This window comes from Talpa europaea, assembly GCF_964194135.1.
Source record: "Talpa europaea genome assembly, chromosome: 13".
Lineage (NCBI taxonomy): Eukaryota > Metazoa > Chordata > Mammalia > Eulipotyphla > Talpidae > Talpa > Talpa europaea.
The window spans coordinates 60,772,926-60,917,104 of record NC_140080.1 but is presented as its reverse complement, the minus strand read 5'-3'; the positions used below and the strand labels follow the sequence as shown (position 1 = coordinate 60,917,104).

Genomic DNA, 144,179 nt, shown 5'->3' with positions numbered 1-144,179 from the left:
CTGAATATAATTATAGTGCTTTAGGTTGGGAGCGTTTTCACCCTAGGTATGGTTAATACCTTTGTTGGTTTCCTAGCAACTATGCATCCTCACAATGAAGAAGTTGGAAGGGTCACTTGAATAGTTCCACTTCAGAATCACTCAAAGAATAGTATGTCTCACAGAAAACATTTACCTCATTTGTCCTCTCAACTTCTAGGGGATAGGCATCTTGGGTGGAAGGGACACTGAGGTTCAGGGTGGGACTGTGCCCCTGCTGGAGGGCTAGGGAGTCCAGGATGAGGGAAGCAGAGTGGCATTTTCCTGGCATGCAAGCTAATGTCAGAATAAGCTCTTAAGCAAGAAAGAAGTACAGATGACGTGAGAGGCAGGGGACTGTCAGATGAGCTCTGAGGTGAGAGTTGGGTAAGAGAGGACAAAGAGGAGTGAAGCATAGAGATGTCAGCAAGGAGCTGAGCCCTTTTTTAGTAATGCTGGAAGCAACCCGTAAGGAAATTATCATGCACAATTTGAGTCTCAACCAGAGACCCTTAGAAGTTAAGTGACTTGACCAAATTAGCTAGAGCAGGGGCTCATTCCTCCAGCGACATGGAGCACAAGCATAGAACTTGTCTATCACTTTCCATTTTCAGTGTCCACCTCTCCAGCAGTTCCTTGGCAAGCATCTCTTGCTCTGGCCACTCCTTCCTTTAAGACGTAGCAGTCCCCAGAGTTCTGTTCTCAGCCTTTTCTCACACTACAAAACCTCTGTGGTGGGGATTCGTCTACTCCTCCCATCTCCTCTCATGTGCAGCTGATGACTCGTGAGTCTAGGTCTCCACTTCAAACAGCTCAGCTGCCTCCAGTCCCACACCTCTCAGTGTGTGTATGGATAGCCCACAATTATTTCAAATCTCAAAACAGAACCCTTCATTCTAACCCTGAAGCCCCAATCAGATTCAAAATTCTGTTATAATTTCCTCATCAGGACACAATTTGGTTTTAAAACGTGATCACTGGATCTCTGGGGTTCCCTTCAGATTTCAACCATCCAAGTTACCATCTCAGAGTGAATATTACATCACAATGCAAACTTAACAGCAACATGTCTTCTCCAAAAGGGAAAATAAAATTCAATCTATAATGTGTACTTTAGAAACTGGATCACAGTTTTGTTCTGGACAGGAGATTTTTCTCAGTAAACCTCTCTCAGTCTGATCCTGATGTCCTCGGTGGTCTTTTTCTTGATTCTATGAGGTAAGAAGAGGACAATGAGGGCGGAAAGGAGACCCCTTGGAACTGGGGCATAGACTTTAGGAATGACGTCAGTTGCCTAGCAACAGGGCCCTTCTTCACCTTCCTCTATATATCAACTTGCAATTTTCCATTTCTCCCTCCTTCCTTCTCTTAGGGCAGCTCTCGGTATTTCTATTGTATAGACTTTACCTATATAATTAGAAGGGAGGTGTTGCTTATATCATTTTCCTACACTTTCATAGCTTAATGCAGAATTTGTAGATCGGAGAGAAATATACAAGTCTGCAAAGAAGCTATCTTCTTTTTCTTATTACTAATTTGGCAAGAATTTATGGAATGTGACTGCAATGTGCCTGACATTCTGCAAGGTATCATGTTGAAAAATCTTCTACAGTGACCTTTAAAAACAGAAACGAGCCCCTTGTGTCGAAGGAGAACTAAGAATTTGCTGAGGAATCACACATTAAAATCTAATTTTAAGAACATATGTGGGTCACTGGACATAACATCAATATATCAAAAATCCATTGTATTACTATGCAGCAGTAATAAACATTTGAAAAATAATACTATGGTAACAATGGAATGAAACTAACAATTGATATGTAAGATTTTGTCTGAAGAAAATGATGAAATGCTATAAAAATATCTTTTAAAAATCTAAACAAATGGAGATTATCTGCCATGTCTGTGAATAGGGATTAATTCAACCCCCATGTAATCTGTGAATCCAGTAGAATTTAGAAGAAAATCTCAATGGATAGTTTGTGGATCCTTGTAAACTGATTATAAAATGTATATACACAAGTAAAGAGCCACTAACAACCTCAATAGTTTTAAATACAAAGGACATGTTAGGAGGGCTGTCCCACCAGGTATTAAGATTTCTTATATAGCTACAGAAATGATTGCAGTGTGATGTTGGTGCAAGAGTGGAAAAAGCAAACCCACTGAACAGAATGGTGACCCATGAAGTAGACTAAATCCCATGCAGTGCTATAATTCAATGTTACCTCAATAAGGAAAATAAATAAATAAGTGATTAAGATAATAAATAAAAAATAGACATGGTTTATAATCAAAAGGAGTCTGGATATAGAACAGAGGCAAAATTACAAATCATTGAAGTAGGGTAAATGGGTTAGTAAATGGTGCTGGGAAAACTGATTTTCCATAGGGGAAAATATTAAATCACATCCCCGCCTCACACTATAAGCAAAAATCTATTCCGAATAGCTTAAATAATAAGAGTAAACCTTGAATACTCCTAGAAGAGTTTTTATGAGTATGTCTTTATAAGTTGGAGGGGGAATATTTCTTATGACCCAAAAACATAAATGGTAGTGATGAAGCTTGATACATTTCTTAAAGGAATTTTTTTAAAGAGATAAAATTATGATTCCTTACAAATATAAAATAAACTTGTATTAATGATTTTATTTCCTTCACTTTTTTTTTATTTCCTTCATTACTAATGAAGAAACCAAGCAGATGTTATAACTTAAAAGGAGAAAACAGAGAGCCACAAATCTATAGGAAATAAAGGAATATTGAAATAAACTTAAAAATGGGCAGAAGGAGTCAAATGAACCACCATCAAACAGTTTTATGTCTGGGGACAAGAATTATTTTGTATTAGTTGTCAGTGTCTGTGATTTAAAAATTCTAAAATTGCGCAAAACAGTGAATGTCTAGAATTGAATAACATGGAGTAATGTGCTCTAAACAATACATGCTTTTCCACTAGAGATACTCAGTAATCTTTTGTGTGTATTCCAAATCTCTTATGTATTTGGCTATATTGAAACTTTTTTGCCATTAAAAGATGTTATAAAATGAAATTATAAGGGCCTCTCTGGTGGGCAAGGGGTTAAGACGCAACCTATGAAGCTAACTGCAGCCACTGCATCACAAGTTTGATCCCCAGCCAGGGAGCTACCCACATGGTGCAGCAGACCTCTCCTGACTCGCCTGCTGCTCCCCTCAGCAGTGTATTTCAGTCTATCTGCCTGTTCTGTTCCCCACTCTGTCTCTGGTGAATCCTCTCGCCCCCTCCCCACCCCCGCACCTCTAACCTGTACCCCAGCTCTTGTATGCATAAAAAAAAAAAATAAATCTTTAAGATGAAATTATAAGTCACTGACTAGTTCTTTGTAATGCCTATAATTAACAAAGGATTAGCATCCAAAATAAACAATTTAAATCAATTAAAAACATAAAACAACCAATAGAAAATGTGCAAATTATATGAATAGGCAATTCAAAAAGAGAAAGTCAGCATCATAAATAAATATATGCAAAGATGCTCAACATCACCAATAATCAGAGAAAAGCAAATTAAAACCACAATCAGTTAACATTTCACATTGTTTATTTATTTATTATTATTATTTAAATTTATTTATTTTTATACAAGAACTGGGGTACAGGGGTACAGGCCAGATGTGCAGGAGGGTGAGAGCATTCACCGAAGACAGAGCTGGGAACAGGCAGACACAAAATACACTGCTGAGGGGAGCAGGGGGTGAGACAGGAGAGGTCTGCGGAGCCATGTGGGACCCTTGCCGGCTGGCCAGGAGGGCTCAAACCGCCGGTGCTGAGGCTGTGGACAGCTTCACAGCCCAGCGCTCAACCACCTGCGCCACGGGGGGAGGCCCTGAAAATGATTTTTTTTTTTAAAAAGTGTCGGATGGTGGTACCTTCTGGGGAGTGTGGAAGAGTGTGGGGTGAGTGAGTGTTCTATGAGCTTTGGTTGAGATAGTTGCAGTTCACTACAGTTCTATTTCTTTTTTTCTTTTTTAAGATTTAAAAAAAATTTAAGATTTATTTATTTTTATATAAGAACCAGAGTACAGGCCAGAGGTGCGGGAGGGTGAGAGGATTCACCAGAACAGAGTGGGGAACAGAACAGGCAGCCCGACTGAAATACACTGCTGAGGGGAGCAGTGGATGAGACAGGAGAGGTCTGCCCCGCCATATGGGTATCTCTGCAGCTGGTGGGCATCAAACTGGCACTGTGGGGACTGCGAACAGCTTCACAGTGCTGCGCTCAACTGCCTGCGCCACCAGGGAGGCCTTACAGTTCTATTTCTTTGAGATAAAAACACAGCATTTACTGTATTTTCCTCCACATTTCTGTGTCTTTTAAGTAGATGATCTTTTTTTTTTTTTTAAGTCTTTACACGGGATTATATGTGATATAAATTGGTTTTAACACTAAAACCAAATCAAAGCCAGATTTCCCTATTCTGTTCACATCTCTCAGAAATGGACTTCCCCTTGCCTCCAGGTCAAATTTAGCTTCTTAGGAAGCACGAGACGTGGACTATAGGTTCCTTCCTTCCATGTAAGGAACTCTGGCACATACAAGAGCCAGAAGGTACACTCTTTGTGCAGAGCTCCTGTCCTCTAGGAGACAGACTGGATTTGTGCCCAGCAGCCAGGTGTGGGAGTCTAGAAGGAAGAGGAACTCTTCACTGAAGAAAGGCTTTCCTATTGGACTAGATGGAGGGGGTGACCAAGCAGGGGAGAGACTTCCGTATAAGGTCTCTTGGGAAGGCCAGCTCTAACCCTTCCCCTGGCTAGTGTTAGCCCTGTAGAGCTCATGAAAAACACAGCTCAGGGATATAATATCTCACAGGACAAAAATCAAACTCCAAAACCAGATATACCAAGAAGTTATAATAATCATGAATTTGGATGTCTCTGGAGATGTTTCCTGCCCAGCAGGGCATCCTTTTTTCCCAACCTTGAAGGAGTCACTACCTCCCACTATGGAAGCTCAAAATCAGAGGGAGGGAGGGAGGGAGGGAGGAGCACAGGGGACTGAGATGATGGTGCACGGGTGCACTGGTGAAGGAAGCTCTATGGGGACTACACCTGAGGGGGTGGGGGCAAGCAAATATTGTTTAAAAATGAACAATGATGTAAAAGATAAAAAAAATTAAAAAAATACATTCCCATCTGGTCATTTTCCCGTCCTTCCTGGCCCCCAAGGTAATTCATGTGACCTAGATTCTGCCAAAGAATGCACCTTGACTTTGCTTGGTTTGAGGAGTTGGACAGACAAAAAACAGAGACCAAAATTCCTCAGGCAGGCTGGGGTGTCTAGCCAGACTTGTTCCAGGCAGCGTTTGGTTCTCTTGGCCCTTAGGTGGCAGTCCCTGTGAGGAGTTCCAGGCACTGGGGAATAGCACCCACAGCTTTGTGGCCGTAGAGACAGCTTTCTGACCAGGCTTCTCAGTGGCTTGATATTGGGGCAGTTCTTGGGGTGCTGAGCATGGTGTTTCAAGTGTCCCAATAATTCTGCAAGGTACTCTTTCTGCTTAAGTGAGCGAAAGTCAATTTGCGTTGCTTGCAATTTAATCTTGGCTGACACATCCAACACCAGTCTTGAAATAAAAGACGTTTTAAAAGAATCATATGGACAAAGGGCAAATGCCATGATCAGAATGGGAGATTTAAAAATCATTCTTTCAGAAACTGATACATTATAGAAACAAAACAGTAACAAGAAAGGAAGGTTTGAAGAAGGAGATTTAAAAACTCTTAATACAGAGGGATAAAAATAGAACCCAATAACTAACAAATATAGAATTAAATCAGTCAGCAAATATTTAATACACAAATGCTGTGAGCCACCAAACATTGTATCAGTAAACAGACAAATCTCTCCTCCAGTGTAGTTCTCCCTGGCCCCTCAGCTGTACCTCTGTTCTGAGTCCTTCCTCTTCCACCTTTCTCTTGTGAGGGAGGCTGTAGAGAATGAGTCATTTTCCCTTACTTTGCAGTTTGGGCTTAGTGAAGCATCTCCACAGTAAAAGTAAGCCTCTACCTGCAAAGAATCCCACTGTGAAGGAGTCAAAATTGTCTTCATGTTGTTTCATAGGAAGTTGACAATATACTTTTATCTAGTGAGGGCTATTGAGTGTAGTGTTTCTTTGGGGATGATGAAAATATTCTGAAATTAGGTAGTGTGGCTTCACAAGCTTGTGAATATACTAGAACCTATTGGTTTTGTATACTTTAAAAGTGTCAATTTTATGATGAACTATGAATTGCATTAAAATAACAAATATGTGATAGCAGTGTCTGGCATGTAATATGTATTCAATAAATACTATTTTCAAAAGGTTCTATCTATCTATCTATCTATCTATCTATCTATCTATCTATCTATCTATCTATCATCTACCTCACTGGCTATCTGTCTCATCTACCCTCTAAAAAAGATTGTATAATTTTCTAGACTCCTCTGAAAAAGATTGTATAATTTTCTAGACTCCTCTTTCATCTACCACCTACCATCTAGGGAAGGACCCTAGAGCTGATAACATTCCATGGCTTCCATATGCACCATTCCCAATCTGGTTTGCATTTTTGGGTGTTGGCAAGCAGAGGAGGGCTGCTCCTTTCCTACTAAAACTCTCAGGGTTGACAGCTACCCCCTAGGTTATTTGTAATGCTTAACAAGAGACAGACAGCTTCCGTTTACATTGCCAACCTTTCCTTATATACAAGGCAAGGCCATCGTTAAGATTTAAATTTAGACATTAAGAAGTCAAAAATATAATTTGTGATTCTGATATTGAGGTATATTAAGATCTGTGTGGGTGCATTTATTGTTTCTTTCCCTTACATCCTTATATAGGGTGCTTATCTTCTAACTAATAAATTAGTCCAGTTAATATAATTATTAATTAATTAATAATTAATAAAGAAAGAAATTAATCCAGTTAATATAAGGAAAACTTTGCCAAAGCACTAAGAAAAGAGCCAGACTGATGCACATTGTACTAAAAAAGTGCATTAAGTTATGATCTGGAATGGCAATCAGAAATACGAACAAGTTAATGGCTTATGTAAACTTTTTAGTAGTAATAATTATTCTCTGTTAGATAACCAGAAGGGACAAAAATTAAATAAGTCCACATAATTTACTACAGGTTTACCACAATAAAATAATATGATAATAGTGACAGAACCCAATATACTCCAGAGGGCATTTAATGTGGCACTACTTATAGAAAACAAGTCATGGTTATACATTTAAAAGTACGATTTAAACCATCAACTGTTGAATCATGCCACAAATCATCTTAAACTATGGACTTTGAAGTCATAAAAAATGAGAGTTTTTGTTTACCCTGAAAGGATGCTGTAAAGAAGGAAAAAAAAAAAATTTGCATGGTAATATTGCCCTGTCTACCTTCTTAAAGAAGAGCAGAGAAAATTATTTATTTCATTTGGCAATAATAACGTTTCTCTCTTCCAAAGAAAAAGCATTTGTATAAATATTAATTGATAGCCTTGTGGAGATGGAAGAGAAGCTGGGAGGGAGAAGGAAGCAAGGAGAAGGAAAAAGTTACTTTAGGAGAGATGACAAAAGACAATAAGTGATTTTCCTGTTTTTCTTATGAATCCCCAACAAGTCCACCAGATGTCAGCTCACTTATAGATCAGGTACAAAATGTTCTGCTCTCAACCTAATATTTCATCTATAAATGAGAGCACCTTGCTCCTCAAGTTTTCTAATTCTTGCATCTGTCTTAGCTGGGAAAATGCATTAATATTCGCATAAGCTGATTGCCAATCTCAGAGAACCCGGGATTTTCTGAAGTGGCTTTAAGGCAGTTTACAGGATATTTATTGAGCATCTTCTAAGTTCTGGGCATTTGGGCGTTTCATGGTAGATACAGCCACGCAATGTTACTCAGTGTGTTCCTAGGGCTAGTAACATCTGTAGCACCTGGAAATTCGTAAGAAATGCAAAGGCCATAGTCCCGGCCCATTGCTACACATGGCAAACCCAGGGGACCTAGTCCAGCAAGTTAGCAAGTTGTTGGGGTGACTGTGATGTGGGAAATTTAAGAACCACTTAAATCGTGTTAGTGAATGCCTTTCGATTCAAGAACAGCTCACCAACTGTTACATGAATGGGTGACTGACAAAACAAAAAATGACAAAATAAATGAGCCATTGCTGGAGCTCTGGGCAGGACACACTATCAGCATATTTACGAGGACTGGCAAAAACAACCCAACGCCCCCTGGCCTTCCTTACTCCACTGACTCTGGCACGCCTCTGTGTTCCCAGGCTGTTGATTCCTTGTTCTCTCTGCTCAGTAGTTTATTGATCACTGTTTACTGTCAGGCATGGAAAGAACAAAACAACAACAAAATAAAGAACATAAACAAGATCAGACAAAGCCAGAAGCAGCGGCAGCATTTGAGAATTGGTGATGACATGCAGCAATTTCGGTTTTCTCTGCAAAATTGGGGTAAAAGTGAATAAAGTTTGACTTGTTATTTATGAGAGGAGCAGAATTCATTGTTAACTCACTCTGCCCTGGTGTGGGGAGACCTCTCTGTTTCCTCTTTCTGGAAGAAGCTGGCAGCTTAGTTCAGCTGTTTTGGTAAAGTTAGAATTTGCTTGGGGACACAGTACTTCCTCCACAAAAGGTTTTTTTTTTTTTTTTTTTTAAATGAAGGAAACGTCTCTCCTAACCCCCAGCTGGCCCTCAGCCTGGCTCTCTGCAATCCTTTTCTTCCCACGTTCTGTAGACTCTCAAGACTATGGGTGCTTTCTTCAGAATTCAAAACCCTAGTGGCTTTGTCTAGCCTGAGAGTGAAATGAACGCTAAGGCAAGCCTCTTGCAGTGAATTTCCAGGGAGTCTCAACCAGGAGCCCTAGCATGTGGTCATCTTAGCCCTGAGGACGCTGGAGCTGCCTGAGATGAGGGCACTTTGGTTTCATAATGTGACTTTTGTCACAGTGGAGTACACTTTAGATTCTAACTTCCTGTTTTGATTCCATTTGGAAATAAAATCTGCTGAGATTTTATTTTGAAAGAGCAGGTCAGCCTTTTGAAGAAACTTTCTCTGCAAACTAAAAAAGTGAATGAAAACAAAATTGTAGTCAGCGTGGCCCAACAGCTGACTGAATACCAGCTGAACTAGCCAATTGGCCAAGTGTAAGTTAAGTAACTGTAAGTTGGCCAACTAGCCAACTGTAAGTTAAGTACTGACTGCGGTGTGGTAATGGGGTGAGAGGGGGTTGAGGGGGGGTAGGGAAAGCTTCTCACTGGAGGGGACTTTGAATGAGATCTCAGAGATGAGCCAAGGTTTTCGGGATGAACCAGTCTAGCCAAGGAAGGGCAACAAGCTGGAGGGAAAGTAAGATGGAGGACAGGGGCTGAAGTGAAGGGCCTAAATGGCTCTCGGGCTTTGTGCAGTGAAGGACCTCATGCCAGGTTAGAGAGATGTAGACTCCACTCCATTGCCAGAGGAAAGATTTGAAGGTTGTTTCCTCAGAGAAGATGAACCTAACCTGGTTGGTTTTCCAAAGATCCCTTTGGATCCAAAGATCCAAAGAAGGAAGCATCTGTTGGGATCATCCAGTGGCAAGCATGGGAAGGGGGTGGGGGGCCTTCCCCTAAACTCCTGGAAAAGAATAGGGCACCCTAGAAATTTCTTTGAAATAGCATATCCTGTCTTTACAAAAATAATGCAAATGTTTGCTTTCTGTTCCATGAAATTGCTACCCAGGGAAGTCAGGCCTTTTTACCTCCAGTGGCTGTGGGGTCCCTCTGAACCCCTCAGGGTCACCCACACTCCGATTTTGACAAGTCTGTCCCTTGCAAGCATCTCTAGTGACATCATGAGCAAGGTACCAAGTCCATTTTGAGAGCAGAAAACACATTTGCAGAAATAATGCCTTTTTGTGTCATGTGGCCAAGGGCTTCTCTTGTCCTGAGTGAAAGGATTTACCGCACTGGATTTCTTAAAACAAATATTGATTCATTTTGTTCTAGTACCTTTTCCTCCTTTTCCTCTAACTTACACTCAGTTGACTGGCTGACATGGAAGGAGACACATGGAGTTGAGACATGTAGAGGTGTTAGGGGGAAATGATGTCCTGAGCTAATCCCATACAGGCTTTGTGGACCCCACCCCCACTCCAGACTAAAGCCATCAGGACATTGGGAAAGACAAATCCCATCACCACCAAAGGGAGGGTGGCTGGGACCTGAGGATGGAGTTGGGCAGCCAGGTTGGGTATAAAAACCAAACTCGTGGGCCTTGGGGTGGCTCGTTATTGCTCGCCTCCTGGCTTCACGGCTCCTGGCTTGCAGCCAGCTCTCAGAGTGCCATTTGGGATTCCTGATCAGCGGATTGGGTAGGACTCATTTAAAACTTTGTCTCCCACTTTTCTCCCTGAGCTGTACATTTCCTCATTTGCCCTTCCCTTGTAAATAAACCTTTTATTAACCTTTCGCGTGTGCCTGCAGTAGAGCATTGATAAGTCCTTTTAAGCGTGGGTGAGGACCCACAGTCAGGCACCCCATTTTGTATCGGGGCTGCCCTATAACACTTTGATTTGTACTTTGATTTTGCTCCTTTTGTCCCAGACTTACCTCGCTCCTTCTGCCCCTTTCCTATCATTCCCTGCCAGAAGCTGCTTCAGGCTGTGACAGGGTTTCATTCCTCAGTGACCATGGTCTTGGCCAACCCTGTTTGGCTGGGCATTTACTCACAAGGGGTTGAGTAACTTTGGGTGTTTTGATGGGAAATTATGATCCTTTCTTCTCTTCTCTATGCACACCGCCCTATTAAACTTCTTTCACACTAAGAGCATTCATGTGCCCCTTCAGAGTTTGCAGATTTGGGGGTCCCCTCAGTCTGCACTCTTAACAATAAGACTTTTCCACTGGAATTATGTTTTTCTCATTTTCATTGGGTAGGTGAATATGTTATAGGACAGGGAGAGGGGCAGCCCAAACCCCGCAAACCTGCCTATTCTAAATGGGTTCTGCCATCCGCCGCATCAACACAAAACATATAAGACTTTAATGGGAAGGAACTTTTATAAAACTAGGAAACAATACAGGTAAGGCAAAGAGTCTAGTTTCTAAATGAAGCACCCAAAGTTACCCGTCCCCTCGTGGGTAAAAGTCCATCCAAATGGGATTGGCCCAGAGCAAAGCCCCAAAGCCTGCCACAAGTCTAAAGCATCTTCCAGTGGGGACCCACAGCAAAGGGTCAGAAATAACCAGACAAGCCCGGAAGGAAAAGAGCAAAATCAACATCAAGATAAAAACTGCCATTGTCACCTCCCCATGGGTCTCACCCACATCTGTGTCACCCAGTCCACGACCAAAAGACAAGCGCAGTTTCTTCACGTGTCTCTAGGCTCCATGCGCCTCCTCCAGGTCTCCTGGCTCCATCCTGCTTCCTTCCTCAGTCTCTTCTGCAGCTTCTCCCCTTCCTGCTCAGCTCCACCCTCCCTTGGGTGGGGCAGGGAACCTCCCCCTTTCCTGGGACCACCCTGTTACAAATAGAAGTTGCAAAGTTTAATGTATTTTAAAGAAAACCTGATTTTATTTTTAGTTGTAAAACAAAAATGAAGACATCGCCACTGATGGAGGACAAGAATAGAAAACTGGAAAGGAGGTGCCTCAAGACCAGAACCTGACTCTCACAAGGAGGTGGGGGTAGAGGGAAATAACATGACCAGTAACCCAGCTGTAGAGGCCCGGACCCTTTGGCACCAGAGCCTTATCACAAGGCTTAAGACCCGAGCAGGATCAGACTGCTCTAGGGAGTGGAGCACAGACCTGAGGGTAAAGATGTGGAGATTGGGCCCATTTTGGAATCTCTGATCTCTTTCTAGTTTTGCCTAATTATCCAACATCAGCAACAAATAGGCCACTCCACGGAGGAGTGAGCCCTCCCAAAGAGAAAAGGACTATATCAGTGCAGTCTCTGCACTGGCTCGGGGCAGCACTCCCACTGCCCACCCGTGACTATGCAGGGGCTTCTTCTCACCAATTCTCTCCCTCTGCAGGGCAGCAGCTTCCTGCCTGCCCATGTCCTGCACCTGCCGGGGCTTCTTCTCACTGACCTCCCTCAGCAGAGGCAGCTCTCCTCAAGGCCGCCCGCCTGCAACCATGCAGGCCTCTCTCAGCAAACCTGCCCCTTTTGGGCAGTTCTTCCTGCCCCCTTGTGTCTATGCAAGTGTCTTATTCTTCTGTCCCTTTCCCTAATAAACCTGTTCTTTAAATATAACCAACGTCTCTGTCTCGTGGAGAAACTCGCCTGGGAGCTCATTGCGTGCTGCTGAAACGGGAGCTCTGGTGAAACCTTTCCCAGAGTGAACCCACGGGCCCCGCACTCCAAACCCACTGACTCCCATTGTTATTTTTTTTTTAATAATAAATTTTATTGTTATATTCCCCATATAATTGCAGCCCCCCCATTCTGACCCCAATCCCTCCCCTCCCGCCCCCGCCCCCCTAAAAGTGTCTCTGGTTCATAGTTTTTTGTTGATTTTGATTTTCACTTTCTTATAGTTATTCATTTTCCTGGTCCCTTATTTAAGTTTTCTAGATTCCTGCTATGAGTGAGACCATCCGGTATTTTTCTTTTTCTTTTTGGCTTATTTCGCTGAGCATGATCCCTTCCAGCGCCATCCATGTTGCTGCAAATTGCATGTGTTTATCTTTTTTGAATGCTGAGTAATATTCCATGGTGTATATGGACCACATCTTCTTGATCCAGTCATCTATTTTTGGGCATTTGGGTTGTTTCCAAAGCTTAGCTATTGTAAACAGTGCTGCTATAAACATAGGGGTGCAGGTGTTCTTTGGAATTGATGTTTCTGTGTCCTTTGGGTAAACACCTAGGAGTGGAATTGCTGGATCATATGGAAGCTCTATGTTTAGTAGGTCCAGAAATCTCCACACAGCTTTCCACAGTGGTTGGACCAGTTTGCACTCCCACCAACAGTGCAGGAGAGTTCCTTTTTCTCCACAACCTCGCCAGCATTTGTTGTTGCTAGTTTTTTTAATATGTGCCATTCTCACTGGTGTAAGATGGTATCTCATGGTAGTTTTGATTTGCATTTCCCTGATGACAAGTGATGTTGAACATTTTTTCATATGCCTGTTGGCCATTTGCATTTCCTCTTCAGAGAAGTTTCTTTTTAGCTCTTCTGCCCATTTTTTGACTGGATTATTTTCTTTGTTGTTGTTGAGTCTCATCAGCTCTTTGCAGATTTTTGTGATCAGTCCTTTATCATTAGTGTTGGGTGCAAAAATGTTCTCCCAGTTGGTGGGGTTTCTCTTTGTTTTTGTTATTGTCTCTTTTGCTGTGCAGAAGCTCTTTAATTGACTCCCATTGTTATAGGACAGAGAGAGGGGCAGCCCAAACCCCACAAACCTGCCTATTCTACATGGGTTCTGCCATCCACCGCATCAACACAAAACATAGGAGACTTTAATGGGAAGGAACTTTAATAAAACTAGGAAACAATACAGGTAAGGCAAAGAGTCTAGTTTCTAAATGAAGCACCCAAAGTTACCCATCCCCTCGTGGGTAAAAGTCCATCCAAATGGGATTGGCCCAGAGCAAGGCCCCAAGGCCTGCCACAAGTCTAAAGCATCTTCCAGTGGGGACCCACAGAAAAGGGTCACAAACAACCGGACAAGCCCGGAAGGAAAAGAGCAAAACCAACATCAAGGTAAAAGCTGCCATGGTCACCTCCCCACGGGTCTCACCCACATCTGTGTCACCCAGTCCACGACCAAAAGACAAGCGCAGTTTCTTTACGTGTCTCTAGGCTCCATGCGCCTCTTCCAGGTCTCCTAGCTCCATCCAGCTTCCTTCCTCAGTGTCTTCTGCAGCTTCTCCTCTCCCTGCTCAGCTCCACCCTCCCTTGGGTGGGGCAGGGAACCTCCCCCTTTCCTGGGGACCACCCTGTTGCACCATCACTAGTGGGGTCAGTTTCTGGTGAGAACTCTTCTGGTCTGGGCTTGTAGATGTTCTCAGTGGGCTTTTGCCTCAGTAAACACAAAGAAAGGGAGAAGCAGAGGGACAGTTGGAGAGAGGTAGCTGGAAAGCAAGATTGCCTTTTTTTTTTTAAGATTTATTTATTTATGCATATAAGAACTGGGGTACAGGCCAGAGGTGTGGGGGGTGAGAGGATTCAGCAGAGACAGAGTGGGGAGCAGAACAGACAGACTGACTGAAATACACTGCTGAGGGGAACAGTGGGAGAGACAGGAGAGGTCTGCTGAGCCATGTGGGCAGGTCTCTGGCCAGGGATCGAACTCGTGCTGCAGTGGCTGCAGACAGCTTCATAGGTTGTATCTAACCCCTTGTGTCACCAGGGAGGCCCTGTCACTAATCATATTGGATTAGGGCCACACCCTTAAGTCTTCATTTAATCTTAATTACCTCTTATAAAGATCTTATTTCCAGATATAGTCACCTTGGGGGTTAGAGTTTCAACAGAGAAATTCGGCATAATACAATTTACTCCATAACAGACTCTAACATTCTCCCCCTAGCATTGAACTTCCCTTCCCTGGGGTAGTCACAGCTCTGTGCACGTGGAGGAGACTTCTCCAGTCTGCACATCTCACTGGTCTCACTTTCCTTATTGTCCAGAATGCTCAGTGCTGTGCAGTGACACTATCTTGAGATACTACCTTGTTGTGTCTTTATGCTTGCAAAATTGTCTCCTCTTCTCTTGGGTTTAAAAATGCTATGGAGACCATAGGGGGACACTGTAGGACGGATACTGTTTGCTGATAGAAGAATTTCCCAGCTTAATAAACTCCTCTGAGTTTTTATTTCATTTGTAGAGTGGTATTAATCTTGCTAATCACCTGGGGAGCACATGAGGAAATTAGGTGAATGAGATGAAAACTATAAAATGCTTTAGAAATATGAAGAATTATCTAGTTTCTGTTCTGTAGTGTATATATACAAGAAGTGGCTTCTCACTGGACTAACATGTGATTTCCACTAAAATGGAGCAGAAAGAATGGTCTGCACTGACCTTTGTCAAGATACGTCCAATTTCTCAAATGCACCTATTGACTTCTTATATCCTCTGAGTTGATATCTCCTCCATACAAGAAAACATTCTCTCCTAGAATTAGGTTCTGGATTGGGGTGACCTCGTGTCAGATCAAAGGCAGAATTCTGGAAGGGTCAGAGGCAGGGTGGTTTGCAGTGTTCCTGCATGTGCAGGTGCCTCTGGGTGACTTGGCTTCAGGGTCCCTCTGCAGCTTGAGTCTTATTAGCATTGTTGGGCTGATGGAGTGTGGGCTTGTTTTGACTATAGGTTGATGTCATCTCTGGCTGTGGCTATGGTGGTGTGGGAATGCAAAATGGGTATTTACAGGTCAGATGGTAAATGCTCCACCCTCACCCCATCACAAAAACCCGTCCAAGGAAAACACCAGAAGATAATTAAAACTAAGGCCATAGCGAAAATATTTATGGGGGCAGGAATTTAAATAACACTGCAAAAACAAAGAATTAATTTCAAATTGTTGATAATTAAACTAAAAGAAACATTGTGGCGTCTAACATAGATTTTTTTTGTGTTAATTTTTTTATTGAGGTAACGTTGGTTTTCAGCACTGTGTGTGATGCAGGGGGCTTGGCCCAGCTGGTTGAAATTCGGACTCCATTCAGCAGCTGCAACTCTGGACACAGACTTTGCTTCTCTAGGCTTGGGTTTCTTAACTAGAAAATTAGGGAAAATAATCTCACCCACACATAAGCTTGTTGTGAGGATTATATTAGAGTTTAGGGCGCAGCCCTTAGGAGCAGTGTCAAAAGGCTGATTGTGGGAAGTGGGAAAAGAGCTACATGTGAAAATGGGAAAGGAAGGTAATGACGTTTTGTTCAAAGTCTCTTATGTGTTAAACTCATGAGAAAAAATAAATAAACACTGATCTAAGTTGAAGTCATCAAAGTTATTCCAGGACCTATTTTCCCTTCAGGTCTTTTCATGTTAAGCACCGGTTTCCGAGAATGTAGCCACTAAGGTATTTGAAGACTGACTCTAATGAGGAACAAGTAAAAGGATTTGGGGAGCAGTTGGTGCCCTGAGAGGTGGGAAATAAATATGGAGTAGCCATGCAATTTGCAGCAACATGGATGGAGCTGGAAGGGATCATGCTCAGCGAAATAAGCCAGAAAGAAAAAGAAAAAGACCGGATGGTCTCACTCATAGCAGGAATCTAGAAAAACTAAATAAGGGACCAGGGAAAAGACTAATTGCAATAAAGTTAAAATAAAAATCAACAAGCAACTATAGACCAGAGACACACTACAGTAGGGGGCAGGGGGAGGAGAAGAGGGATTAGGGTCAGAAAAAGGGAGTGGGAATTGTATGGGGAATATAAGCAAAATGAAAATGCATACATTATGCAAAAATGAAAAATGATGTAAGAATTATATAAAATAAAATAATTCATAAAAAAATAAATAAATATGGAGTGGCACCAGAGCAGAGTCACAAGACCTTTCCCAGCCAGGCCTGGTGGGCCAGGAGCCAGCAGGCTGGTCAGAAGGAAAAGCAAAGCCAGGAATGACTGTCATGGCCCTGGAACCTCCTTTCGCTGACTGGGTTTGGACTCCTGGGTCTCACGCGTGTTCTGCAACTAATTCGCCTGGTGAATATGTACCAGGCACTTACCTACTGCTTCTTCATTTTGAAAATGAGGGCTGAGCTATATTTCCTTCTGTCTTGTCTACACCGCACCCTTGGCAGAGATGTTCAGGTCTTGCTCATCCTTACTACCTTCTAAAAGGGTGGATGGGTTATTAATGAGAGTTGTTCAACCTCAGTATTCTTTTTTTTTTTTTTAAAGATTTATTTGTTTGTTTGTTTGTTTATTTATACAAGAACCGGGGTACAGGCCAGATGTGCGGGAGGGTGAGAGGATTCACCAGAGACAGAACAGGCAGACTGACGAAATACACTGCTGAGGGGAGCCGCGGGCAGGGCAGGAGAGGTCTGCCCCGCCATGTGGGACCCTTGCAGGCCAGCTGGAATGGAATCGGTGCTGCAGAGTCTGCAGAGAGCTTCACCTGCGCCACCAGGGGAGGCCCCAACCTCAATATTCTTTCACGAGTTGCTATTAAATAATCTGTTCTCTCCCTCACTCCCTCTCATTCTCTTTATTTTCTTCCTGGTCTCTCCTCCCCAAGTTGAGTTGCTGGTAAAATAGACTTTGTCTTAAAGTGGACCTAGCTGCGTATTCAAGAAACCACCAGTAACGCCATTTTGTTTCCTTCCCTCCTGCCTAATAGAGTCAGGAATTTTCACATCATCCTTTGCTCTGGCCTTCCTAGATAATCCCACCAAATCAGTGTAACTTGGTACAGAGAAAGAAGAACATGAACTAGGGACTGGCTACTGTTCTGTGCTTGCATGATGAATAGATCAAAGACAATTTCAGGGGAAACTGTTAAGTTAAACTAAAAGAAACCCGAGCAAGACTGAATAAAAGGATTAACTGCAAATTATTTACCCATTTTTGAACTATGATAGTTTTTCAGATATTACAAGCTTCCAAAAGAGATCTTGGAAGTTTACTAATCCTACCCTAGAATGTCATAGAAAAGGAAATTTAATACTCAAAATAAGTTAACTCAGCCAAGGTCACACAACGTGAGTTGGCCATATTTTGGGCATCTGTGAGTTAAAGTGACAAAGAAAAAGGGACCAATCTTCTAAAATATAGTTTGACTACATTTTTAAAAAAGAGCCAGATAGATAATATTTTAGGTTTATAGAGTGCAGAGTAGTAAAAGCAGCCATTGTAGTAAAAGCAGCCCTCAACATATAAATGAATGGGCTTGACTACATTCCAACAGAACTTTATTTACAAAATATGGGTGATGCGATAAGAATGGCTATAATCAAAATAATTATATAAATAAATAAATTGTTGGCAAGAATGTGGAGAGATTGGAACTCTTATATATTGCTAGCAAGAATGTAAATGGTGTAGCTGCTGTGGAAAACAGTTTGATGGATCTTTAGACAATTAAGCATAGAGTTACTTTACCCAGCAATTCTATTCCAAGGTTTATACACAAAAGAATGAAAGTAGGGACTCAAACAAGTATGTGTACGCACAGATTCATAGCAGCACTATTCTCAATAGCTAGAAGGTGTAAGCAGCCCAAATGCCATCAACAGATAAACAAATTGTTGTCCACACAAACAATTGAATATTATTTAGCCTTAAAAGGGAGTATTGATATTTGCCTCAGTGTGGATGCACCCCCCAAACCACATTGCTAAGTGAAAGATGTCAGACACAAAAGGCTACATATTGCATGATATTATTTATATGAAAAATCCAGAATAGGTAAATTCATAGAGACAAAATACAGATTGGAAGTCAACAGGGGCTGGAGGGAGGGGAGAATTGTGAGAAATTGCTTAATAGAGATAGGGTTTTACCTTGGAATAGTGGAAATGTTTTGGAACTATATAGAGGAGATGATTATATAACAGTGAATGTAATAAATGCCTCTAAATTGTTCACTTTAAAACAATTAATTTTGGGCCTTCCTGGTGGTGCAAAGGGTTCAGCACAGCACTGTGAAGCTATCCGCAGCCTCTGCAGCACAAGTTCGATCCCCAGCCAGCCAGGGAGATACCCACATGGCACATCAGACCTCTCCTGTCTCACCTGCTGCTCCCCTCAGCAGAGTATTTCAGTAGATCTGCCTGTTCTGTTCCTCACTCTGTCTCTGGTGAATCCTCTCACCCCCTGCACCTCTGGGTTGTACCCCAGCTCTTTTTTTTTCAATTTCTCTTTTTAAATATTTATTTATTTTTATACAAGAGCTGGGTACAGGCCAGAGGTGCAGGAGGGTGAGAGAATTCACCAGAGACAGAGTGGGTAACAGAACAGGCAGATGGACCGAAAACCCTGCTGAGGGGAGCAGCGGGCGGGATAGGAGAGGTCTGCCACGCCATGTGGGAATCTCCCTGGCCGGCCAGGAATTGAACCTGCACTGCAGAGGCTGTGCACAGCTTCACAGCACTGTGCTGAACCCGCTGTGCCACTGGGGAGACTCTGTACCCCAGTTCTTGTATGCATTAAAAAAATCTTAAAAAAAATAATAAAACAATTTTTACGTTATATGATTTTCACTTCAATAAATTGTTTAAAAAGTAGCAATGAGGTAGGTATGGTCCGCAGTTTATAATTTGCCAGTTCCTGTTATAAAAGAGAATAAAATAGTTCATTGAACAATGCGTTTTTATGGTCAAGGATTTTTTATTGTTATTATAACTTATCCTATCAAGGAATAGAAATGGAGAAATTTTCCAGGTGTAATATTTTCAGAACCAAGCATATTAATAAGTATAAAGATGCCTCCAAATCCAACTATGTGGATTTGGGACAAATTTCAGACTAAATTTAAATCCATTGAATCTTTTGGTCAAGACCATCTTCAACATTGAAGTTTACTATTTTTAGAACCCACTGGATATATCCCCTCCCAATAATGGGAACCAAAATAAATGTTTGGGTTTTTTTTTTTTTTTGTTAATTTCCTGTTTCCAAGGAAAAAGAACCTCAAAAAGTCACATGAAAAATGTACCAGAAGCTTTTGGAAGAGAAAGAATTCCAAACAAATAAGGGAATTCGTTCATTGTAAAAGAATCCGAATGATACTAGACAATTTTATTTAATAAATACACAGGATGATGACTCTTTCTCAAAGACAACTTGAGGGATTTAATCAATTTGGGGTTCAATGACCCCAGAGTCATGTCTAACTTAGCCATGAAAACAAATTGTGAGAAGACTGTGTGCTTATGGAAAGATGAGAAATTCTCACAAGAAATGGAACAATTTGGCTTGATAGGCTCACTGCTACTTTAAATTAATTATATCAGTTGAAAAACATGAGAAAAAGAGAATGTTTTTAAAGGAGAAGCAGGAGGACTAAAAATGCAGTCTATGCTTTGACTTTCGTGTTAAAGGTCAGTATTCCCAGGTGACAGAAATGCCATTGCGCCATCTCACTGGAGGACAGCACGTAGGTGGTTTTGTTCAAAGAAGAATCATATTTAAAGTTCTTATCAGTTCCCTTTAAGCTCTAAAAGAGTCACTAACAAGAAAGGCTGTTTTGCAGGAGGATAATGGTTGTTTCCAGAATGCAGACTGTTTGATGACGCTCTGCTTCCTGACCCAGACATCTAGAATTCTTCTGGGGTGTCCCTTTTTCTCCTTGTAGAAACATCTAACAGTTCTTATTTACACTTTTGCATGAATGAGTTTAAGGAAGTGAGTATTTATAATTAGCTGATTTTAACTATGAAATTATAAACTGAGTTCTGGTTCTGGGAAGCAGGTTGGTAAAGGGTATTTCTGGATAGAAGCCTCCGTGGGGACACTGAACTATCACCTTATAGGGCCTCTCAATTCTGCCCACAGATAAAGCTACCCTAGGGAGTGTCCACATTGGCTTTGGGACTGGATGAGAACATTTGAGAATAAAAGGCAGATACCAGAGCACTTTAGGGTATATGTTGATCTTGGAAGATTCATTTCGCTCTACCACTTAGGATGAAAACTTGTTCACAGCCAGGGTGGGAAGTGTTATAGTGATTGTTTTTCTTTCTTTCTCCCTCTTTCTCTCCCTCCCTCCCTCCCTCCCTCCCTCCCTCCCTCCCTCCCTCCCTCCCTCCCTCCCTCCCTCCCTTCCTTCCTTCCTTCCTTCTTTATTTTTCTTTTCTTTTCTCTTTTCTTTTCTTTTCTTTTCTTTTCTTTTCTTTTCTTTTCTTTTCTTTTCTCTTTTCTCTTTTCTTTTTTTTCTCTTTTCTTTTCTTTTCTTTTCTTTTCTTTTCTTTTCTTTTCTTTTCTTTTCTTTTCTTTTCTTTTCTTTCTTGCTTTCTTGCTTTCTTTCTCTTTCAGTCATTTTATTTTATTTTTAAAGATTTATTTATTTATGCATACAAGAGCTGGGGTATAGGCCAGAGATGTGTGGGGGGGAGAGGATTCACCAGAGACAGAGTGGGGAGCAGAACAGGCAGATTGACTGAAATACACTGCTGAGAGGAGCAGCAGGCGAATCAGGAGAGGTCTGCTGCGCCATGTGGGTTGCTTTCTGGAGGGCTGGGGATGGAACTCTTGCTGCAGAGGCTTCGGAGTGCTTCATAGTATGGTGCTTAACTCCTTGCACCAGCAGGGAGTCCCAGTGATTGTTTTTCTTTATATTTTGCTATATTTTCTGCAGCAAGCCACATTACTTTGTAATAATCAGTAAAAATAATAAAAAATATGAAAAATGTAAAAATTTTTAAATGTTTTCTGACCATATATATTTTTTCCCCTGGCCCACAGACTCATCCAAACTTTTGTTCATTTGTCATTGCCACAGTTCTGAAAATACTTCTTAAAATAATTGCAAGAAACTCTGAGAATTCCTCTAGTGTAGCTTTGATAACTGATGTATGTTTTCTTTTTTTTTTTAAGATTTATTTATTTATGCATATAAGAACTGGGGTACAGGCCAGAGGTATGGGGTGAGAGGATTTACCAGAGACAGAGTGGAGAACAGAACAGGCAGATTGACTGAAGTACACTGCTGAGAGGAGCAGCAGGCTAGTCAGGAGAGGTCTGCTGCACCATGTGGTTAGCTCCCTGGCCAGGAGGGGATCGAACTCATGCTGCAGAGGCTGCAGATTGCTTCATCGTGCAGTGCTTGATCCCTTGCGCCACCAGGGAGGCCCCTGATCAATGTTTTCTGTCCACACAGCCACGGCGAGCAGGAAGGATTAGGTCTCATCACATTGGGGTGTGGATAGACTGCCATGCTTGTTTTGATTGAGAGTTGGAATCATTCTCAGAGTTGTTCTGGTTCCAAATGTGGAGGAGACATGGTCTTAGAAATAATTGCCCTTTTGTACTATTCCCCACATCTTTAAACAAGCATACCATAAGTATTGTGCTCATTGTCCACAATCTTATCTCCCCTATTTGATTGTAGAAGGAAATAAGAGGCCATGAATGAATGAGAACCCTAGGATACCACATCAACTTGGACTTCAAAGAGACAGAGACAGGACATACACACACACACACACACGTGTGTGTGTGTGTATATATATATATATATATATATAAAACATAAGTATACAATATATAAAATGCATTTTAAAAAGCTTCATTTGTAAAAATCAAAATCAACAAACAGCTATAAGCCAGAGACACACTACGGGGCGGGGTGGGGGTGTGTAGGAGGGATTACAGTCAAAATAAGGGGGGTAGGAATTGTATGGGGATTATAACCAAGATGAAAAAGCATACATTGTGCAAAAATGAAAAATTATATAAAAAATATATAAAATAAAATATAAAAAAATAAAATAAAATACATCAATTAAGTAATTAAAAAATTTAAAGAAATAAAATGCTTCATTTCCTCCCTATCCATGGTGCATGGTGATGTGATATCCTGAGGTCCCCATTCATTCATAACTGTCTTTCAGATAATAGGTATTTAAAGTTTCCATGTTTTCCCTGATTCTCAATATCCAAATTTTATAATTTTGTTACTATAAACATATATCTCTTAGATGAGCATTGGTGCCTGAAAGAAGGTAGGGATACATTTTACTATGAAAGAAAGTTGCTGGGCCTGGCTTTGCTTTCCAATTATAATAAAGGGTCTAATTTGTCACCTCACAGGGCAGCAGTGTTGGGAGCGGCGCCAGATGAGGAAAAGATTATTCAAAGTCCATGTGAAGCAATGAGAAACCTTGAGGGTTACACTGGAAGTAATGTGTGCTCCCATCAAAAGGCAGTCTAGTATTTATTAGCATTGAGTACAAAGGTGGGGCAGGTACATAAGGAGTGTACCCATGTGGGTGATGGGATTAGAGATGTAAACTAGGGTGGAGTGATCAGGGCCTATTGACTGGGGGGCTCCATTATTCCTGCCAGTCAAAGTATATTATCTCTTATTCTAATATCTGCCTGCTGTTACCAGCAGATATTGGCTTCCCAGTATATTCCTTATACCAGGACTTTTGCCCCTGGTGAGAGGCACCTGAATGACCCTATACCGAGCTGACAAGCAGGAATCTGGGCACCAAGACATACCTGAGAACAAGGGGGGCTAATTACCTGAGAACAAGGGGGGCTAATTACCAACCAGACTCACTTAACCAGCCACTTCCATGATGGCGCAATCACAGGAGAATAACCCTTCCCATCTCTGCTGGATTAAAGCACGTGAGGGTAGCTGATGGGCCTTCCACCCGCCATAGTGTTAGGGGGAAAGGATGTTCTGAGTTAATCCCATACAGGCTTTGTGGACCCCACCCCCACTCCAGACTAAAGCCATCAAGACATTGGGAAAGACAAATCCCGTCACCACCAAAGGGAAGGTGGCTGGGACCTGAGGGTGGAGTTAAGCAGCCAGGTTGGGTATAAAAAACCAAACACATGGGCCTTGGGGTCTCTCGCTCTGTCACTCGCCTCCTGGCTTCACGCCTCCTGGCTCGCAGCCAACTCTCAGAGCGCCATTTGGGATTCCTGATAGGCGGATCGGGTAGGATGCATTTAAAACTTTGTCTCCCGTTTTTCTCCCTGAGCTGTACATTTCCTCATTTCCCCTTCCCTTGTAAATAAACCTTTTATTAACCTTTCGCGTGTGCCTGCAGTAGAGCATTGATAAGTCCTTTCAAGCGCGCGGGTGAGGACCCACAGTCAGGCACCCCGTTTTGTATCGGGGCTGCCCTATAACAATAAGACAATCAGTTGTCTGAGCCAACAGCTCAGACTGAAATTAAGTCAAAAGCTGTATAATATCAGAATAATTACAAGTTTCATTTTAGTTATTTATACTTTGTGGTAAAAGCATTGTCAAAGAATCAAGTTTCAAATCTTCCATCAAGATACCTCCCTTTTTGGGCCTCCCTGGTGGTGCAAGGGGTTAAGCACCATACTATGAAGCAATCCAAAGCCTCTGCAGCACAAATTCCATCCCCAGCCTTCCAGAGAGCAACCCACATGGTGCAGCAGACCTCTCCTGTCTTGCCTGCTCCTCCCCTCAGCAGTGTACTTCGGTCAATCTGCCTGTTCTGTTCTCCACTCTGTCTCTGGTGAATCCTCTCCCCCCCACACATCTCTGGCCTGTACCCCAGCTCTTGTATGCATAAATAAATAAATCTTTTTTTTTTAAAAAAAGATGCCTCCCTTTTTTGAGTCAGGGTTCCTTTTCTTTTCTAAGAAGTTAGAATGCTAGCTGATGTAGGGCCTCCCCGGTGGCGCAGCGGTTGAGCGCTGGGTTCCGAAGCTGCCCGCAGCCTCTGCAGTGCCAGTTCGATCCCCGGCTGCTCCCCGGCCACTGGAGGAGGGTCCCACATGGCGCGCAGACCTCTCCTGCCGCCCGCTGCTCCCCTCAGCAGTGTACTTCGGTCCTTCTGCCTGCTCTGCTCCCCGCTCTGGCTCTGGTGAATTCTCTCACCCTCCCGCACTTCTGACTGTACCCAGTGCTTGTATAAATAAATAAATAAATATTAAAAAGGAAAAAAAAGAGATGGCGAGCATTAAAAAAAAAAAAAGAAAGAAAGAAAAAAAAAGAATGCTAGCTGATGTAATTCCCCACCCTATGGCTGCTTTTATCCCTGTAAGATTTTTGAGACATGCCTCCTGTTTTTAGTGGAACACATTCTTATTTCTACTTGAGTCCTGAAAGTAAAGCATGTATGTTGGAAACAGTTTGAGTTTCTGCAGAGTCTGGCCCATCTGAACTCCATGTCATGCCTCTATTCCAATCTGGGGTTTGCATTTGGAGTCTTGCATCTGGCAATGAAAGCATGACTTTGATAAGCCGCCCGGGTCAACCAAGGGCTGGAACAGATGATCTCTTTTGTAATCAAGACTATTTAAGAGTCCAGCCATCTGTTTTAGCCTGGCACCCTCGGGTGGCTGTGTGTTGGCAGGGTCACCATGTTCTAAACTTTTAGCTTTGCAAGTTCAGATACTCAGTATCATCAGATCCCCAGAGCAAATGAGGCTTGAGAGACTGATTCCCAGTAATCAAAACCTCAAGAAGCTCATGGATGAACATACCTCATAATGTGTTTGTAAAGATTAAACAAGAGAGTAGACATAAAGCTAACTGATCTCTCACCTGGTACATATAGTAACTGTCCTGTAAATGCTGGTCTTTATTATTATCCAGCGACCTGTCAGACACAGTATTTGCAACTCTGGTTAAGCACTGGCAGTTTTTCCCTCCCCTAGATTCTAGAATCCATATGGATCACCATGCTAGTATCAGATAGTCAGTTTCAGGATGCAATGTCCCCACACTCTAGAGACCCTCGTGGCTCTTGATGGACTGGAGAGGTGCTCTTGTGTCCTGATTGTATTTGGCAGAGCTGCTGACCCATGTTTACAACTGTTTGAAGTGCTTGCTTCTGCAGATGGCTGATCTTGTTCATTCTATGTTGATTCCTGTTAGCTTCAGTGCTGATAGATTGTGCCTGGAGATGTGATTCCCCTCCCCCGGCCCCAATACACACCTGCCAGCTGGGGTGACAAAAGCAAACACCCACCAATGAACTATTTACCATCTGAACGTAGGAAACGGTTCATGGTGCTGGCTGTCATGTGGGGTCACCAAATTGGGTGGAATTCAATGTTGTGCTAACACTTCACATAAAGCTATTATGCTCATGGCTTCAAGAAACGATCCACCCTCAATTTCTGCTGTGCACCAAATTGCAAAGCTCCTCCCACCCCTGCTTTTTGAGATAACTAGCCTTAGAAAATAGAGAACAGACCTCAAACAGACTGAGATATGCAAATGGTTATGGTTCAGCAGGAGTAGGGAGCAAGGGGACCGCCTGGAGCACAAAGCTCTGTGTGGAAGAGCAGAGCTGACTGCAAGGTGGGGCTGGGTGGAGGGTTGGAGCCTGGAGCCAGGGACCAGCTGGGAACACAAAGAAACCAAGGGGAAACATGCCTGTTCATAGAGGTAGGAAGCGGTGTAGGCTGAAACCAGAATATCCTTTGCTAGAGGCTCCTGTGTGGATTCTATCCATGACCATGCAGACCCATGTCTCCTGTTCTGAAATGGGAGAGAGGCTGAGCACATGCAGGGCAGCCCTGCTAAGACGAGGAGCCAGTCCTTCTCCACTCCATCTACTTTTGCCTTCCTCATGGGGGAATCAGAGCTAGGTGTCTGCAAATGGTTAGCCTTTGTGCAATTTATTGTAGGAGCAATTTATTCTCATCTGAGCCACATGGCAATCTGTCATTTAGCTGTCTGCAGCACGTGATAGATGGGTCATAACTCCTCAACATCAGCTGAAGAGACACCCAAGAAATAACAGTTTTATTTAGATTCTGACTTAAAAAGGAAAACAAACACAAATCATTTCAGGTCTGAGTCAAGGAGTTCATCAGTCTTCCTCACAGGGAAATTCTCTCAGGGCTCAGCTTAAAGGGTGTTAGGCTGGGGAAGCCACTCCTGTTTCCTGTAATCACTCTCCAGTAACACAGAAAGATGGGGACGGTGAGGAGTTATTCAAAGCACACCCCTCAGCATCTTCACCTGGAGGCAATGGGCCCCTGAGTTTATTAGAGAGAAATGTGTGGGCTCTTATGCTGTTTTCTCTTAGGATAAACCCCAACCTCCCCCACCTCCCAAAGTCAGCCCTGTGAGTCAGGGTCTCTGAGGGCCACAATTGTATTTTCCAGCCAACTTCTCTGGTTCTGCCAATAGGGGGGTGCTAGAGGGACTGTAGGGCTGTTGTCGGGGAGGCACTCCCTTTCCTGTACTGCTTGCTCTTTCCTCTAGGGTCACTACAGCAATGAGTCTTCTTCACCTTGGCAGCCACAGTTGATTCTGGAAACCAGAAGTTCCAGTTCTAGGCTGTCCTTCCTGGTGCCCCCTCAGAGACCCAGCATGTCCAGTCCCCCTCCAGCAGCCCCAAGGTAGTGGCCTCTTCCAGAAGTGACCACCGCCTCTGTAGTACCCATACCCTTAGCCCTTCCACCTCCAAAACCCATTAACCAGTTCCTATTTCAGGTGATCTATGTTGAAACCACGGGTATGATTTCTGATTTCACCTAAGTGACTGTTCAATCCACTAACATTCAAAGAAATAAAATGAATCTACCTTTGAGGAAATCAGATTGAATAACAGCAAATCTCTGTATAAAACTCCAGTGTGCAGGGCCTCCCTGGTGATGCAGGCGGTTGAGGGCTACAATGTGAAGCTGTTCGCAGCCTCTGCAGCATGGGTTCGATCCTGGCTGGCCGGCGAGAATCCCACATGGCGAAGCAGACCTCTCCTGTTGCGCCCACTGCTCCCCTCAGCAGTGTGCTTTGTCAGTCTGCCTATTCTATTCCCTGCTCTGTCTCTGGTGACTCTCTCACCCTCCCGTGCATCTGGCTTGTACCTCGGTTCTTGTATAAAAATAAATACATCTTAAAAATAGATAAATCTTAAAAAAAAAAAAAACAACAAAAAACAAAAAACTCCAGTGTGCAAATCATTCATTCACATAAAATTTCACTACTCCTTACACTGGTTGACCTCATAGGTATTATTTTCACATACGGATGAAGAAACTGCAGCTAAGAGATGCTAAACAACTTTTGCAAAGCCACACAACCAATAGAGAAGTCCTAGCTTGAGATCACACTCTCCTCAGGCTCCAAAAGCAACCACTGGTTTCATTAGCTGGGGTCTTCTTTGTCATTTCTCACTTTTGATTATCCCTCATTGTTTAGGGTGACAGATACTTTAAGGTACCTCAGTCTACTCTGTCAGAGTGAGAGGAAAGAAAAGGAGACAAAAATGATCACAAAAAAGTGATCAGAAGTTTAGTCCTGATATTTAAGATTCTCTTGCCTTTTTCGGTTTGGGATCCTAGGCACTTCAGGTTCAGGCATCAAAAGCCCAGAACTGCTCCCCAGCTCTCCCACTGCTGAGGTCTCCAGGAGATGGAGGGGTCAGAAGTGGGGTTAGTCTCAGAAGAGGCAGGAAGGAGGGAAAGGACTGGGAACAAGAATGGAGCATTGAGGACTTCCCTGGTGGTACAAGGGCTTAAGCACAGCACTATGAAGCTATCTGCAGCCTCTGCAGCACAAGTTCGATCCCCAGCCAGGGAGCTACCCACAGGGTGCAGCAGACCTCTCTTGACTTGTCAGCTGCTCCCCTCAGCAGTTTTTTTCAGTCAGTCTGCCTGTTTTGCTCCCCACTCTGTCTCTGGTGAATCCTCTCAACTCCCCACTCCCACCCTGCACTTCTGGCCTGTACCCCAGATCTTGTATGCATAAATAAATAAATATATTTTTTTTAAGATTTATTTTATTTATACAAGAGCTGGGGTACAAGCCAGATGCGTGGGAGGGTAAGAGGATTCACCAGAGACAGAGTGGGGAACAGAACAGGCAGACTGATGAAATACACTGCTGAGGGGAGCAGCAGGCAAGACAGGTGAGGTCTGCTTGCTATGTGGGTTGCCTTGAGGCTGGCGAGGATTGAACTGGCACTGCTGAAGCTGCGGACATCTTCACAGCACTGTGCTCAACTGCCTGCGCCACCAGAGAGGCCTATAAATACATAAATCTTAAAAAAAAAAAAAAAAAGGAATTGAGCATTGACTTGACCTGGTCCTGCCCCTTCCCATCCCCCCAGGAGAGGGACCAAGGCCGTCTCCTGGCCTGGGCCTCACCTTCTTCAAGGCCTCCAATTTAGTCTCACAGTTATACTTAGCAAGCACAAGTGGTAGAAACACTGATTTGTTAAATGTGAACAAAGCATATCATATTTTTAGTAAATCTGTTTTAGGCATTTCCCTCCTGTTGCTGCTCTTCTGTTTGTCTCTCCCCACCTCCCTCTTCCCCTCCCCCCTGCTCGCTCTCTGTCTCCCTGTCTCCCTGTCTCTCTCTCTGAGAGGCCCTAGTAATTTCATGCCAAATTTGTACCAGTTTGATAGAGGTTTCTTAGTGTAACCTCTATTGGCAGTAGAGCTGCTATTTCAAACCACCCAAAAAGAGTTAAAAGGGAGTGGTAGATAACATTTTAAGATATTCTTTTTCTTCAGGCTCTTTTGCACCTGAGAAGCTTCTCCCACCACTGGGACACAGGAATAGCATTCTTAATGCACTATTGTTGGTGGGCGGGAGGAGCTGGCAAAGAGACCAAGACTTGGCTGAGCTCTGAAATAGTCTTGACATACACAGTAAAGAGAAGAGTCTTGAGAGCCAAGATTTTCTTTTGTAAGAAATGGATTTTTGAGAGAGAGAATTTTAAATTTTGAAAATTTTGGCTTTAACTATGAATAACCAGTGGTTTTGTTATAGGACAGGGAGGGGGCAGCCCAAACCCCGCAAACCTGCCTATTCTACATGGGTTCTGCCATCCGCCGCATTAACACAAAACATAGGAGACTTTAATGGGAAGGAACTTTAATAAAACTAGGAAACAATACAGGTAAGGCAGAGTCTAGTTTCTAAATGAAGCATCCAGAGTTACCCGTCCCCTCGTGGGTAAAAGTCCATCCAAATGGGATTGGCCCAGAACAAGGCCCCAAGGCCTGCCACAAGTCTAAAGCATCTTCCAGTGGGGACCCACAGAAAAGGGTCACAAACAACCGGACAAGCCCGGAAGGAAAAGAGCAAAATCAATATCAAGATAAAAGCTGCCATGGTCACCTCCCCACGGGTCTCACCCACATCTGTGTCACCCAGTCCACGACCAAAAGACAAGCGCAGTTTCTTCACGTGTCTCTAGGCTCCATGCGCCTCCTCCAGGTCTCCTGGCTCCATCCTGCTTCCTTCCTCAGTCTCTTCTGCAGCTTCTCCTCTTCCTGCTCAGCTCCACCCTCCCTTGGGTGGGGCAGGGAACCTCCCCCTTTCCTGGGGACCACCCTGTTACAGTTTCAACATCCAAGGGTGTGCCAGAGCAGGCTTTCATCAGTTCATAACATAATTTTAACATGGTTAAAATTTAAAAAATTAAAATATAAAAAATTAAGTTACATAAACATATAATTAAATAAGTTATAGTAAAAACACAATACGGGGCCTTCCTGGTGGCACAGGGGTTAAGTCACAGTGCTCTCAAGCTATCTGCAGCCACTGCAGCACGAGTTCAATGCCCAGCCATAGAGCTACCCACATGGCTCAGCAGACCTCTCCTGTCCAGCCCACTGCTTCCCTAAGCAGTGTATTTCAGTGGATCTGCCTGTTCTACTCCTCGCTGTGTCTCTGGCGAATCTTCTCATCCCCCTGTACTTCTGATCTACACCCAGTTCTTGTATGCATAAATAAAATAAATTTTTAAAATCATTAAAAAAATAAAAAACACAACACACAGTAAAATTTTATCATATTCCATTTAGTATATTTAACTAACAATTATCTATGAATCTATGTATCTACATCTTTGTGTGGAAACAGTGTTCAGTGATGCCACTGCATAGCCTGCTATCTTCACCATCAGGTGACCTCACTGTACTAGGATGAAATCAGTCACAGGATTACTTACGCCATGGAAATCATCCAATTCTACAATTTGAGGCTTAAAGTATGGTTGTTTTTGTTTGTCCAGATTTGACTTGATGGCAGAAAAAATAATAATATAGATTGAACTTAAACATGTATTGTCTGTAGCTTTCATATTGTGCATAACAGAAGAAATTGAGGAGAAAATTTTGTATTCAAAAACTATCATACAACTCATCAAAAAAATCACTGAACATTGTTGACTAATGAATGATGTTCTGAGATATGCCTTCATTGTTTCTTTTGCCTTACTCATTAAAACAAATGAAAGTAACCAATACTCATGCCAGAACGATACTTGTGCATCAGTTACAACCATTCATTGTTGGCTGTCAATACAACCAAATAGCAAAAGTCAATGGAATCTTTCTAAGAAAATCAATGTTTAAAATTAAGAGTATTGTATATTTTATTATGTGTAAATTGTGACTTACATCTTTATGTCAGTAAAATTTCAATAAATGTATGTACACATATTTACATTTATTTTTTTTTTTTTAAAGATTAACTTTTATTTACTTATGCACACAAGAACTGCGGTGTAGGCCAGAGGTGTGGGGGGTAAGAGGGTTCACCAGAGTGGGGAGCAAAACAGACAGATCTACAGAAATACATTGCTGAGAGGAGCAGAGGGCAAGACAGGAGAGGTCTATGATAGCTTGATAGCACTGAGACTTTATACTGTGCACCACCAGGGAGGCCCTATTTTTATTCTTGTTGGAGAGCCAGTTGTTAAGTATTTACAAACATGCCACTGGGTAGTTTGGCCACTAACCACTGCCTCACTTAGCAACAATGACACCCAGAAGACTTCCTTTAGAAAAGGACCTGAGGGCAGTGAACAACACAAATAATTTGTTTTTTAAAAATTGTGGTAAAATATGCATAACATAAAATTTACCATTTTAATTACCTCTTCGGTGGCACTAAGTACATCCACTTTGTCGTGCAACTATCACCACTATACATTGCCAGAGATTTTTTGGTTTTCCAAACAGAAATTCTGTACCCATTAAACAGTAATTACCCTTTCTTCCCTCCCCACGGTCACTGGTAACCACTGTTCTACTTTCTGTGAACTTGATTGACTTTTCTAAGTAGTTAAGTGGAATCATACAATATTTGTCCTATTGTACCTAGCTTATTTCACTTAGCACAATGTCCTCAAGGTCCATCCACATTGTAAGCTGTATAAGAATTTCCTTCCTTTTCAAGGCTGAATAATATTCTATTCTATGTATGTGCATTTTGTTTAGACATTCATCATTGATGGACACTTGGGTGTCCACCACCTTTTGGCTACACGAATAGTGTTATTATGAATATGGATATTTAAATAACAGTTCTTTCCTTCTCTTTTGTGACTGCCTTTTATTCTGGAGCTCCCCAGGGACAGATGAGAACTGGATGGATCAAAACGGGGCCTCAGAACTACCTCATCCCTTGCTCTAAATGCTGTTTCTGCTCCCTCTTCTGAAATGAAGCTGTGTGCTATGGGAAAAGCACTCTCATCGGAGCCAAGTTCAACTGCTCATGCATGACACCATCAGATCCCTTTGCCAATAGCTGGGGTTAAGTTCAGTGTGAACTACTACCACAGTGTGAACCACAACAGTTGCCCCTTTTTTCCCCACTGGTTAAATCACAGAGGGGTGGGGGTGTGGTGAGCAAATGGTCTTTGATATTGTGAGCAGCAAATGGCCCAAGGGATGAGAGAAGCAGCCAAGGGCTTAGCCTCTCTCCAGGATCAGGAAATGCCACTGACACTGAGCGACCAGTGTGATGTGGATCTAAATAAACTTTTTTTAAAATATGCTAGAAATAGTCCATTCTGATGTGTGCCCTGTTGCTGAAAATGCCATCAGCCTTTCCCCAGATGGAACAAATTCTTTGCTATTAAAAATTCATTTAAAAATAACATAACCAATCAGTGTGTTCCAATGTTAGCTTATCTTCCAAAAGGAACTGAAAATAAAATGGGTTTTCTTTTTTCTGAAGGAGAAAACACATCTTTGTTTACTCTGAGCAAATTGTAGAGTCTGTTTAGAGGGGCAAGCTCAGCACGACTAATGTTTTTATGTGACATCAAAGAATGTGCAGAGAGTAGAATCAAAATGTGAGATGAAGAGTATATTTTCAGATTTACTTTAAAAATCTTTTTGTCGGACTTAGAAAAGCTTCCGAAGTTGTGGAGTGTTGGGATAAGCTATTAAGAACCCAAGGTAAGTAGGGGCAGAGGACTGAAACGTTGGGATAGAGGATTCACCAGAGACAGAGTGGGGAGCAGAACAGGCGGATCTACTGAAATACACTGCTGAGGGGAGCAGTGGGCGAGACAAGAGAGGTCTGCTGTGCCATGTAGGTTAGCTCCCTGGCCAGGGATTGAACTCATGTTGCAGTGGCTGCCAATAGTTGGATAGCGCTGTGTCTCTAATCTCTGCACCACCAGGGAGGCCCTGTTCTTTAATTCTTGCCCACACTGCTTGGTCATGTGACCTCTCTGGAAGCTGTGTATCTGGGTCCAGTTTCTAGACGAACCCTTTGCATTGTGGCAGGCGGTCCCTAAGACTATCACTGTTCAAGAGTGGCACTTCAATTTCCTATCTTCACCTAGGTAGCAACTCTTGGGCCTGACATCTTTTCCTCAAAGAAATGGAGATGAATCAGCAAAACTTTTTTTACTCTGTTACATTAAAACCCAAAGATCTATCATGCACTTGGATCTTTCATTTGTAAGTATTTTGCATTGATCACTTAAAAAATACGGATTCACCTCGAATAGAAAATCCAGAAATAAACCCACAGATTTATGGTCAACTAATCTTTGACAAAGGAGCAAAGACTATGCATTGGAGCAAAGAAAGTTTGTTCAATAAATGGTGCTGGGAAAACTGGGTCGCTACATGCAAAAGAATGAAGCTTGACCACTACCTCACACCATACACAAAAATCAACTCAAAATGGATTAAAGAACTAGACATAAGACCTGAAACCATAAAATACATAGAAGGAAATATAGGCGAAACACTATGGGATTTGCACATCAAAGACATCTTTACAGACATATCACCCAAAGCAGTGATAGTGAAGACAAAGATAAACAGCTGGGACTACATCAAATTAAAGAGCTTTTGCACAGCAAAAGAGACAATAACAAAAACAAAGAGAAACCCCACCAACTGGGAGAACATTTTTGCACACAACACTAATGATAAAGGACTGATCACAAAAATCTGCAAAGAGCTGATGAGACTCAGCAACAACAAAGAAAATAATCCAGTCAAAAAATGGGCAGAAGAGCTAAAAAGAAACTTCTCTGAAGAGGAAATGCAAATGGCCAACAGGCATATGAAAAAATGTTCAATATCACTTGTAATCAGGGAAATGCAAATCAAAACTACCATGAGATACCATCTCACACCAGTGAGAATGGCACATATTAAAAAAAACTAGCAACAACAAATGTTGGCGAGGTTGTGGAGAAAAAGGAACTCTTCTGCACTGTTGGTAGGAGTGCAAACTGGTCCAACCACTATGGAGAGCTGTGTGGAGATTTCTGGACCTACTAAACATAGAGCTTCCATATGATCCAGCAATTCCACTCCTAGGTATTTACCCAAAGGACACAGAAACATCAATTCCAAAGAGCACCTGCACCCCTATGTTTATAGCAGCACTGTTTACAATAGCTAAGCTTTGGAAACAATCCAAATGCCCAAAAATAGATGACTGGATCAAGAAGATGTGGTACATATATACCATGGAATATTACACAGCATTCAAAATAGATAAACACATGCAATTTGGAGCAACATGGATGGCGCTGGAAGGGATCATGCTCAGCGAAATAAGCCAAAAAGAAAAAGAAAAATACCGGATGGTCTCACTCATAGCAGGAATCTAGAGAACTTAAATAAGGGACCAGGAAAATGAATATAAGAAAGTGAAAATCAAAATCAACAGAAAACTATGAACCAGAGACACTTTTTGGGGGGCGGGGGGCGGGAGGGGAAGGATTGGGGTCAGAATGGGGCGTTTGCAATTGTATGGGGGAATATAAAAATAAAATTTATTATTTAAAAAAAAATACGGATTCACCAAGTATGAGGATCTACTAGATGTTGATGTTCACTATAGGATTCAAAAATCACAACGATGAACACATCATCAATCTCATCAGACGTCTTCGAGGATTGTCTTGCTCGTAGTAGCAGATAAAATTTTTTTAAATACTAGTTTTCATTTGCAAACTCAAATTTTATCATTGGCAACCTGTACTGTCGATTGTGTTCTTTTAAGTAATAAGTTTAATTCATTCATTTTTGAAAGGCTGTCTGCCCAATAAGTCTGAATAATCACATTTCTGCTAGGCCTTCTTTGGAAATGGATCTCCATGCAGCTGCTGGTTCAGTGAGACTCAATTAGATAAGTACTTTGCTCAAGACACCATCCCGACAGAGAATACTTTAAATTACTGAAATTTAATAAAATTCCTTCCTTTTTTTACTGCCTCAGCAAGAATATTCTTTTTTTTTTTTTTTTTAAAGATTTATTTATTTAGGTATACAAGAACTGGGGTACAGGCCAGAGGTGTGGGTGGTGAGAGAATTCACCAGAGACAGAGCAGGGAGCAGAACAGACAAACTGAAAAACGCTGCTGAGGGGAGCAGTGGGCGAGTCAGGAGAGATCTGCTGCACCATGTGGGTTGCTCCCTGGCCAGTCGGGGATGGAACTCATGCTGCAGTGGCTGTGGATACTTTCATAGGTTGCATCTTAACCCCTTGCGTCACCAGGGAGGCCCCTCAGCAAGAACATTCTTAAGTGGAAATGGTTTCTTTCCTGGCCAGCACATCAGTGAAGTATACAATGATTATTGCCTTGATTTGTATTAAGGTACCATTTACCCACCATTGTTGTGTGCCGTCAGTGAAGCTATCAACACAATGGAAAAGGCAATGGTGTCATAGTATTATTATGAAACGACCTTTTGAAACTTCAGAATGAATCTGAGCCTCCTACGGGATTAGAGGCCAGCCGAGGCAAATTCCCAGAGAAGTAGAGCTACTTGGATTTTGTTTTTTGGCATCAAACCCACTGGGTTTGGTGCTACAACACTGACAGGTGGGGCATAGCAATTCAAAGTTCCCCGTAAATGAACACTTTCCACACAGATGAGATACCAAAGTCAGGAGCCAACAAGAACAGCTGTGGTGCCCTCCTTTCTTCCTGGCATCCCAAGTACCTGAACTTGCCGCTGCCTGAGACTACTCAGGAGAGGCCCTTGTTGCCCAGCGCAGTTATGAAGAACAGGTATGAAAAAGCAAGTCTGCCAGCATCGTTATTGTGTGCACTACGGGTACGTACAACTATAGGAACCCAAAGGAAAACTGGGGTGCCCTTGGGCTCCACTCTGTTGCCTTTCCTGGACAATGCTACGTTCCTCTGCTTCCCAGGGAGTACTTTTGCACCATGGACTCCTTCCTCATTTCTTCAGCATTTCATTTTCCAGAAAGTCCTTCACTAAGACCGATTTCCTTTCCCAATGGCGACCGATTACCTTAGGATGAACTGCCGCCCAAGTGAGAAAGCCCATTAGAGTTCAGAGTGGTGGGTAGGCAAGTTCACATATGAGACTCCTGGAGTTCTGTACTGTAGGGCGCCAGACTATAAAGAAATAATTTGTAAAGGGAACATTTCAGGTTAGGGTCACTGGCAAATCGGAGAGTTCTGGAGTCCCTGGTTCCAAGCGTCTGAGACATAATCAGAAGACTTGGATGATTAAACTGGCGATAAAATTCTCAGCATAGTGGTTTATCTCAAGAGGTGAAGGCTATAGTTTATTCAGTTTCAAATGAATGAAAAATATGCAATGCTTACATTGTCAAAAGTCGAACAGCACCATGACTCATGGTTCAGTTTACACGGCTGGCTTTGTGGATAATCACATTCTACTCTTTCCACATTGTTCCCTTTGGAGATTTCTTTAATTAACAAGGTCACATTTTAATATTTTGGGGGGACAAGTGTTCTCCACATTCTATTTCCTCTCTATTCTATTGTATTCTTGATTAAGGAGGCTTCTATGGGTTGGGTTGGGCAGGGGAAGAGAGAGGTGTGTGCATGCCAGGGAACATCTTTGGTAATTCAGCACTTGTGTCAGGTTAACCTTGTTTGAAATAAATGGGGTGCCCAGGAAAATAAGCTTGGGGGACAGATAGTGCTGCTGAGCAGATACTTAGTACCTGAAATGAACACCCTCTAACTGAGCTATCAGCACTGCGTGCTGCACCTGCAGCGGTTAACTGGCTTTTCTTTCAAGCTCTGAATTATGAAACAAGGTTGTGCACGTTTGGAAACTCTGTTTGCAGGTGTACTGAAAGTACTAATCTGGTCTTGGCTTTTCATCTAGCCCTGGGAAGACTTTTCTAGTGCTACCTCCAGTTTCTGCTGACTTCATTCTGAGTAAATAAGTTGTCAGCATCTATGGAATACAAGTTGTGGAATTAAATTCACTCTTCAAAAATGATAGTGCTCGAAACAGCTCACCTGCTCTGTATCCCTCCTCCGGAGTTTGAAACTTATAAAATAGGAAGGATCCAGGGTTTTAGAAAGAACATTGGTGTCATGGAGCCCTCTTTGTGCATTTTGCCGAGCTCCTCATTTAAGCAACTTTATGTGTTCTGTGGGCTGTAACTTCTCTGCTGGATTCTCCTACCTGGCACTCTTCTCCTTGCTGCCCCCAAACCTGTGGTCCTCACTATGTCATATTCTTCAGTGATGGAGCCAGAACTCCAGCCCTGATTTGCCTGGCTCTAGGGAAAAATTATAACTGCTCTCTTATCTACCTTGCTGAAAAATATTGATCACCTGCTAGAGAGCTGATGAAACTAGATAGGACCTCAGAGGTTTTACTGTCCAATCCTCTCATTTTACAAATGAGGAACCTAAAGGCCTATAAGGTGAGATGTGAACACCATAAAACACTCAAGTGTTAGCACAGCATAGCAAGAACCAGTTTTCCTGGCTCAGATATACCCATCACTTATTCACTCAACAAACATTAAATCTTTCTACATTTAAAGCACTGTGTTCGACCCTGAATATCTCTGTTGCTGCACCCTTTTTGGGTGCTCCTTTTGTGAGTTTAATGAGTCTATACATAAAGCTGTTTTAAATTGGGGATGGAGTTATCTCTGCCTCTGCCAAGTTGGCTTTGTGAGTAGGGCCACACACCACTGATGGCCCCAACATGATACCTGTCATTGCCCTGACCCATAAAAGGGGGTGTCGGAGACTAGAAGGGAATGTGTCTCATTACAAGGTAATGTATAAAGTACAGAAAAGTCTTATATAAAAAAAAAGTTTATATAATTCCATGTTACTCAAGTAACTGTTTTAAGAACACTCATCAGAAAACAGGAAGCTTAACTCGTAGTTTTGCCAACTAAGTCTAATCCAATTGCAAAAAAGTTTGTTACACCTAAAGCAGGAAGTCACCAAGCCTGTCCTCTTAGGTGTCTCCCATGCTGAACACTACTACTTGGCTTTATTATCCATTTTCTTGGCAGGTTTGTCTGAGGATCCTTGGAGACACCCAACAAATCCTCTCAAGTGAATTAATAGACCTAGGGGTCAGAATAAAGTCTAGTTTGAGAACTTGGAAAGGAAATGCAATTATTCCTGGACAGTTAAGCTACCATCAACCCACACAGGACGAGAGTAAAGGTATGCACGTGCATTGGGATAAGGAAGAAAGGCAGAGCAGCAGTATTTGTCTGTGACATTTGCCACCCAAGCAGGGATGACTGACCAGACCATGACCACATGCAAAAGTCTTTTGAAACAGTATGTCTGAGGAACCCGCTGGCACAGAAACCAGCTGGTGTGCAGGTCCCCTGGTATCTGTGCTATTCTGGTGCAGCAGATGGCCAGTAGAAGAGCCAGATATCAGCCCATAAGGAAGGATCCTGGTCCTTGGGCTGTGAGGCTTTTACCCTTCATGTCTGGGAAGTGCCTTTAAAGCTCAGTCTGCCCCAGGTAGACCACTCTCCATTCCCAACATTTCCCACCTTACTAATACAAACTTCCTGAGTTACCTCTCAAGAAAGAGGCTATTACTACCACCTGCCCTAAATAATCAGGATTCCCACCAACATGCCCCATAAGCCAGTCTCTGTTACTGGGTGATGGTAAACAATCAAAACACAGAAATAACTGTACTGCTAAAGTTGGCTTAACACTGAAGCTGCCATTTATTATTCCAAGTGTCAAATTTACTTGTTCATCCACAGAAGACCATGAAATCTGCATCCCCCTAATGTATTAATAAGGTTGGATTAGAATATTTTAGTTTCAGTCTGTTACTCTTTGATACTTTGAAACTATTAATCAAATGCTCAGCAGCACATTTTGTAGTTTTATAATCTGTATTTTTCTTGAGCTTAAATGCCATCTCACTATAAAATCCACTTGGTAAACTACTTGTCAATCAGTAAATTATATTAAGTATGTATTTACTATGTCTAGTGCTCTTCTTTCCTTCCTGTATTTCCATGTAGGGTTTTTTTTTTTGTTTGTTTGTTTGTTTTTACCATTTTCCTTTATCCTAAAGAACTTAGGTTAGTATTCTAGTGCAAGTTGGCTGGCAATTTTTCCTTCCTTAGCTTTTCTTCAAAAATGTCTATTTTTATCTTAATAAATTTGCAGTATTTCAGTGTTTTGAAGGATACTTTGAGCACAGAATTCAAAGATGTTAATTACTTTTGTTCAGCAATTTAGAGTCTGGTTTGATCACCAGGGCACATTCCATGGTAGGTCCTAAACTTTACTATTGGCCTCTTTTTAACAGTGAGAGTCTGTTAAAAATGTTAAATTTGTTAATTGTCTCTGCCATTTGTTTTATTCCAACAAAAGCTAAGTTACTTGAAAGCTCATTTTTACATCTTTCATTATTCTACCAACTCATATCTTCTTTATCCTAGAAATTTTCCTTTATGATTTTCCTAGTCAGCCCCTGGTCCAGAAGAAGCTATTCTTCTCCAAAAATAGCTCTATTCTGGCCTCTGCTGGTGTGACAGCAGAAAGCTATTTCATTGATTTTTTTTTTTGCTTAATATGCTACAGGACTCAAGGATAAGGTAACTGATACTAGGTTTCTAAAAAAACCGTTCTGACAGCAGGCAATGGTTCAGCAAAGAAAGATTTTGAAACAGGGCCTCCCCGGTGGCGCAGCGGTTCAGCGCCGCTGCGCCGGTTCGATTCCTGGCTGCTCCCCGACCACCAGAGGAGGGTCCCACATGGCGCGCAGACCTCTCCTGCCGCCCGCTGCTCCCCTCAGCAGTGTACTTCGGTCCTTCTGCCTGCACTGCTCCCCGCTCTGGCTCTGGTGAATTCTCTCACCCTCCCACGCTTCTGACTGTACCCAGTGCTTGTATAAATAAATAAAAATAAATCTTAAAAAAAAAAAAAAAGATTTTGAAACATCTCTCAGGCTGCTAGGCTTATGGAGAATAAACAGCTGAATGGTAAAATTTGAGCTATATTTCAAATGTTTACTTCTAAGGTGGTGCAGTCTTTAAGATTTCTTCCTTTTAAAAGACCTAAGAAAGTTCTCTATGCATTTTTTTAAAATACATATGCCAGATGCAGTTTAAAGCTGAGTTACCAGTACATTGAGCCTACCAATAAGGTGCCTTTCCAGTTGGACTTTGGGAAGACACTACAGGAAGGTGTTAGGAAAGACTATTCTGTGTCATCATTTTGCCTTTTTTCTCAAGGTAACATAATGGATTTGGTTACCCATGATTAACCTATTTAAACTGCTGCCTTTGACAACCTTAGGTTTCAAATGGTTTAATCAGAATACATACTTATCAAAGGCAGTGTCCCAAGTACTCTTGCTGTGTAATACTGCCAAGGTGTGGATTAAAAGAAAAGATACAAAGACAGATACACAAAATGCTACTAAAGAAGGTGACGCAGATGTGGCCAGTCATCTTACTGACTCAGACACTAGGTCCTAGATAAATAGTCCCTAAATAGAGAAATCTATTTTGCTGCCAAATTGCAAGTTCATAAGATGAGTCAATCCTGAGAAACAAAACAACTGAACATAAAACATAATGGGCAGAGAAGAACTTAATAAATTTAGCTTGAAAAGTGTACCAGACAAAAAAGTATGATAAAAAGAAACATGTGAAGAGCTGGAATAATACGAGATTGAAGGACAATGTTGAGTTATAGTCTGTAAGAGGAAGAAATGCTGATATATGTGGGTCTCTTAAAAGGAAAGGAAGCCTTTCGCTACAGAGAACCTCATTTCAACAAAAGAAAGAAGCCAGAAAGTCAAAACAACTATCAAAATTTAGCATTTTTTTCTGAAGAATTAAATGCCAGTCATTGGAATGATCCACAGAAGAGCAACTGAATAAGACAATGAAAATTTATAATGATTAACATGGTTATGGTTGAATGTAAATACTAAGGGAAGATGGAGCAAAAAGAAAAGCTCTCAAAGGCAACAAATCACAATCACCACATTTTCAAAATTGTAATTAGGTATTAGCAAATAAAGTAAATAAATAACTCTTAAGTTAGAGTGCAAAATGAAAGCACCTTATTGCTTTAAAGGTGCGAAAGCAAGAGGACACAAAATAAGCATTATCCACATTTTAAATAATTGTTTTGTGGTGGGTAAATGCTATTTAAGAACATTTTCAATAGAAAAATGATTTATAAATCAGTTTAAAGAAGATAAAAAAATCAATATGTAATACCAACTTTAATTATAAATAACTAAAAAGAAAAAAAATTATCCCCTATTCTGTTTCTCTTCAACATCTATATCTTCTGCTCCTTGCCTTTCGGTGAAAACATTGCATTGTAAGGCTGCCGTCTTTTTGGACGAGGACAAGGATCCAGATCTTCCTTAATGTAACCTTAAAAACAAATCACAAATTCAGAAGACTTTATTGGTAACATACATTTTTTTGAGCACCTAGTCAATATTTAATCTTATTTAATGCCTTCTAAGTTTACATGATTCTTTGGATTATCAGCTGTGTGATGCTGGTGCATGATTTCACTAATCAGTAATGATTTCCCCATTTACACAAAAATAATAACTGCAAACACTGATCAAATGTGTTAGACACATTATCACACAGAATACTCCCATTCCTTTGAAGTAGCCTTTATTATACCTATTTCACATATGAATAATGGAGACCCAGGGAGGGTAGGAAACTCACCCATGTTCATAAAAGACTAGGAAGTGGCGGAGCTGGGACCTTGCCCAAGATCTAACTCCAGCAGGACCAGAGCTCTTAAGCACTTTTCTATTCTCTCTCCCAAAGGTTGCAAGTAAGAATAGGTGGTTAAAAACACAAAGTCTTTACTATCATGATGAATTTCAGATGCTTATCAAAAAAAGACTTTGTTGTAGCTATTCATTAGATGACAGGACTATTTGATTCTCCTAAGGTACTGCCAATCACATAGTCTACAGGGGAGGACTGTACTCTGCCATGCGGCGCCCCCTCCCGAGGCAGAAATCAAGTGATAACAATCTAGTCCTTGATGTTTGGCACGGCCAAGGTACCGAGCACACGGGAGGAACACGCCGAACCCCGAGAAGATTACTGCAGATAACACACTGGACCCCGAGAAGATTGCTGCTGATTACCATGCTCATAATATGCTTTTTTTTTTCTGCCTAGCAAAATAAGTAACCCATTGTGTATATTTCCTGACTCCTAGGAATGTATCTGGTGACGTACTGTAACTGAACTGTCTTCTGCTGACTTTTCTGGTCATGAGTTGTTTCTTGTTTCATGGAATTATTGTATGAAGTAATTGACAAATTTAAACATAATATTTCTCTGGTTAATGCCATAAATGAGACTCATATTAGAGAAATTTGGAATCCATCGGAGAGTAAACAAGATGTTAGTAATCATAAAAAACAACTATAGGATGTAGCTAGAAAACTTCCCCCAACAGTCAAGACCTCACTTGGAGTTGTTTATGTGATTGGAAAGCGTCTTTGGCAGCCACTCCGAGGTGGCCCTGGAAAGAATGTAGTTAAATATATAATCCCAGAACCCACTGATGAGCCTATATCACATATAGGAATCTACCTAAATGGTGAAAGAATAGTTAATATTGAAGGAAAGAGAATTAGGTGGTGCCCTTAAGTCTTTGGGATAGTATCGAAAGGTCAGGGTCACCATGGAATTTATATTCATCACAAAGTAAAGTTAATTACTTAAAAATGGTTTTAGCTGGATTCAAAGATTACTGGAATTTAGAGACGTGGAAAGAACTTGTCAGAGAGATCAAGGCACTTGAGTTAGAACTAGCAAAACAGGTTCAGAGTTGAAATAATGGAGTTTGTGCTTCATGTATAGTTAACCACATATGCTTAGCACCTTGTAATCATTAACTAGAGAATTGTATTTTATACCTTGATATGGAACACTGCTTTCATTTTTTATGAAGAATAAGGCAATATATCTTTTGCATAAGCATTGTCATTTGCTGAAAAAATAAATTTTATGTAATCTAATGCTGTTTGAGAATGTATAAAAATGCATGGTGATTTGAGCACATTACAGTCAGATATCCACTCCTGAAGTGTGTCTGTCTGTCATTTATGCGCCGAATCCTTGACCATCCTGCACAGTTTCTCATCCCTGAGTCGGCCTTGCTAATCTACCGCTGCGCTGGTCTGCGGCACTGCCACACTTTTGGTCGTGGCAGGGGTGCAAACATAGGTTCTATCCAGATTATCTAATGCTATCTGGTGACCAGGCAGAGACAGCATGTCAAAGGGGTCTAGTCTAGTTCGTTAATGCGAAAGTGGAAACAGAGAAACAGTTGTCAAGAGAATTTTCATCTTTTGGAAAAACGAACTAACTATTAAATATCTGGGACTTTGAAGTTGAATATACTCTCAAATTATATTAAATGTAAGTATCACAGATGAAGCAGCTATTTGGTATGCCAACAGTCTTCCAAACAAGCAAGCAAAGGTTCTTTTCACTTAGATATGGTTTATAAATACCTAGCATTTTGAAAAAGTGAGGTTTTTCAAATCTAAAATTCAGAGTAGTTTCTTTGAAAAGATGCTCTCTTTTTTAACAATTTTACTGACAAGTTCTGTAAAGTTACTTATTTTATTAAAAGTCATTTTGATGACTGGATGAAAGTGAAACTAGTTTTTGAAATCTGAATAAACCCGGATAATGAATACAAAAATCATACTACAGTGATTACAGGCAATTTCTGAATCCAGTGGAATTATTTGAAGAGTTGAAGGTCAACCTTTTTGTATTTAGGAACTTGACTTTACGTCACAAAATCAGCACCTAACTTATAGCAGAAGGTAAAGGGAACCATAGTGGAAAAGTTTACTGCTTGGGTTTGGGTATATTCAGCATTAAAATTTTTTTTTAAAAAAAGATTTATTTATTTATTTATACAAGCACTGGGTACAGTCAGAAGCGCGGGAGGGTGAGAGAATTCACCAGAGCCAGAGCGGGGAACAGAACAGGCAGACTAATGAAATACACTGCTGAGGGGAGCAGCGGGTGCGGCAGGAGAGGTCTGTCACACCATGTGGGACCCTCACCAGCAGCCGGGGATCGAACCAGTGCTGCAGAGGCTGAGGGCAGCTTCGCAGCCCAGTGCTCAACCGCTGCACCACCAGGGGAGGCCCCAAGCATTAAAAAAATAATCCCCAGGGGCCTCGCTGGTGGTGGAAGAGGTAAAGATGCAGCACCATGAAGCTAACCACAGCCACTGCAGCATGAGTTCAATCCCCGGCAGGGAGGTGACCCACATGGTGTAGCAGACTTCTCCTGTCTTGCCCACTGCTCCCTTCAGCAGCGTATTTCAGTAGATCGGACTGTACTGCTCCCCACTCTGTTTCTGGTGAATCCTCTCACTCCCCACATCTTTGGCCTGTATCCCAGCTTTTGTGCATATATAAATAAATCTTAAAAAAAAAAAATCCTCAAATTTTACAATATGTACTCTTACCTCTTTCCATACAAGTTTGAGTAGAAGGAAAACCAACGTCCCAGAAAGTTTCTGGAGTGTTGGGTGGAATGTAGCGAGATCTGTGTCTTGAACAGGAAGCCAACTTTTTTTCTCTTTCTTCTGCAGGGATATCTGCATAATACTAATAATAAAAACTGGTAAGTTTTTCACTAGAAATTACAAATGGAGTGGAGTGTTATGCTTACTGACTGTAAACCAGAAGTTAAAGAAGCTATTTAATAAAGTATTCCGCATGCTAAGAGAATAATATTCATTGACGCTATTATGAATGAATGCTGGTATATGAAATGCTGGCTATACAGACGAGAAAAGTTTATATCACCATGTAAATCAGCATATTATTTCTGTTATCAATGAAATGTTGCAATGAGAAAAAGATGACAGCTTAACTTTACAGTGTGCTCAATAATGTAGTTGATTTAAGTATTGGTGCAAACACTTCATCTTTGTCAGACCAGCAATAAAACTGCTGAGGCCTGCACTATAGTTTGCACTTTTCTCAATCGTTACTTGGACATAACTAGTGGGTTTCAAAGTAATCTTTACAGTTTTTTTTTAAGTTTAGCTTTTGATATTGCAGGTTTCATAACTAACCCTTTCAACTGTATTTTCAATTTCAATCAAGGTATTATTAGTTTTTGCAACTGTGATCATGAGCAACCTGAACTTCATGCAAAGAAAGATAAAACCTGTATGTAAAAATGATACAGGTCTTCAAATTCTACATCTAAAGAAAACTAAGCAGCCATGTATAGTTTAAGAGAACACAGGTAAGATTATTTAGTCAATTTTATTTTATACTTGACAAACCGATAATCAAATTGGTAATTTACCAAAGATATTGCCTAGAGAAACTGGAAGACTTAGGACTAGAATTTAAGTTCAAAGTAAAGGATTTTAATACATTTTTCTTTTACACAGATAAATTAAGGCTCTAGAGTATCTCTGAAACAACTATTTTTGGGTATCTTTTTCATCATTCTTGTTGCTGTGCATTTGAGGTTCTGTACCTTAGCAATGTGCTAGGATAACCATAGAGAATCATGGTTATCAGTCAACTTTAGAGAAACACTACCAACCAATTCAAAAATACTAGAAAACAAAAGTAGACTAGTGTAGCTGCAATACAGCAAGCAAGTGGGAGAGAGAGCTAGAGGAGGAAGTCAGAGAGAAATGGGCACAGAGTTTGTTGTCTTTGGTAAGAACTCAAAGTCTATCTCTTGGTAAGCTGAGAAAACATTTAAGGGTTCTGGGTATAGAGGTGACATGATTTAACTTTTATTCTAAAAGGAGCATTAAAAAAAGACCATTCATTGGTGTGTTGAAATATACTGTGAAGTGACAAGAATGAAAAGTGAAGAATGGGGAGGGAGGTATATGGGAAGGCTGTACTTTCTACTCATTTTTACTGTGAACATAAAACTGTTCTAAAAATAATTTTTTAATTAAAACACTAACTGGCAGTATTTTAATATATGAGTGTGTGTGTGTGTGTGTGTGTGTGTGCGCGCGCGCGCGCATTTATCAGCTTTTCCAATAATCCACACCAAGTGAAATGATGCCCTGGTCCAGGAGGTCAATGGTAGAAATAACAAGTGGCTGGGATGTGTTTTGAAGGCACAATCAAAGGGATTTGCTGGCAGATTAGCTATAGAGATATAAAAAAAAAAGAGCACTGGAGGTTTGGTTTAAACAACTAAAAGTATGGATATATACGACATGTTGGGGACTGGAGGTAGAAACCATATGTTTACTTTCAGACATGTGAAATCTGGGATATTATTATGTAACCATATGTGGATTATATATTCCACATGTGGTATAGGCAAGTGGGATAATTTTAGGAATTATTAGCATATAGATAATATTTAAATATATCAGACTGGCACCATCAGTCCTGGTCATAAAGGGATAATAGGAAACACATTTATCCTCCTAACCTTAAACAATTAGAAAATTGGGATAAAATGTATGAAACAATGGTTTTCAGAGATTGGATAACAGCACAGGAAATTATTCCAGAGAGAAGAAAAGCAAATAGAGTGTTTTTAGTAAAAGAACTTTTTTTTGTGATAGAGTTAGTTCCACATTGTAAAGAGTTAAGGCTGTAAAATTGCAGGCTTACTTCGTGGAGACATTGTCCTTAATTAGGAAATCATGCCTAATCAACTTGTACTATGAAAAGTCAAGATATCCAAATTTTATTATCAAACTGCTTTCCTAACATAGTGATCTCAATTTATATTCCCACTGTTAGTATATGAGAGCACTGTTTCTGACTATATGCTTACCCACACTGCAGTCAATTCATACCTAACTTAAATGTGTTTGGTTATCAAATTTTCTAGCCCACAGTTGTTAAAAAAGAAATTTAAAAGGGGAAGTAAATGCTGGAGGCAGGCATCTGACAGCTACTAAACAGCAGGGAAGGAAAACCCCAAGCGCATATCAAAAAAACACAGAATCTGCATGGAACTATTTAACAATAGGGTAATCAGTACTAGTGCTCTGTACTTACAGTAGTGTGAGGGAGTTGATGAATAAAAGAAAAATGTAATTGTATTCTAAGGATGATGTAGAGCCTATATATCACATTTTGTTTAGGAAGGGAAATGTTTGGAGTAAAAAAAAACCTATGGCTGTACCATAAGTTATTTAGAAAAGAACAATTATAAGTATATATCATCTCCCCAGAATGCTTAATAAATGTTATAGTAAAACTGGCTCTTGAAACAAAAAAAATTCCCCAAATAATGTAAAGAGTCTTCACTGTAATGTAAGCGGAAAAATAAAAACAAATAATAGAAAAATACAGAAAAGAAAAATGGCAAAGATGTCTTAAGCTGATAATAAGAACTAGGACATAGGTTACAAATGTACTTAATAAAAATCTAAGAGAAATTGAGGGCTTTCGTTTTCATTTATTTCTACCTCTCAGGTCACTGCCAGTATAATCTTTATTTATCCTGTTATTCCTGGCTCAAGCTAGGTTTCTAGATCCAAATATGGTTTGTATCTATGATTTTAAATCAAATTCTATGACATAAAAAGGCATAGTTTAAAAAAGCCCAACTGAACAATGTTTATATTAGTACTTACAATTTCACATTCCTTACATGTGTGTCCAGGCAGTTTTCTTCTCTCTTCTTTTTTCCGGACCACCTCGATATGAGGAAAATTTGGTATGCTAGTCTCTCTGAGGGGAAAATAAACTATATTTAAAATTAACCCATTTGTTACTCTAAAGATAGGATTTAAATTAACGAAGGTAAAAACCTAGACATTTGAAAACACTCATTCATCTTATTTGAAATTCTTATCGGTATGTCAGAAAAACAAGTATTTCCTCATTCATTCTTCATTAAATATTTATTACTATTTAACACAATCAATTAAATATTTATTATTATATCCCAGGTTTTTTTAATTGATATTTTTCTCCAATTGAAAAAAGTACTATATTATTGCTTATTTTTGCCTCTGACTGGTTTAACAATAATAATTAGGTTAGGAGGTAAAATATTTTAAACTCAGGAAATTGATAGTCTACAACATAGCCAAGAAAGAGAGTATACTTCTGTTAATTCAGTTTTTTAGTTACTATGAACCCTATCTCAGGGCTAACCTATAAAGAACAGATTCATCTGTGTTTTGTCATTTGCTATTTTCTCTTAACCTTCCTTTTGTTCCATCTACACTGAATTCTTTAAATAAGCAAATTATAATTTGTATTTGTTAAGATTTATTTATTTATGTACACAGAATTGTGGTACAGGCCAGATGATTCCCCAGAGACAGAGTGGGGAACAGAACAGGCCGACTGATTGAAATACACTGCTGAGGGGAGCAGCGGGTGAGTCAGGAGAGGTCTGCTGTGCCATGAGGGTAGCTCCCTGGCCAGGGATCAAACCTGTGCTGCAGTGGCTACTGACAGCGTCATAGGTTGCGCCTTAACCCCTTGCGCCACCAGGGAGGTCCTGTATTTGTTCTTAAATGGAGCAGATCCTACTGGGAACCACTAGAAAGCTAGGATTGGCCAAAGCCACTGGGGTATGGCTTCAGGAGGTGTTAGTACTTTAAGTAGAAAAAACAATCAGGAAGACAGAATTATTTTCCTTTTATTAATATACTTAACATGCTACTTCAGAAAGTCTAAAATAGAGAAATGCAAATTGTAAGAAAGGAAAATGAGGGCCTCCCCGGTGGTGCAGCGGTTGAGCGCTGGGCTGCGAAGCTGCCCTCAGCCTCTGCAGCGCCAGTTTGATCCCCAGCCCCCCGGCGAGGGTCCCACATGGCGTGCAGACCTCTCCTGCAGCCCACTGTTCCCCTTGGCAGTGTATTTCGTCTGCCTGCCTGTTCTGTTCCCCGCTCTGGCTCTCGTGAATTCTCTCACCCTCCCGCGCTTCTGACTGTACCCAGTGCTTGTATAAATAAATAAAATAAATCTAAAAAAAAAAAAAAAAAGGAAAGGAAAATGAAGCACTATGTGATGGTATGTATACTTGTTTATAATAGAAATACTCCCAGTGAACTCAAAATGGCCTGACTCACAGTGATTTTCAAAATGAACAACTTGTTTCACATCTACTCCTCTGAGTTATTTATTTTTTTAAGATTTATTTATTTATGCATACAAGAGCTGGGGTACAGGCCAGAGATGCGGGGGTTGAGAGGATTCACCAGAGACAGAGTGGGGAACAGAACAGGCAGATTGACCGAGGTACACTGCTGAGGGGAGCAGTGGGCAAGTTAGGAGAGGTCTGCTGCGCCATGTGGGTTGCTCCCTGGCTGGCCAGGAATCGAACTCGAGCTGCAGTGGCTGTGGATTGCTTCATAGGTTGCATCTTAACCCTTGCACCACCAGGGAGGCCCTCTGAGTTATTTTGACCACATCCCCCTCTTCTGTTGGCAAGCACTTTCCTTCAAAAGAAAGCTGTATTTCAAAGTATATGTGCTTACTTTCTGTGCCTTACCCCAAGAATTCAACTCTAGAGCAATTTGTGAATTAAAAAAGGGATACCAAGAAAGGATACATCAAAAACATCACTGTAACTATTTTTTCAAATAATTTATAAGTGTATGTAGACTATAATATCTGTCATATACTTTCCTGTGAATATACTTTTTGTTTCTGTAGTGTATTATAATACTGTAGGAAATACACTGGTAGATGGGCAACTGTAGAAGATCTCAAAGCATCACCCAAAAGTCAAGCTTCTCATCCCTGACCAAAAGAACCTATTTTCCCAGGGGTTGGCAGTAATCTCAGCATGAAAAGGAAATACACAAACTCTGAGACTTTGACCATTTCTTTAACTTTATTTACCTCCTGTATCTCTAGTTATCTAAATAAAACTACTCATGTATATCTGTACATGTCAGGTTAGTGAACCTCCAATATGAAACTCTTGAAATGATAGTTATTTCTCCACAATCCATCTAGGACTCTATCACAAAGATGCATGGACAAAAATTTGAAAAGGAAATTAACAAGACTATTCACTGCAGCACTAAGTGTGCTCCCGTAACTGTAAATAACCCACATGCCCATTGCTGGAGAATAAACTATGGCACAAACAACAAAGTACTATGCATTTAAAAAATGTAACAAGGAACATTACTATATACTATTATAAGTGAATTTAAGGACAAAAGTTAAATGATAAAACAGAGAAAAGTGTATACAGCATTCTATCATTTGTCAAAGGGGGGAGAGTGTGACTATATATATTTATATTGATATCTATACATATAAAAATGAATTAGCATTTACATTTTACAGTGGATAATGAAACATAAATTATTAACAATTATCACCAGGATATGGAGCTAGCTAACAGGGTGAAGAGGACAAGCAAGGACAGGAGTTAGATTTATCTGAACATACCTTGTTTTGCAACCTCTGGCACCATGTATATATTATAGTTTTTAAAAAGACTTAAAAGATTTAAAAATAAAATAAAAAATTCCTAAAAAGTTAAAAGCAAAGTAAAGCAAAGATGAATTGGTGGCTTTAACTATACCTATATAAATATTTATCCTAAGTGATCTAATATGATACATTTTAAAGAAAAAGGAATGCATACAGAAATCTTAAGTCATTTTAACAAATCATATTGATAGTTGAATTATTTGGAGACTGCCCAGTGTGTATATTGTGGAATAAAGTTAAATGAACAATGATGTTGGTATCACTGAAAAGTGGGACTTTTTGGTAGGTAGGAAAATAGGATACAGATGTGATGGAGATTATGCAAAAGTCCAATAAATTGGTGCTATCAGTAGCAATACGTGTGGTTTACCTTAAAAAAAAAAAAGGTTATTTTTAGTTCCTTTGTTTTGTTTCCTATTCTCCTGTACCATACATGTAGTGTTGTTCACCGACGTTATTTCAAAAATTCAAAAAAAAAAAAAAATCCAAGATGAAGCAAAACCTTCTTTCTCACTGTCTACTTTATTATTTTTTTTTTTTTTACAGAGGCATGTTTTATTTATTTATTTGTTTGTTTTATACATGCACTGGGTATAGTCAGAAGCGCAGGAGGGTGAGAGAATTCACCAGAGCCAGAGCAGGGAGCAGAGCAGGCAGAAGGACCGAAGTACACTGCTGAGGGGAGCAGCGGGTGGCAGGAGAGGTCTGCGCGCCATGTGGGATCCTCCTCCGGTGGCCGGGGAGCAGCCGGGGATCGAACAGGCTCCGCAGAGACCGTGGGCAGGTTCGCAACCCAGTGCTCAACCGCTGCGCCACCGGGGAGGCCCTCACTGTCTACTTTAAAGGTCAGAAACAATGACCAGCTGCAGCAGTGAGCAACCACCCCTAGTGGCAGAGCTATGGCCTAACTTCCATTTCTCACTAAAAGAAGCTTCAGCAGGAAGTATACAAGAGAACCTAGAACATCTTATACCAGAAGCAAGGAAGCTATGAAAGATTAGGGCAGATCTAGTCAAAGAGATTTGCACTAGGCAAAGATGGAATATTTTGAGTATAAGTAAGGATAATAACTGCAGTGGATTGAAACACATTAAAGATATTTAAATCCATGAGTTCACAGTAATATTTAAAACAAATAAACAAGAAAACCTTTCTAGTGACATTCAATATACCAGGTACCATTTCTTTGGAAAACTGGTAAATAAAGGAAAAGAATTAATCATTTAGCAACAAAATGAGGCTCTTCTAGTTTTAGAGGCATTAATAAAAATTTACGTTAGCCTGTCAGTTTTCTAAAAATCTTAACAGAAATAAAATAGGAATAACTCTGCTTATAGAGTAATTCACTTCACCAACATATCTTAAAGAAAAAAGCATAAAATAGGGCCTCCCCGGTGGCGCAGCAGTTGAGCGCTGGATTGCGAAGCTGCCCGCAGCCTCTGCAGCGCCGGTTCGATCCCCAGCTGCTCCCTGGCCACCGGAGGAGGGTCCCACACGGTGCGCAGACCTCTCCTGCCGCCCACTGCTCCCCTCAGCAGTGTACTTGGGTCCTTCTGCCTGCTCTGCTCCCAGCTCTGGCTCTGGTGAATTCTCTCACCCTCCCATGCTTCTGACTGTACCCAGTGCTTGTATAAATAAATAAATCTTTAAAAAAAAAAAAAGCATAAAATATTTTTTCAATGAATTGCAATGCCTTCAGTTACACCTAGAATAAATAGTACACAACTGAGTTACAGATTCGCAAGCTTTGCACAGAAGATATAAAGCGGTATATTAAGGTTCAAAATCAAGATGTTTAAAATTTTTCTTAAAAGGATTAAAGATCATCATGAAACATTTCTAAAGTATAATCTAAGATCTGCCACTTAAAATCTGTACTACATAAAAGTTACCATTTATAATGTGACAACTTCCCAAAGTTCAGATTAAAAGAGTATGAATAAAATATTAGATGTGATAAAGCAGAGAAAATTATCACCACCACTGTCCAAAAGAAAAAAAAAAGGTGGTGGTAAAAATTTCCTTAATTGCAAAACTGGTCATTTTCACACTTGAGCTCCATATTTGTTATAACGATAAAGTAAATGAGTTATTTTATTTTAACCAAAGCAGCAATGTAGCAGTTCAGAGATACTCTGACAAAAATTGTTTTATTGCACTTCCAATCACATTGCTGGCATTAATCAAGTTCAACTTACCTTTCATCTTCTTTAAGAAAAGGCTCCACAAATGCTTTCTGTTTGACTTTATCTTGTTTATCATCATGAGCTGTATGTTATCAAAACAAGCAAACCACAAACTGAATCAGACCTAAGAAATAATGAGCTTTTTGGGGACGGAGGGAAGACACATTTCAAAATTTCCCATTTTTATAAGAACTAGAGTTTGAGGGTCTAAATCCCAAGTTATCTAGACTCAAAGAGCCAATTGCGATTGTATATTGAAATAATAAAAATGACTATGTGCTTTGCGCTACATTTTGGATATACAATGAACAGGAGAGATCAAATCTCCTGTACCTTGGAGTACACTTCAGTGAGGGAAATCAACATTAAGCAAATAAACAGTTAAGGCTTATATGAGGAAGAACATGTAAGATGGTAACTAGTGAATGAAAGAAATAAGAAGTCAAAAGGTCCTGAGATGGGAAAAAGTTGGATATGTTTTAAGAACTAAGAGGCAAGTGTGGGTGAAGTACAGTGAAGCTAGGTGCTGAAGGAGATGAGGTGGGCAGATACCAGATCAGATGAGTCTTGGAGGCCAAGGGAAGGAGTTTGAATTTTACTGTAAGTGCACAGGGAAGCCACAGAAGACTTTTTAAAAGAATCGGCTTCATTGATGTGTAAACTGATTTACACTGATTTCTTTTTTTTTTTTTAAATAGAGGCATGTTTTATTTATTTATTTATTTGTTTGTTTGTTTTGTTTATACATGCACTGGGTATAGTCAGAAGCGCAGGAGGGTGAGAGAATTCACCAGAGCCAGAGCAGGGAGCAAAGCAGGCAGAAGGACCCAAGTACACTGCTGAGGGGAGCAGCGGGCGGCAGGAGAGGTCTGCGCGCCATGTGGGATCCTCCTCCGGTGGCCGGGGAGCAGCCGGGGATTGAACCGGCGCCGCAGAGGCCGCGGGCAGCTTTGCAACCCAGCGCTCTACCGCTGCACCACCGGGGAGGCCCGATTTACACTGATTTCTAAGTGTCCTATGATAAATTTGGACAAATATATATTCCATCATAACTGCTACCCAAGTGAAGACAGAGAAACCCTTCCATCACCCCGAAAAGTTTCCTCCTATTCCCCTGCTTCTCATACACAACAGTACATCACAGTTTATATTTTATTCACTTAGTGATGGACATTTGGGTTATTCTTTTAAGCTATTACAAATAGGACTGCTAAGAACATTCTTTTTTTAAGATTATTTATGCATACAAGAACTGGGGTACAGGTCAGAGGTACGGGGCGGGGAAGGGTGAGAGGATTCGCCAGAGACAGAGTGGGAAACAGAACAGGCAGACTAACTGAAATACACTGCTGAGGGGAGCAGTGGGTGAGACAGGAGAGGTCTGCTGCGCCATGTGGGTAGCTCACTGGCCAGCCGGGGATTGAACTCGTGCTGCAGAGGCTGCAGATAGCTTCATAGTGTTGTGCTTAACCCCTTATGCCACCAGAGAAGGCCCGACTAAGAACATTCTTAAACACACTGCTTGGTTGCTGTACTTTCATTTTTCTTGGTTATATATCTATAAGAGTGGAAATGCTAAGTCACAGGATAGGAGTATACTTAATTTTATTTTTATAAAATTTATTTAAATAAGTTTCTAAAAACTTAACTTTATGTTATTAGGAAATTTATAGTATTGAATCAAAATTTATATATATATATGATGGTTATTCAAGATTTAAAAAGGGGAAGCTGAACTGTATTTTGTAACTCTTCTATGGTCTGAAATAATCTAGAAAAACAGAAGAAACTTATATAAGAAATTTGAAACTTTAATTGTTAATATACTTTAGCAAGCCTGTTAGTTAGCTTGCTGGCTTAATTTATTGAACTCAGTTAACTAAGAAGCCGTAATTAGAAAGAAATAGCTTTACCATTTGATTTCTTTGTAGTGGCTGACAATTCTTCCTCTTCATCTACTACTTGTGGGAAGCTATCTGGCAAACAGGATTCATATTCTTCATGTGTTGTCCGATCAAACATATCTTCCAAGCTATCATTCAATTTTCTTTCTTCGTCTATATAAAAGAACAATGGCTTAGGGCAACTAGCAAGCTTTCCACTCTCTATGGAGAACATAAAACTTACAGTAACTGCCACATCAGCCAGACGTGCATCAGGCAAGAATAAATTCTCAACTCTGGGGAGTTACTGTACAAAGACATTACGTTATGGCTTTAAATGTCCTTTACTCATGTGAGGATAATGTCACTAGTTTTTGTTACTGTAATTACAAACTTCGAAAGTCTTTTTCTCCCTTATCAGTTTATGTATATTTGATACACATAAACGATTCCTAGCAAAGACAATGTGAGGAAAATATAATGAATGATAAAAAATACTAAGTTTAAGTGTGCAAAAAAAGGTGCTGACTTTTCTAATGTAGAACCAAAAAAAAGCATTTCCTTGTGCCATCATTAATATCTGGTAATTCAGTGTTGATAGAAATAATAAATTCAATTCCATATTTGATAGGCAAAGTACTAAATTCATTTTCACAGTACTAACAACATTTTCCATCATTTAACCACATTTTAAAAACATCAGAGTTTATTAAAAAACAGAAGTAGATCCAGTTGACTAACAAATGACAGAAGTCTGTTGAGATTATATAAAATAATTACCACCTCCCCCAATTTGGGGTGCTCTGGCACTTTCACCCTGCTTCGTTCTTTTTCAACACTTTATTTACCATCATCCGTTATACCACACATTCCCTTACTTCTACTCTGTTAGAATAATGCAAGCTCTAACGAGACTGGTACTTTCATGATATATTCATTATCTCCAGTTCTCAAATACTTCCTGGTTCAGAACTGTGGCTCATATTTATTGAATGATTAAACATTTGTTTGTAGTTTTCATTTTGAGGGTCAGATTTGTGAATAACATATAAATGCTGGGCTAGTGGCACCTCAGTGGCAGTCAGCGGGTAAGGATTATGTTCTCTTGCTTTGACCTGGGCAGATCTTTTATGTTCTCTTGCTTTGACCTGGGCAGACACTATGTAATTGTGAGACCAGATCACAAAAATGCTGGGCAACTTCTGTCTTACTCTTTTGGATGTTAACTCTGGGAAACTAGTCTCCATGTGCTGAGGAAGTACCCATTATCCTACCTGGCTGGATAAAAGCCCTGGAACTGAATGAGGAGGGAGGTGGCAAGCCTCCCCCAGCAGTCTAGCCCTTTGCTGGCCCAGGCCCAGCACCTTGAGCCTCTACCTGTAAGACAACCCGAGGCAAAAATCACCCAGCCAAGCCCTTCCTGAATTCTTGAGCCATACAAACCATAAGATAAGAAAATGATTGTTGTTGTTCAACCCTTTAAATTATCAGGAGTAATTTATTATGTAGCACTAGTACTGATAACACCATATTTCGCCAAAATTATCTCCACTCATTACTTCCAGTTCTAATCTCACTTCTACATTATATGATACATACTTGGAAAATTATCATTTTTGAGTCCACTAGATAAACCTGAAGGCAAAGCAGTCATACTACTTTAATTTCCAGAAACAAAATAATCTCAAAAGCAAAGTATCTCTTAAAAAGAAAATTATTTAAATGTCCTTCACTACAAAAGAGAATAAAACATCACTAAGGATTTTTATTTTAATAGAAACTGTCCTCTCAACACAGGCATATGGATAGTTACTCACTGCTAGAGAACAAGAATTAAAGCAAAGACTACTAAAATTTTCTCTCACTGAATGCAGGGCAACGAGAGAGAAAATGTTTCAAAAGAAATGAGAACAAGATTGGTGGCTTTATTACTGGTCCCTGAGCAAGCAGACTACAGGATACTCAGCGAAAGACAGGGAATGCAGCTACACTCTGAATGTCCTCATAGTTTCTAACATTATCACTAGGAGATGCCTCTACTTTAAACACTACACACCCACGTAGCAGGTCCTAATCCTGCAATGTATAAGGGTGATAAATGAAAATTATTGCCAGTCTAGTTCAGTTCATGCCATATGCCTCTATATATGTTGTTAAAATGGTGCCAACAAAAACCTTTCCATTATTTCCACATCTTTTGGAAAATCAAGACTTTAGACAGAGAATTAACAGTTTCCCATTAGAAAGGCCTGTTGATGGAGCTAGATTCCTTTTTCAGCAGAAACAGATAAAGGCAGATTAACTCAGCATATTCACTATCATTCTTAATTTACTGTTCATTTGTAAATCTATACTAATATTTCTCACTGCACTTTCCAACTCCTCAACCCTTCTTTTTTCCTCATTAGTTGCTTTGGAAAATCCTATTTCTAAAATAGGGCTCTTGAGATTGCTCTTTACACTTCTTTATAAAAAATTACCTAAGTCAGGGATAAGCAAATTTTTTCTAAAAGGGTCAGCTAGTAAATATTTTAGGCCCCTGAGGTCATAAGGTCTTTGCAATAATTACTCAACTCTACTGTGTATCACTCTAGCAGCCACACATAAGTAATACATAAGCAAATAGCTTGAGGCTGTGTTCCAAAAAACTGTTTACTAAATGTAAGCAACTATAGTCTGCTGACCATAGAAACAATTTGAATTCTTTCTGAAAAATATTAGTTCAGCTGAAGGTATTTTTCTGAAATACTGAAAGTGAGTTTTCGATGACAAATCTATTATCATCAGAATAGGAAATAAACTGGTCTGTGGTGAGGGGGTCATTTATACTCAGTGCAATAGTACAACTAGAACTTTCCCTGTACGTTTTAATTAAAAAAACAAAGCAAAACAAAGCTTACTTGGACTTTTTTCTCCCTTATGCTCTTGCTTCTTCATTTTTAAAAGTACAGTTTCACTAACCAATGTACAGTCCATGTCCACTGTCTCTCCTCCTGCTAATCTTGACTGACTTCCATCCTGAATAGATATTAAAACATTTTAAATTGTAACAGTTATCCCTTTATGAACTTATATTTGCTTAGATTTTTTAAAAAATACACACAATATAAATTTGATCACTTTAATCATTAAAATTTTAAGTGTACATTTTAGTGGCATTAAATTATATTTACTTTTACTCTTTAAGAATATAGATTAAGGTTTTATTGCCTGTAGAACATTTAAGTTTTAATATATATGCATCCTCTCTCAAGCCCAGGAGGAGAAGGAGAGCTGCAGAAAGGGAGGGCTATTTACCACTGACATCTCCTGAGTTTTCCCTGCCTTTCTTCTCCAATCTACATCTCAATAATGAGCATCAGTGTACACTAATAATTACATAATCAAACTTGATTTTTTTGATGGGTATATATTATTCTAGCAACTGTTAAACCCTTTATTAATATGCACCAAGTGAAAGAGAAATTATCAAACTACATAGAATCTGTAGACAAACAAAAAATAGCTACTTTTACTAAAAATTTGAAAAGTATACCAAAAAAATCATTGGGAAAAATCACTGGGAAATTTTTTCCTTAATTGTACATTATTTTAGGATAATCAAGGCATATACTGGATTATTTTGATAAAAAATATAAAATAAAAATATTTTAAAACTAGAATCTTCTCCACTAAATGACTTTAAAGTCAGAAAGTATTAATACCATTTCAAAAATACTATAAAGTTAGAAGAACAAGCAATCTTATTTCTTCGTTTCCTGAATAAATGTAGATTTTAGGAGGTAAGTGATCATTTCAGGTCAGAGTGAGTCATGAGAGAAGGGTGACTAACAGCTCATTAGAGACCACATGGGCTTTGGTTTTACTTTCTAACTTACCTTTGTATCTATTACAGTGACATCCATTTTATACTGAGAGAAGTCTGCTCCTGGATCTATACTCCATTGGATATTTTCGAAGGGTACATCTTGAGTAAGAAGGGGAAAAAAAAAAAAACACAATACAATGGATTTCAGAAATTCTCATAATTTTAAAATATTATGAAACCCAGAAATATGAGAAAAGTTTTGCAAATCATGTCTAGTAAAGGACTTGTACCTAGGATATGTAAAGAACTGCCACAACTCCATAAGACAAACACCCCAAATAAAAATGAGCAAAGGATCTGAACAGACAGTGTTCCAAAGAAGATATACAAATGGCTAAAACATATGAAAATATGCTCAACATCATTAGCCCTCAAAACCACAATGAAGTATCACATCATAGCTGTCAGACAGGCTACCATAAAAAAGCAAGAGATAACAAGTGTTGGTGAGTATGTAAAGGGAACCCTGGAGCACTGTTGGTGGAATTGTTAATTTATATACCCATGATGGAAAACAGTATGGAAGTTCCTCAAAAAATTAAAATCAGAACTACCATATGATCTAGCAATTCCACCTATGGGTATTTATCTGATGAAAACAAAAATACTAAAATAAATGCACCTCCATTTTCACTTCAGCACTATTTATAGAAACAACCTAAATGTCCACCAATGGATGAATGAAGAGGTGATATATTTCTATAAAATATAAAAACATATTTTCATGTGACTTCATGATAGTGAGGTATTCTGGGAAATGTGTCTTTATGTAGGTGATTCTGTTGTGCAAACATCATGGGGTATAATTACACAAACCAAGACGATATAGTTAAATATACACCTAGACTGTATGGCATAGTTTATTAAAACTACTGTCACGGACCAAAATTCACTGTTAAGTAACACATGACTGTATACGGAAAAATACTACACAGCCATAAAAAGAACGAAATTTTGTCATGTGCAACAACATGGGTGAAGCTTGAGGGTAATATGTTAAGTCAAATAAGTGAGGCAGAAAAAGACACTACATGATTCTAGTTTTATGTGGGTTCTAAAAAAAATACATACAGACAAACAAAGACTCACTGATACAGAGAACACATTGGTGGTTACCTCAGGGTAACCAGGGGAGGAGTTGGGAGTGGGCAAAATGGGTGAAATATGTATCTTCAGTCACAAAAAAAATAAGTGATACAGTGACAACATGCGCTCCATTGCTAGTAACATTGTATCACAAATTTGAAAAACTGCTAAGAATAGATGAGAAATACCTGTAGTCATTTCACATTGTACACAAATGTTAAATCATTTTGTTGTACACCTGTATAAAAATATAATGTAAATAAATTACACTTCAATAAATATATTCCACATCTAATAGGATGGCAAGAACAAATAGGACAGATAATAAGTGTTGGTGAGGATGTGGAGAAATCAGGACCCTGCGGGCTGTTGGTGGGAATGTGAAATGATGCAGCCACTTTGGAAAAGTTTCTCAAAAGGTTAAAGGAATAGCTTATGGCCCAGTGATTCTATTCCTATGCATAAATGATGAAAAATGAAAGCAAGCATCTACAAAAAAACTTGTATATGAATGTTCACAGCAGCCTTACTTATAATAGTGGACAAAGTGACAAAAGATCATAGCAGATACCATTGATAAGAAAACTCCAGAACAGGGAAATCTATAGACAGAAGGGAGATTAAGTATTTGCCTAGGACTTGGGAAATGAAGAGGGGAAAGAAGAATGGATGCTAATGGGTACTGTTCTTTTTGGGGTGATGAGCCAAATTTGAGACTATAGTAAGGGTTGCACGACTCTGTGAGCATACCAAAACCATGTACACTTTTTTTAATTTTTATTTATTTAATTAATTAATTTATTTAATTTTTATTTATTTTTTAAAGATTTATTTATTCATGCATACAAGAACAGGGGTACAGGCCAGATGCGCGGGAGGGTGAGAGGATTCACCAAAGACAGAACAGGAAACAGAACAGGCAGACTGAAATACACTGCTGAGGGGAGCATCAGGAGTGACAGGAGAGGTCTGTTGTGCCATGTGGGATTCTTGCAGGCCAGCCGGGATCAAACTCATGCTGCATAGGCTGTGGACAGCTTCACAGCGCTGTGCTCAACCGCCTGTGCCACCAGGGAAGGCCCTTATTTTTTTTATTTTTTAAAGATTTATTTATTTATGCATACAAGAGCTGGGGTACAGGCCAGAGATGCGGGGGGTGAGAGGATTCACCAGAGACAGAGTGGGGAACAGAACAGGCAGACTGGCTGAAATACACTGCTGAGGGGAGCAGCGGGCGAGGCAGCAGAGGTCTGCTTCGCCATATGGATTGCTCTCTGGGTGGCCGGGGATCAAACTCATGCTGCAGAGGCTGCAGATAGCTTCATAGTGCAGTGCTTAACCCCTTGAGCCACCAGGGAGGCCCTGATCTGTACACTTTAATGGGTGATTTTGAAGTTTCAAATGTCTTCTTAAAGAGTTAAAATGATGACATTTTCTGGAGGGATGTTCAATATATGTGTAACCACATATAGTTACAGAACATAAAGTGATACAATATTAATTCTAAGAAGACTGTGAAAGGGTAGGAAGCAGTATCATCCCTAGAGCAACCATGATAGAAATAAAAAAGATTTTTTTAAATTAGGAATAAGGGGGCCTCCTTGGTGGCACAAGGGGTTGAGACGCAACCCATGAAGCTACCTGCAGCCACTGCAGCATGAGTTCGATCCCCGGCCAGGGAGATATCCACATGGTGCAGCAGACATCTCCTGACTCGTCTGCTGCTGTCCTCAGCAGTGCATATCAGTCAGTCCGCCTGTTCTGTTCCCCACTGTCTCTGGTGAATCCTCTCATCCTCGCGCGCTTCTGACTGTACCCAGTGCTTGTATAAATAAATAAATAAATCTTTTTAAAAAAAGAGTGAAAAAAGTTTTCAAAAGGGACTACAACTCTTGCTGGAAGAACTAAAAAGAATATGCTTTAGGAAAAAAGGAAAATTAAGTCCAGAATGAAGGATAAAAGAAACGAAGATGAAGAATAAAGTAAAAAAATACCACGTATAAAGTACAGGAATAGTTGGTGGCTAAAAAAAAAGAAGAAAAGGACTCCTTATAAACACAGCAAAATACTAGAACAAACAATGTTTTGAAACAAAAAGTTAAAAAACCCATTTAAATGTATATATGCATATGATTACAGATACACATGTAAATGCAAAGAAAAAGGACAGGATACTTAAGCATGAGGAAAAGGTTTGATAACAAAAGTTCTACTTTTTATATTTTAAAATTATAGTTTAAAAATTCAGAGCTTTTATGAAGAAAATAAAAAACAATTACATAAAATAGGTAAACTCATAAAATAACTATAAAAATGATATTAAAGACCTCAATTTGTTTTTTCAAGAAGCCAGGAACATGTAATACATGTAAGCTAAAACCAGTGAGAATCATCCTGTAATTGAATCTAGCCAAAAGATGCACAAAATACATTACAAGACTTAACTGAGTCATTAAGAGTTGAAACACTAGAGTATACACACCTTGGTTATTTTGTAGAGACTTTGTTTTAGCAATTCTACATGGATTTAACTGAAGAACTGATGTAAGTTCACATGCTCCATGGGCCGATTTGCTTTTTATTTTTATTGAATCAAGAGAACCAGTACCCTGAAATAGAAAACAACATTAGCTTCTAGATAAAATCATAAACAACCATTTTAATTATAATCTTTGAACATTTAATACAAACCTTTATATCATCAAAAAGATTCTCTGTCTCCAAACTTTCCCGGGGACGAAGAGGAATCTTGAAGACAGGATTTTCTTCCTTTATTTGCAATGGTGCTTTGTTATCTAACAAGGATTTACTCAAGGACTGGAGGATGCATTCCTGCAAACTTGGCTCCTCTGGGGAGTCTCTGGTTGACATATAGCTCCCGCTAAAGGCCTTGCGGCTTGAGGAAGAGCCCTTTGGAATGGGTTTCAAAGTCTCATAGAGATTCATTTGCCTAAACCTGATTTTAGAAGTTTCAATTCCTTGACTTTTCTCTTGACGTTGAACAGTTGAAAACCGATCAGACAGATCCAGGGGTTTATCCATCACATAGTCTCCATTCATGGAAAAATGACTATCCATAGGAAAAGGAAAAGCATTTTCTTTATCAAAAGAGGCCTGGGGACAGCTTGCTTCATCTTCACTTTCTTCCTCAGTTTTCTTCCTTTTGGATGGTCTGCCTACCAATGATTTCAGGGGCACCGAATGTTTATCTTTATCCATCATAACATCTTTCATGTGATCAATACTATTCTGCTCACTTATGGATTCACTCATATTTTTACTTATAAGCATCTGCTTATTAGAAGACGTCTGACTAATCATCTTGTTCACTTCAGACCCAAAAGTATGATGTGTATAAAATATACTATCTTCAGATTTTGACCTAGCCTTCTCTGATCTAGAATTAGAATTATTAATGAAAGGTGCTATTTTCAGGTTGTTTTTTCTCCCAGTCTCTAAAAGAGAAGGGGACAAACTTGTATTTAAACCTAACCCACTTTTCACACTAGGGGTAGCTCCAAATACAGGAGATGACACTCGAGTAGTCAATTCTTCTTGCGGAGGAGTCGTCTTTGAAATGCAATCTGAAAATCTAAAGAGTATAAAACGTATTTATTTACTGAAGAAACAGGGTAAAAATTAAAAGATAAGCATAATGAGAAGACAGTCACTAATATAGCATATCAATAGTAAACTCATCCATATATTAGAGGCAGTTGACTAACCAAAATTTAAGGTAGAGTATACTTGCTGATTTCTCTTCACTTAGTTGGCTGACAAAAAAAAGCAAAGGAGGGCCTCCATGGTGGTGCAAGGGGTTAAGACACAACCTATGAAGCTATTCGCAGCCAGTGCAGCATGAGTTCGATCCCTGGCCAGGGAGATACCCACATGGCACAGTAGACCTCTCCTGACTCGTCTGCTGCTCCTCTCAGCAGTGTATTTCAGTCTGCCTGTCCTGTTCCCCACTCTGTCTCTGGTGAATCCTCTGACCCCACACCTCTGGCCTATATTCCAGTTCTTGTATGCATAAACAAATTAAATCTTTTTTTAAAAAAAGCAGCAGAGAAAAATGATACATAAAACCTGTCTTAATATCATGATTATTTCTGTCAAGAAATACTTTTTCCTAGGTAATTTAAATAATTTCACTACATAAGAAAATCTTATTTGAATAAATTGTGCTGGGAATCCAAATTCTTTTGTTTTATGAATTCTTGTCATGAGTAACTTCAAGGAAAAAAAGGTATTAAGACAGCCTGCTTCTAGGGGAGGACATAGCTGTGGTAATAGAAAGAACATCAGTTTAAATTTGAAGATATGGGAGAGTACAAGCTCTAGTTCCAGTACTATTATCTACATGGCCTCAAATTGTACAGTTAATCTCCCTGGGGTTGCATTTTTGTCAACTGTAAAATTAAATGTGGTCAATAAAACATACTTTAATAAGTTACTGTGATGACAAATTAAATGTCATATATGTATCTAAAATCAAAAGCTCTTTTAAAAATAAAAATGTTGTATAAATATAGGTATTTTTAGTTAGTGGATAACTGAAATTAGTAAAAATGAGATGAAACACAAGGTTGGAACCTCATCTAAGCTTTCAGATGCAAGCTTATATCCAGGTTTTAGAAACACAAACCCTGAAAGGATGAACTTGATTTTTAAAGGGGCAGAGTAAAGATTGGGAATTCTTCAATACTGTTGATAGAAGTACAGAAAATATCTATAAATGACAGCCATCTTCCTAGTGAAAAGCCCTCAACTAGTTTTAAACAGGGGGAAATATTTTTTTGAATAAAATTTAATATAACTAGAATAAAAAAACTATATTGAGAGAAACAGCTCAATTATAAAACTCATTGTAATGGGATATCACAAGCACTTTACAAGTTTTTACCAAAGTGCCCCAAATTACCTTAAAGTATCTTCACCATTTCTTATAGATTCCTCAAAAGGTTTTTTCTTTTCATCTCCTAAACAGTGGCAGAGTTCATCTCCAAGAGGGCTCATGGGTCCCTGAGATTCCTTTAAAAATAAAATAGAAAGTATACATATGGAATACATATACATATAATGGAATATCAGTCTTTCTTAAAAAGGAATGAAATATTGACGTATGTTATAATGTGGTTCAACCTCAAACAGACTAAGCAAAAAAAGCCAGACTCAAAAATCACATAATGATATAAGGACAGAAAGCAGATTGGTGGTTGCCAGGGGCTACAGGAAGTAGGGAATGGGGACTGGATGTTTAACAGGTACTAGGTTTTCTTTTGAAGTGATAAAACTGCTTTGGCATTAGAGGGGAATGTTGCATAAAATTAATGAATGTATTAAATGCCACTGAATTGTACACTTTAAAATGGTACTATGTGAATTTTACCATGTGAATTTTACCACAGTGGAAAAAAAATGAAGCACATTTTAAAGAGGGAAATGCATCAATATTTTAATATTTTACCTTAGCACATTCTATTACTGGTATATAAAGCCCCAATTTCAAAAAACATTAAGATGAAAGGCAGGAATAGAGATAATTATTCAAAGTATAGAAGATAAATTTAAAAGCATCCTTTACAGAATAGCGCTTTTAAAACATTAACATGCATACAAGTCAACTGAGAATCTTCTTAAAAGGCAAGTTCTCTTTCAGCAGGTCTGGAGTGGGGTCTGATACTCTGTTCTCTCAAACAAACTTTAAGGCGATACAGAAGCTACTGGCCTGTAATCATACTTTGAGCAGCAAGTTTTTGGAGATGAGCTTCCATAACATATTTAGGGTGTAAACTACTGACATGTCAAGTTTATGAGAAGGAGAGAATGAAAAATCATTAAAACACATTTAAAATTGAAAGCTTAGGAAAATACCCACTATCACTTGAAGATGGAGTTAAAACTATAAAGGGCAAAATATTCATATGTAATTTAAAAAACCAAAGTACAGATACACATATTGCCTAAAGCAAAAGAATACTTTTTAAAGTTGTATCAAAATAAAACTTCCTCAAGATTGAAGAATTTAAGTTTTCTATCTTTTGGGGATTAAGAAAAGAGTAAATGCAGGTCTCCCTGGTGGCACAAGGGGTTAAGACGCAGCACTATGAAGCAATCCGCAGCCACTGCAGCACGAGTTCAATCCCCTGCTAGGAGGTGACCCACATGGTGCAGCAGACCTCTCCTGACTCGCCCGCTGCTCCCCTCAGCACTGTATTTCAATACATCTGCTTTTTTTGCTTCCCACTCTGTCTCTGCTGAATTCTCTCACCCCCTACACCTCTGGCCTGTACCCTAATTCTTGTTTGTACAAATAAATCTTTAAAAAAGAAAATGAAAAAGAAAAAAGTAAATGCAAGGAAGTTCTAAAATAATTACAAGAAAATGGACGTCAATTTTTGACCCAATCCCTATGAATTAGGTCTAACTGAACTGGCAAGGGGACAAAGAACAACTAATACATCTATAGTAGTTCCAAGAATTCAGTCTGTTTTCTAAATGGAATCTCAGTTTAAAGGATGCTAAGAAGATACAATGCATTCTGAAATCACCCTAAAGTCTTCTCTTAAATAGAACAGGATTGGGGGTAAGGAGAATGGAGTGGCCAAATCTTCGAAGTCATGATGCTCCCTCTCTATGTTTTTACTCAACCTGCAGGGGCCTCCCCGGTGGCGCAGCGGTTGAGCGCTGGGTTGCGAAGCTGCCCGCGGCCTCTGCAGCGCCGGTTCGATCCCCGGCTGCTCCCCGGCCACCAGAGGAGGGTCCCACATGGCGCAGACCTCTCCTGCCGCCCGCTGCTCCCCTCAGCAATGTACTTCGCTTCTGCCTGCTCTGCTCCTCGCTCTGGCTCGGGTGAATTCTCTCACCCTCCCGCGCTTCTGACTGTACCCAGTGCATGTATAAACAAGCAAAACAAACAAACAAATAAATAAAACATGCCTCTATAAAAAATAAAAATAAAAAAAAATAAACTTAAATTTACTCAACCTGCAATCAATATCCCAAAACTTTTAAAGACTAGATTTCTGGAACTGCCTCGGATAATATAAATGGGATCTTCCAGCCACAACAGTTTTGTTCTAGGTTTTTATCCAATGATCTTTGGACTAAATAATTTTTCTCACATTCAATTCTCTAAAACAAACTTAATGAATTCATATTGTCACCAAACTGAAGAATTACTTACTGATTCTTCTTGAACATTAAGTTCAAGTGTTTCAGCAACAGCTGTAACTAAATTAAAAGATGATTTAGTAGGATAACTGCTTGTTCCATGTGTTTCTGAGTAGAAAGAAAAAAAAACAATTACATAATTGTAGAAACTAGATGTATAATAAAAACTTTAGAAAAGGAAAGCAAAAGCTTCAAAGAACCACATTACAAGCTGGCACTAGTGCAAAAGAAGTCCAAAATATCTACTACAAATGGCGGTAAGCTGGAAGTATCTAATATCTAAACTTGTGGAACTTTTAAATTAAGTTTTCTATCTTTCCTAAATAAACCGAATGCAATTTTTCTTAGTGCCACTGAAAAAAAAAATATATTCACAATAATTTTATTATGACCTAAGATGTAGCATGAATACAAAACTTTCATAGTACTTTTATAAAAGCACACTTTGTGGGAGAAATTTTTAGCACTGCATAATTTTCAGGTTTTAAGCTAATAGATACTTATGCAGAAATAAGCTATGTTTAAGTAATTTACACAGTTTCATGCATCCAGAGTTTCAAAAACTACATCAGGTGATGTAGCTAACCCTTGAGAAAAAGAAAATGCTGAAAATCTAAGTGTGAAACATAACTGCAGTTGGACATATAAGTCAACCTCTCCAATGGGGCTCTGAAATCCATCTCCTCTCACCTTTTCAAGGATGTAGCAATTCTTGCTCTTTTCCCCAAAATTATTCATTTCTCTTTTAATGATTCTACCAGCAAAGAAATATGCTGAACATACTATAATAGCCAATCTTTAAAAAACCCTCATTGTGTCACACTCCTCTCAAACTTACTAACCCATTCCTTGTCCCCCTCACTACAAAACACCTGAAGGACTTGTTTATATGTGTGCTCTCCACTTTCTCTGGTCCTAGTTTCTTTTGTACATGATACAATGAACACCCTTCCACTTTAATAGTTCACATTACGAGTTCAACACCCAATGATCTCTATGAGATCAAATCTAATGGTTAAGACTGTCTTTATCTTCTCTGCTCTATTGGTACTATTTGCTAATAGAGAGTTGGCCACTCCTTCATTTATACGTTTGGCTTAAGGGATACCACTTTATCTTAATTCTTCCATCTTAGTGGAAATTCCTTCCCTAGTACCAGATTCTGTTCCTCCTCATTCTCACTATCTGAATAGCTGAAATAATTGTCTCCAAGGATTGAAAAGTGGCTCTTGGGGGGCAAAAAAATCTTATTATCCAGATAATACATATTCAAAATAGAACAGTATGACTGTGTTATAAAAATTCCATGGGAGAAGTGATTAAGGGAAATCATGTTTAAAAAGCCTGGGGGGGAGGGAGAGTTTAAATAATAATTAAAAAGTCTTGGGGGTTAGTGTTAAATAATAACAATAAAAGAGGGGTCCAGTACTAAGTACCTGAACTTCTCTTCCCATCTATACTCACTGGCTGGATAATCTTATTTACTCTCAAGGCTTCGGATACCACCTAACAAATTCTATATGTAACTCTATGTCGCTCTTCCAAACTCACATCCAGCTACTCCTCCAAAATCTTTACCTGAATGTTCATCAAGCATCTCAAGCAGAATATTCTCAAAAAGCAAACTCTTGATCCTAATCAATCCTATCCTGGAAAACGGCTGCCCTCAGTCTTTTCCATCTCATTATTTATCAACACTGAAAGTTGCCCAAGCCAATCTCCTTTTCACTCTCTCTACCCCAGTCACACACATCTGCTTGGCGTTCTTCCAATGAACCAAAGAGCACCCTCTGCTCAAAGCCTTTGTGCCGACTGACTCCTCTACCCCATGAAGTTAAAGGTTTTGGTTTGTTCACTACCTAATACACAGTATTCACTCAAATATTTGTTCAATGAATGAGTAAGCAACGATAAAGTTATGTTTACTCAAAATTATTAGGAATCATTATTAATACGGTAAAGGATATTAATTTATAATAGGATACCATTACTTTCTAAAATGAAAAAGACTGCTAAATAACTAGTAATACAAACAAAACATAAGAAAAATATTTTTGAATACTGTCTATTTCAGACCTTTGGCTACCAATAATAACAAATTTTAAATTTATAAAGGAGTAATATTATCTTGCTTACTAGCCACTGGAGATTGACTTTGATCACAAGTGTCAGCCACCAAAATTTCATTTTCATTTGGGTTATGTTGTTGAGTTGAAGACTTTGAAACTTTTTTCAATTCTGAAGGAAAATGGGAAAGGCTATGTATAAATAAACAATCAAGATGAAAAAGATTATCTAAATATTACTTTGATAAGCCAATACAAATTTATCTGTAAGTACACTAGGACTGTCATTTTATTGATATAATTTTCATATTCTAATAAGGTTTGTTCCTTTAATTTCACTAAGAAACAAAGTGGAAATCAGGACAGAAAAATGATTAGAACAAACTACTTTGAGTCTGCTAGTGTCTTAGTCTCTGAGGTCTCCTAGTGTCATAACATTTCAGTATTTCTTTTCCTTGTGTATTTGTTGCAAATCAGTAGGTTAATTTAAAATGAATACTGTATCATATATCTCCCAAACTTTTTCTGGTTTTTATTATCTTGAGAGATATCCTGAAACACACTTTATCAGAAATTATTCCATTGCTTAAGGATTTAACTGAAAGAAAACTAAAACAAGGACAAAGAAAATACTCTGTGAAAGTATTAAAATAATATTAAGGGGCCTCCCTGGTGGCGCAGGTGGTTGAGCGCCGCACTGTGAAGCTGTCCGCAGCCTCTGCAGCACAGGTTCGATCCCAGCTGGCTCGGGAGAATCCCACATGGCGAAGCAGACCTCTCTGGCCTCGCCCGCTGCTCCCCTCAGCAGTGTATTTCAGTCAGTCTGCCTGTTCTGTTCCCCACCGTGTCTCTGATGAATCCTCTCATCCTCCTGCACATCTGGCCTGTACCCCGGTTCTTATATAAAAATAAATAAATCTTTAAAATAATATTAAAAGCCAAGTGAAAGTAATATTAAAAGTCAAGATAAGTCATAAATACACAAGGGTGGATAGAAAGAGAAAAGACTAATCATTAAATTGTTTTTAAAATAATTTGCATGACTCAAAGTTAAATTTTAAAATTAAAATTTCAGATTCAAGTAAAAATGATCAGAATAAGATTAAAATTTTAAGTTATGTTATTTTCATACAATGAAGAAATAAAGTAGAGGCATTTATACTAGATACAGTGTAAGAAGACTTTCTTAATAAAGAAAATAGCTGTGATTTGTTTTTATGGATATTTTTACAATGGATTTAAAAATGATCTAAATTATGTAGATGCTAATATGTAAGTATTCATGTTCTCTGAGAGCAAACCAACAGATGAATGAATGTACACTCAAATCATGATCTTACATTTTAGTTCAATTATATTATTTTTAACAGTTCTTTTGTTTTCCACTAGATGGTGATGCAACCTTATATAAAATGGGGGAACTTTAAGCCAGTTTTCTGGTATCAAAGTATACAATTTATTTATTTTTTAAAGGCATGGCTACTGTCAACAGTTTATTTGCATTATAAAAATATCTCCAGGTCTATGTATACCTCCTCCATCCACATGCTTTCTTTTTTATAAATAGTTTAGGTTAAAAATTTTAGTCTTTACTATTTAATTTTATCAGTATTAAAAGAAATAATCACTGCACTATGTCACATGATAAATTTCAGGGCTACATATAAAGGGAGTTTCAAAGCATTTAGCAGAGATGGTAATCTGGGCCAGAATTAGAAATATGTCACATGAAGATAGGTCACCACGTAGACCTATTATATATGGTTTTATATTATAAAACCATTTCTTGATTACAAGCAATTGTTACAAATTATAACAAAAATAGCCAGTTAAATCAGTTCCAAAGTAGAAGTAGAAATGGGCAAGACCCAGAAAGTGGAAAAGTTCAGAGCCAGGAAAATCTGTATTTGAATTTTGACTCATCTGCTTACTTGACAGATGACCCTGAGTGAGTTATTTAACTCTTTTAATGAGCATATGTTTCCTCAACTGTAAAACAAAGGTGCTAATAGTTATCTCACATACCTCCTGAGAATTAGTGTATAGTAATAATGTATTCAAGTCACTCAGTCTAATACCTGGCACAAGTAACAGATGGAAGCTAATGTTAAGTTCCTTTCTTCTTTCCTTCTCTTTCATTCAGATAGATAAAATGAGAATATTTTTTCAATAAAAATATTCACTACAATTATAAAACACTAAGCATTTACATAGTTAAACAAAGCATGTCTATACATAATATAGGCAGAAAATGTTGCTTCATCACTTCACTAAAGGAAGTTATACTTAGAATTGTAACATAAATAGCCTAAATGACTGACTTTCTTCCACTAGATTTACTAACACAAAAAATCTTTTAGCTGATGAAAACTCTTTTTACACTAAATAACTAAAATACAAAAACTCCTATCCTTACCATTTGTGCACACAGTGTGCTCCAGTGTAGTATGTGTTTGTTCTATACATCGTACATGGAGATTTTCCTTTCTTCGTAGTCGGTTAATACCAGGAAATGAGAAGGATGTTATTGGTGAACCTGGAATAACATTATCCTCTGAGTCAAGCTCAGTTGCTTGCAGCTGTTGATCATTCCTAGAGGAAAATAATGACAGTTGAAAGAACATTAACTCAACAAATTTATGTATGTATTTACTTAAACATCTACAATATGAGGAACTACAACAGAACGGAGGGAGGTAACTAAGATAAATTTTTGCATCTAATGCTACAAATCTAAATATAGGAGCAGAGAAGTACTCGAATGATTATAGAATATCACATGGGGAATATTCTTGTGAGAAGCAAAGTACAGAGGGTAGCTGGTGACACTTGAATGAAGACAATTTCAAATGGCAAAGAAAATCAGCAGAGGATCCAGGTTGAGGGCATACAGTGTTGTGTGCTTGTGCTGGAGAAAGGCAAGCTAGAACTACATGAAGGATGATGTTGATTAAATGTGCACATGTAATGTGAAAATCTAGCATCAAAGTGTAAGACTGATTGACTTAAGTTATATTATGTCATTTCTCTGATTAAAACCTGTCATAGTTCTCCATTCCATTGGGAACATACAAGGTGCTACATGATCTGAATGTTCCTCTCTGCTGACTTCTCTGACTTCTTTCCATGTACACTCTACTTGTCATACTCACTACTTTGAGGTTTCTCAAACACACTGGGCAACCTTATACTATTTTTCTCAGGCTGTTCCATCTGCTTGTAATATTCATCTCTACAGAACACGTCTCCTTCACCTCTGTGCTAGAGCTTCACTTTCTTATCAAGGTCTACCTTGAGCACGCTATTTAAAACTACAACCTAGGGGTCTCCCTGGTGGTGCAGGGGTTAAAATCACAGCACTATATAGCTGTCACCAGCCACTGCTGCATGAGTTTTATCCCAGGCCAGGGAGCTACCCAAATGGCACAGCAGACCTCTCCTGTCTCACCCATTGCTCCCCTCAGCAGTGCATTTCAGTAGATCTGCCTGTTCTGCTCCCCACTCTGTCACTGGTAAATCTTCTCACTGCCCTCACCTCTGGCCCACACCCCAGTTTCTTGTATGCATAAATAAATTTAAAAAATTAAAAAAAAACCTGCAACCTGTTCCTCACATCCTAGTACTCCTATGAACTTTATCAATAGCATATACTGCTTTTAATAGAGTATACAAATGATCTATCTATTGATCACTTATTAGAATGCAAGCTCTAAGAGGATAAAAATCTTTGGCTCACTCATATATCACAAGAGTAGGTACAAAGTAGTTGCTCAAATAACTTCTGTTGAATGAATATGAGATTCCCAGATTCCACTAGAAAAAAATACACTTGTGAAGACCTAGGTATAGGTCTTGCCTGAAGCAATTCTTGCCTGAAGCAATTCAGGACCATGATACCTACAAATTTGTTTGGGTTGAAATGTGGTTATTGAGTAAATTAGAGTTGACTAACTTTAGCTCAAATAACTGCCATATCAAACCACAACTGATCTGATCTGAGAACCAATTCTTACCAGTCTGCCAGGCATTTAGGCTTTATATGACAATCAGTTGTATCAACTTGTAATACTACTTTTAAACAAACAACATATTTTAAACTATAACCAGAAGAGATTTTAACAAAATTTAGAAGACAAAGATTAATTTTTCCGAACGCAGATTTATGTCTTAATTTCCTGGCTAATCTCAATAATACTGTGGTCTATAATCCTATATTCTAAACTAAGGAAAATTTTTTGAACTAGTATCTAAATTTTAATCTCTCTCTCTAGGTCTACTGTCTTAGTCTGGAAAAACAGTATGTTAAAGTCATATGAGAAAGCCTTATAAATTAATGAAGTGTGAAATCTACATGACCTTGCTTTAACTAGTCACGTCACAGTCTACCTGCCTTTTAGTCATAAAAATTCAACCTGAAACATGAATGAGTCACGAGAAGAAACTGATTTCCTGGCAGAGTCAATGTAGAAGTAGCCTGGATCACAAAAGTGCAAAAAGAAAGAAATAAAGAAACAAAGAAACAAAAAACCAAACAAGCCACTAGCTCTAACATATAGTAGACAAACTAGGTAAACATGTGCTGACTTTGTACTCCTTCCTCATAAGGAAAATGGAAAAAAAGAAAACTTCCAAGTGTTAACAAGTTTCTTTTTAAAAGAAATCAGTGTCTCTGATTTTCAGAGGAAGGTTAAATTCACATCAGTATTTGGTTAAATCAATTACACACACTGGTCCTTTCACTTCTCCTTTTAATGGCTTTAAAGTAAATATTTTTGGTTTTCTGCTTTACTTGTCAGCCTCCCCTCAGATTCCTATGAGAAGAGTTTTGTTTTTTTTTCCTATAAGGATTCTGGGCCACCCTTCATAAAGATGGTAAAAAGGTTTTTAAAATTTAGCTAGTTAAAATACAAGTTAACTTAAAGAAGGAGTTACAACCATAAACTTCACTTCAACATAATTTTCAAAAGGAGGAAGAAGAGGAATCCCTAAAATACAAAGTATGATCTCTTGGAAAGCCATATAAGCTTATTATCTAAGTAATTAGAATAGACGAATGAAAAAATAAGTACTGCCATGAAACCAGCTGTTCTGAAAAATGCTTTATTATACATCTCTCAGGAAAGCATCTGATAATGAATCTCTCAATATTTTCTCATTATAACAAAAAGAAGAAATATAAACTTAGTATTAATAGAGAAGGTTTTTTTCTCATTAATATGAGGAAAAAAATGATCATCAATGAAGAAGTATGCTTCAGGGCTCCATCTTCAAGCAGGCTTTGTTTAACATTGTGTTAGTATTTTTGATGCAGGGCACTGATAAACTGTTCACTAAATTTGTGGATCACACAAAGATGAGAATGAAAGGAAATACTCTAAGATGTAAACAATGCCAGATAATATGCAACTAATCAATAGTGCTATTATCTTTAAGTAAAGGAAAAGGCTGAATAATACAAAGTTTCTTCAACAAACTCTGATGAAGCCATTACTCCAATGCTCTTAATTTATAGTTGAAACAAGAAGTCTACAAGCAGATGACTGGGAAGACAATGATTCAAAGGTTCTAGTTAGCAGTAAACTCAATATGGAACTACAGGAATATACACACAGTTTTGACCATGTAAGTTAGACAGTACAGAAAAATGGAGGGGGCAGAACTGCTCTATTGGTCAGATTATACCTAGAATATAAAGTTCTTAATTAACATATTGATAAACTAAAACATGAAAAAGAAATGGTACTTTGAAGAGACTTAAGCAATGCCACAAGAGGAACACTTAATGAACAGAGAACATTTACTATATAGACAAGCTCAGAAGGTCCATGAGAGCTGTCTTCATGTACCAGAGGTTCATCAAACAGAAGAGGAGGTAAACTTGTTCCAGATGGTCTCAGAAGACAAAGTTAGAATTAACAAATGTAACTTCCATTAAAGGTGTTTAAGCAATGGCTATTCGTTAAAGACGTTAGGGGAGGCCTCCTTGGTGGTGCAGGGGTTAAAATCTCAGCACCATCAAGCTATCACCAGCCACTGCAGCATGAGTGCAATCCCTGGCCAGGAGCTGACCCCACATGGCAGAGCAGACCTCTCCTGTGTCGCCTGCTGCTCCCCTCAGCAGTATATTTCAGTAGATCTGCCTGTTCTGCTCCCTACTCTGTCTCTGGTGAATTCTCTAGCCACCCTCTCCCTCTTGCCATGCTGCCCCTGCCTACACCCCAGTTCTCGTATGCATAAATAAAAAAAAATTTTTTTTAAATCTTTAAAAAAAAATGGAGGTAAAGCTGGTTTACAATGCTGTATACGATTTAGAGGTACAGGATCACAGGCTTCAGGGTGTATGTTGCCACACCGCACCCCCTACCAAGGAAGCCAGAGTCCCCTACCACAGTCCATTGGGCTCCCTTCTTACTTTGTTCCTCTTCCATTTCCTTCCCCTATGTTAGCTTCAATTCTATAGTCAGATTTCTAGGGTTTGATTTCATCAGACCCTTTGTTTTGTTTCTTTACATGTACATAATAGAAAAATGAATCTAAAACTCTAAATATATCTATGCAGTGAGCATAACTGTAAAATGAAGAAAGAAAAGTTAGGAGAAAACATTCACTTTTCGGCTTCAGTTTAGGAAAAATACTTACTCAATTTTCTGCTGCAGCTGTTCAGAAAGCTTTTTATTTTCTTCCTGTAGAGTATTCTTTTCATTCACTTAAACATAATGTGAAAAAGAAGGAACATATTATACTAATGTATCATTAATCATATTAATGTGTCATATTAGGCTTTTCCAATAGTTTCAACAATTATGTAAAAATTAGAAATTCTAAGTGATACTGTTACTCAAGTTAGTGTTACTGTGCAAAAATGATTTAGCACTAGATCATGATTACTACATCTTACCTTATGCCAGTTCTATGTAACTGATTAAGTGATAAGATTTTATGTAATGCCTATGGACAAAAAAGAGAGAGCACCTCATGTACTGGACAGTCTAGTCCATCCATTCATACTGAGGACAAGAAAGCACTTCAGGGCCTCCCTGGTGGCGCAGGGGTTAAAGTCTCAGCGCTATCAAGTTATCGCAGCCAGCCACTGTGGCATTAGTTTGATCCCAGGCCAGGGAGCTGACCCACATGGAGTAGCAGACCTCTCCTGTCTTGCCTGCTGCTCCCCTCAGCAGTGTATTTCAGTAGATCTGCTTCTTCTGTTCCCCACTCTGTCTCTGGTGATTCCTCTCACCCTCCGCACCTCTGGCCTACACTCTAGTTCTTGTATGCATAAATAAATAAAAATAAATCTTAAAAAAGAAGGGGGAATAACCAGACACTGTCTCCTGACATAATGTAATATGAAGTACATAGTTTTACCTACAAAGTATTATTGCTATTTAAAATGTTTAATTTGGACCTAATGAAGTCTTCAGATACAATCTCTATTTTAGAGGGAATAAATGAACAAAATAATGAAAATGATGAGAAAAATTCAGCAGGTGACAATTTTAGGAAAATGACCTTACTTCTTCAATAAATCAATGTCATGGGAAAAAAAATAAAGGGAACTATTCCAGACCTAAGAGATGACAAATGAAATGTGTATTCTTTGATTGGTAGATGTGAACAAAACTTCTATAAAGGACCTTCAAAGGGATAATTGTAGAATATGAGTATGGACAAGTTATTATACAATGTTAACAAATTATAGTTGAATTTTTATATGTAAGAAATAGGTATTATGATTAAGTAGAAATTATCAAAGGTTTTAGGGGAGAAAGATTTTATGTATGTAATTGAATTAAAATTTTAGTTTGAAAAATGTGAAGAAAATTAGCAAAATATAAGCAACTGTTGTATCTATTGTTTACAAAAATTAAAGATACTCTGCATTTAAAAGAAAATTCATTAAAAAACCCTGTCTAGGGCCTCCCTGGTGGCACAGCGGTTGAGCGCTGGGTTGCAAAGCTGCCCACAGCCTCTGCAGCGCCGGTTCGATCCCTGGCTGCTCCCCGGCCACCAGAGGAGGGTCCCACATGGTAAGCAGGCCTCTCCTGCCGCCCGCTGCTCCCCTCAGCAGTGTACTTCGGTCCTTCTGCCTGCTCTACTCCCCTCTCTGGCTCTGGTGAATTCTCTCACCCTCCCGCGCTTCTGACTGTACCCAGTGCTTGTATAAATAAATAAACAAACAAACAAACAAATAAATAAATAAAAACCCTGTCTAGGTAGATTTTAAAAGGAACCAAATAGGGCCTTCCCTGGTGGCACAGGCACAGGCAGTTGAACACCACACTGTGAAGCTATACGCAGCCACTGTAATGCCGGTTTGATCCCAGCCAGCTGGCAAGGGTCCCGAATGGCGCCGCAGACCTCTCCTGTCTTGCCCACTGCTTCCCTCAGCAATGTGTTTCGTCAGTCTGCTTATTCTATTCCCCACTCTGTCTCTGGTGAATCCTCTCACCCTCCTGCACATATGGCCTGTACCCTGGTTTTTGTATAAAATAAATAGATGTTAAAAAAAAAAAAAGGAACCAAATAAAATTCTTAGAAATGAAAAACTTGGTTATGGAAATAAAATAACTCAGCATATTACAATTTCCGAAGTAATTTCTCTTCTGAACGAAAGATCTGAAGAAATTATCAGAGTACAGCAGAGAGAAACAAAGGGGTGAAAAACAGAAAAAGGTAGTTAGGAGAGACAAAGGATAGAAAGATGAAGTTTTATCAGAATCCCCAAATAGAGAGAATGGTGATGACATGATATTTGTAGAGCTAGTAGTTGACAGTTTTCCATACAGGATTAATGATGTGATTCCACAGGTTTTGCAATGTATACCAAGCAGAATTTTTTTTAAATACGTAGTGGAAGTTGTGCTAAAACTACAGGACATCAAAAACTAAGAAAAAAATCGTAACAGTAACTGAAGAAAAATAATTACTATTCTGTATAATAGTCTTAGAAAAATAAAGGTGAAATAATATTTTTGGATAAAAACTAGTTTAGAACCAATAAATGCTCTCCAAAGGAACTTATAGTGATCTACCTCAGAAAGGATAGTAATTTCAAAAGAAAAGTGAGATACAAAAAGCAGTAATAAATAAGCAAAGAAAATGACAACTCTGTAGGTAAATGAAATTCTCTAAGACTAATTTTTTAAAAAGTTCCTAATTTGTAAGGCTAACAACAACAACAAAAATTAAATACTGGGCATAAACAGTATGTAAGTAGAAAGGAGGTGACTAGGGTTAAAGTGTTTTAAATTCCTTGATTATTCAGAAGAGGGATAAGAAATTAACTTGATATTTTAAGAATGCACAGTAAAATTTCAAGGTCACTAAGAGACATGTACATAGTTATAAAAAGAAAGGTTAAGAGAGGTGTTAGAAGAGAAAAAATTTAAGAGAAGTTGGCTAAGAATGCAGAAAACCCTACTTTAAATGGGTAAGGAAGACTAAACTCAAAACACTACACTTATAATAGGATATCATGAAAATTAAAAATATCACACTTTTGTAGAACACTAAATTGTCTTCTTTGTATTCAATTTTTTGAAAAAGTTAAATTACATGAATAATGACAAAACCAAAAAGGCAAATGTGGACATTTCAAGTTTGCTTCTTGCCTTATGGTGATACATTAAGGCTGATGTGGATAATATTTGTACAAACATTTTGTATCCTACATTTCTTACTAAAATAAGCATAAGATACAATCCATATAAAAGGAAGAAGACATCTGAACTTTTACATAAGGAAAAATATATGTAAACAATTCCTTTGATTACAACCAATTCACTAATAGGTTTTAACAGCAGTACATTATACTTTAAATATTTAGTAAACGAAGAAAGAAACTCACTAAGTTCTGTGATAAGCTTAAGATTTTGCTGCCGGATATTTTCAAATTCTTGCTGTTTTTTCCTCATATGTTCTTCAGTTACTGCACAGCGATCACATAGTCCAGCTCTTAATCTATGAAACAGAAAAAAATTTTTTAATGTAGAACTTAAATGTTCTCATCAATCAATCAAGACTAATGTGGACCCAAGATGGTGTTAGAGGATCATCTAGGTCAACCTGTAGAATACTGTACCCGAAGAACACTGTGGCTTAGGTGAAACTGGAATACCTCATAGACATTCATAAACAAGGCAGAATGTATCAGAAGAGACAAGGAGGAGATGTGTGCCTCATGCAACAAAAGGTTGGTGGAAAGAGATGACTGGAGCTGTGTTGGGGTCCATGAGGCTGCAGTACAAACTGCAGCTATGCCCCTTGGCCAGCCACCTGGCCCATGGCTCTTGGGAGGGGAAAGTACAACCCATGCCTAGGGGAAATATGTACAGAAAAGTTGGGGTATTCCCAGTGGAGAAATAGAGAGAATAGTAAGAGATTATTATGAATATCTGTATGGCAATAAAATGAATAAACTCTTAGAAATAAACAATATTCTAAGATCGAGTCAGGAAGAAATAGAAAATCCTGAACAAATTAAGTACAAGCAAGGAAATTAAAACAGTAATCAAAAGTTTCTCCAAAGAGCAGGTCCAGACCGCCTCACTATAAGAAGTTCCAGCTAGAGAAATCAGGCAAGAGAAAGATATAAAAGGAATCCAAATTGGGAAATAAGAAGTAAAACCAGCACGATTCACAGAAGACATACAAAGAAACTCTAAACATTCCAATACAAAATTATTACAAACAATAAATCAGTAAAGTCACAGATTACAAAATCAATTTACAAAAATCACCTGTGTTTTTATATGCAAACAACAAATCATAAGACAAAAAAAATGAGGAATTTCATTTCAAGAAATCAAACTTGATATATTAAAAAGTCATTAGGGTATCAAGGAAAACAATCCATTGGAGCACACAGTTGCTAAGTTTTGAAAAGGCCACTGAAGAAGAGTTATAAAGTGAAACAATATTTCCTAGTTTATTATTCCCAGCTTTTTCCAGTCACCTGTCATTCTTTATAATAATATGTGAACAAGTTAGCTCTTGATTGCTCACTGATCCTAGTTTAACTTTAAATGGATGTGAGAAAACATGCTAACTCCTGTTTCTTTTAGTGAGAGTCCATTGCTTCCCTTTTGCCTATCTTTCACTGCTGCTACTAGAGACAGGAAGAACAGCTTCAAATTCACAGGAGAATACAATTTCAGAAGCTATAAACAAATGAAAGGGAAAGAAGAGTAAATTCACTTAAAAGAGCAGAGAAGAACATGCATTCTGGGTTTTAATCTAGTTTGTTCACAGAGATAATAAAATAGGGGCCTCCCTGGTGCGAGGGGTTAAGTCTCAGCACTGTCAAGCTATGGCCAGCCACTGCAGCATGAGTTTGATAACCAGCCAGGGAGCTAACCCACATGGCACAGCAGACCGCTCCTGTCTCGCCTGCTGCTCCCTTCAACAGTGTATTTCAGTAGATCTGCCTGTTCTGCTCCCTACTCTGTCTCTGGTGAATCCTCTCACCCTTCTCCCACCTCTGGCCTACACCCCAGCTCTTGTATGCATAGATAAATAAAACTAAATCTTCAAAAAAATAATAAAATAAAAACTTTCAATCAGATAAACTTCAGTTAAAGTTTACCAGATTAACAAGTATGCTCAATTGTTTGCTATACTCCCCCAAATTTCCTTAAATTTATTCATTCTGGTTCAACAGAGTTTCACTGAACACCTGTAATGTACCCAGTGCTGTAAATACAAAAGTGGCCAAGACAATGTCATTTCTTTTTACTTAAAGAGTTTGCAGTTTACCAGAGAAAAGATAGGCAATAAGAAAACAACTACAACCATGCATGAATCATCCTGACAGTGGAAATACAGGACATAAAAGCACCCAACAGAACATCAACTAGTCTGGGAAGAGAGGTCTCTGGAAGAATATGTTTAATTCAAATTTATGAGTAAGAAGGGTTAGCAAGGCAAGAGAGGACATTTGGTCTATTATTTGAAAAACAGTTGCAGAACTATTAATCCTCTAATTTTGAGTACCTTTTAACCTAAAGTCCTCTTTTAATAACAGTTGAAATATGACTTTCTTGTGACTGCCAAAAATGCTTTTAAAAATATTAAAATCTATTAGGCAAATATTAATAGCTTTGTTAAAATTTTTAAAAAATGCATTCTAGCTACTTCTCCAGCACAGTGACTATTTTAGATTTAGTGAAGTACTTTGGTTTTTTGAGGAAAGTCTATAAATGTAACAATAGTAACACTAATAGTAAAACATAAACAGGCCACAAAAAATCAAAACTTGTTATTACCTAATTATCTGGGTAATTAATTTTCATCTACACATCCCACAAAGTTTTCACAGCATTAAGAATCACTTTATCTTATGAAGTAGCAAGTTTCAGAATGACTGTTGAGGAATTTTTTTTCCATGTTTATTTTACAAGATCTCAACAAAACATTAATTTTTACTCGTTTTTAAAGCTTGCTCTAGAATCATTTTTACATGGGATAAAACAAAATTTACATTGGGTAGAACTTTACCAAGCATTGCCTATGAAGATTTTAAAAGGTAGTATTTAAATTTTATTTTATTTTTTACTTAGAAGAACTGAGGTGAAGGCCAGAGATGCAGGGGATGGGAGGATTCACCACAGACAGAGTGGGGAGCAGAATAGTCAGATTTAATGAAATACTAAGGGGAGCAGTGGATGAGACAGGAGAGGTTTGCTCTGCCATATGTGGGTTAGCTCCCTGGCCTGGGATGGAACACAGGCCTTAGCAGTGATAGCAGAGACTTAACCTGTGGGCCACCAGGGAGGCCCTTATAAGGTAGTATTTAATTAGTGGCAATTTTAAAGGAAAAAACCTGCAGAAAACAAACTAGACAACAGACAATGGGGAAGACAATATCCCAGAGTGTCTATTTTTGTAACTTTAAGTTAAGCACAATACTTGGAAATGATTAGTGAAGGTGTAACTCATTTACCTATATTTATAAAATTGAGATAACATACAGGTGAGGTATCATGAAACACCAAAAACTAAGGTAAAATTTAATCCAATTATCCATTATATGTGACCTTGGGAAGGTTTTTATTAACTCTTTCCAGTTCAGTTTTTTTCAGATGTAAAATAGATTTATGATCAACCATGTAGCATTAATGAGAAGATTAAGTGTTTGATGCCTGGGTACAAAGTGAGCCCTCGGTACATAAGTTCCTTTATAAAAAATATAAAATCAAATCTCAATTATTCTTGGTTTAATTAAGCGAGGCTTCATGTAATTAGGGATAAATATTAGAGTATGCCCAGAAAGAAATATCAGGCTTGTATTTGAAGAAGAGGAAAAGCATGTATATAAAGAAATGAACTATATTCTGTACCACCCCAACTCTCCACAATCAAGTCAGCAGTATGTAATAAATTATAAGCCTACCAACTTAAGGATGAAAAGGTGAACAGAACAAAAAGCAAGAGAACATTTAGAAGAGAACAAGCAAAGAAGTTTAACACCTCCATGAAATTAGAGAACACAGATCATAAAAAAAAATCCAGTTTTAATAAAATGCAGAATAAAAAAGATAATTTTAACAATGAAGTATATTAACTGACTAGAGGAAGACAGCAATTTAAAAATTTGTACAATGGGAAGAGTGGGCCACTCATCCATGACATTTCTTCTCAGAATGGGCCAGGAGAAGAAAAACTCAGTTAAGATGCAAAAACAACAAAACTGAAAGCTAAAACTTTAAACCATAAAACACAGACATTTTCTGAAGACACCAGAAGGATTGTCTTCAAGGACTAAGATGAAGGATACCATATCTTAATGGTGAAATGGAGAGTTGATTGCATTAACCAATTCAAACAAAACATAATGAAAATTTTATCTTGTGATTTTTTCCTACTACACTGACTTTGGACACTACACAACTTGCTAATGACCAATTAAACAGGAAGGGTGCTGGAAATAAATAGAATCAGTCCTTGAGTAGGACAGTCATGAGAATGCGTAACTTATCATCTCCTACTATGGGGAGCAAAATCACTGACTCCCGTTTTGCTCTGAAATTCTTCACCTGCTCACACAGGTATTCAGAATAAAATAGGCATGCCAGCCAAGAAGTGAGCAGAGGAGGGATACTATAGTACCGGGACTCTCCATCAGTCTTTGCCAGCTACACAATTAGACAGTCACCCCACACATGAAGCTCTCCTTTCAGAAAGTCCTGGGTGGCCTGAATAACTGTTTGACTGAACCTGCTGTTCCCTTCCTGTGATTCATTTCCTACTACTGTTATTAAATTCATCAATTAAAAAGTATTCCTGTGAAACTCTCACTATCCCTTTGCTCAACATTCCTGGATGTTGCTGGGGTGGGTCTTGCAATCATAGTAAGAACCACTTACTTGCTGGCCCAGTAACACTGGCTCAGGTCAGGGAAATGATCTGGGGGAGTGTGGAGAGGTGGGTTTGGGGCGGTGGTGGTGTCTGGTCACAGGCATTCCTAGCTGAGAACATCACTGTGGTTGGGCTGCATTGACACAAAAAAAGTCCCTACACCCGGCCTCCCTGGTGGTGCAAGGGGTTAAGCACAGCACTATGAAGCTATCTGCAACCTCTGCAGCACGAGTTCAATCCCCTGCCGGCCAAAGAGCTACTCATATGGCACAGCAGACCTCTCCTGTCTCGCCCGCTGCTCCCTTCAGCAGTGTACTTCAGTCAGTCTGCCTGATCTGTTCCCCTCTGTCTCTGGTGAATCTTTTCAACCCGGCCGCCCCCGCACCTCTGCCCTGTTCCCCAGTTCTTGGACGCATAAATAAATCTTTAAAAAAAAAAAAATCACCACATCTCTGCTTCCCATCTTTCTAATCTTACCTTCTGCTCTTTGTCCTCTTACTCATTACAGAAAACCATGGAGAAATTTCTAGTCCTAAAATATTTCAAAACTTATTCTACCTTACAAAAAGGCTGACATCCATTAGTACACTTCATTCCCCAATTATATGAGTCCATTTTATTTTCTTCATAGTACTTATAATCTGAAAACATCTTATTTGAGAGGCTCACTCCCAACCTTTGAAAATTAAGTATCAGCTCCATGACATACTAGATAGGGATAGTATTGTCCTTACCCCTATAGCAACAGCTAGAATACAATAATGATTCAAAGCTTTATTGTTGAATCTGGATTAAGGACACAACGTGAACTTAAAATTCAAATCCACATCTGTGACTCCAAAGCACCTTTATTCTACAACAGACCTTCTAATCCAGTAAATGTAAATACACTGAGATGGTAGTTGTAGAAAAAGAGTATTCAACTGAAGTTTGTATACATTCAGAATAAAATGTTATCCTACCACTAAAAGCACAGTGACAGATTCAAACCATCAGACCTTCTGTATCATATACAAAATAACAAAGGAAAGATATCAACTACAGAGAAAGCAGAAAAGATTGTTGTAGGTAGTTCAAAGCTCTAAATAGAACTTATAGTTCAGACAAGGAAATATGGTAAATCTGGAATCTTTGTCTAATTTAGGCTGTTAACCTCATAAGAAAGCAAAGAATAATGTCTGTATGTGGAAGTAAAGTGATAGGGATCATCTTGGGAATATTCAGAAAGAAGAATCCCCAGGCTGTTTGGAAACAAAAAACAAACAAAAAAAAACAAACATGCAGGTGAGAAAAAATGAACAGTAAGATTAAGAAAATATGACAAGAATAGAATTTTAGTTACTATGTAGTTAAAAGTAAAAATGTTAATTTATTTTCATGGATGTAAACATGGAATTAAAGCATCCAATGAATTAGAACAGTTACCCTAAACTTGTCTTATACAGCAAACACAAAATAAGGAAACAACATTTAAAGGGTAAATTGATGTGACTGCTGTAATTAATGAAAAAATAAACTTTTAAGAGTGTATCCTTAATAGCCATTAAGTATTTATCCAAAGTTAACAAGCTGGGGGAAAAAAAATCACTTTCTATCCCCAAACAATGGGGTGATATAGTAACATATATAACACACATCTGAGAAGATGTGAACCTATTCCCATCATATACAGTGTTACGAACTAATAAAATAATCCCAGAACTGATTAAAATTAAAATCAATATCAATGTACTCTCTATAAAGAGAAAAATCACCTCTTACTCGAGAAGACCCAGGAACCAGACTTACCGATCTTCTAAAACCTTAATGGTTTCATGAAGGACTTTCTGTTGTTCTCTCAGTTGCTGATTTTTGGTGAAGAATTCTTCTAGTCTTTGTGCATCTCTAAATACCAAGAAATAAGTGTTTTTGGGGTGGAGTAAAAATACTCTAACAGGATAATTCTATTTTAAGAACTTCAAAGTATGGTCTTATCTTTTTTTGTAGTATGAATTTCTTATACAAAATAAACAACTTAAAAAGTAAGGTTTAATATTCTGTTGATCAGAGTTCAAATTAAACGAGTGCTCTGTAATATTTTTATGCACTACAGAATTATTATTCTTAGCACCAGGCAATTCATTAAACAATACTGGAATCCAGAAGGAGTGGATTCTGTTGCCACTAATTATTCAATTTCTCTACACTTGTTATAAAATTGTACATTTACTGGCTTCTACTGTTTCGTCTATATTTACTAATGCAAATAACAGATATCTCTATATCATCTCTATTCCAAATATAGGAGATTATGATTTTAGTACGGAAAAAGTTATAGTATCTAAAATTTTCTTTTAGTTCATTATCTGATTACTTTCCAAGACTGTGACACATTTTACCATAATTATATTTTTTAATTATATAATACATGCATATATTCTAATTCTAAATCTACTAGAAATTTAATTGGGATTTTCTGCATGGTCTTGAATTTGAAAATACAGGATAATGTAATGGTTCAAATGTCTTTCTTCAGAACCTTCAAGGGTCTACTTAAAATATCCAATCAAGGGTGACAAACCAATCTGCTACAATAAATGGATGTCAAATGATTAAGATATAGAACGTTATTTCATTAGAAGCAAAATAGATGAGTAAAACAACTAAGTCAAATGTCAGATACACAAATAGAGGGGGCTTCTTAAATAGCAGTTGAATAGTTGATATCAAGTGAAAAATCAACATATCTATAGTTCTGGTGGCATATATATAGACACCTGAAATTTTAGAAATAATAGCTGAAATGTCTTAATTCAGCTGTTTCTCATCTAAAGGTTTTCAAATATTTCTGGAAAATGTGTTTAATTCAGAAATAGTACCAGGTTTTTATTAATCCTATTTGGGAATATTCAACAATTATAAGCATAATTAATAACATGTCTAAGTTTAGGGGGTACAATTAAAGTCCTCCAAGTTAACAAATTGTTAGATGCCAATATCTATTTAAATTTAGCACTTAACATTTAACAGTATGTATTGAAGAATTATATACACACATACTTGAGGAATAAAAAGTTCATAACACAGGATTTTTTCTTAAATTATGAACAAGAGTGAACTTTATATTAGTGATATGGTATTTAAATTTCTCATATTCATATATTCTATTACTGCTGTGTTTAGAATTATTCAGAACACAATAATATTTGTTTTAAAACTAAACAGGCTAATAGTCTACATGAAAGTTAAAACTAACTTCAAGTACTTAATAAAATATTCATGTCAACTTAGCAATAAAAGTAAGGGCTTCTATGTAGGAATAAATGAACAATTTCCTTAAGAAAGCAAACTGGTTCACAGTTGCTTGTTGATTTTGATTTTTACTTTGTATTAATTAGTCTTTTTCCTGGTCCCTTATTTAGGTTTTCTAAATTCCTGCTATGAGTGAGACCATGGGGGGTTGGGGGAGGAGGAAGGAAGGGGTGAGGAAGGACTAGGGTCAAAATAAGGGGGGGTGCAATTGTATGGGGAATATAACCAAAATGATAATACACACATTGTGCAAAAATGAAAAAATGATGTAAGAATTATATAAAATATTAATTATAAAAAAGAAAGCAAACTGTTGAGTTTAAAAAAAAACATGCAATTTTGAAAAAGGATAAGCAAGGAATGTATTATAAAACGGTCTACTGTGGACCTCCTCCAAGAAAGTTAGTTATTACTATCCCAATTTACCAACTTCACCTATATAAGCAAGTTTAATGTACCTAACCTGTAGGCAGCATTTTACTATTCTGTCGTTTTCCTAGTAGGTAGCCTTTTGCCTTTCTGGGGTAAATGAACATTTTAAATGTAATTGGCATGTAAAACTGGGTAAATCTTGTATATGAAAATGTAACTGTACTAAGATAGATAACAAAACCTCCCATATACCACACATATCATTCTTATTATTTTAAAATAAATGTCGTATTATATTGGGGGAGGGGTAAGAGAGCGTGGAAGGGGACTACAGGGAAATAGAAATCACTATGAATAAAGAAAATGGAGAAAACAATGTATGTTCAATTTATACTCTAAAATAAACTTTATTTGTGATAAGAAATTAAGGCTATGAAGAAAGTCCTAAACAATCGCAAGGCATTTGTTTCTTTGTAATTAAATTCCTTAATTTAAAAATAAGGGTTTATTTGTAGGTGGGTCATTTATACTTTAGAATTTTTAAATTCTAAATTCAGCAGCTTCAATGGAAATTATCTTAGTAAATGCCTTGGAGCTGGAAAGCTGAATATATTAAATGTCATCTTTATATCTCCTTAGTGGAGGATAAATCAGTTGCTGTTTTTCCTTAAGTAATAGTAATAAGTAATGAATAGATTCACTAATTGACCTTAAGACAGGTAATCAATAAGAAAGTAATGTATACATATTGGTAAAAAGAAAAACATTAGCCATATGCAGATATAACCATCATCAAAACACAGGTTTGAGGGCCTCCCTGGTGGCTCAAGGGGTTAAGCACCACACTATGAAGCAATCCGCAGCCTCTGTAGCACGAGTTTTATTTCCAGCTGGCCAGGAAGATACCCACATGGTGTGGCAGACCTTTCCTGACTCGCCCACTGCTCCCCCCTCAGCAGTGTACTTGGGTCAATCTGCCTATTCTGTTCCCCACTCTGTCTCTGGTGAATCCTCTCAACCCCCACATCTCTGGCCTATACCCCAGCTCTTTTACGCATAAATAAATAAATCTTAAAAAAACAAAATAAAAACACAGGTTTGAAACAATTAAGTGATAGACAAAGATAGGATAGTTATTACTTCCTTTTCTAACTGCTTCTTCCAAATGGGAATCCTTAAGGACTGAGCTATCTTACAAATATAGCTATTCTAACAGTAAGTTAATTTACATGCTGACTGTTACTGCACTCTAACGGAATATTATAAATATACCCTAGATAAAGGGGATTATAGTAACACAGGCAAACTTAAGTTTGCTTGGATTGACAAGCAAAGTTCTGGTCCCAAAATGCAAAGACCTAACTTAATATAAATTTAACATTCCAATTAATTCTCTGATTGCTCAGGGTATTCAGTTACTTGCCAGTACTTCCAAAATGTATAACCACAAGCTACCTGACACACACACATACAGAATAATTACAATATATGTTAAAAAGGTGTTGGGAGAATCAAATGATTCTGTGAAGTGGTACATGATACATGGAAAGGGAGGTATTATCAGTTACTGAAAAACCATCTCTATTTCCATTCTTTAATATTCAGGAATGTTACAGGAGATTTTTGACTTTAGGTGTGGATTTAACACATTTTGGATGAAAAAAAGTCTGTTATTAAAAAGGCATTTGTCATAAGGAAATCTAGATCATTTCTAATTCAGTCTTATTCAATCCACAGCATGATGATTCTGATTGAAGTTAAGAGAAAATACTATTTTACAGCTATAAATTGATCATTTAAAATAGTTATAGTTTAGAAACAAAATTTCTAGGCCTACATGAAGGATTCATTTTAAAAAAACTAAATTCATTTAAAAAATTTAGTGAACACAGTTTAAAATATATAATCACATAATAAACACAATGCTTTCTAGGTTTTAGTATTGTTTCCTGAAAATGACTAACATTTTGAAGCTAACAGATGCATTCTAATCAATGCTTGCAAATACAGCAGTCACAAAATCATTAACTTCAACACTGAACAAAGGTACAATATGAAGACTTCATTGTCTAACTACTAATGTGCTCTGAAACTTTATACTTTTTCATATCAGAAAAGGTCAGTGGGAACAATAACTCCTACATGGTGTTATTAGAGATAAAAGGGGAGACTAATAAAATAACTCAATAAGCAGCAATAGCTCTTTAGCATGGTATGTGTTAGATTACCATACCAAGTCACAGACAGTATTCATTCCTGGTTAACAATGCTTGTAGCAACCATCACTAGCTGGGCTATCACCAAAAATAAAGATGAAAATAAGCGAATTTCACAATTTTAAATTTCAAATGAATCAAAATTTTTTACCACTGAGGTTTTAAAGCCTATTTGTTCCTAAGTACAACAAAAATACTTCCCCTTTTTGATTTCAAATGGGCAGGAAAAGACAAGTTTATTTATTAGGGAAGAAAATGATCCTGTTTTCCTCATACAACTAATGCAATTTCATTATATTTGGTTTTGGACTTTTTTTTAGTATATGTGTTGCAGAAGCAAGACCTGAAATAAGTTTTATTTCAAGAGAATTTGTGTATAAAAAGTCTTCTTCTGTAACCATTCAGACAATTCTGAAAAACATACAGCTGTGTGTGTGTGTGTGTATCTATCTATCTATCTATCTATCTATCTATCTATCTATCTATCTATCTATCTACCTATCTATCTATCTATCTATATCTATAAGGTAATGCCATCTTTATTACTTAGTGTATTAAAAGGATGGGAAGTCTTTTAATCCCTGCTGCCCACAAAAACAAAAGAAACTTTGTGACATGGAAGGAAATCATGCCACAGGAGCTACACTGGAAACTCCTGAGTCAGAGAAGTAGGACTCGTCTAGGGATATTTTAGGTGCTTACCAATAACCATTTGCTTCTTATTCCTTGCTTAAAAAATACTGATTTTCATCAGCATTCAGCAGTCATCTGGAGAAAAGGTGGTAACGTTCTTCACAAACTCGGGATGACTCATATATTTTTTCATTGTTTTTAATGTTCTGTCTTAAAATAATTTTAGATTTAGAACTAAGTTTAAACATAAAACAAAGGCTGCCATAGAACTATCACCCAGCTTCTCAAAAGTTTAGCAGCTTGCATTACCATAACATAATTAACATAATCAAAATCAAGAAATTAACACTGATAGAATACTGTTAACTAATCTGTAGATTTTACTCAAATTTCACCAATTGTTCCTCCAATACATTTTTTTTTTTTCCTGGTCTATGATCCAATCCAGAATCACAAGAATCATACATTGCCTTTAATGTCATGTTTCCTGTTTCCTCTAATCTTGGAGAGTCTATTTTTGTCTCTGATAACCTTGACACCTTTCAAAGTACTAGCCAGTTACTTGGTTTACTGCCCCTCAATTTGAGTTTGTTTGATGCTCCCCCATGATTAAACTCTGGCAATGGATTAAGGGTAAGAATATGGCAGAAGTATTTTTTGTGCTCTTGCTAGTGTAGCCTATTTTTTTTTTCAAGATTTATTTATGCATACAAGAACTGGGGTGTAGGCCAGATATGCGGGGGGTGAGAGGATTCACCAAAGGCAGAGTGGGGAGTAGAACAGGCAGATCTACTGAAATACACTGCTGAGGGGAACACCGGGTGAGTCAGTCTGCTGTGCTATTTGGGTAGCTCCTTGGCCGGCCAGGAATCAAACTCATGCTGCAGAGGCTGCAGATAGCTTCAAATAGTGCTGTGCTTAACCCCTTTTACCACCAGGGGGGCCCAATTTGAGAAATTTGTAATTATTGTTTTTCGTCATACTTTCAAAAATTTTAGCTTCCGCTGGTGATTCTTGCCTTCAACAGTTACTGCTGTGATGTTTGCCAAATGGTGATTTTCTAACATTTTTAGTAATTAATGTATTTAATAACTGGAATTTTACTAAGGAAATGCTGTCCATTTATTCTATGTGTACAGTAATTCACTATTATTTCATTGTTCAGGTTGTCCTAGATTTTGCAACTAGAGAAGCTTTTCAAGCAGTTTTCTTTTGTACTTTTATTTGACATGTTTCCATTGCTTCTGAGCATGTTCTTTCTTATTTTCTGGTATGACAAGTTGTTCCAACTCAACTTGTACTTTGCATGCCCCCAAGTCCTGGAGTCAGCCTGTTTTCCAAAGAACTTTGATTTCTTTTACTGGAAAGTAGTCTTTAAAATCAAGATCTGGGCTTCAGGAATGTATATTACTGTTGGGAGCCACTGCTTGTAGGCCCTCTTAGTGGACCAACCCTAGGAAGTACATGTGTGTCCTCAAACACATGAACATGATCTGCATCTATAAAAACCATGAGATAATAACCCCAATTACTACAGAACAGCATGGGGCTCATTCTATCCCTATCCCTCTCCTTTTATTTTTTTAAAATTTGTAATTCCTTTATCCAGATTGACAGTAACCTGGATCTCTTATTCAACAATATAGTTTCTCAATCCTAGAATACACTAAAATATAGAGTCAGAATCATTATTAGTCTAAGTCAGTTGTGTTAATTCAATTCTCTTTACTAGTATTATTTAGGAATGAGCACACAAATTAATTAGAGGAAGTGTACTGGGGCTGGAAAACTTTTGCAATTTGTAAAAAGGGATACAAGATGTAACTGATAACTAGAATGATGGCCATCCTGTCATTTTGCAGTGAGTCAAGACTAACAGGGAAAACCAGAACACTAAAGATGGCACAACAGAAAGAAAGGGATAACCTGAACCTTTGATTATTTTGAGTCATTGAATAACCAGGCTTAGAATCTCCCTATTAAGGGTTTTCTATGTGAAAGAATACTTCCATATGAGAGAAGTGATTTGAGGCAGTCATTTCTGGTTTTTTAAAATTTTTCCTCCACAGTTAAAAAAATATCCTAGTAAGATATGCATCCTATATTTACTACTTAAAAAAGGCTTAACTGATTTCTCTGTAGGGTAGAAAATTAACTCTCAATTGTGGGAACTAAACATAGTTCTACTACAGAAAACAGAGAAATGGAATATTTCATGATTAAGGATGCTGAAAGTGGCATCCTCAAGGTAGAAACAAGTGTACTTTCAACCATACAAAGCTTAAGTGTTATTCAGTAAGAAAAATTATGAAAGTTTAAAATTTTCATGATTTTATATGTCTAAATCTAAGTCACCTTCCAAACATGACTTTCTACATATAAATAAAAACTCCACAATTTTCAGCTCAGATAAAGTATTTGCTTTTGAGACTATTGGGTGGCTGAGAAAACTAGCTATTGCTTACAGACTTAGTCATTTTAGGAATATGAAATAACTGAGGTCCATTGGTCTATACTGTCAAGCAAATATATTATTGGTCATAATAATTTTTTATTATGAGTAATAACATTCTACTATGCCATTTGCTTCAGATTTATGAATGTGGAAGTTCTGGAGAATCATTAAGTAAAATCTGCTCCTGACTTAAAAAAATCAGATCTGAGCCTGCTCTTAATAGTCAAAACAAATCAACAGAACATCGATAATTTCAACTTAATGAAAAGGGGTCTCAGAATATCCACTTAGTTTTCTTATGAGTTTAGAAATCTCAGAATTATTCTTCTCCATATCTTGTAGTATCTCAAATTCCAGATGTTACTTATATTGAGAAAAGATTGTCACTGATGTATCAAAATAGGTTTACAGATCACCTTAAGTACTATGTGAAAATATAATATTAAGACATTAGTAATATATCATATATAGATTATATATTGTATGTACTTTAATATATACTCATAATACATATAAATACACTAGAATAAAAATATATGTAAATATTTACTAAGGCCATATTATTCCTTTAACTTTAAATTTTGAAGAACTGTCAACTGTCCAAAATCCATACTACGGAGAGTTAATTTCTTTATGAATAACTGTTGAGGTCAAGTAGGACCTCAGTATCAATTACCTTGTAAATAAGACATTAATGATATATACTGATACTTACAAAATTCGTTCTTTTTTCAGTTTGGTTACTTTTACTTGTAAACCTGAAAAACAAAAAGAAAAAAAATCACAGTATTTTATTTATAGATTTTACCATTTCTGAATGAGCTGGGTCCCATTAATTTGAGGAGTGTGCATTTCCCTTATTTGTACCCTAAGGTCACAAAAATCTATCTGCAATATTATTACTTTTAGTCTTTTATACGACAGCCAAGTAGAATAAAATTTTCTTCCCCTAAAGTGAGTTACTTCCTTTCTAATAGCAGGGGCAAGCATATAATTAGAGGTGCACTACAAATGAAAGTCTATGTTCTGACATAGCCTATGTATTTGCTAATAGCAATAGTGCTTATGTAGGCTCAAGTCTTCTAGGATTAAAACAGATTGTGGCAGGAAGTCCTGGACTAGGAGCAAAATTGCTTAGAGAAAAGTACTTAACAACAGGTACTATAGTGTTTTTAATGTCAAGATATCTTCTTAGACGTAACTGCAATTTTAATTGATTCCGATAGAAAGTATAAGAGACAACACTTGCTTATGAGACTCAGGCAGTTAATGTGAAGAAAGCAGGTTGGTGGGCACTGAAACTTCAAGGAAGAATATGGAGAAAATTGACATTTCTAATTTTCAGAAATAATAATTAGCAAAAGGAGAAAAAAAGTCATGAAACAAACACGAAAATATATCTATCACTAACAACAAAATATAAATCCAAGTGAAAACAACTTACAAAAATGTAACAGCCAATGTTGATAAAGCATTATAAAAACTATATTCCCCTAGTTTGCTGGAGATGATATAAATTGGTAAATTCTTTTAGAAAGCAAATTAGCAATACGTAATAGGACTTTTTCAATCATATTTCACTTTCTGGATTCTAATCTAAGAACAGAATCCACACTATAGAGAAACTCATGTCAAAAAGAAGTAAACCATTTATAGCAGTATAAAATGCTTAAAAGAGGCAAATGTTTAAATTATGGTAAGAACCAATTGAAGGAATAATGTACAGCTGTTAAAATCATTAGTTAAAACATTAAGTCTATTTAACACCACCAAACTGCTTTGTTGTCGCTGTCTTTTCTCTATCCTATTTGGACAATATGATCATCATAAAGGGGGAAAGGGAGTTTTCGTGTTTACTTTTTCTGATTAAAATCAATCCAATTGTGCATACGTCAATGTTTCCAATTGTGGACAATTCACTCTTTTAAAATAATGGCCAGAAAGTTTAGAAGCTCTCTACCTACTCAAGAATTTCTTTTATTTACAACAGTCCCCAATAAATGGGTATTAGCTGGCTGATTTCTGAAAAAAATCAAAGAGTTACTATTTATCTTTTGTAGTTTATCTAATTATATACTTAGAAAAGGTTTTCATATAATGTATATAGATACATTAAAAAATTTGTTGTTTCAAAGAACATGATTTTTCCTTAATTGGATAATCTTTGAAACAGCATAAAAACAATCTATTCATTTCTTCTCTCCACTTCATGGTGCTAACTCAGGATGAGATCACAGGGATACTGGTGGGGAAGTCAACTCCTCTTATTGCCCCAAGTGCTAATGATTTAATGTCAAGAAATCTAGAAATTATGAGAAAAATAAAGTATTTTTTATGTTACACTTTTGCCCTATACCCCAAATTTCACATCCAGGAACTGTCCAACTAGCATGATACATTTTATTCTCATTACATGGCCTATAATTTGAATGAATATAATGTAAAATAAAAAAGTGTTAAGAATAAACTTGTAGGGCCTTCCTGGTGGCACAAGGGGTTAAGATGCAACCTATGAGGCTGTCCGCAGCCTCTGCAGCATGAGTTTGAATCCCTGGCCAGGCAGGCAGCAACCACATGGCGCAGCAGACCTTTCCTGACTCACCTGCTGCTCCCCTCAGCAGTGTACTTTGGTCATTCTGCCTATTCTGTTCCCCACTCTGTCTCTGGTGAATCCTTTCACCCCCCCCCCCACCGCCATACCCCTGACCTCTACCCCAATTCTTGTATGCAAAAATAAATAAATCTTAAAAAAAAAAAAAATAAACTTGTAATCAAATGTTCAGAGCAGCTTCACACGTAATAATTAAATTCTAGAAACAACCCGATGTACTTCAACTAGCAAACTATTAAAAAGCAAAAAACCAAAGCATGGTGCATGCATCCTTGTACCACAAACACTACTCAGCAATAAAAAATAATTAACTTGATACAAGCAACAACTTGGCTGGATCACAAGGGAATTATGCTGAGTTAAAAAAAAAAGTCAATCCCAAAGGCTATGGCTTATAGGATTCCACTTATATAACACTCTTGAAATGACAAAATTATAGAGATGAGGGGAGAACAGATTATGGGTGGCCAGAAGTTGGAGGAGTTTGGGCAGGAGGTAGGTGACTGAGAACTTAAAAGGGTGGCATGAAGGATCCTTGGTGCTGGTCAAAGGAATTATATAAATTGCAAAGCTACCTACAAACATGCACATGTGAGTGTATGTTACACACATGTGAATGCATCTAAAACTGGTAGAATATGAAATTGGTAAACTGTATGCCAATTTCTTGGCTGTAATACTGGTTATACAAGATGCTACAATTGGGGGAAACTGGATAAAGAGAATACCACCTCTTCATATTACTTCCTAAAAGTACAAGTGAATCTACAATTAGCTCAAAAGAAAAAACTAAAAGAATTTATGAAAATATATTTGCCTTAAGAGAATTGAAAAAGTTGAAATCTAAAGCATATCAAATGAGGGAAACCTTTAAATATTAAGGATGAAAACTGGTACAATCTTTTGATTTTAAAAAAATCCTTCCACCTGTTATGTTCCTAGTGTAAGAAGTTTACTTCTTTTTCAGGTAATATTTACAAACTCATGAGACCTTTAAAGTACTCAAAGCATCAAAACATTTTTAAAGAATTAAGAAAAGAGGGCCTCCCCCAGTGGCACAGGCGGTTGAGCGGAGCGCTGTGAAGATGTCCGCAGCCTCTGCAGCGCCGGTTCGATCCCTGCCAGCTGGCAAGGGTCCCACATGGTGAGGCAGACCCCTCCTGTCTCGTCCGCTGCTCCCTCACCTGCTCTGTCTCTGGTGAATCCTCTCACCCTCTGCACATCTGGCCTGTACCCCGGTTCTTGTATAAAAATAAATAAATCTTCAGGGAAAAAAAAATGAAAAAAAAAAAAAAGAATTAAGAGCTTATGACCCCTATCAGGTTGAAGGCTCAAGTCAGCAGTTTTTTCCCCTCTCCTCTTCCCTTTCCAAAGTGTGTGAAAACTTACTTGACAGATTTTTTTTTTAATTATTGCAGACATATAAAACTCTGGTCTTCCTTTATAAGTGAAAAGTGCAACCAAAGATTGAAATACATTCTTTCTGTGAACCATTTTAAGAAAAGAAACAATGAGATAGAAAATCCATATAAACTTCAAAAGAAAATTCTTAGGAAATATGGAAAGACTACTCTTTTATCTTGTAAGTATTCAACACCTGTGAGGCCTTTGTTCTGTCATGCAGATCAGCCCTGAAACGGGTTTATGTGTGTGTGTGTGTGTGTGTTTAAATTTTAGCATTTGCTATTCATCGAGTCAATTAGGCATCTACAATTAGAACCCCTATAAAGTGTACTTTAATCCTGCTCCACACCCATTGGAAGGAATGAGGCTATACAACAATGCAGCTCCTGTATGAACAGGTAGTCTGTTCAACAAAGTATTTGAGATTGTAACAGTGGCAACCTGAGACACCTACTGAAGAAAAAAGCACTCAAAAGACACTATATTACAATTAACCTTCCATTTACACATGAATTTGGGAAAACATGAAACAATTAAAGGCCCATATGTGTAGTTACACAGAAATTTAAGAATGCAGAAAAAAGACAAAATCAATTTACTATAAACAAAAGTCACTGTTACATTAATTTTTACTTAGTTCTCTTCCTAGTAATAAACAAATGCACTGTTCCTTTAAAACAACTTACTGATGGTTTCAACTTATAAATTAAAAGCCTGGCAACACCTTTCTTGATAGTGACTTTTTATATACTGCTTAAGTAATTTAACTTCTATCAAAAATACCACTAGTATTTCCATAATTCCCAAATAATTTCAATTCTTAAGTGACAACTATTGTTTTTATGACATGCAGCTAAATTTAAAGTGTGTTTAGTGTGCTCTTAAGATTTAAAGATCTCAAAATGGGCTAATAATTTTTGCGGATTTTATTGAATTTATTGGATGTTAATGCAAATAGTAAAAGAACAGATATGAGTTACTAATCATATTCTTAAAAATGAGGACACAGATGTCATAAAATAAAATTACATGCAATTCCTTTCATTGTTAATTTGTGTAGACTTTAATAGGAATGTAATTTTAGGGGAATTTTTGGTGAAATGTCTGAAAAAATAAAATGGAAGAACAGAATGAATCAAGAAAAATTTATTAAGCTGTCACAGCCAAGAGTCCATTTAGTAAAATTAAGGCATTCTGAAAAGAAATATTCTACATTCCATTTTATTATCTGTGCCTTTAAAGAAACCTGATACTTAAAGAGATTTAACAAATTTAAAAAATTGTATCCAAATGAGTAGTTCACAAAAATTTTTCATATTTAAAAAACTTTGAAATTTTTATTAAATTCCATTAAAATGTGTTAATTGAATTCAAAGATAAAGACTGTATTATCATAACAATGTGTTTAACCCTAATACTAGCAGCATTTGTTGCAAGAGGAATATAAGACACAGAATGAACAATCACAAAAGGATATAATTATCCTAGAGATATAAAAACTCCATAACCAAAGCCTCTAGAATTTTCAACAAAAACGGTCTGGTTTACACACTTCTGTTTTCAATATAAGTTCACAAACTTTATTCCTTCCTAATTGTAATAGAAATGCATCTAGTTTGTTATAGTCGTGTGATCAGTAAACATACTGTTTGAATATAGCATTTTTCTGCTATCATTTTATTATGCAATATAAACTCAAATAAAACAATATAAACTCTAGACACATACAGTAGGGTATTCAGTTACACAGAAGTTCCCATAGACTCGCCTGGATATCTAAATAAAAATTACACATCTCGAGTATTACCACTTGTAGCATTTCTGGCTTTTTGTTTATTTTTTAATGGACGTGAAGTTTTAAAAGTAATGAGTCAATTCTGATTCCTATATATATTTCAAAACCTGCAAAGTCTGGACAAGTCCATGTTTGATGTCTTTCAAATAGCCTCTTATACTGGTCTGTCCAAGTGGATTCTCCACTTTAAAAAAAACTAAGTACCCTTCAGGCATGTCTTTGATGTTATCACATAGTCATAGGATCTAGTTTTATAGGAAACTAAGTAGAACATATTGGGGCTATGTTTTATAGGTCCTGTTTGTAGCACATTTGCCTATCCTCACCCAAAATGTTTTTGAATAGCATACAAATTAAAAAAAAAATAGTGCTCATGCATTTAATGCCTTTTAAAACCCATCAGTTGTTTCTGTAAATTAACAATAAAATGTTATGATCATAAATGGGTAAAATATACACAAGTAATTTTGACCGTGGAAGTGGCTTGGATCAACATAAAATATACCAGAGGCTGTCTTTTCTCATTAGCTCAAACATGTGTTCACAAAACACATAGATTTTAACTCACAAATGTCAGGAACTGCTATATTCCTTGCCTTAAGTTTTTCAGCATGTACAAACTCTCCTGGGAGTATGATGGCAGTTAGAGCAAAATCATGGGAGTAAACAATTTAAAAGAATTATCTTCTATGTAGCATTTGTTCTATAATCTGACTTATGACATATTGCTCTTATTAAAGAGTAAATTATTTTTCTTGTTGCTTCCTCATCATAAAACAGGTCTCTGAAGACCCAGAAACAAAAGAAACAAAGCAGAAATCTGCTTCACTTAATACAGGGTCAAATATATTATCCTTGTTCAAGTAAGTGTCTAATAATAGAACTGCTGACTTTAAATGGTCATGTATAAAACATCTAAAAGGACAATTCATATGCAATGTTTCTGAAAAACAGGAATAGTAGAGTTAAGTAATGAAGTAGCAAAAATAACAGATTAAAGCATTATGTTCACTAATCATAACTACAATAAGCCACATATATTTCTTTTAAAACTAGTAATGAAAAAAAACCACAATGCCATTCCTGTAGAATGATGATTTATTTTTCCTCTCCCAACTTTTTATTGTATTATCTAAAAATAGAAATTTTAAAGTAAATGGATAATTATTTCAAGGCTTTAGACATACAAAATTTTGATGTTTGCATATATTAAGGGATTTTAAAAGCTAAAGAAAATGGATCATTGATGCAGCCCAAAAACAGGTATTTCATTCAGGTACCATTTACTGACTCCTTTTTAGCCATGTGCCATTCAAGTTACTTACAGGAATGCTAGTGACTAAGACAGAAACTCTGCACAATAAAAATTTATGAAACAACAGAAAATAATTATTGAGGGATAAAGAATTTAACTTTATGCCTAATATGGCAGAATACTAATTCTCTATCAAAAGTTTAACAAGGGCCTCCCCTAGTGGTGCAGCAGTTGAGCGCTGGGCTGCAAAGCTGTCCTCAGCCTCTGTAGTGACGGTGTGATCCCCGGCCACCGGAGAGGGTCCCACATGGCGCGACAGACCTCTCCTGCCAAGCCCGCTGCTCCCCTCAGCAGTATATTTTGTCAGTCTGCCTGTTCTGCTCCCAGCTCTGACTCTGGTGAATTCTCTCACCGTCCCGCGCTTCTGACTGTACCCAGTACTTGTATAAATAAATAAATCTTAAAAAAAAAAAGTTTAATAAAAACTCAAGTATATCTGGGTCCTATTCAAATTATTTAAAATCCTGTATTGACTTTCAGTTAAATATAAGCTTTTTAAATAATATGCAACAGAAACATTCTGATAACAGTTTGAATTTATAGCTGTTCTTACTGGTAAACCTAAATGTTGGAGTCACAGCATTATAAACAAAAAGATATTACTGCTCTTCAAAAGAATTTAGAAAATTCCTTTGAATTTCTGTACTTTTTAATAGCTTAAGTAAACTAATCTGCTTCAGATATAAATAGCTCCTAGAAATTGAGATGTCAACATTCCAAGAAAACGAATAAATATACAAACAGTTCACAAAAAGGAAATAAAAATCACCCTTACATATAAACATATTTAATCTTGCTCATAAGAAAAATATAAATTAGAACTTCAATTAAAAAATATCAAAGAAATACGGAGATGTCTTTGAGGTACAGATTTGAATAAACCATGTATAAAAAGACATTTCAGATAATTGGGGAAATTTGAACATGATTATCTAGTTATGTATTTGATAATATTAAGGAATTGGTTTTGCTAGTATGATAATGGCTTTTTTGTGTGAAAACTACTAATTGATACACACTGAAATATAGATAAAATTACATGAGAGGCTTCTAAGGAACTGAGTGGTAGTAAGCAAAAGTACATGAAATGTAGGTAAAATAATGTATCATGTACTAACACTTGATGGGTATATTTTTGTACTTGTGTGTTTCACCAAATCAAAAAAGTCTTAAAACTTTAAATTAGAAAACAATATAGAATACTATAAACATAAAAGATAATAAAAGTGGTTACATGTCTGTGTGCATAGAGGGGAATAGGGATAACTTTTCACTGCTTGTATTTTGACATTTTTAGAAAAAAGCTTGTTATCATAAAATCAATGGGTGAAACAGTAACACCATTGATACCTAGATTTCTAAATAAACTCTATGATACCCTGATTGCATCAGCAATCCTCTACGTTGAAAGAGGGTTTTAGTGGAAACAAGGATCCGGATGATCAAAGAACAGGTATAACAGAGTAATAAAGATGTAGATGAAGAGGCAGAAGTAAACACCAACCTTTCATAACAAAAAACTTAAAGTTTCCAATGTTTATCTCAGCTAGGAATTCAAAAACTAGTATTAAGAAGTAGAATATTTCTGCCAAGTTGTAGGACACCAAACCAACACACAAAAATTAGTTGTATTTTATAAACATCTTGAAAAGGATACAAAGAAAACAATTTAACTTATTGTACCATCAAAGTGAATAAAATAATTAAGAATAAGCTTAGGGCCTCCCTGGTGGCACAAAGGTTAAAGATACAGTGCTACAAAGCGATTGCCAGACACTGCAGAATGAGTTTGATTCCCTGCCAGGGAGCTAACCCACATGGTGCAGCAGACCTCTCAGTTTTTCCCACTGCTCCCCTCAGCAGTGTTATTTCAGTAGATCCGTCTGTTCTGCTCCCCACTCTGTCTCTGGTGAATCCTCTCACCCACCCACCTCTGGCCTACACCCCAGTTCTTGCATGCAGTTTTTTTAAAAAAAAAAAAAACTGTTGCAATAGAAAATATATTATACATATTAGGGTATATCTTTATCATTTTGAAAAAAAAAATAAGGAATATAACCTTTCTGCTGTGAAAAACATTAACACAATGAAAGGTCAAGCTATAGACTAGAAGAAAAGACTTGCAAATCAAATAGTTATTAAAAGACTTGTATCAGAGTATAAAAAGAACTCTCAAAACTTAGTAGTGAGGGGGAAAATCCAACATTTAAAAACAGAAGATTTGAACAGACATAGACACCTCACCTGAGAAGACAGAATGACAAATCATCACATAAAACATACCTAACATCATTTACCATTAGGGAAATGCAAATTCAAACTAGGACACTGTAGTACTACACTCCCATTAGAATTGCTAAAATTAGGGCCTCCCTAGTGGCCTAGGGGTTAAGTCTCAGTGCTATCACCACTAAGGCCTGAGTTCAAATCCACAGCCAGGGAGCTAACCCACATATGGCAGAGCAGAAGACCTCTCCAATCTCACCCGCTGCTCCCATTGGGAGTATATTTCAGTAACTCCGCCTGTTGTACTCCATACTCTGTCTCTGGTGAATCCTCTCACTGCCCTGTACCTCTAGCCTACAATCCAGTTCTTCTATGCAAAACAAATAACCCCCCCCCCCCACAATGAGATACCATTGCACATCCATTAGAATGGCTACAAAAAACAAAAAACAAAACAAAACAAAAAAAAAAAATCAGGGACTCCTGGTGGCCCAAGGGGTTAAGCAAAGCACTGGGAAGCCATCCACATCCTCTGCAGCACAAGTCCAATCCCTGGCTGGCCAGGGAGCTACCCTCATGGCGCAGCAGACCTCTCCTGACGCACCAGCTGCTCCCCTCAGCAGTGAATTTCAGTCTGCCTGTTCTGTTCACCACTCTGTCTCTGGTGAATCCACTCACCCCCCACACCTCTGGCCTGCATCCCAGCTCTTGTATGCATAAAGAAATCTTTAAAAAAATAAACTCCCATCACCTACCCCATTCCATCTTAGAGCTATACCAAGCGTCTGTATTTCCTTGAATAAAATGTGCTCCACACTTCAATTATAAAGCCTGATCTGACAGCAAGCCTCCTCCCTCCTACACACACTCATTCCCTCATATCTGGTTCGTTCTTTATGTATAAATTCCCTCAAAACTAGGACTGTATGATTCATTCTTATTCATAAAGCCTGGCACATTTAAGTGTCCCCCAAAATATTTCTTAAACAAGTGTTTTCAAGTACATTGGGGCTTGCAAGAAAATTCTCAGGTTCATATACACAACACATTAATGAATAATCAGTCCATTTTCATGAAGTTTCACCAGAAACTAACTTATCATAGAGAAGTTCCAATACAACACACATACTATACTTGAGATTCAGGTGGATCATATTTTAAATGCATGTCAGTATAATGTTACAGCTACAAAGGACTGTAACAGTAACCCTACGTTGTACTAGGTAATCAACACATTAAAAAAAAAATGAGGGGTCACCCTGGTGCGCAGGGTTTAAAGACACAATGCTATCAAGCTATCGCCAGTCACTACAATATGAGTTTGATCCCAGGCCAGGGAGCTAACCCACATAGCACTGGAGACCTCTCCTGTCTCATCTGCTATTCCCCTCAACAGTATATTCCAGTAGATCCACCTGTTCTGCTCCCCACTCTGTCTCTGGTGAGTCCTCTCACTCCTCCACACCTCTGGCCTACATCCCAGTTCTTGTATGCATTAATGAATAAACCTTAAAAAGACAAAACAACAAATGATATAGCAAGGATTTCCTACCTTCCTACACATGGGAAAAATGCATTATGTTAAAAATCACAGAATTAAATATATTAAAACTTAATATCAAACTTTGAGCTTAGTTTTAATACATGATTCCTTTATATGTAGTACATCTTAACATCTTCATAAATATGTATACTCTCATCCCAGCCACAACTGCTCAATTTCCTGTAAAACTGTATTTCACATAAATCTTTACGCTCCTATTTTGTTATACTATAATTATCTGTGTACATGATTTTTTTTTTTAAACATTTATTTATGTATGCATACAAGAACTGGAGTACAGGCCATAGGTGTGGGGGGTGAGATGATTTACCAGAGACAGAGTGGAGAACAGAACAGGCGGACTGACAGAAATACACTGCTGAGGGAAGCAGTGGGTGAGTCAGGAGAGGTCTGCGGTGCCATGTCAGTAGCTCCCTGGCTGGGTGTCAAACTGTGCTGCAGTGGCTGTGGATAGCTTCACAGGTTGCGTCTTAATCCCTTGTGCCACCAGGGAGGTCCTGTGTACATGATTCTATGTCTAGTAGATTGCAAGCTCTTTGAGGGCAGACTGCCATTCATTTTTGTCTCTCAGTTCTTGGGCACAAATAGAAACATGAGTATTTGTAGAATGACTTATGCAGTACTTAATGTGTCTATAAATAATCCTGTGAATAACTTGCAGCAGAAAATTAAATTTGGAGATGATGTAACTTAGCTGAGATCAAGTAAATAATGAAACAGACTCAAATTCAGGTCTTCAGTGAACAATCTCTATGTCCCTTCTACCACATCATATGTATTACACGTGTAGTTAACTATTATTACAAGTTGTGCAAGAACTACATCCTGTAGTTGTCATTTATTGTGAAAAAAACAACCACCACAAAAGTGAATCATAAAAAATTATAGTAAACATTAAAATGAGAATTCTGAACTGTCATAGGAAGTTATTTATTATACTTACAGTCCTAACAGAACACTATTGTATTTAAGATTTTACCTTGTACTTCTTTATCATGATATTCCTTTAGTTTTGTCCAAAGCTCCTTAAAATCATTAGATATATCTGCAGAAGTAGGGCTTCCACAACTGCTTCCGGAGATGTTCATCTTGCTAAATATGCTTCACACTTCTTTTTGCCTTGTGTTTTCTAAGCTTTTTCTGTTACATTATATAGGTATGAAGTTGTCTTTGGATACTTGAAATACCTGAAATGACAGATTGTTAACATTAGTTAATTTCATTTGTCTTTATGTAATTTGAAATCAGGGTGATGTTAAGCTAAGCAAACTATTCTCATGTTTTCCTTATTTACCAACAATTACTTTGAGAACCTGGGTGATGGGAAGTGAAAAAGAAGTAATTATGGTGAGAAAAGCTCTGATTTCAGTTGTTTACCCTTCAGTTAACCTAAATTTCAAGCAAAATTTCTTATGCCTGCTAGAAAGAAGTAATTAGTTAAACTGATAATTCTGCTACTGAGGTCTATAATCATTCATGGTCAGTACTGATTTACCATTACAAAAAAATATATTGCTCTTTAACTTTGAATTGATATGAAATGCAACAACATAAGAGCAACTTCTCTAAAAAAGACATTCAGATAGCTTACAGACACAAGGAAAAATGTTCAACAGCACTTTAGGGAAATGCAAATCAAAACCACAATGAGATATTACCTCCTTTCAGGGAAGAATGGCCTATTATCAAAAAGAATGGAAACTAGAAGTGCTCACAAAGATGTGGAGAAAAAGGAATACTTATATATTGTTAGCGGGAATGTTAATTTAGTGCAGCCTCTTTAGAAAATGGTATGGAGATTTCCTTCTTTTTTTTTTAAGATTTATTTATTTATGCATACAAGAACTGGGGTAAAGGCCAGAGGTGTGGGGGTTGGGGGGTCGGTGAGAGGATTCACCAGAGACAGAGTGGGGAACAGAACAGGGGGACTGACTGAAATACACTGCTAAGGGGAGCAGCAGGAGAGATAGGAGAGGTCTGCTGTGCCATGTGGGTCACCTTCCTGGCCGGGGATCAAACGCATGCTTGCAGTGGCTGCGGATAGCTTCATAGTGCTGCAACTTAACCCCCTGAGCCACCAGGGTTGCCCCCAGTATGGAGATTTCTTAACAAAATAAAAATGGAAATACCATAGAACCCAGCAATACCACTCCTGTGTATTTATCCCAAGAATATGAATACTGTAATATATGCAGTCCTATGTTCACAGCAGCATTATTCCCAATAGCTAAGTGGTGGGACCAACTTAAATGCTGAACAGTTGACTGTATGAAAGAAATTATGGGTACACTCAATGGGATACTACTCCGTTATTAAGAAAGATGGCATCGGGCCTCCCCTCGTGGCGCAGGCGTTTGAGGGCAGCACTGTGAAGCTGTCTGCAGCCTCTGCAGCGCCGGGTTCCCAGCCGGCCTGTGAGGGTCCCACATGGCGCGGCACAGACCTCTCCTGTCTTGCCTGCTGCTCCCCTCAGCAGTGTATTTTGTCAGTCTGCCTGTTCTGTTCCCTGCTCTGTTTCTGGTGAATCCTCTCACCTTCCCACGCATCTGGCCCGTACCCTGGTTCTTGTATGATAAATAAATAAATCTTAAAAAAAAAAAAAAAAAAAAAAGGAAAGATGACATCTTGCCTTTTGGGACAACACGGATAAAATTTGACAGGATTAGCACAGTAATAAAAGTGAGAAAGTGAAAGGCAGTTACAGGGTGGTTTCACTTATTTGTAGAATATAACCAAAACAAAACACACTGGCAAACCAAGACAAAAATAACAGACTTTAAAAAATATGGTGGTTACCATGGTAAAGGGAAAGAGGAGTGGATGAATAAGTACAAAGGGTAAATTTAATATTTTAAAGGCCCTAGAACTCTGATGGTGGGTGAGTGAAGCATACACACATACAGAGGTGTGAAGTTGTATTTCCCACATTAGACAGTTTTATAAATGAAGGGCAAATCAACAAAATTCATTAAAAAGCATTCACATTTAGGGCCTCCCCTGGTGGTGCAGGCGGTTGAGCGCAGCGCTGTGAAGCTGTCCACGGCCTCTGCAGCACCAGTTCAATCCTGGCCAGCCGGCGAGGGTCCCACATGGCGGGGCAGACCTCTCCTGTCTCGCCTGCTGCTCCCCTCAGCAGTGTATTTCGTCAGTCTGCCTGTTCTGTTCCCTGCTCTGTTTCTGGAGAATTCTCTCACCCTCCTGCACATCTGGTCTATACCCTGGTTCTTGTATAAAATAAATATATAAATCTTAAAAAAAAAAAAGCATTCACATTTATACACACACACACATTCAGCAACACAACATAAAAAGGGAAAAGAAATTATGTGATTAACACAAGGGGATCGTAAGAGATTTCTCATCAGTCAGTAAGCAAGGGACTCCCTGCTGGCACAGGAGTTGAGGTCTCAGCACTATCATGCTACCATTAGCCACTGCAACATGAGTTCGATCCCAAGCCAGGGAGCTGACGCACATAGAGCAGCAGACCTCTTCTGTCTCACCTACTGTTCCCCTCAGCAGCTTATTTCAGTAGATAGCCCTGTTCTGTTCCCTACTCTGTCTCTGGTGAATCCGATCTCCCTCCCCCAACCTCCCCACACCTCTGGCCTGCAGCCCAGTTCTTGTATTCATAAATAAAAATAAATCTTAAAAAATAAAGAGAGCAAGATTACATATAAAAGCCACTTAGTGAACTGTAAAGCACTACAGAAATAAAAATATACTTTTATTACACTTTTCAAAAATTGTAGTTAGACTTTTTGAAACAATCCATTAAAACCAAACATACACAGAATTTTAGATATTAGGGGAATGTTGTTAATTTTCTCGGGTATAAGAATGTGATCATGTAAAAAAAAAAAAAAAGCCCTATCTGTTAAAGAGACATGTACGGAGGCATTTACAGGTAACACTGTTAGGGGGAAAAGGATGTCCTAAAGCACGCATGGTTGAGGACCCACAGCCAGGCAACCCGTTTTATATCGGGGCTGCTCCGTAACAACACTACAGTATGTTATCACCTGGATTTCCTTTAAAATACTCAAGCTAAACAACAATTGAAAAAATGGATACTGGGTTGAAGATAAAATAAGAAGGGATGAATCTTGATAATTACTGAAGCTGGGTAAGAGATACATTCATAATTCTAAGGTTTCGCTCTTGTTCATTTTTTATTTCCATAAAGAAGTTTTAAAAAATGAAATTGGTATAACTTCCCCCAGAGGTTTGCTTGTATTCTGCTATTTCTAGATCCCAAGATGAATCAGTGAGCCTATACAACTGACAGTAAGTCATCAGTAATTAAGTGGTAACTGTATGACAGAAACTGTGCTGTTTTATATTCACTTTTTACTTAATCTTCAGAATTCTATAAAATAGTTATTATATTAATTTCACTCTTGGGGAAAGAGGTTTAAGAGACTAAATGACTGGTCCAAGGTCACACAGCAGTGGTCAGGAATGGTGATGCCAATTAGCTGTACAATACTTCTATGTAGACAAAAAATAAAGTTTAAAACAAACTTGTAATTACTTTACTAAACAGTTATAAATTCCATCAGTATTAACAGTCCAATGTTTCCACACACACACATAAAAACAATTCATTAATAATAAACTTTAAAGTTCTGGCTCACAAAACTCCTTCCAACCTACTTGGCAAATCCAGCACTTTTTGTTGGCATCTCTCTCTTGACCTTGAACCGTTAGTCGCTGCACGACGGTAAGCCCTAATTTTCCAAAAATGTGCATCCTGCCTCTCAAGTTACGTTCTGGACTCAAAAGTCTGTGATAAGTTACTACACTTGCAGGCCTTCTGTACCAGTATAAACCGCAACAAAATATTAAGCCACTCAACAAAATCTTTCTTTCCTATCCCATACATCATGACAAGAAACATGCCTGGAGCTACCTAACGAACTGAACATGAACCTGCAACGGTGTTCTAACGAGTAAAGCTGGGCTCCAGGCCCTCCCACCCCAGACCTCTGGCCATCAGCCTCCCTGCGCGGGCTGCCCGCAGCAACCCCGCAAAGACAGCGCAGCGGGCGCGGAAAAGCGCGCCCCGCCTCTCCCGGCGCCGGACCGGAGAGGGCGCATGCGCGGAGCAGGCCCGCCAGTCCCGACCTCGCGCGGGAGACCCGAGATCCCCGCCCCGAGCGCGAACGCGCCTCCCCTCCCGCCCGCCGCGCCCCGGCTCCTGCCTCAGACTCCCCTCGCCCGCCGAGCGGCGGCAGCCTCCCGGGGCCGCGCGCCTGGGGTCAGGGCAGCTCCAGGCAGGAAGTGGCCACCACGACCCAGCGCTCCGGGGGGGGAAGGAGACCGCCCTTACTCACGGCGTCCAGGGGTGCCTCCCGAAGCCCGCGACGGGGGCGGCGCCTTCTGCGGCGGCGAGGAGAGGCCCGCGCGCGCGCTCGTCCTTCCCTCGCCCGAATGCCAGCACCCCGGGCGGGAAAGCCGGGCCCTCGGGGCAGCCCGCGCCTTCCGGGGGCGGGGGACGGCCTGAGGCCGGCCGCCGGACTTGGAGGCGAACGGGCCCGCCCCTCCCGCAGCCCGCGCGACGTCACGCGGGAGTTCCCGCGACGTCAGGCCCCTGCCCCCGACGTCAGGCCCCTGCCCACGACGCGGAGGGGGCGGCGCCCCTCACGCCCCTGCCCAGGGTCGGGGCCGGCCGCGGTGTCTGCGACCGGGGAGGAGAGTGGGGCGCCGCCGCTGTGTGCGCGGGAGCTGCTCCTAGAGCTGGCGACCGCCACATCTCACTTTTTGTTTTTTTAAGAACATATACCTTTATTTTGCATTTTCATCTTGGTTTTAATTCCCCATACAATTCCCACTCCCCCTTATTTTGACCCTAATCCCTCCTCCACACCCCACACCCCCCAGTGTGTCTCTGGTTTATAGTTGCTTGTTGATTTTGATTTTTACTTTATTATAATTAGTCTTTTTCCTGGTCTCTTATTTAGGTTTTCTAAATTCCTGCTATGAGTGAGACCCCATCTCACTTTTTTGATATGCCCTGGAGGAAAGTCGTGCCGTCCCATCTAGAAAACTTACACAAGTCTTGGTGTTACAGCAAACTAGTCGGGAAAGTATGTGTGAGTGACTTGCACCAAAGGGAAAGTTAGAATTAAGGAAGGAGGGAATGAATACAAATCAGTGTAGGCCAGTTTTTGTCTCCCTACAGTTTTTTGTCTTACCTACAGTTTAGTGACATGACCTGATAGGATCAATATAAAGGCCATGCAGCAAGACATGTATATTTTGCTGAAATTAAGTGAAAATTGTCTGGGAACCTGAAATGAGAAATTAGAAGTGACCAGTGTTATCTGTTGGGACAACATACTGTTAGAGAATTTATTGTTGTTCACCTTTTCCTACGACTTTATAAAATTAAAATTGATAGCATGTTTTCCTATTTTTCTTAGTTTTCAAAAGGAGCATTTTAGGCCATTAGAAATTCTGCAAATGCAGGGCCTCCCTGGTGGCGCAGGGATTAAAGATAGCATTATCAAGGTGCAGTAGACCTTCCTTGTTCTGTTCCCCACTCTGTCTCTGGTGAATCCTCTCACCCCCCCCAACTCTGGCCTGTACCCCAGTTCTTGTATGCATAAATAAATCTTCAAAAAAAAGTTAAAAAAATTGAGTCTGAGGGGAAAAAAAAGCAAACATTGTTTAAAAATGAACAATGAAGTAAAATATATATAAGTAAATAAATTTTTTTTAAAAAGAAACTGACCAGGTTGGCCTGATTTTGGAATTTCAGCTTCTAGAACTACAAGAAATAAACTTCTGTTGTTTAAACCATCCCTCCCCGCCCCCCCTCCAAAAAAAAAAAAGGAAATTATCGGTACACAATGACCTAACCTGTTCCTATGACCTTTGCCAGTTTGGACTATCCTATCCATTTATGCAAAAAAGAATCCAAAGCATCATCTTTCACACCTTTCTTAACCCTCATATCCAATTTGTCACCAAGCTCCATCATTTTTACTTAGCAAGTATCTCCCCCAATCCATCCCCTTTTCTCCACCATGTTTCAGAGTGTTATCTCTTATCTAGTCTGCTGCTAGTCTAATTCCCATGTCCAGCCATCCAACAAACCCACCTAAACCTTTTTCTTCACTGGTATTCAGAAAATTATTTTTGAGCATCTATTCTCAGTTCATGTATATATTTCATTTCACGTTGAATACATTTATTGCTAGAGGATGGTATGTAATGTAATGACTAAGTCACAAACTCAAGAATCAGACCTATGCTTTATTCCTGCTCTTTGTATGTTTTTACTGAGTAAACTTGGACTAGTTTTTTAATGCCTGGATCTCATTTTTCTTACCTGTAAAATGCAGGTAGTAATAGTACCAACCTTACAGTGTTCTAATAAGTGAATGGTAAGTGTTCTAATAAGTGTTCTAATAAGTGGAGTGTTTGGATACACAGTATGTGCTCAATAAAAGCTAGACCTTATCAGTACTTCCGATTTAATAGGCTGACACATTTATAAAGGCTTTTTTTAAAAGGATGAGAAAAAAATAGAATAGAAATCTAGTATCTTCCCCTACGTTAAACTGTGCCCACCTTGAGACCAGTTCTCTACAACATAGCTATGGTGATTTTTATGAAAAATTGGTAATGGAACTATTCAGCTTAAACCCACTCAGTGACTTACTGTTACTCTTTGAAGAAAGCCCCATTTAAACTGCCTCTACTGCCGCTCCAGCTTCATTTCCAAACATTTTATTCCAACCATGGTCTCTGGCTTCACTGCCTTTTAGTGTCTCCTAGACCTTTACATATTAAACTTACCCTACCCTTTGCCCTGCTATTTATTAAGTATCTTTTTATCTTGTTTTAATAGCCTCTTCTATTAGAGCCTGGTATAGCACTATGTACCACCCATCTCACACTTCTACAGTTTTAATTATCTTTCCCTAGTAGGCTAACTTTCTTGATGGCAAAATCATGTTTTGTTTACCTTTTTATCTCCGTAAACTACATGAGTGTATGTCGCAGAATCAGTATACTGTGGATGAATGAATTGGGCATTCCTTGAGGGATTTCTCTTTTTAATTTAAGGGGAGCTTTTTAATACATTCAAAAAATCTTAAAATTTTTTTAATAAAGATTTATATTTATTTTATGCAAACAAGAGCTGGGGCAGGCCAGAGGTGTGTGTGTGGGGGCGGGAGGGGTTGGGGGTGGTGAGAGGATTCACCAGAGACAGAGTGGAGAGCAGAACAGGCAGATCTATTGAAATACACTGCTAAGGGGAGCAGTGGGTGAGATGGAAGAGGTCTGCTGCGCCATGTGGATTTGCTCCCTGGCCAGGGATTGAACTCATGCTGCAGTGGCTGGTGATAGCTTGATAGCGCTGACTTTAACCCCTGTGCCACCAGAGAGGCCCTTAAAATTTTCTTTTTTGATGTTTTTGATGTTCACTTTCACAGTGGATATGTTGGACATGTGCATAGATATTTGCCCCCAGCAAGGGCTTTGAGACCCACATGGTAGAATAAATTATGAAATTCCAAAGAGCTATGAAAAATATTTTTAATAGAAGTGGCTATTTTGAACTCTTTGTAATACTGTTGTTTCTCATATTTTATGCTTTAGAATAATGCCTCCCAAACATTTTCAATTTGGGACTACTTAGAGAATCAATACTTGTAATACATATTACAAGAAAGGATGAGATTACTTCCATTCAGAGAGATCCAAAGTGGAGACTCCAGCTACCCCAGGGCCAGTGCTGCCACCTTGAGGTCTGGGATTTTGATGGCCTAGCATACTTATACCCCATTGGAGGTCCTTGATTAGGATGCTGTGTGTTGAAATAGTGAAAGTGGCAAATATAATACCATATATATTTAACTACAGTAAGAAAGTTGTGTGGTAGCAGTAAAATCTCTTGGTATGATCTTCCTAAATTCCTCTTTCCTTTTGTCAACCCTTAGGCAATAAGTTTTATAGGTAAAAATACAACCCGAATCCATTTGCTTCTCACCACCTCTTTTGCATCCATCCTGGTTGAAGCCATCATTATCTCAAACCATTTTGGCAGCAAAACCATTTTGTTTTTTTAAGAACTATCCTTGTACTTCCACTGTTTTCCCCTGTGTTATTGAAATCCAACAGTAATCGGAGTGGTCCTTTAAAATCTAAGACCTCTGAATTGTATACAGTGCTGAAAACAGTATTACCTCAATTAAAAAAAAAATCTGGGCCTCCCTGGTGGCACAGAGGTTAAGTCTCAGCACGATGAAACTAACCACAGCCACTGTAGTACCAGTTCGATCCCCCTGTCTTGCCAACTGCTCCCCTCAGCAGTGTATTTCAGTAGTGTATTTCTTCCTGTTCTGCTCCCCACTCTGTCTCTGGTGAATCCTCTACCCCCCAGCAGCTCTGACCTGCACCCCAGTTCTTATATGCATAAATAAATAAAATCTTATATAAAAAAAATTCTGACACTCCCCTGTTCAAAACCTTCCAGGGTCTTCCTATCACCTTGGAATAATATCCAAACCCCTGTTGATGGATTCAGGGCAAATCAATCACTATATTTTGCTGATATTACCTCTGAAAATAGTTTTAAATTAATGCTTTTCTTTCTAAACACAATTTTACTGCTTTAGTTTAGCCCCTAATATTTTTTCTCTAGACTATAGCCTCTTTGCTTGCAGTCCTGCTCCCCTTAATCCAGTCTCCACACAGCTGCTAGAGAGCTCAACCATTATCACCAATCCTGGGCACTCCCTTGCCTAAAACCTTTCAGTGGCTCTCCATTTCCTGAAGTTTAAAATGTCACAGAGCCCCTTTTTAGCCTTGCACACTCTATACCCCACCTTACCCTTTCCCTTCTTTTTTTTTTAAAAAAAGATTTATTTATGCATCCAAGAACTGGGGTATATAGGCCAGGGGGTGGAGGGTGAGAATATTCACCAGAGACAGAGTGGGGAGCAGAACAGGCGGATGGACTGAAATACACTGCTGAGGGGAGCAGTGGCTGAGACAGGAAGGTCTACTGTGCCATGTGGGTTACCTCCCTGACTGGGGATAGCTTCATTATGCTGATACTTAACCCCTTGCACCACCAGGGAGGCCCCCTACCCTCTCCCTTCTGTCATCAGGAAACTTTTAGTTCTCTTTCCTTCCCTTTGCTAGTTCTTTATCTTGGCTCATATAATCCCCTTCACTTGGAATTATTTCTCCCTGATCCTTTATATGTTACCTTTCTACTTATCCTTGAAGGCTCAGCTTGGGTAGTGCTACTTCCAAGAGTCTAACCTCTCTCTTCACCCTACCTTACTACACTCTCCCACAAATAGCCTCATTCTCTCATATCCCTGGATACATATCTTTCTCACTGCATTTAACACCATTAGATTGTAATTATTTTTACATTTTTGTCTTCCCCAACTAGACTGTAGATTTCTTGATGGCAGAGACTGCTTTCTTTAGTATCTCTAGTTCTTATCAAAGACTATCTAATAGAGCCACATAAATCTTTACATTTCTAGCACCAACTTTTTTTTTTTAAAGTGACATTACTTGATGTAGTTTGTTTAAATCACACTGTCTGCAGTATTTCAACATATAATCAATTGTATGTTGATTATAAGGCTTTTTTAAAATAATTTTTTCCTTCATATTCAAAATCTAATGTATGTTTTACCTTTATAGAACATCTCAATTCAGATTAGCAACATTTCAAATGCTCAGCACTACATGTCTCTAGTGGCTACTACATTGGACAGTACAAACCTAGCATATATAATAAATAAATGAATGTTGAATGAACAAATGAGATTATGTGAGTAACCTGAAAACCCGAGATGGAACAGGGACTAGAACATGAATATCTGTTTCCTCCTCTAAGGCTATCCCTGTTGTTTGTGCTGAGCATTTCCCTTCTCTCTTCCACTCCCCACATCATCCCATCAGCATCAAGTGCTTCCATCCTCAAGCAAAACATTTGAAAGTGATTAAACCAATTATGATTTACATAATACTGCCCAGCATCGCTAATATGAGCACGCAGTGTTATATTCCTGAAGTGAGGACTATTTTAAGAACAAGCCAAAGGCTGTTTGAGAGACAAATGGGAGAAGCTTTAAGACAAATGAAAATTATGTTAACTGTCAACATTTGTATCAAATGAACACTTGATTCAATTTTTTAAAAGTTGTTGACAGTAATTACTAAGTGTTGTTTGGCAGTAGGTAGTGCACATCAATTAGTGATCTTGCCACAAGTACCAAAATGTTTTGTTTATGATTTGAGTGATAAGGCCAAGATTCCAGTTTGATTGAGACATTTTATAATTGCTTTAAAATATATACTGAACATTCATGGAAGGTTTCAATATAACACTTTATTTTGACCATCTTAGGTGATGGTCACAAATGTTGACCATTATATATTTTCCATTTAGAGGAATTGACCTCATAAGTCTGGCCAACTTCCAACTTAGATAAAGAAGCTTTCTTTTGATTTTCACTATGACTCCATTGAACTAGTAGTTTTTTTCCTTTATAAACTACTTAAGTAGTTATTTGTGTTTTTAAGTATCGTTTACTTAATTACTTTGTTTTACAATAGAAGTAGGTAAAGTTTTACTATATATAAAATTTGCTTATTTAGGAATTATTTCTTTAAACATGATAAAGAAGATTTCTGTGCTGTATATAAAAATATATCACAGGGCCTCCCCTGGTGGCACAGCGGCTGAGCGCTGGGCTGCAAAGCTTCCTGCAGCCTCTGCAGCGCCAGTTCGATCCATGGCCGTTGGTGAGGGTCCCACATGGAGCGCAGACCTCTCCTGCCGCGCCTGCTGCTCGCCTCAGCAATGCATTTCGTTGGTCTGCTTGTTCTTTTCCCCGCTCTGGCTCTGGTGAATTCTCTCACCCTCCCACGCTTCTGACTGTACCCAGTGCTTGTATAAATAAATAAATCTTCTAAAAAAAAATATATATATATCACATACTGTATATACTCACCTAGTTGCCTAGGCTTAAAGAATGGTGGGGTGTTCGAGTATATTAATGATCTGCTATTGGTATTTATAATCAATGGAAAGGGACGTCTTTTTCTCCCAGGTCATCCATTTATAATACAGTGACTGCTTGAGCAATATTTTATACTGCTTGAGCAAAATTCATAGACCTATGAATCCTAGAATTTTGAATCCTAGGAATTTTGTTAAGTACTTAACCTTTAAGCCTTGTCTCCTACACTGGCAATTAATAAGAACCTCAAAGCATAACTGCAGTAGAGATCGTAAAAGAATTTAAGAGTGATCAGTAGGACTATAGAGTAGAAAAAGTAGATTTTTTTTTAGGAATCATGAAAAAATAATCTTTACCTTTTTATCCGGTAAATAAGGCACTATACTGCATGGCCCTATGTATATATGTATGAAGCTACCTTGATGGAAGCTGTGGGAATAAAATTTATTTCCAGTAATGTAAATGGAAAATAACATGAAGGGTTAATTGTAGGAACAAGTCATTGACATTTAGAGTCTATTAATTAACTCATTCTGTGATAGGCTCATAATAGCACATACATATTCATTGTCATTTTAAATAGTAATTTTTCCATCTTTGATTAATTTATTCACTACAACCAAATAGTTGTGATCCATAATGTACTTATGCCTCACAAATTACTCATATGTCTTCAAACACCCTTGCTAACTTCTGTTTTTTAATTGTTTCCTATTTTGACTATGATTGAGAAAATAGACTGTTTAAAATATTGGTTTTTTTCAACAAAAAAATTGACTTTTTGCTTTTTATACCTATGCTAGTCTAAAATTTAGGAAGTCTTGGTGTAGTTCAGTTACCTTTCCAAAAATGCTTTATATTCAAAAGTCCATTCTTAAAGGAGAACCTTCTTTTTGTCTGGTACTTTTTCAATTTTACTTGTATGTAATCAGAAATGTTAGAAACATATAGTGAAATTGAATTATGTTTTAATTCACGTCACATCCTTGGCGATAATTTGTTTTTCTGCACTAGTTAGGATATTGAAATAAATATTAATATTAGCTCCTTCTTCCCAAATTGAGTACACTTCTTATATAATGCGACGATATGTCCTGGCTTACCAGCAGATTTTCTGGTTAACGTCTATTGTTCTGGCTTAATTATTAATAGGGCTTTCCATTTATTAAAAAAAAATGCCCTGGTTTGAGCAATAAATCATATGGTCAGAGCTTTAAGGAATTTGAAATATAAGGTGATAAAAAAATGGGAGATTTAAATGACCTTTTGTAGTCAGGAGTAGTCCCTTCACAACTATGTACAGACCTATCTGAACTTTCAAAAAATATTGTGGTTGGATAATATAAGCTATAATAGAATAGTACTTCTTGATTTATTAGTATCCTAACATTCTTATGAGTTGTGAAATGGTTTAATACTGGTAGGAAATGGATTCGAGAACAAGTAGCAATGGTAAAATGCAAAATACTTCTATATATCTTCTCTTTTGAATCTAAAACTCTGTCATAAAGATAGATTAGGTAGTTTTCATCTCTTCACAGAGGTTGGGAAAAAATGTAGTTTGATTAGCACTACATATACAAGCTAGTAGAAAAGTAGACCTTAAACTCCAAACCCAGTTTTCTGGCTATAAATCCTATGTATGTGCTGCTTCTTTTTATTTCAGAAAACTTTACATTTGAAGAGATTACTAAAAGGACTTTTATATTTGATAGCAAGCACCAGCTCTCCTGTAACCTGTGGCTATGCAGGTGCTTCTCTTCACGGACCTCCGCCCTTTGCAAAGCAGCAGAGGCAGCTCTCCTCTCAAGGCTGCCCACGGTGACTGTGCAGGCTTCTCTTTTAACAAACCTGTCCCTTTCAGTGGCAGCTCTTTCTGCCTGCTTGTGTCCGTGCAAGTGTCCTTTCCTCCCCTTCCTTTTTTATAATAAACCTGCCTTTTGAATATAAAAATAAATAAATTTTATTTTTATAACTATGAAGAGGAAAATAAATTAGGCTCTATCAAAGAAGGTTGGAGTAAAGCAATTATAAGGTGGATTAATCCCAGTTCATTTTCAGACAGTTTTTGCATTGATAATTGTATTTCATATAAAAATATGGCATGCATGTTCTTTTACTTGCCTTACCATAGGTTGATCGTTAGAGAGATAAGTTGACTTCTAATGGAATTAGCAGAAATTTTTATATTCACTTTACTAGCTTCTAGTTGCAGATCCTCTATATAGTATGTTTAAAACTAAATAGATTGAAGTGCCTTGAATTTTGTAGTAATCTCAGAAGGGAACAGAGCAGGAAAAACTCCAAAAAATTGTGACCATGTTGTACAATCAGTGATAGCATATAACCATATTCCTGATGGAGGATAAAGTTACGAAATTTAAGATGGAGGCATCATAAGACCAAAAAGTGGAGGTGGGGGTAGAAATGATTAACATAGTCATTAAACCCACCTATAGAAATGACAAATTCTTAGGCCTCAACTGCTTAAAGCAAGTATCAGACTACTATGGAAAGGGCTCTGAGATGGGCAGACCAAAGGGGGGGATATGGAGATGGGGGGCCATTGTAAAGACTCAATCACCAGTTCTTACAAATCTACCTAGTGACAGCCTAGAAGTCAGTAATTTAACAATAGATAACAATTCCGCAAAGGAATGAAACCCTCTCAAAAATACACAATGTTAATACAGTTTCTGCACTGCAAGATGCAGCTCTCCTGCCAGCTTGAGTCTGTGCAAGCATCCTTTTTTCCCTTCCTTTTATATAATCAACTTGCCCCTTTGCATATAACCAAAACTCTGCCTTGTGGGGAAACTCTCATTGAAAGGGGAACTCTGGAAACCTTTCTCATGGGTAACCCGAAGACCCGGTTCTCTGAACATCATCAAAACAACATCATTTCCAGCCTACGGTACTATGCAGAGTTTTGAGCTGGAAGTGATGTTGTTTTTGGAGAAGTTGAGTCCTTGGGTTAACTCTGGGAAAAGTTTCACCAGAGCTCCCTTTCAGTGGCACTAGTGAGTTTCCCAGGCGAGTTTCTCCATGACACAGAGACATTAGTTGTATCCAAAAGGGCAGGTTTATTATTAAAGGGAGATAAGAATAAAGGACACTTGCATAGACACAAGCAGGCAGAAAGGGCTGCCCCTGAAAGCAACGGGTTTGCTAAAACGGGCAGCCTAGGGAGGAGAGCTGCCTCTGCTAAGGAAGGTCAGTGGAGAGAAGCACCAGCCTAGTCACAGTCACTGCAAAGGGAGCATGTCACCAAGGCGGCTCTGCAAAAGGAAAAGATTGGTGAGCAGAAGCACCTGCACAGTCACAGGGGGGCAGAAGGACTGCCAGTAGAGAAATTACACTGATATAGTCTTCTATTTGGGAGGGGCTCATTCCTTTGTGGAGTGGTTTGTTTTTGTTGATTTTGAATGACTATGTAGAATTTGAAAAGGACCAGAGATTCTACAGTGGCCCTCAATCTCCATATCCTCACATCCAGTCTGCACCCATGACACTCTAACAGCAATCTGACACTTGCTTGGATCTGGGCCTTGGCACCAAGGATTTTCATTTCTATAGCTGATTTAACGACCATGCTAATCATTTCTGCCACCTCCAGCTCCCAGCATTGTTTGAGCCAGGTTTCTAGTCTTATAAGACCTAGTCTTATAGTCTTATGTCACCCTAGCTATGGTTATCGGCATGTTTCCTAGATAGATTTTGTTTTTTTAACTGAAAAATGGAACTATTTATACTTTGTTCAAAGTTAAGAATGAAATAATGTAGGGGCTTCCCTGGTGGTGCAAGGGGTTAATCATCAGCTCTATGATGCTATGGGCAGCTACTGCAGCAGGAGTTCAATCCCCAGCCAGGGAGGTGACCCATGTGGTGCAGCAGACCTCTCCTGTCTCTCCTGCTGCTTCCTCAGTGCTGTATTTCGGTCAGTCCGCCTGTTCTGCTCCCTGCTCAGTCTCTGGTGAATCCTCTCACATACCGCCCCCCCCCCCCCAACACACACACCTCTGGCCTACGCTTCAGCTCTTGTATGCATAAATAAATCAATCTTTTTTTAAAAAAAAGATTTCATTTAATAAAGATTTCATTCAATAAAGTAATGTATATGACATTACTTAAAGATTTCAGAAAAGTTTGAAGCAGCTTGCCTATTGAGAGGAGGGTAGTAGAAAGCTTTCCGAGCAGAAGCCTTCTGCAGAGTTTCTCCTGTAGGTAATCTTTATGAATTCTGGAGACTGTAGATATGGAATAATGTATTTGTATAGACTGTAAATAGGAGATCAGCATTAACTTCACCTAATGTTAAATGAATTCTAATTTTAAAATTCTAATCTAAATGATCAAGTAATTTAACTTCTCTGTGTCTCAGCTTATTAATGATATGAGAATATACCCAAGGTATATATACGACATATACCTTGGGTCTTTCACGCAATTGTTGAGACGATTATGAAGTTTTTTATATCTATCTCCAAACAATGTAAGAAACTTGTTAGTAATAGATGGATTTAGGAGATGGATTTAAGAGCCACAGCTAATCCAAATTTTTTCATTTGCTAAGGTTATATAATTGTCATGAAATCATTCAATTGTTATACAAATTTGAGTGATTTATAATTATAGAAAGAATTAAATTATACTCTAAGTGCTTTTACATATCTTATTTGATTTACATAAATAAGTCAAGTGGTATTATTATATTGTTGTTATTTCCATTATTTTCCTAGGATTCAGAGAGTCATCTGGCCTAACTGCAAAATGGTGTTTTGAACAGAAAAACTAACTTGTTTATTTTAGAAATTGGTGCTTATAAGAAATTATTTATTGGGCCTCCCTGGTGGTGCAGGCGATTGAGCGCCGCACTGTGAAGCTGTCCGCAGCCTCTGCAGTGTGGGTTTGATGCCGGCCGGCTGGCCAACCTGCAAGAATCCCACGTGGCGAAGCAGACCTCTCCTGTCTCGCCCGCTGCTCCCCTCAGCAGTGTATTTCGTCAGTCTGCTTGTTCTGTTCCCTGCTCTGTCTCTGTTGAATCCTCTCACCCTCCCACACATCTGTCCTGTACCCCGGTTCTTGTATAAATAAATCTTTAAAAAAAAGAAATTATTTATTTAACCCATAAATGATGGTGTTATATGGCACAAAGGAAAGTGATGGTGATGCTCTTCAGTAAATCAGAGCATCAGAGGTGGGGAAAATGAAGCATGGCAACCTGAGATAAGCAGCCTGTGGGTCTTGAGTGACGACCTTTTGCTCAGTTCCTGGTGTGCAACTTTGTCCCTGGTATGAATCTTGCTTCATGTTAGACCATGTACCGATATGAGGCAGGATGGACCTGAGCCGGAGGTTAGGAGTGGGGGTCTCGTGACTACTGACCCTTTACTCTCTCCTTGGTATTCAGCTATACAACTCACCTCTTGATATGTAGCCCTGTTATATCTAACCATGCACAGCTGCCAATGCAAACCCACACAGAACTTGTAGACACTAAAATTGTATATAAGCCTCCAACTTCCTATAAATGGGGCTCAGCCTTTGGATGTGAATCCCTCGAGTCAGCACTGGTGCAATAGACTTGCTTCTTGTTAGCCCTGGTATCCAGGTTTCTGTTTTGTCATATAACATTCTAAGTATGATCTGCTCAGTGTCAAGTCCAAAAAAGGGAGTGTTGGTATCAAGTTAATTGTGATATGAATAGATTTAGTGAAGACCTCAGTAAAATTGATTCTTTTTTTTGAAAATAATCTCTACTGGGGGACTTATTCAGCAGTGTGCGTCCCTGCTTTTTCTTTTTTGCTACGCCATCTTCAGTTCAATTTCCTTATTTCACCCATGTCTATTCACTAGCTGTTTTAACCACTTTGTAAGAGAATTATTTCTAAAAATTTAATTAGCATAATTGAAGTTAATTAAAACAGTGATATGCTTTTAATCAGATTTCTTTTTTATTTGAACCTACTTCTTCCTCGTTTCTCTGAATTAAGTTTCTATTATTAGGTAAACAAATATGGTATTTACTTAATTAAAGCATATTACTGACTGTTCAGTTTTCTATGTTTAATCTTCTTTACTAGGGCCTTCATCTAATTTGTTCTTTAGAGCCATGCTCTAGGATCACATTATAGGTTATAATGAATTAGTTCTTGTAACCAGACTCTCTTGGACAGAGTCCAAGACAAACTTGTACTATTCAAAAGTTTGTGTTTTACTATAATGAAAAGTGTTACTTGAGGGTCCAGCATAGTCAATCTGTTTTTTTACTATAATCTTACAAATGTAAACTTAAACAATGAAGTCTTTGGATCAGTGCTGGATATAAGCATATTTACAGAGTATATACTAATTTATTACTCTTTGTCTTGCTGTTTAGCCCTTTAAAAATTGGCAACCAAGTTCAGGAAATGAAGTGCAGTTTATTTGATCACAGAAGATCAAATTTCAGTGCATATCAAGTTTTGTGGGAATGGATCAAATAAATCAGAAAAATAGGCTAAATTTCCTCAGTTTCTGATAAAAATGGAACAGTGTATTTGTTTTAAATTATATTGGTAAACTGAGGAAAAGCAATTTATCATAAATCTAAAATAGTGTCCTCTTGGGTTCTGCTTGCTCTGTCAATTGCAGTGACAACAAGGCTCATGTAGGTGTAACCTGACAGACTTTCTCCAGATATTTTGTCCTGAAGGCTTCTTTAAAACCTTTGGAAGCAGAAGTACAACCTGAAAGTGTGATATAATTAATCTATGAGGCATCCCTTAACTGATGGAAATCAGAATTGCTGCTTGCTCATGTCTGCTGGCAGACGATTCTGAGGGAGCTTCATGGCTCCTAAGAAGGTGTTGGGAGTGAGCCCCTTTTGCTGGTAGTGGAGAAGACACTCCAGAATGCACTGTGTATTCCTTCCCTTCCCATTTCCTTCTCCTAAGCCCCTACTTCTGTTTTCTGGACCGATTTCCCAAATGACTCACACATAACCTGGGGGATTTAGGCTCTACTTTCCATGGAGTATCCACACTAAGAGATAAAAGGTAAGCCTGAGATTTCCATTTCACTATTTTAAAGTTATTAATGGAAAAATTAACTTTAGAAAGTTTGCATGCAAGGATCAGATAGTCATTAATTAAATGTGGTAATTTTAAGGATGTGAATGCTGACCTAAGATCGGTTGAACATGTACATTCAATGTTATTTTTCTGATAGTGATAAGGGTTGGATTTGAGGTTATGTATATGCTCTTGCTCAGTCTCTTTTAGGATAAGAATCTAGTTGCTTATCAAACATTGAATATCAGCACAATGTATAAAATGTGTAAATATGCAGATTCATTGAATCTATCCACCAGAGATTGTACTGTGACAATTCTAGACAGAGAATAATAATACGCACCCCCAAGGGTAGTTAGATGGCTCATTGACAACACTTGGAGAAACACTGCTCATTATTATAGTGGAAATACTGCTGGGTAGAATCTTGAAAATGAAATAAAGTTAACTCAGTCCACAGGAACAGAAAAGTATAGTATCATTAATGACATAGTCTAATAAACTGAGCTAACAAATCACAGACTGGGGAGTCAGATTAAAAAGATAACCCAATTTTCATTTCAGAATAGCTGTGCTTGGATTTTGATTTGATATTATTTGGCTTTAACATTAGTGTTAACTTGTAGTTTGTTATCATTATCAGGGAACTGCTGAGAATTTGTGCTATCTGTGTTTAATGTATGCATGCTAATTAAATTATAACAAAATGGCATTCATCTCAAAGAAGTAAACATTCACATCTTAACAAGGAAAATTGTGGGAAAAGAGACTGTAGTATTGTGGTGCTAGAATAGACTGAGCAACGTTTCTTGCTGAATGGCCTGGAGTCAGGTTCCAGTGTAACCAGGTTGCAGTGGCCTGTAGCCAGGTTCTAGGTCCAGTGAACAAGTTCCTGGCCTCCGGCCAGACTCCAGAGGTTAGTCCTATATTACACTTAAAAAACAGTACAGTTGTTCCTGAACAGCATATATATTTTTTTAATTTTGTCAAATAATTGCTTGGAAAGTGACTGGAACAGAATTTAATGATGAGCTAAAATGCTCTCCAAATGGCATTTACCATTCAGTACTTATTATTGCAATATTGATTACAGTATTAATATTTTCTTTCTTTTTAAAGATTTATTTATACATACAAATACAGGCCAGAGGTGTGGGGGGGTGAGAGGATTCACCAGAGACAGAATGGGGAACAGAACGACTGAAATATACTGCTGAGGGGAGCAGCAGGCGACAAAGGAGAGGTCTGCTGCGTTGTGTGGATGGCCGGGGATCGAACTTGTGCTGCGGAGGTGTGGACAGCTTCACAGTGCTGTGCTTAATCCCTTGCACCACCAGGGAGGCCCTACAGTTTTAATAAAATAAATGATTCTACCATTTCAAACTATATGTCATCTATTTTCAGTTAGGAGATCCCCACCTGACATTTAGACTTGTGTATGTTAAAGATAAATGTTTTATACCTCATTACAAAATTCCCTATTGCTCCATGTTCATGAATATTATTCTGTAAAGACACATAAAGTTACTGATCTTACGTTTTCTAATATTTCTGATTCATTAGGAAATTCATTTGATTTTAAAATAAATGCTGAAAGGAGTTATTTTTTTCACTCTTAATCTAAATCATTGTGTAAAGAATATGCAAAGAACCTTCAAAGGAATAGACTTAACTAAAACTTTGAAACTAAAAATGTATCACCCACCTTCTTTTTCACTTTGTCATTAATATATAGCTTCTATGATAATGGTTTTTAAAATTACTTTTTTTTTTTAAAAAGATTTATTCATTTATTCATACAAGAACTGGAGTACAGGCCAGATGCATGGGAGGGTGAGAGGATTCACCAGAAACAGAGCAGGGAACAGAACAGACAGACTGAGGAAAAAATGGTCTTTTTCTCATTCTATTTTGCTGAAACAAGGAAAGACATCATGGTCCTCTGAGGGGAGCAGCTGGAGCGACAGGATTGGTCTGCCTTGCCATGTGGGACCCTCACAGGCAGGCCCGGATCGAACCAGCCCTGCAGAGAATGCAGACAGCTTCACAGCGCTGTGCTCAACCTCCTGCGCCACCAGGGAAGGCCCTAAAATTACTTTTTTAAAAAAAGATTTATTTTTTGTGCATACAAGAGCTGTGGTGTAGGCCAGAGGTATAGGGGGTGGGAGGGGCTTAGAGAATTCACCAGAGACAGATTGGGGAACAGCATAGGCAGACTGACTGAAATACACTGCTGAGGGGAGCAGCAGGTGAGATAGGAGAGGTCTGCTGTGCCATGTCAGTGAGCAAATTGGCCGGGGATCAAATTTGTGTTGCAGTAGCTGCGGATATCTTCATAGTGCTGAGACTTAACCCCTTGTACCACCAGGGAGGCCCCTAAAATTACTTTAAACTATACATCTTTAACACCGTGAGCTATAAATTTTTTTATTTATCAAATAGTGTTTGACTCATACTATGTTTGGGTGTTACTACTGATTTCAAATTAGCTATTTATATGGAAATATTTTTAAAATATATTTTAAATTATTGGAGACCTCCAGAACCTGTAGTGCTGAGACAGGAGGGTTGTTGAGTTCGTGACCAGAATGCTGGTCAACATAGGCTGGAAAGCTGGCTGGTATACAGACCATGATGTCTTTCCTTGTTTCAGCAAAATAGAATGAGAAAAAGACAATTTGATTATGCAGAACCTTTGTGGTGAATATATGTCAGAACAGTGCCGAACACTAAAAAATAAGAAAATAAATCATTGTTCTGTAGTTCTGCTTATCCTGTATCTTACTTTGTAACTTTGTTGTTTCTCCTAATAAAATCTGTGGTGTGCTGAGGAGGGCAAAGCAAGATCTAAGAATCTCCTCCCCAGCCACCCTTCCAAACTTCTCAAGACTCATGTCCTTGTCCTTTTGACTTGGCTATCCGTGACATTAAAGTCTTACTTCCTGTATATTTTTAAATTGCTTATAGTAATATATATACTAAACTTATGAAAATAGATGCAGATTAAACACTAAATTAATGAATAGTCACATAAGGCTAAGTTACTTTATACATCTAATAAAGGTGTCTAATAATGAAGTTTTAATAAGAATATATAATTAGTGGTTAAATTGACAAAGCAGTACTGTTGTCTTTAAGTACACCATCTACATACAAGCTTTTGATTTTAAGAGAAACACAAAATCATTTACTACTGCTATAAATTCAAATTATATTATTATTATTTTTTAAAGATTTATTTTTATTTATTTATTTATACAAGCACTGGGGACAGTCAGAAGTGCGGGAGGGTGAGAGAATTCACCAGAGCCAGAGCAGGGAGCAGAGCAGGCAGAAGGACCGAAGTACACTGCTGAGGGGAGCAGCTGGCAGCAGGAGAGGTCTGCGCGCCATGTGGGACCCTCCTCCGGTGGCTGGGTAGCAGCCGGGGATTGAACCGGCGCTGCAGAGGCCGCGGGCAACCCCGCAACCCAGCGCTCAATCTCTGCACCACTGGGGAGGCCCTCAAATTATATTATTAAGAGGATTCACCAGAGACAGAGTTGGGAACTGAACAGGTAGATTTACTGAAATACACTGTTAAGGGAGCAGTGGGTGAGACAGGAGAGGTCTGTTGTGCCATGTGGGTTAGCTTCCTGGCCAGGGACCAAACTCATGCCACAGTGGCTACCTTGATAGTGCTGAGACTTTAACCCCTGTGCCACCAGGGAGACCTGCAAATATTAAATTTTAATGCTTCCCAAGGCTATTAAGTTTTTTACCTCTGATGAAAATAAAATGTATATTATAAGTTATTCTTTGACTTCTCTTCTTGTATTTGTTTACATTTATTATACTTTTGGGCCTTCCTGGTGGCACAGGGATTAAAGACAGCGCTATCAAGCTATAGCCAGCCATTGCAGCAAGAGTTCCAACCCTGGCTGGGGAGAAACCCACATGGCACAGCAGACCTCTCCTGTCCTGCCCGCTGCTCCCCTCAGCAGTGTATATCAGTAGATCTGCCTGTTTCTGCTCCCCACTCTCCCTGGTGAATCTTTTCACACACCCCCACCTCTGACTTACACCCCAGTTCTTTTTTTTTTTTTTTTTGGTGGGACCCTCACTGGCGGCCAGGGAACGAACCAGCGCTGCAGAGGCCGTGGCAGCCTCGCAGCCCAGCGCTCAACCGCTGCGCCACCAGGGGAGGCCCTCACCCCAGTTCTTGTATGCATAAATAAATAAATCTTTAAAAAACAGAAATTTATTATACTATTAAAGGGGTGGGAAGGATGTTAATATTTGCTGAGCACCTACTATGCTCTCGGATTACCTACTATGTGCTAGGTTTTTACACAGAATCATTTAATCCACCAACTCTTAGAGAATGGTATCAGTTTCCATAATTTACAGATGGAGAAGAAAGTTAAATGATTCTTAAGGGTAAACTAGATTGTAGCAGTGACTATTTAAACTCATTTGATTTGCCTCCAAAGCTTACGTATGCTTTCTAATATACTACCTTTTCTTTTAATTACAGAGAAAAGAAAGATTTAGAAGTGATTGCTTTCCAGAGTCCACTTGAATTGAACTTAATTTACCAAAGTTAGAGCATTCTCTCAGGTAGGGTTTTATCTGTGAAAAGATAAGTCTATTAGAATTAACATTTAGAACCAAGAATCAGAATTGAAGTTTTTGATTTTCAAACTTTCTGTGGTCCCATTTCCTTGAAATTTCTTTAGTTAAAAACATTTAAAGTAAATTTTGAGCAATTATATGCAAAGCCCTGTAGTAAGAGCTCACCCCTTAAATAGCATTTAAACATTATTTAAAACATAGGTTTTTAATCTTGAATTTCTGATAATTGCAATCTTATAAATTTTCCTGTTGGCATAGCGGACCTCTCCTGTGTCTCCCACTGCTTCCCTTAGAGGTGTATTTCAGTCAGTCTGCTTGTTCCGCTCCCCACTCTGTCTCTGGTGAATCCTTTCACCCCCTGCACCTCTGGCCTACAACCCCTTGTATGCACAAATTTTAAAATATACAATTGTCCTGTCATTTTTTTTTAAAGATTTTATTTATGCATCAAGAACTGGGGAATAGGCTAGAGGTATGGGGGAGTGAGAGGATTCACCAGAGAGAGTAGGGAGCAGAATGGGCAGATCTACTGAAATACACTGTTGAGGGGAGCAGGCAGGAGAGGTCTGCTGCACCATGTGGGTTGCTCCCTGGCTAGCAAGGGATTGAATTCTTGCTGCAGTGGCTACCAATAGCTTGATAGTGCTGTCTTTACCCCCTGAGCCACCAGGGAGGCCCTTTCCTGTCATTTCTAACAAAGTTGAGAAGTACTAACTTTGGAACAAATAACAAATTATCTCCACATAAGAGTGACTAAAAAACTAATAACCAAAAAAACCTATACTAACAAAATATAGTAGAGACAGTTAAAAATAATATTAAGTTAGAAAATGACAGTAAGATCCACAGACAATCTGGGCAAATACAAATGAATGTGAGACACTTATGAATTTGATGTAAAATTTTATGATGACTTTAAGAGATCAGGTTTCAATGCTATTAATCATCCATCTTACCATTGGCAACCCCATAAATTCAGCTACTTTGTAGAAAAAGTTTTAGGGCAATAATGATATAGATTAGGTATAAAAGCAAATAATTTTTTAGTTCACGAAAGATTCACTAATATAATTACATAACACAATTTTACCTTTTTATAGGTGCCTTAGGAAACAGATAAAATTTCATGTAGTATCCAGGAGAATCAATGAAGTATAATGTAAAAGCTATTAGCCTGTACTGGTTTTCAGGAAATTGGGATGTTCTAGTGCTAGGTCTATTTAGATTACATAGCAGTGATCTATATTTTTGGCCTTTTCATTCAACTTACAAGTGAAGAGTGGGATTCTTTAGTTAGTCTTTAAGAGTTCTTCTAACTCAAAAGATTCATGATTCTAAGTGTTTTTGGCAGGAAACATATCAGAATAGAAGGAAGTTACAATTGTTAAGAAAACTAGCATTGGTGACAAAAAGCATCATTGCCTGATCAGTGTTTAGGAATGAAGACAAAAGAATGCATCCCTCCTTGGTCTTAAAGAGTAAAGAGATTTTTAACTTGGGTCTGGAGTAATGTAGGGTTGTATAAAATACACCCCCCCCCATGCACTCTTAAAGACAGACTACTAATTTGATTGGCAAATCTACATATCATTAATTTTAATCAAAACATAGTGTACCAAAATTTTAAAGAAATCAATTTATGGAAAATACATGTCATATTTAATAGGACTTATATATATTTGCAACTGGGAATCCTATTAAAACTTTGGGTCCCTCTTCAAAATGTAGACTTGACATTTTACCCATAGGTTTTATATGAAATATATATCTAGTTTCTAAATAGTTTTCCTCAAAACCATAAACATAAAAAAATACTCAGTAGATAAATTAGGATCCCAAATTAAGTTTATGCCAAACAATAAGCTTTATATTTTAAAGTTAGCATGGCTAAAAAAATTTAAATCCTGTATACAATATGCTCTTACACTATGTTTACCCTATTGATATATATCTTGCCCAAAAATTAATTAAAAAAAGAAAAACTCAATTAAAATTTTTGATCCATATGTCCCTGCCCCCTCCCCACTAATTGTCAGAATCCAATTTATGTTGAATAAAATTTACTTTGGTTTGCTGAATCAGCACATTCCTTTTGCAGATTCAACATCACATAGTTTTTCAGAAATTTAACTGCTGAATTATCACAAGTTTTTTGCAGGTTTCTAATGCAGTTTTTGCCTTGGAGTCGGACTAAAGAGTATCCAAAGGGTTTTCTTGCAAAAAATGAAATTTCATCTGAACATCTGTTTTTTTACTCATATTCTTTATTATTATCCTAAAGAAACCCTTACAGCTTTTGAGTTTGAACATGACAAAGTGAGGATTCTAGTGCCAATGAAAAGGGTGCCTCAAGGCAGTCGTATTAAAATGGCCCACAGATAGCTCTTGATAAGAAAGTATTTGGTAAAATCTGTTGAAAAGTTATTTTATTTCCAGGTAAGTTCTTATGTCAACTGTTAGGTTAAATGGAAAGCCCAGAAGATGTGTGCATTCAACCCAATCTAATATTAATAACTGAGGAAGTAGTTTAGTATGCCAAAATGACTTTCATTTCAGATGACACAAATTACTAGAATAAATTCATTTGATCAGTAAAAGAGAGAGGCAAAAGAATTCTTTTAAATTATAAATATAGGAAGATCCAATTATTCTTTAACCTGAAAAGGTTTTCAGACCTAATAGGCATGACAAAACCTGTCTTCATTCCTTTCTATTCAGCTCAACAAGTGCTTTTGAGCTCCAATAGTTAATCAGTTACCAGATTCCACAATCTTTGTTTTTCCGCACTCAATTCTTGCTGTGAATTGTTCCTCTAATGTACTTAGGTTCACCAAGCACCCAACATTACTCTTTTATGCCTTAAAAAGTAGGCAATTATTATTTTATCCACAAGTAGATTTACCTTATAAAATTGTTACCATATAGCAACAGCCTGAAAAACATAATAGTATACTGTCAAAGACTTAGATGGCTCAAGATGAATCATTAATAGATGAAACATATTTAGCAAAATTACCCAACCTAGCTTTTAAAATAACTATAGTCATGTCCAATTTACTCCAAAAAAGCATAACCGAAATGTATTATATACCAAATATCCTTTACCCAAACAAATCAATGAATATATATGTGCAAATGGTATAACATCTGTCTAGCTTTACATAAAAGATAGAGTGCAGGTGTTTAAAATATGCCATATTAAATATAGATGTCTTTTTAAACATTTCCTAATTTATCCATCCAAAAGTACATAGAAAATTTAGAAATATAAAAAAATATATTAACTTACCCTTCAATTTTTTAGAAAATCTCTGCTTTTAGTCAAAAACCGAACGTGTTTCACGGCTGACTTTCCTTGCAGCTGTGAACTGAAATAGTAAATCAGTGGAGGTCACCCCTCTGGACCACACTAGAGTATGCTAGACACTGCTGCTATGTGGAAGAGTTCTTAGCTGCATCTAAGCTATATACAGTGTGCAATGGATAACCTAATATGCTTTTCATTTAACTGGCTGGGCAGGTTTCTACCGTCTGTGGAACATGGACTCAAACCAGAATATGTTGGCATAACAGGCCAGTCAAACCGGTTCTTGTGTAGATCCAGAACCCGTCCAACCAGTCTGCATCAAAGGCTAGCCCAACAAGCTGCAGCGCCTCAGCTCTGCTAAGCTTGTACAGGGTGAGTTATCCCCACCTCCCATCCACTCCCAACAAACTGCTCAGAATGTTGTAGCCTCCAGCAAAATAATTCAGAGTTCTTATAGGAGGGGTAGATCTGTGTCAAGTATAGCAAGAGTCTATTGTTCTAAACCTCTCCTGGTATCTACTCAAGTATCTACCATCCTCAGAAATAAGTGATCCTTTAAAAAACCTATTCCATGGCTCTCTACAAAGTCAGCCCTCTACAAAGAGATTATCTACAATAAAGAAAAATCCATAATGTCTGGTCTTTTTTTACTCGTCCATTTGGCTTTACTTAGTTTAACTTAGCCCATAGAGGAAGGTTGTTACTCTCCACAAAGCTAATAATTTCCCTGAGAGCTTAAAGGAAACTTGTCTTGAGGGAGAGAAATGAAGTGTAAGTTGACCAAACATTTCCCTGGATATTTTATCTTACTTGTTCTGAAATGATCTTCATACCAGTCTAAATTTGAAAAAAAAAAAAAAAAAAAAAAAAACTCTTTCTATTTACCAGGATAAACTGGAGCAGTTTTACTTTGGATAGTCAACATTTGAACACAAATTATTGATATCTACTATGTGCCAGGAACTGTGCCAGGTATAATTACAATTGTAAAAAAGACAAATTCAGTAAGAGGTGGAAACCATGTCAAAGTTCCCAGCTAAACAACCCAAGTAATGTTTTAGAAAGAAGAAATGAGTAACAAAGTAATCACATTTTGACAGCAATTGGTTTGTAATAAGGGAGATCACGTGAGATTTGTTTTATACCTTCATAATAGTTACACATTTAGAAAATCTTTCCTACTGAAGCGGTGATTCTCAAAATTTCTTGCTTAAGAATCAGCTGAAATACTGATTAAAAACATCTCTGGCTTCACTGCCAAGGATTCTGATTTAATGAATCTGGGATGTTACCCAGCACTTCATTGATTCAGACACTGTTGTTACAAGGACTATACGCCCAGACATCATGCTCATTTTCTTTAAAACATAGATGCTCAGCTTCTATTCTATTTCTGTACCTAATTAAATATAATATATATTAATCAAAAGTTGCCATATTCATTTTTGTATCTCTAGTGTCTAGAACACTGACCTTAGAAAGTACTTACTACATGCTTATTAAGTAAATATCAGTGCCAGCACTTGCTAGATCCTAGGGGAATCACACCTAGTGACCATTATGTGAATCAACTATATTAAGTACTACAATTACTATAATTTAGGTAGGAGCACAGAAAAGGGTGCAAGTATGATTGAGTATGGGGAAAACTTCACAAAGGAGATCGGTTTAGAGACTCCTTTTTTAACCATGATCAAAGATTACTACTTGTAGGATAACAAAAAGTTGAGGGAACAATAAAAAGAATGCCTTTGATTTGATGCAGTAATAAAAATTTTAAGTACCTGAGGGCACATGATGTCAAAACTTCGTAAAACGTTTATTTTCTAGAGCAGGGTCAGCAAATTTTTTTCCATGAAGGATCAGAGAGTTAAATATTTTAGGGATTGTGGATCAGATTGTCTGTTTTGACAATTCAACTCTAACATTGTAGCACAAAAGCAGACAAACAATGAATGGATGTGACTGGGTTTCAATGAAACTTTATAAAACAGGTGACAGACTGGATTGGAACAATGGGCCATCGTGTTCTAACCCCTGCTCTAGAATGAAACGTCTGAAAATTAACAGGAATATATAATTGGTTAGAAAAGTGGGCTTTGGAGTAAAAAAGACTTGGGCTCCTTCCCAGGCCTGTTCCATACTAGTTTTGTTACATGAATCAAACATCAATTTTTTTTTTCATAAAACATGATTGAAAGTAATAGTACTTTCCCTCTAGAGCTACTGAAAGATTCAAATAATATAACTCATGTGCGCTTTAATCCAAAAATCTAGTACGAAGTTAGGGTCCAAATGAAATGTCAGCTAAAAATAAAACTGGTTAAAACATGGAAATTGAACATGGGTGTTTATTTCCAGTGGTAGCAGACAAGAATGTCCATACATTTTGGAAAAAGGAATGAAGATGTGTGGTGATTGAGCAGAATCCAGGAAGAGGAAGTCTACTTGCAAAAATAAAAGCAAGTTTATCTCTACTGCAAAATTCTAGAAAACGTCAGCAATTGGAGCACAAGGTACTTCTAAATTGTCTTGGGGAGTTTGGAGTGGGACTTGAAAAAGGAAAATTAGTGCGAAATATGCTTAAGAAACAAATCACTCCCGGAACCTAGAAACCTAGAAATTGCCTTTTATCCAATTTGACAGAGGATAGGTAGGACTTGCTGATTCATGCTTGAAGAGATTGTCTCAGGTTGGTTCTGGACTTGAAAATAGCAGGCAGAGTTAAGGATGAATGGTAGTACCACACTGAAAGTAACGAGATTGTGTTAGTTTACAATAGCTGCTTTAACAAATCATCACGAGTGTAGTGGTTTAAAACAAAATAAACCTATTATCTTACAGTTCTGGAGGTTAGAAGTCTAAAATGGATCACTGGGATAAAATTAAGGTTGAGTTTCTTTCTGGAGGCTCTATGGGAGAATCTATTTGCTTGCCTGTTGCAGCTCCTAGAGGTTGCCTGCATTTTTTGTTTCATGGTCTTCTTCCATCTTCAAAGCCAACAGTGGCCAGTCAAGTTTTTCTCATATTGCATTATTCTGACACTGACTTTGCTGCCTCCCTCCTCTGATATTTAAATCTAATAGTGAAAATCAGGCTAATTGCCCCTTTTTAATGTCAGCTTATTAGTGTTCTTTTTTAATTTTTTAAAATTTCTTTATTTGTATATATTTTACAGCAGGTGTAGTTTTTTTTAAGATTTATTTTATTCATTTATGTATACAAGAGCTGGGGTGCAGGCCAGAGGTGCGGGGGTGGTGAGAGGATTCCCAGAGACAGAGTAGGGAGCAGAACAGGTGGACAGGTGGATCTACTGAAATACACTGCTGAGGGGAGCAGCAGGTGAGACAGGAGAGGTCTGCTGTGCCATGTGGGTAGCTCCCCGGCCAGGGATGGAACTCTGCTGCAATGACTGCTGATAGCTTCACAGTACTAAGACTTAACCCCTGTGCCACCAGGGATGCCTTTATGAGTATTTTAAACACCATCTGTAGCCTTAATTCACCTCTTCCATGTGGCATAACATTTTCAGTTTCCTGGGATTTGGATATGAACATCTTTGAAAGACCGTGGACATTTTTGAAAGACCACAGTCACTCGAATGGTGAGATGCCCAGGTCTGTTCCTCTGGTTTGGCTCACACAGAAAGAATGAAAATGGAGAATCCAAGAAATTCTCAAAGCTCTTTTCACCCTAATATATTGGTTATGAACTAGAGATGACCTGCTTTGCACCCCAAACCACCAAGAGTCATTTGGCAATGTCTAAAGAAATTTTTGATTATAAAACAACTGAGGGAGATAAGGGAGAGCTTTACTACTGGCATCTAGTGGGTATGGACCTGGGATACTAATAAATATGTTACAATGCACTAGATAGCACATCTTTACCCCTCTCTGCGTCACAAAATAATGTTTGACACAAATGTTAATACTGGCAAAGATGAGGAAACCTTACTCTAATGTTAAACCTATCAGTCAACATCACCCTAATATAAATAAATGAATACTACCCAGGGACACAGAATTGCAAATCAGCGTGTTTGTTCTCAGTCTAAGATATAGTGTGCATGTAACTTGAAAGAGACAAAAGAAACCAATGTTAATTTAGAGAAAGTAGTCAGCATAGGGAGCAGAATAACAACAATAAAAACACCACTATATTAATATCTTCAAAGAAATAAGATGTTTACATACAATAAAAACAGAAGATTATCTAAAAGTAAAGCTTTTGGAGAATAAAAAAGAGATATTGGAAAGTAAAAAATTAATAGCAGAAATAAAGACAAAAGGAATTGAAAGTCAAGGAAATCTGCCAGAAAGTAAAATTAAGAAGCTACTGAAAGATGTGCTAGAAAATAAGTGTAAATTAAAAAATATGAATACATGGAATCCAGAAGTATGTCCACTTCTCTTTGGTTAAAGTTTCACATGGCCACCAGTCCTGAGATTGCTGCACTATGTAATGTCATTGAACACCAGTAAGTGAGTGAGGACTGTGATTTTTATTTGAAATTCACATTGCCTGTGGCTGAGAGAAGGGGGGAAAGGGAGAGAGGAAAAGGAGAAAGGGAAGCAGGGGGAGAGAGAGAGAGAGAATGAATATGAATATGATTGGTTTTTGGTCTTCCAATTAATTGGATGGTGATGGATCAAGTCGGTGACAGAAACCTGGTTGACTAGGCCTCATTCTATTGTATGACGCATTAGAAGTTTCTCAGAGAAAAAGGGTGCATGGGGAGAGCAATGAAACAAATATTGTATAAAGATATTTTATAAAATGGGCACATGCCCCTGCATTTAATGTTCGATTCAATAATTTTCTCAGTGTTCATTATTTGAAAGTCTTTGCAGGACTTATGGACCATAAATATTTTATCAGTAGCATCTAATAATGGTAATCATAACAGATGCAGGCCAGTGTAACTGGCCAGTGCTGGGCAATGTTGTAAAAACTTTTTACAAATCATTTCATTTCCTTCAATGTCCCTAGTAGAGACATAGTTACTATTACATCTCCTACTTTACAGATGAAGAGCAATAGACACAGAAATTAAGTAACTTAATGAAGGCAAATTTACTGTTTAGGCAAATTGTCTATATGCTTACCAATAGATACCTATAGATAGGGTTATAGGCATTTGTAATTAGCAATGAAGATCTACTTTTTATTCATTCTCCTAGAAAATTCATTCCATGGGGTTGATTACATTTGGATATTATTTTAATTAAAACAATTGTGTGATAAATAGACTTAATTGATTATTTATGAGAGTATATGAATTCCAAAAGAGCAGTTTATTTCCCAGATAAAACATCACAGGTAGGTATTGTTTAGTACATAATATGTTATTTTTTGGTTATAATTCCTTCCCTGAGTATCACCTGGAAATGGTACTTTATCAGCATGTGGACATCCGATATCCATCCTTCTCTATCATATATGAATTATATGCATTAAAGCTCAGTTTTTAAAAGCGTCATCTCCAGAGGAGAGAGTATGATTTGGCATATTAAATATATTTTTAATTATAAAAAATGAGATAGCTTTTGTACTGTATCTGTTATTGCAGTTGTAATAAATAGCATTAGATTTAAAATTAGGGCCTCCCCAGTGGCGCAGCAGTTGAGCGCTGGGTTGCGAAGCTCCCCATGGCCTCTGCGGCGCCGGTGCGATCCCTGGCTGCTCCCCAGCCACCAGAGGAGGGTCACACATGGCGCGCAGACCTCTCCTGCCGCCCGCTGCTCCCCTCAGCAGTGTACTTCAGTCCTTCTGCCTGCTCTGCTCCCCGCTATGGATCTGGTGAATTCTCTCACCCTCCTGCGCTTCTGACTGTACCCAGTGCATGTACAAACAAACAAATAAACAAATAATAAATATACATGCCTCTTTAAAAAAAAAAAAGAAAAAAAAGATTTAAAATTAAAAGATTTTTTAAAATAAAACAAGTGTTCACTTACTTTTCTTTTTTTTTTTTTTTAAGATTTATTTATTTATACAAGAACTGGGGTACAGGCCAGATGCGCAGGAGGGTAAAATAATTCACCAGAGACAGAGAGGGGAACAGAACAGGCAGACTGATGAAATACACTGCTGACAGGAGCAGCGGGTGAGACAGGAGAGGTCTGCTGTGCCATGTGGGATTCTCGCCAGCTGGCCGGGATGGAACCTGTGCTGCAGAGGCTGCGGACAGCTCCACAGTGCCACGCTCAGCCACCTGCGCCACCAGGGAGGCCCTCACTTACTTTTCTTTTAAACTGAATGTCCCTAAGAACATTTTTTTTCTGATTTCATCTTGACTGTTTCATACAGCAATATTAAATGTGCCATAATGAGAAGAAAAAATGTAGTCTATAATGAACCAGAGCTTGAGCTCACAAGTAAAATAAACAAAATATCAATTGAGTTATTTTCTACAATGCAGTTAATCTGAGCTTTAAAAATTTTTCCATTTGATGCAAATTTAATAGAAAATCATAACCAAGGGTTATTTTCCAAAGATCATAAAATGAAGAAGGCAATCAAAGTGGTACAAGTATAAACTTACACATAAATATTTATATCTACCAATATTCATAAGTAAGGGTTTGTAACATACTGTAAAATAGCTAGTAACCCCTGATCACTATGAAATTCAAAACTTTTATTCTAAGTTTCTTTTGGGTAAGTGATCCATTCAAAAGATGTGGAAGCAAGTGCAAAATAGACCAATCAAGGCAACACATTAGAGAACAACAATTTTAAAATGCAAACTAGGCTTAGGTTATGTTTCCCAAAACCTAACACTGAGATATGGATTCAAGTGCAAATGATTGTTATACAATCCAACATCACTGCATAATTGTAAATGTACTCATTACTAGTAATGAGACAGGAAGGCAAATCCAGAAAAGAGAATTAAGAAAAGCAAAAGTATGATTTCAGCATCATACTTAGTCCAGAGAGCTCCATCACATACATTAAAGAGTTTACTCCATAGATGGCAAAACAATTAAACTTTCAAACTTATGAAGCAGCCACTGACTTTTGTTTACTGCACACTGAGGTAAACTTCCAGGCACTTAGAGTTTTTGTTTGGCATCTCCACAAGAAATGGTCTTAACCCCTGGAGGTGCAGGGGTTAAAGTCTAAGTGTTATCAAGCTATTGCCAGCCTCTGCAGCACGAGTTCGATCCCCAGCCTGGGAGCTAACCCACATGGCGCAGCAGACCTCTCCTGTCTCACTCGCTGCTCCCCTCAGCACTGTATTTCAGTAGATCAACCTGTTTTGCTCCCCATCTGTCTCTGGTGAATCCTCTCACTCCCTGAACTGCTGGTCTATACCACAGCTCTTGTATACATAAATAAATAAAATCTCTAAAAAAAAAAAGGAAATGATTTTGGTGACCCCACAACATTATGAGGTTGCATTTAGTTTAACATTAAGAATGAAACATTAGAGGGCCTCCCTTGGTGGCGCAGCGGTTGAGTGCTGGGTTGCGAAGCTGCCCGCAGCCTCTGCAACACTGGTTCGATCCCTGGCCGCTGGGTGAGGGTCCCACATGGCATGCAGACCTCTCCTGCCACCTGCTGCTCCCCTCAGCAGTGTACTTTGTCAGTCTGCCTGTTCTGCTCCCAGCTCTGTCTCTGGTGAATTCACTCACCCTCCCATGCTTCTGACTATACCCAGTGCTTGTATAAATAAATAAATAAATCTTAAAAAAAAAGAATGAAACATTAGAACTTCTGCTTCCAGTAAAGATGGAGTTATAGAAATCAGATTTATACTACTACCTGAAACAAAACAAGGACAAAATGTTAAAATGGTTAAAAGTAAAAGGATCAAAAATATATGTACAATATTAACACTAACTAAAAGATCCCTGGACTAACTAAATCAATAGCAGACAAGGTAGGTTTTAGATGAGACTATTACTAAGAATAAAAAGGTCTTATGTCATGTAGTGTTTTACCTATATTTTCTTCTACATATTTTATGGTTTTAGGTCTTATGTTCAGTTCTTTTCTCCATTTTGAGTTGACTTTTGTGCATGGTGTGAGGAGATGGTCTAGTTTCATTCTTTTGCTTATGGTGGTCCAATTTTCCCAGCACCATTTATTGAACAAACTGTCCTGTTTCATTTATTTCTGGGCTTTATTTATGGTCTTTCTATTTGGTTCTATTGGTCTGTGTATCTGTTTTTGTTCCAGTACCATACTGTTTTAATTATTATGGCTTTGTAATATAGTTTGAAGCTGGGAGTGTGATACCTCCATTCTCCTCTGTTTTAGTCAGGAGAGCTTTGGCTGGAGAGCAAGGCTCTATTCTAGTCAGGAGAGCAAGGCTTTTTGTGGCCCGATATGAATTTCATTAATATTTGTTCTATTTCTTTGAAGAATGTCATTGAGATTTTTATTGGAGTAGTGTTGAACCTGCAAATTGCTTTAAAGACTCAGCCTCCAAAGCAAAAAAAGTGAAGAAAAAGATAAACAGCAGGGATTACATCAAATTTTTGCTTCTGTACAGCAGAAGAGACATTAACCAAAACAAAGAGACACCCTACTGATTGGGAGAAAATTTTTGCACTCCATACAACTGAAAAGGGGCTGATCACAAATGTATACAAAGAACTCACACAACTCAACAAAAACAAAGTAAACAATCCATCAAAAAATGGGCAGAAGAGGGCCTCCCTGGTGGTGCAAGGGGTTAAGAACCGCACTATGAATCTATCCGCAGCCTCTGCAGCACGAGTTTGATCCCCAGCCAGGGAGTTACCCACATGGTGCAGCAGACCTCTCCTGACTCTCCCGCTGCTTCCCTCAGCAGTGTATTTCAGTCAATCTGCCTGTTCTGTTCCCCACTCTGTCTCTGGTGAATCCTCTCACCCCCCCCACACCTCTGGCTTGTACCCCAGTTCTTGTATGCATATATAAATAAATCTTTTAAAAAAAAACAAACAAGAAATAAGTCAGTAGGAAAAAGAAAAATATAGGATGATTTCATTTATAGGAGGAATATAAGGGAACCAAATATAAAAACACAACAACACAAAAAAACAAAACAAAAATGAACACAACTATAAATCAGAGATATTCTGCAGGGGAGGGGAAGGAAGAGGGATCAAAATAAGGGTGGGGAGAGCATAAGGGAGTATGGTGATGGTGAATGGGTGAATTGGTGGTGGAAATTCTGTGGGGACTACACCTGAGAAAAGAAAGCAAATATGGTACAAAAATGAACAATGATGTAACACATATATAAATAAATTATTAAAAAAGAATAAAAAGGGTCATTTCAAAAAAAGGTTCATCAAGGAACATAATAATCATATACATTTATGCATCTACTCATATAAAATAAAAATATGTAAAGCAAAAGCTGATAGAGCTGAAGGAAGTTGAGCAAATTCATAGTTATATTAAACTTATATCTGGAGATTTCAATATCCCTGTCTTGATAACTGAATGTAGAAATCAATGAGTGTAGAAGAAAACACTATCAACCTATTCTATGTAATTAATATCTGTAAATCACTAAGCTGAGTAGTATTTCATTGTGTTTATGTATATATACATATATATATATATATATATATATGTGTGCATGTATGTGTATATATACCACATCTTTTTTCTCCAAGCATCTGTTATTGGGCGCTTAGGTTGCTTGCATAACTTGGCTATTGTAAATAGTGCTGCAGTGAACACAGAAGTGCTTATGTTTCTTCAAGTTTGTGTTTTGGGAGGATATCTAGGAGTGGTATTGCTGAATCATATGGAAGATCTATTTTTAATACTTTGAGAAACTTCTGTACTGTTTTTTTTTTAAGATTTATTTATTTATGCATATAAGAACTGGGGTCTAGGCCAGAGGTGTGGGGGTGTGTGAGAGGAGTCACCAGAGACAGAATGGGGAACAGAACAGGCAGATTGACTGAAATACACTGCTGAGGGGAGCGGCAGGTGAGTTAGGAGAGCTCTGCTGCACCATGTGGGTAGCTCCCTGGCCAGGAATCAAACTCGTGCTTCAGTGGCTTTGGATAGCTTGCATCCATAGGTTGCATCTTAACCCCTTGCGCCACCAGGAAGGCCCACTTCCATACTGTTTTCCATAGGATCTGGTGAAACTAAACCATCTAGCACTAGCTTTTGTTTTGGGAGACTTGATTACTGTTTCAATTTTTTGTTTGTAACCGGTTGTTCAGATTTTCCATTTCTTCCGAATACTGTGATGGAAGGTTATATGCCTCTGAAAATTTGTCCATTTCTTCTAGGTTATTTAATTTATTTGCATGAAGATGTTCATAATGGTTTGTTATGATCTGCTGTACTTCTGAGATATCTCTTGTAACTTCTTTTTCAATTATGACTCTATTCATTAGAATTTTCTTTCTTAGTGAGCCTAGCTAGAAGTTTATCTTTTAAAAGAAACAGCTCTTGATTTCATTAATATTTTATTTTTTTTAAAGATTTATTTTATTTATTTATGCATATAAGAGCTGGGGTGCAGGCCAGAGGTGCAGGGGAGGGGTGGTGAGAGGATTCACCAGAGACAGAGTGGGGAGCAAATCAGGCAGATTGACCAAAGGACACTGTGGAGGGGAGCAGCGAGTGAGACAGGAGAGGTCTGCTGCTCCATGTGGGTTGCCCCCTGGCTGGCTAGGGATTGAACTTGTGCTGCAGAGGCTGCGGATTGCTTCATAGTGCAGTGCTTAACCCCTTGCGCCACCAGGGATCCCCTTCATTACTATTTTAAACTGTCTCTTTAACTTCTGTTTATTTGCACTGTAATTTTTATTATTTACTTCTTACTAGTGGTTTTTTTTTCTTTTTCTAGTTCCTTAAGATATAAGGTTAGATTATTTAAAATCTTTCTTGTTTCTTGATGTAGGTCTGTATTGCTTCCCTCTTAGTATTGCTTTTGCTGTGTGCCATAAGTTCTGATATGTCCTATCTTCATATTTATTTGTCTCCAGGTTTTGAAAAAAACATTTTCTACATCCACTACCTACTCAATGAAGGTAGACTTTCCGTTGTGTCTCCTCTCTGTAATATGTGTTGTTCTCTGATAGCCAAGGGGTGTTCCAGTTTTCCCCTAAGCTATAGGATTCTCTTGGGTGATTTCCCTATGGTTCAGTGTTAGATATTCCTTTCATAAACAAAGGAAGGATTCTTGCTTGTCTCCATCTTGGCAATAACTCTCTCCAGGCAAAATAGATTTTAAGTCAATAACTGTAAAAAGAAACAAAGTAGATCACTATATGACAAAGGTCATTTTATGATAAGAGGTAATTCATCTACAGTATATAAGAACTGTAAATATATACCAAATACTAGAATACATATATATAAGACAAATATTAACAGATATGAAGGGAAAAATAGACAGCAATACAGTAATAGTAGAGAATTTCATTACCCCACTTTCAATAACAGACAAATTTAATTACTCTTTCATTTATTTCTTCTCTGATCTTTGCTCCTTCCTTATTTTAATTCTGTGCTTAATTAGTTCTCTTTACAGTTTCTTCAGATGTAACATTAGGTTGTTTATTTGAGAATTTTCTGTTTTTTTTTTTTTGAGAACAGAAAAGGCAGATTTATTAAAATATACTGCTAAGAGAAACACTGGGTGATACAAGGGTGGTCCGCTGTGCTGAAATTTTTCTGTTTCTTATTGCAGGCATTTATCACTGCAAACCCCTCTTTTAGAACTTCTTTTGTTGCATCCCATAAGTTTTGGTATACAGTGTTTTCATTTTTATTTCTTTCAAGATTTTTTAAATTTCCCTTTCAATTTCTTCCTTGACCCATTTTCCCAAGAATGTGTTGTTAAATTTGCACATATTTGTGACTTTTCTAATTTTCCTTCTAGTTTGATACCAATGTATTCACAAAAGATACTTGATGTGATTTCAGTATTCTTACATTTGTTAAGACTTTTTTTTGTAATCTATGGATGACCTATCCAACTATGTACACTTGAAGGTGTTTTCTGCTGTGATAGTATTGTCCTATGTATGCTTGTTATAACCATCTGGTCTTATGTGTAGTTTATGTGTGATATATTTTTTGAAAGATTTATTTATCTATGCATACAAGAACTGGGGTATAGGCCAGAGGTGTGGGGTTGAGAGGATTCACCAGAGACAGATTGGGGAACAGAATAGGCAGACTGACTGAAGTACACTGCTAAGGGGAGCAGCTGGCAAGTCAGGAGAGTTCTGCCCCAATGTCCAATATTTTTACGTTGAATTTGTGTATGGATAATCCCTCCTTTGTTGAAAATTATTAAAGTCCCCTGCAGTTTCTTCTTTCAGCAGTGTTATTAGGAGGGGGATTGAGACTTAAAAAAGGTAACCATAAAATATCAGAACTAAAATAACCTTGGACATTTTTATAACTCTTACTTTACAAATAGGGAGACTGAAACTTAGAAAAAGAATATACTAACTCAGGTCACAATGTCAAATATAGTTTGGATTTGTTCAGGCGACTTATATAAATTTCTTTGTTGTTGATTTTTTAAATTTTATTTTATTTTTTTAATTTTAATAATTTTATTTTTTTAATATATTTTTACATCATTCTTCATTTTTTAAAAAGGATTTATTTATTTATGCATATAAGAACTGGGGTACAGGCCAGAGGTGTGGGGATGTGAGAGGATTCACCAGAGACAGAATGGGGAACAGAACAGGCAGACTGACTGAAGTACACTGCTGAGGGGAGCAGTGGGCGAGCCAGGAGAGGTCTGCTACACCATGTGGATATCTCCCTGGCTTGGGATGAAACTTGTGCTTCATTGGCTGGGGATAGCTTCATAGGTTGCATCTTAACCCCCTACACTACCAGAAAGGCCCTTTCTTCATTTTTTTATTTTTTACAATGTATGCTTTCTCATCTCAGTTAGAGTCCCTGTGAAATTCCCACCACCAATTCACCCATGTGCCATCACCATAGTCCCTTGCACTCTTCCCACCCATTTAGGCAACATGTATTTCTTGAATGCTGATTCTATGCTAGACATATCCAATGCTAGAGGTTGACCTCATTTAGTTTTTTATTATTGGGATATAATTGACATATTGCATCTAATTAGTTTTAAGGTATATTGAGGATCACAATCTACTATGGGTAGTTATACACAAACAAATCACATAACCTAGAAGAAAGGAATAAATTCCTAAAAATATATAGTCTATCCGTACCGAATCATGAAGAAATAGAAATTATTAACAGACCAATTACTAATAAAGAAATTTAATCAGTAATTAAAAAAAAAACTCCCAACAAAGAAAACTCAGGGTTTTATGGCTTTACTGGTGGACCTACTGGATATTGAAAGAAGAATTCACTAAAATCTTCCTTCAACCCTTCCAAAAAATTGAAGAGAAAGAAGTACCTGCAAACTCATTTAATGAAGTCAAAATTACCACAATATGTGTTAACCTAAAAGTTCAAGAGTCATTAAAAAAGGCAAAATGAGTCTTTTGGGAATAGAGAGTTGCAATTTGGGGTACTCAGATTTAGGTAGAAACTTTAAAAATGTCAGAAGGAGGGACAATAGTTGTGGGATTCGTACAGAGTGAAAAAGAAAGATGAGGTAATGGAGTATAAAATAGTGGTCAGGTAGGTGTATCATAAGATGAAAATGGTCAGGTGGAGTGGTCACAGAGTAAAAGTAGGTAAAGGTTCTCTTTATCTGTCCTCTCAAACATAATATTCTTGTTTTTCTTGACATTTTGGAATGTTGGCTGTTTGACCTAGTTCATGGGTTTGATCTAGTTTAAAAATGAGAGTAAAGTGGTTTTTTTTAAATAGTAGCCTTTTCCATTCCATTTTAATATTGTTTCAGTCATGTCAACTTTTTCACCTACAAAAGCTAGAAAGGTCACTACAATAAAAGAAAATTACATTCACTAATCCTAATGACCATAGATGCAAACATTCTCAACATTCTCAACAAAATATTTGCAAACCAAGTTAAACGCTACACTGAAAAATCATATTCCATGATCAAGTGGGATTTAGTCTTAGAATTCAAAAATACACAAATCAAGAAATGCAATATACCACAATAACAAAATTAAGGTTAAAATCCATGTGGTCATTTCAATG

At 38.1% G+C, this 144,179-nt stretch overlaps 1 protein-coding gene across 1 annotated transcript; it reads right to left on the bottom strand.

The window, feature by feature from the left end:
- Positions 1–41,445: 41,445 nt before the first annotated feature.
- Positions 41,446–104,351, bottom strand: RBBP8 (RB binding protein 8, endonuclease; the record flags this gene model as incomplete). The annotated part of the gene is made up of 18 exons (XM_084252685.1): positions 104,078–104,351; positions 92,899–92,941; positions 85,005–85,100; positions 78,709–78,821; positions 75,501–75,567; positions 71,278–71,453; positions 68,932–69,033; positions 66,809–66,903; positions 64,544–64,653; positions 62,314–63,214; positions 62,105–62,231; positions 58,547–58,635; positions 57,569–57,686; positions 54,699–54,842; positions 52,798–52,867; positions 47,767–47,863; positions 44,647–44,788; positions 41,446–41,543 (listed from the first exon to the last, which is right to left on the bottom strand). Exons 1-18 carry the CDS (start codon positions 104,184–104,186, stop codon positions 41,446–41,448), a joined length of 2,697 nt encoding a protein of 898 aa, XP_084108811.1. The 5' UTR covers positions 104,187–104,351.
- Positions 104,352–144,179: the final 39,828 nt, after the last annotated feature.